Source organism: Dipodomys spectabilis, unplaced genomic scaffold (assembly GCF_019054845.1).
Source record: "Dipodomys spectabilis isolate Male_0828 unplaced genomic scaffold, ASM1905484v1 ptg000115l, whole genome shotgun sequence".
NCBI lineage: Eukaryota > Metazoa > Chordata > Mammalia > Rodentia > Heteromyidae > Dipodomys > Dipodomys spectabilis.
Window position 1 is genome coordinate 8,765,166 of NW_024870792.1, and position 121,896 is coordinate 8,887,061.

At 34.4% G+C, this 121,896-nt stretch overlaps 1 protein-coding gene and 1 non-coding gene across 4 annotated transcripts; one reads left to right on the forward strand and one right to left on the reverse strand.

Annotated features, from left to right (window-relative positions):
- The first annotated feature begins 54,782 nt into the window (after positions 1 to 54,782).
- On the forward strand, positions 54,783 to 121,509 carry Tfpi (tissue factor pathway inhibitor). Of its 3 annotated transcripts, XM_042688369.1 has the most exons (8): positions 54,786 to 55,045; positions 88,242 to 88,364; positions 95,013 to 95,210; positions 98,451 to 98,489; positions 101,216 to 101,392; positions 101,926 to 102,021; positions 118,877 to 119,056; positions 119,766 to 121,509. In XM_042688369.1, the coding sequence occupies exons 2-8, from the start codon at positions 88,244 to 88,246 to the stop codon at positions 119,870 to 119,872; spliced, it is 918 nt and encodes a 305-aa protein (XP_042544303.1). In that variant the 5' UTR covers positions 54,786 to 55,045; positions 88,242 to 88,243; the 3' UTR covers positions 119,873 to 121,509. The 3 variants fall into 3 exon arrangements, with proteins under 3 accessions (XP_042544304.1, XP_042544305.1, XP_042544303.1); XM_042688370.1 differs by lacking the exons at positions 118,877 to 119,056; positions 119,766 to 121,509 and adding an exon at positions 107,871 to 108,057 and having other exon boundaries at positions 54,783 to 55,045; XM_042688371.1 differs by lacking the exon at positions 118,877 to 119,056 and having other exon boundaries at positions 54,784 to 55,045.
- LOC122115078 lies at positions 80,249 to 80,374 on the reverse strand. The gene has a single exon (XR_006148693.1). It is a non-coding gene; the product is annotated as a U6atac minor spliceosomal RNA (small nuclear RNA).
- Positions 121,510 to 121,896: the final 387 nt, after the last annotated feature.

Genomic DNA, 121,896 nt, shown 5'->3' on the forward strand with positions numbered 1-121,896 from the left:
AGACTCACAAAAGTACACAACCGTAACTCACCTGCAGGAATCTGGCAGGAAATAGGCTTCCATATCTACTCCCACATGTTCATGACTAGTTTCTCTTCTAACTTTTCCTTCCTGGAACCATGCAGGTGGAACTCCAATGTACCTATGAACAGAAAAGTGCTAACCACCCTTTCTTCCCTCAAGCCTTGGTAATTTTGCACAAATTTTCTGTCACATAAAAATTAGGAAAATGCTGATTTATTTTGCATTGTAAAGCTGTCTAGGAACTGATACAAAAATACTATAGATGTCTCCTCATGTTTTAGGGAGAGAATCTGAAATATGTTGCCAGAGATACATAAAAGGTATTTATTATTAAGAAATTGATAGGCTTCATTGGTTTTACTCTGATTTAAAAACAAGTCCGCTTTTGCCCATCTGAGCTATTCAGGTTAAGTTTCAATTTCATACTTTATTGCCTTTATTATTGCTGTTCTCATCACTTGGACCACTCAGTTATCTTTGTTATACTTGGTTAATAGCTATTTACTTTGGCAGGGTAGTTGGTGCTTCAAGCAACCATCACTCCTGATTCAGTTAATGCATCCTTCTTCTCTTAATCCAATAACAAGTAATGCTGGGAAACAGAAAGAAATGAATCCTTAAATCACATTCTAGACTAGTGATTATGAACTTAAGCACATGGAAACAATTTGGGCCTTTCTCAAACACTTTTAATGGTCAAGTGCATTCTTCACTCTATTATGGATGGAAGAAGAGTTGTTCATTAAGAAATAATCCATAATTATCTATATTTAATAATGGAAAGAAGAAAAGGTGCCGGCAGCTGATTAGCTTGCCACGATCTTTGCTTTTGATGAAATCGGTTCTATTGTATTCCACACTCCTCATAAATCTTTAGCACAAATGTTGCATTATAAGAATTTTAGTTTTGCCCCAGAAAGTTCTATAAAATGTGACATTCTTAGAGGCTGTCGCCACAAAAATATATTGCTCAGTATTACATGGTTTCAATAGAAATTGTCATAGCAATAATTTTGCTATTCAAATAAAAAGACTAGCCTTCTCAAAATTACATTTTCTCCCTCTAGGGCATAAGTACAGTTATAAGGCCATATTTCTTAGCATCTTGAGATTCTGCCCATACTTACATTAAAAATTAAGGGCACCTTGCTCATATGGGAGATATGCTACAGAGAATGACAACTCAAATGTACTGTTGAATTTATACAGGACTTCAAGGACAAATTAATGAAAAAGAAACAATAATATTTTTTCTCTCAAAAGTATTTCTGGGGGGGGGACCAAGATGGCGACGGGGCAGTAGGGAAACGCCACAGCTCTCTCCAACCAAAAAGAGAGTTCGAGTTCCAACGCTTAATCTCCCCAAGAGACCGACAACAACAAAAAGACGAACACTCAGAGAAACCAGAGGTGGAAAATAACAAAAAAAGAAAGAGAGGAAAAGAAGAATTTCAGAACAGAGAAGAGCGAAGACCCCTCCCCCAACCTTTACTGGCCGCGCGGCAGTGCGCCAAGCCGCCGGCCAGCCGGCCCGGCGGGGGCTGCCGGAGCCACAGAGACACAGGGGGCTGCTTGCAGATCACCAGGTACCAGATTGCAGAACAGCGGATCGCCAGGAACAGAGAAACCTACCAGCCGGGAGTCTCCACGAGGATCCCACCCCACCCATCACTCTCCACCGGAGTGGAGAGGCTCCATCCTGCCAAAGCCGCCCGGCACCAGCAGCGCGACAAAGGGACCTGTCGGCAGACCACCTGCCCAATCGCGATAGCAACTACCCGGCGGGGGGCCACCCAACCCAGCCCGCAACCACCCCAACTGAACTCGGATTGCAACAACAACTGACGGACTGCAACAACAACTGACGACCTACAGGGTGAGTACCCAACAGGGGACAGTGAATCCATCAAAGGAGACCAGAGCTGGAGGGAATCCCCAGACCCTGACCTAGACTCCCTACCCCAACACCCGGACCACAGGACCCACTAAAACTGGGAACTGTTCGAGAGCTCCACCAGCCGGTGGAGCACACTCTGCTAGCCAGGCCAGAGCAAGAGCGCCCCTGGAAGGGAGCTTAAATGCCCAAGCCAGGAACAGCGCCCCTGGGTCAAGACTACCAACAGTAGAAGAAATTTGAACTGTGTCCTCCAGGCTGCATAACCTAGGTGGTATACACATTAGCACAGGCCTAACGAGCGCGCTCCAGGCTGGGGCCGGAACCAGGCCCGGGGACCGGTGCCTGAACAAAGCAAAAAGGGTCAGAAGTGGGGCTGTGGCTCAAATGGTAGGGTGCCAACCTTGAGCTGAAGAGCTGAGGGACAGCACCCACACCTAGAGTTCAAGCCCACAACCAGCCCAAAACAAACAAACAAAAACACATCAGGAGCCCATAGCAGACTCCAGTATTTGGGAGAGTGCATCCAGAGCATCTGATCTTCCCAAGAGCACCCGCAGGAGCAAACACAAGCAGTCTAGGCTGCTCAACCCTTCCAAAGGCGGGAATTGCTACAGCAGAGAGCTGAGAATCCTAAGTAAGTCAGAATAGCAGCTGGAAATAGGCTCCCAACAGAATCCAGATCAGGCACAGACTCTCTCTACCAATACAGAATCAGCAACCAAGCAAAGACAGACACACCAAAACAAGATTGAAGAGCAGCCTCCTGAACCCCCATGCGAAAATCACAGAGAAAAATCACAAGGTTTACCACTACCCAGGACAGCAAGCTCACCTCAAAAGCCAGCAGCCACGCAGGGGAGAGCCCCAGTGGGAGCAAAGCAGGAATGGAAGACAAAAACTACATCCAAGGGTTGCTGGAGGCAATGACTCAAGAAATAAAGCGAGAAATGGATCAGAAATTGAAAGAGCACAAGGATGAACTATCAAAAGATATACAGGATATCAAACAAAAATTGGATGCAAAAATAGAAGCTGCACAAACCTCAGTAAGAAGTGAGATAAACGCCAAATTAGAGGTAATGCATACTGATCTCACCTCATTGAGAGGTGAGATCAGTACTCTGAGAACCAACATTGAATCCATAAAGGGATCCATTTCCACCATGCAAACCACAATAGAAGCCACGGTCAACAGAGTGAATGAAATGGAAGGTAGAGTGTCAGATACAGAAGACAGAATACACCAACTGGACCAAAAAGTGACAGATATGGAAAAATCACTCAAATTAAACCAAAGGGAAATTCAAGAGCAAGCAGATAATGCTAAAAAATTTAACCTTCGCATAATCAGAGTGGACGAAGGTGAGGAATTCCAGAGCAAGGGAATGCAACACCTATTTAACAAGATAGTCAATGAAAATTTTCCCCACCTCAAAAACGACCATCTTAACTACATCACAAAAGCTTATCGAACACCCAACAAGCAAGATCCCAGGAGAAACACTTCTAGGCACATTATAGTAAAAATGATGGATCTGAATAATAAGGAAACAATCCTGCATGCAGCAAAAATGAAGAAGGAGCTATACTACAACGGGAAAAAAATTAGAATCACTGCAGATCTCTCCACACAAACAATGAATGCAAGAAAAGCCTGGGAAAGCACCATACGAGCCCTGAGAGCCAATAACTGCCAACCCAGACTGATATACCCGGCAAAGCTAGCATTCACATTTGATGGAGAACTGAACACTTTTAATAGCAAAGAAAAACTAAATGAATACATAAACATTAAGCCAGCATTACAAAGAATTCTAAGAGGGGGGACACAACCTGAAGAAAGCAACCAGGAACTGGGACCTGCCCCAAACAGGCATTACTCAAAGTCTAACTGAGCAAGCACAGGAGGAAAGGAAAGAAGAAAAACTTAGGAAAACGGAATGGCAGGGACAACAATGCATCTCTCTATACTTTCTCTTAATATAAATGGGCTGAATTCGCCAATTAAAAGAAAACGAACTGAGGACTGGATCAGAAAACAAGACCCATCCATCTGTTGCCTTCAGGAGACCCACCTCTCAGCCAAACATACAAACAAACTCAGAGTGAAGGGGTGGAAAAGGATCTACCAATCAAATGCCCCCAGTAAGAAAGCAGGTGTAGCTATCCTGATATCTGACAAAATAAACTTTTCATTAAAATCAGTACAGAAAGACAAGGACGGACACTACATATTAATAAAGGGAACAATCCAAGAGGAGGATATAACCATCATCAACTTATATGCCCCAAATATCGGTGCACCCAGATATGTTAAACAAATGCTCTCAAACTTACAGAATAAAATAGATCCCAATACGATAATACTAGGAGACTTTAACACGCCACTCTCACCAAAGGACAGGTCTACCAACCAGTGGATTGGCAAAGAAGCTACCAAATTAAGTGAGGCCATACTTCAAGCGGAATTAACTGACATCTACCGAGTATTTCACCCTAAAACAACACAGTACACATTCTTCTCAGCAGCTCATGGAACTTTCTCCAAAATAGACCATATCATAGTTCATGCAAGGAACTTAAGCAAATACAAAGGGATCGACATAATCCCCTGTATCCTATCTGACCACAGTGGAATCAAGCTAGCTCTCAATAACAAAGCATACCGCAGAAATTTCACTAATACATGGAAATTGAACAGCACACTCCTTAACAAGGCCTGGGTAACAGAAGAGATCAGAGAAGAAATAAAGCATTTCCTACAACTCAATGAAAATGAAAACACCTCACAAAGAAACTTGTGGGACACAGCAAAAGCAGTCCTGAGGGGCAAATTTATTGCCCTCAGTGCCCACATCAAGAGAATGGAGACAGACCAAGTAAATAATCTCATGTTGCAACTAAAACAGCTAGAAAAGCAAGAAAAAATGGGACCTAAAGCTACTAGACGAAGCCAGATAACCAAATTGAGAGCAGAGATTAACCAATTAGAAAATCAGAAAACCATAACCAAAATAAACCAAACAAAAAGCTGGTTCTTTGAAAAAATAAACAAAATTGATGGCCTGTTGGCAAGATTAATTAAAAAAAGAAGAGAGGAAACCCATATTAATAGGATTAGGGATGCCACGGGAAACATCACAACACATACCCAAGATATCCAAACAATTCTAACAGACTACTTTCAAAAGCTATACTCTCTAAAGGAAGAAAATCTGGCGGAAATGGATGCATTTTTAGAGAAATACAAGTTACCCAAACTGAGCAAAGAAGAAGTTAACCAATTAAATAAGCCAATATCCTATAATGAGATACAGGAAGCTATCAAAAGTCTTCCAACAAAAAAAAGCCCAGGACCAGATGGATTCACAGCAGAATTCTATAAGACCTTTAAAGAAGAACTAATACCCATACTCCTCAAGCTCTTCAGAGAAACAGAGAAGGACGGAGCTATCCCAAACTCATTCTACGAAGCCAATATCACACTCATCCCCAAACCAGGCAAAGACCCAACCAAAAAGGAGAATTACAGGCCAATCTCCTTGATGAACACAGATGCAAAGATCCTTAACAAGATTCTAGCTAACAGAATCCAGAAACACATAAAAAAAATAATACACTATGATCAGGTAGGCTTCATCCCAGAGACACAGGGATGGTTTAACATACGTAAGTCAATAAATGTAATCCAGCATATCAACAGAGCCAAGGTCAAGAATCACATGATTATCGCCACAGATGCAGAAAAGGCCTTTGATAAAATTCAACATTCATTCATGCTAAAAGCTCTGGAGAAAATAGGAATAGAAGGAACATTTCTAAAAACAATAAAAGCCATTTATGACAGACCAATAGCCAATATTATACTTAATGGGGAAAAGCTACAACCAATCCTCCTAAAAACAGGAACAAGGCAAGGATGTCCACTGTCTCCACTCCTCTTCAACATAGTCCTAGAACACTTAGCCAGGGCAATAAGGCAAGAAAAAGACATTAAAGGGATCCGCATAGGGAAAGAAGAAGTGAAACTATCCCTTTTTGCAGACGACATGATACTATACCTCCACGATCCCAAAAACTCCATCCCCAAACTTTTAGAAATCATAAGTCACTTCGGCAAAATAGCAGGATACAAAATAAACCCACAAAAATCAGTTGCCTTCCTATACACTGATAACGCACAGGAAGAGAGGGAAATAAAGGGAGCAACCCCATTCACAATAACCTCCCAAAAAATAAAATATTTAGGAATTAACCTAACCAAAGATGTAAAAGAACTATTTAATGAGAACTATAAAAAGTTAAAGAAAGAAATTGCAGAAGACACTAGGAAATGGAAAGACCTCCCATGCTCCTGGATAGGCCGACTTAATATAGTAAAGATGGTGATACTTCCAAAACTAATATACAAATTCAATGCAATTCCTATTAAAATCCCAATGACGTACATCACTGAAATACAGAAAACAGTCCAAAAATTTATATGGAACAACAAAAGACCTAGAATAGCCAAAACAATTCTAGGGGATAAAGACAATATGGGAGGGCTATCCATGCCGAACTTCAAACTCTACTACAGAGCTATAATCACAAAGACAGCATGGTACTGGCACAAAAACAGACCCGAAGACCAATGGAACAGAATAGAAGATCCAGATATAAATCCACAGGCCTACAGCCAGCTGATATTCGACAAAGGAGCCAAAGACATACAATGGAAGAAACACAGCCTCTTCAACCGCTGGTGCTGGGAAAACTGGGCAGCCACATGCAGAAAACTAAAAGTGGACCCCAGCCTATCACCATGCACCAACATCAACTCAAAATGGGTTAAAGACCTTAACATTAAACCTGAATCTCTGAAACTACTACAGGACAGAGTAGGAGAGACACTTGAACTAATAGGCACAGGAAGGAACTTCCTGAACAGAGTCCCAGGGTCACAACAAGTTGGAGAGAGACTCGACAAATGGGACTACCTTAAAATAAAAAGCTTCTGCACAGCTAAATCTATCGCAACTAAGCTAGAAAGACAACCAAGTAATTGGGAAAAAATATTTACCAGCAATATATCAGACAAGGGGTTAACATCCTGTATATACAGGGAACTCAAGAAACTAATCCCTCCCAAACCTAACAAACCAATTACTAAATGGGCAAGGGAACTAAAGAGGGACTTCTCAAATGAAGAAATAAAAATGGCAAAGAAACACATGAGGAAATGTTCATCATCCCTGGTGGTGAAGGAAATGCAAATAAAGACAACCCTGAGATACCACCTTACCCCAGTCAGAATGTCCCACATCCACAAATCAGCCAACGACAAATGCTGGAGGGGATGTGGAGAAAGAGGAACCCTATTACACTGCTGGTGGGAATGTACACTTATACAACCACTTTGGAAAGCAGTCTGGAGGGTCCTTAGAAAGCTAAAGATAGACCTCCCTTACGACCCAGTCATACCACTTCTAGGCATCTACCCTGAACAACAGGAACCAATATACAAGGACACGTGCACCTCCATGTTTATTGCAGCACTGTTCGCAATAGCTAGGATATGGAAACAACCTAGGTGCCCCACCACAGATGAATGGATCCAAAAATTGTGGTATCTATACACAATGGAATATTATGCAGCCATTAGAAATGACAAAATAATGGCATTTGCAGGGAAATGGATGGAGCTAGAAGGAATCATGTTGAGCGAGGTAAGCCAAGAACAAAGAGACAAACGGTACATGGTCTCCCTCATAAGTGGATGCTAAATCCAAAAGGTTAGGTGATACGACAAAACTAACAGGACTTAAGAAACAAAGAACTCCCGCTCATCTGGTTGAACCACTACTAAATATCCCCATGCTGCTGATCACAAATATGGTATATAACATGTGAACACTGTTATATATTACAGACTGTGGTAGACAATTTGCTCCAGGGAAGTTAGAATGAACTTGTGACTTTGAAATTATGTAATCATTTAATCACAATCAAAAAAAAAAAAAGAACCTCGGGGAAGGGAGGGAGGGAGGGGATGGTAGGGGGAAAACAATGGAGGGGGTAACAATGTTCAAGAGGAAGTGTACTCATAACCTCACTCATGTAACTGTAACCCTCTGTATAGTAGCTTTACAAAAAAAAAAAAATCAAAAAAAATAAAATAAAATAAAACAAACACAGTGTCCTTGTTGGCAAGGACACTGCTGATAGGAATATAAAATGGTGCAGTCACTTTGGAAACTATATTGCAAACCTCAAAAAAAAAGTTAAGGAGAGCTATCATATGAGTCAGCAACTCCACTTCTGGGTATATATGCAAAAGAATTAAATACAGAGATTAAAACAGATATTGATACAACTCTGCTCACAGCAGCATTATTCAACAATAGCCCAAAGGTGAAGGAGGCCAACTGTCCATAGATGGTTCTCGAATATGTAAAATGTAATATGTACTTACACCATTGTGACCATTATTAAGCATACATTTTAGTGGTTTTATGCACATTCACCATGTTGTGCAAACATACCACAACAGGAGTTTCTGAATACCATATTGCAACATTTTCCATTTTCTGGATCTGAGTAGTTATGGTACAATTTAAGTTGCTTCTCTTTTGCTTTTACTTTTTTGCAAGGAATTTACATGTAAAGGTTTGATCTGAGTCTAATAAGTATTTTTGGTAAGAATTCTGCAGATTATTTTGTATTCTTCATGAGGCTCTTTTCTTTTCTTTTTTTCCGGTCGGGGCCTGAACTCTGGGCCTGGGCGCTGTCCCTCAGCTCTTCACCTCAAGGCTAGCGCTCTACCACTTGAGCCACAGTGTCACTTCTGGCTTTTTTTTCCTGCTTATGTGGTGCGGAGGAATCGAACCCAGGGCCTTATGCATGCAAGGCAAGCGCTCTACCACTGAGCCACCTTCCCAGCCCCCATGAGGCTCTTTTCTTCCTTCCTTCCTTTTTTTTTTTTTTTTTTGGTGGTCAGTACTAGAATTTGAACTCAGGGCTTTGTACTTGCTAGGCGGGCACTCTACAGCTTGAACCATGCCTCCTGCCCTTTATGCTCTGATTTTCTTGAAGACAGTCACTTTCGGCACAGGCCAACTAGGGCCACTATTTTCCTATTTGACATTTCCTGCCACAGCCGGGAATGTGCCAGGTATGTGCCACTGTACCTACTTCTTTCTGTTGAGATGGACTCATTGTTTTGTTGTTGTTTGGTTGGTTGGTTTTATTTAGCCATGACTGGCCCGGAACCACGATCCTCTTGATCTAAGCTCCTTATATAGCTGGAATGGCAGGTGTCCCACTGTGCCCAGCTATTAGTTAAGATGGAGTCTCTAGAATTTTTGCTCAGACTCACCTTCAAATCATGATTCTCCCAATATCAGCTTTCTGAGTAACTAGTAAGTAGTCTAGTAATTGAGTAGCTAATAACAGAATGAGCCATGAGTACACAGCTAGTTTTTCTTCTCTTATGTCTAACCTGCTATTAATAAAAATCAGTATATTTTTCCATCTCAGACATTATTTCTAATTCTGAGTTCAGTGCATGTCTTTTTTTTAATCTTGTCCATTTAATATGTTCAATCTTTTTTCTAGCTTCTTTAGCATATAGAATACTATTTTAAAAATGTCATTCTAATGGGTATTGGTAAATTTTATGTCATGAAACTTTTGTTTCATTTTGTCTTAATGTGTTGGTACTGGAGGTTGGCTTTTTTGTTCACAACTGATGCTCTACCACTAGTCTCAAAACTTTACTACTTCTTTATAGGAGAAGATCCTGAATTTATCTTTAAGAATAAGAAAATAGGGCCTGGCTCAGATGACAGATTGGCTGCTTAGTTACGTTCAAAGCCCTGAGTTCATTTTTAACATTTTTATTACCAAAAGTCACTATGAATTCTGACTTGAACTTCCCAAATGCTCAACCAGTTTATAGTGGAAAAAAACATGCTACTTTCCATTTAGGATTAAACCTTACTGAGTTCAGGAGTCTCTCAGTAAAATTTCCAGGCCTAAAGTGATAATAATCAGATAAGGCATTCTTCCATTACTTGGGTATTCAACTAATAATTACGTAGTTGAACAAAATCTTCTAGTTTATGGGCAGATATACAGAATTTTAAAATCTGCTAAAATCAAGATAAGCTGAAAAATCTACTTAATTTCTCAGACACATATTTTATTTTATTTTATTGTAAAGGTGTGAACAGAGGGGTTAGTTACATAAGTAGGTAATAAGTACATTTCTTTTTAAACACTGTTACCCCCTCCCTCATTTTCTCCTGCTTACTACTCCCCACTCCCCTTCCCCAACAGCTATGTATTTTAAACACATACATTTTACATTTGTTGGAGTTAAACAATCTGAAATTAAGGAAATAAAATCATATAAGACACAAAAAAAAAAGTATTTCTAAGTATTAGGAAGTTCTAGACATTGGATAGACTACAAGAAAACACAGTTATGGAAAAGTATCAGTGAAGTGATGGAAATCTTCCATCTCTTTGATGTTAGGACAGAGTGAAGACAACCACAAGACAAGTGACCTTTATATTTTATCAAGGATTATGGGAAAGGATGAGAGTTCTCTTATGAAAAAAGGATTGTCTGGTCTCAGTGACACTAGAGATTTTTTTTTTTTTTTTTTTTGGGCCTGGGCGCTGTCCCTCAGCTCTTCAGCTCAAAGCTAGCGCTCTACCACTTGAGCCACAGCGCCACTTCCGGCTTTTTTTTCTTTTTGCTTATGTGGTGCTGAGGAATCGAACCCAGGGCCTCATGCATGCAAGGCAAGCACTCTACCACTGAGCCAACTTCCCAGCCCGACACTAGAGATTTTTTAATTGCTAAAATATTCTCATCAGATGACCTTAGATGTAAACATCCATACAGCAAGTAAATAATTTTCATTTTGCCTATAGAGTTTCAAGTATTTATAACTCAAAGTAAAAATCTATGTTTTCTCTGTTGCCAAATATCTCCTCAATTTTTGACTATCACAAATTTTCTATTCTAATTCAAGGAGAATTATCAAATACATATACAATCTTTTAACTTTGATGTGTTTAGAAGAGAAAAACGAACATACCAAGAGGAATATCTGGAAAGAAGAAATAAATATGGCAGCGATAAGTATCTAGTGGCAGCAAGAAGGTAACTGACTGTCTTTTTTTTTACAAATATCCTATTGTTTTATCTTATTTCCCCCTTGCCAGTCATCTTGTGCTATGCATTTGTACTTACCACAATTCAAAACCAGGAACATAAATCATTTACTCTGAGTTTTATTCAGAAGGGACAGACATCTCATTGATGATAAAATTACCATTGTTATAATTAAAGGTTGCAGATGCTATATGTACATAGTGCTGAAGACTTTTAACTTCTCATATTGTCTTGCAAAATATTCAGAAATTTACATTCTTATGAATAATATTAATCCTTGTAATGTAGTAGTCTTTATGATCCTATTTTTGAGATACTGATAATTACTGGTTAAGAAAACATAAATGTTTCTTTTAGACAAGTTGACATAAGAAAGATAAATTTGCTGTCTACCTAATTGTGTGAGGAACCTTTCCTCTATTTATCTCTTGTAATAACCCTGGAGGTGTGTATACTATTAAGGAATTAAACTCTAAATCACAAAACCCACAGGGACCATTTGACAAGAATTTACTGACTAAATGAAAAATAAATCTGAACACAGCCTTATAACTTAGTCCTTTCAGTTCATACCTATAACTTCCTGGGGCAACTTAATCTATTCTCTTCTATAATGATGCACTCAGGCTATCCTTTTACTCTCAGAAGCCTTACAAGATTTTCTTTTGTTTTCCTTTATAAAAACATTTACTCTGTGAGAAGGCTGAATGTTGACATTATGTCCATGAAGAGATAAATTTTTCAGCTACTTCTTGACACAGATGTGATGTTTGTTTCAAATGTAACTATTCTCTTACATAGAATACCATAGCAATTAGGGATGTTAGGAATCTAAATGATAAATTGAAGAACCTATGCCTTGAATCATTTATGTATACTATTTATACAATCACAAAGAAATCTTTACTTAAGAAATTACTAAAAACAAGATAGAATTGAAAAATTACAACTCATTACTTTTGCTGAAATATACTAGGACAAATATTGAGAAAATTTAGTACTAATATTGATATTAATAGTTTGTTATTAACATCAATAGATATATCAATGTAGGAAGATACATTTTCTTACAGAAGTCACATTTTCATGCTATTTATTATCTAGTTCAAAATGTATCATCTAAAAAGTCTGAACATTTATTACATAAATCAAAATTAACTATATGTTCCCTAAGTCTATGATTTGAATGCTCACATTACAGAGAAAAAAACATAAATAGTGTAAAGAAGAGTTACTTTTAGATATTGTAAGGCATTGATGACCTTTGATTTTTTTACCTGTTTTTCATTTTTTTTTCTCATTCTATCAAGAGTTTCTAAAAAGTTATTTACTCAAAACAGAGAGTAATGCTCAGAGTAAAAGGAAATATTTCAGTCCACACATCAAATAAATTTCCTCTTTCTTCTTAAAAGCTATATTTAATATTTTTGTGAGGTCTTATATGTGAGGTCTATTCTATCAGCCATATTGACCATTGTCAAGGTCAGCAAAAGCAGTATGTTAATTTGTCCCTTCTGATTCTTCAAAGACCAGTAGAACATCATGTGGGCAAGCAATCTTGTTGTCATTTAAGGAAAGAAAAAATGGATCTACTCTACTCAGTATGCTCTAAACATAAAGATAGTGCATAAATTCATATTATCACAGTAATAAGAAGAGTAAAAAAAGCTAATATCTCTCTAAAATTCATTATTGGCTACCAAATAAAATTCCCATTCTAACTGACATTCCAGATATAAAATTTTCACAAAATACTTAGAAGTTAATGTGTGAGAATAATGGAATGCCACATGGCTGGAGACTCTTTGCTGACTTCCTGAAGCATGCCTCCTTTCATCAAGGAAATGCACGTCTTCCTTTAGATGTTTTGCTGTAATTTAGAGTTTGACCACAGCAATTACCAAGCACACACATCACACAGTTTCATTAAAGATCCTTTCACTGCCCATTAACATCAACCAGACATGACATATGAATTCGCTGTGACTACTTAGAGGAAGTTTCTCTTTTGTTCTAAATCTTTCCAGTAGATTGTTATTTGTCAGAGATTACTGTAGAGATTTGATGTTATATATCTTTTTTAAAAATGTAGTAACCCTCCTTCCCCCCACAAGTTGTAAAGTTCATTTTCAACATCTTGTACATCTCATGGTTACAATGGGTTAACCTGTATCCCTATTTATGAGTTGGGGAGGTAGGAAGGGGGAAAAACAAAGGAGGAGGTAACAATCCTCGATAGGAAATGTACTCATTACCTTACTCATGCAACTGTAACCCCTCTATACACTATTTTTACAATAAAAAAATATAAAAAAGAAAAAAGGAAAAGGAAAGAAAAGAAAATGTAGTAACCTACGGCAATCAAGATACTACACATATGTCACTGTTTTAGTGTACAATGTGACATCACTTCCATATAAGATTCCTTTTAGTTTCTGATTAGAATTTATTTTAAGAAGCCATAGTCTTATCCTTTCTGACACAAGAAAAAATGAATGATATTTTTCTTTAATCCAAGACAGTTTATCAACACACACATGTGTCTGGTGCTGGAGATCAAACTTATTAGATATGTTTCTACCACTCTGTTAAAACCCCACCTGATTTTTTTGTGTGTGTGTTAGTACTTGAACAAAAGGGCCTTGAACTCTCCCTTAGCTCTTTTTCTCATTCTACCAAGTAAGCCATGCCTCCATTTATGTGTTTTGCGGATTAACTGGCAGTTAAGAGTTCCCTGAAAGTGTCCATCTAGCTGGTTTTAAGCCAGCTTCCTGATTACTTAGGATAAAGGTGTGAACACCAGGGCCCATCTCAGTGGGAAGTTCTTTTAAGAAAATAGTTGCCTTATGAAGTTCACATCTCACTATTTTTACAACACACAATTTATGTCTACAGGAAACTTTAAAATCATTATCAACGATGAAAACTCAAGGACTGAGCACTGTTCCTGAGCTTTGCTTTGCTTAGGCTAGTGCTCTAGCACTTGAGCCACAGCTCCTCTTCAGGCTTTTAGTTAGTTTATGGGCTTCAAACCATGATCCACAGATCTGAGCTGCCTAAGTAGCTAGGACTATAGGCATAAAGCCACTGGCAACCGGCTTTCCTTATTTTATATAATAACAAACACATTTAACATTACTATTGATGTTATCATTAATGGAGAACCCCCATTTTAACAGTAAACAGCACATTTAATCCTGAAAGATGTGGCAATCAAGAAAATTGTTAAAAAAATGAATTCAGTATCTGGCAGGAAATAAAATTAGCTCTGTTATAAAACATTAACAAACTACTAAGGATGTTTAATAATTCTGTTCACAACTGCTATTAAAAAAATCTAGGAATAAATTTAACCCCAGTGGGAAACTTCTAAAATGAAAACCATAAAGTACTGATAAAAGAAGATGGATAGATTAAAATTTAAATAAGCATCTCATATTCAGGAATAGGAGAGTTAATACTGATAATGTGTTCATAGTATCCAAAGAAATAGACAGCTTCAATGTAAATCCCATCAAAATGCCAGTGTCTTTTTTCATCAAAATAGAAGAGGCACCTTCAAAACTATTTGGGAGTGGGACCAGTAGGAGAGGAGAGTATGAAAAGACAGGCTGAAGAAGGTGTGAATATAATCAAAGTAATTTATATACATGTACAAAGATAGAATAATGAACTGTGTTCTAAAGGGGAACAGAGAAAAGATGGACAAAATTGATCAAAGTACATTATCTGCTTGTATGGAGCTATCACAAGGAAATCCCTTTGTACAATTAATATTAGGGCTGCAAGTGTCACAATGCTTTTAACATAAATCTATAGTTAAGAAAACAGTAGAGCATTGGCATAAAAATTGTCCACCATTGATAACTGCTTTATAGCATGTTAAAATTCTTCTTCCCATTTCTATACAACTAATCATCCTTTCTCTAGTCCTAACCCTTCCCAGCATCTGGTAATCACCGTACTTCAGTGTCATCAGCTTTCTGAGATTCCACATAAAAGTGAGAATGTGTATTTCTATGCTAAAATTATGTCTCATAATATAATGTCCTCTATTATCATCCATGTGCCTCAAATGCTAGAATTTCATCCTTGTAATGGGCAGAAAATATTTCATTGTGTATATGTGCTACATTTTATTTGTTCAAATTGACATATAGACCAATAGACCAAATTGAGGAAACCAGAAATAGTTCTATGTGTTTTTAGTCAATTGATTTTAATAAAACCACCTGGAATATGCATTGGAGACACAACAGCCTTTTCAAGAAATGGAGCTGAAAACTGAATACCCTTATTTGGTCAAAATTAAAAGTAAACCATTACTTCTCACTCCATGTAAAATCAACTCAATATAGATAGGTGAAATATTTAAATATGAGGGTTGAAACTATAAAATCATTATAACATATAAGGGAAAAATTTTTAGAGGTCTTAGCAAAGAATTGTGGATATGACAAAAAGCACAAGTAATCAAAAAAACATAGAAAGTAAAAAAGAGAAACAAAGAGAGAAGCAGAGAAAGAGAGAAAGAAAAAGAAAAGAGAAGAAAGGAAGAAAGAAAGAGAGAGAGAGAGAGAGAGGGAGGGAGGGAGGGAGGGAGGGAAGGAAGAAGGAAGGAAAGAAGGAAGGAAGGAAGAAAGGAAGGAAGGAAGGAAGGAAGGAAGGAAGGAAGAGACAAATGGAATGTATTACATAAAACCTAAGTTTCTGCCCAGCAAATGGTCATCAGAAAATATAAAATACAGAATGAGACAAGTTATTAATATATAAAATAAGGAGCTTGACAAAAATAATTTGATTCAAAAATAGACAAATTATCTTAATAGATATTTCTCAAAATAAGACATACACATGACCAAGACATATGTGAAAAATTACCAATATCATTAATAATTATGGAAATGATTCAAGCTATAATGAAATTCATTTGATCCAACATAGAATGGATATTATCAAAAAGGCAAAAAATAAACATTTGTTAGGATATGGACAAAGAAAAATCCTTATATACTGTGGATGGCAATGTATATAGAAGTCATGATGAAAATCAGAAGTGATATCACTTAAAACATTAAATAAAGTGCTACAAAATTATCCAGCAATCTCATTAGTGGATATATTGAAATAGAAATGAAATCAGCTTATCAAGGAGACATCCACACTCACAAATTCATCACAACAATATTCAGAACATCCAATAATTTGAAAAAAACCTAAGTATCCATTAACTAATAAATGTATAAAGAAAATGTGATGCATATCCCTAATAGAAAATTGTTCAGCCAGGAACAATTAAATTGTTTAAATTAAATTTAAAATCAAAAAGAATAAAACCCTAACATTTTCAGAAATTAGATGTCATCATGTTAAATGAATTGAGCTAGGCAAAGGAAGACATGTACAACACGAACTCACATATATATGAAAATATAAAAGTTTGTCTCATAGATGTTGAAGAATAGAATGCTAGAAGAATGGATAAAAGATATGGGGTATTTGCAAAGGCAATCAATGAGTACAAAATCATAGTTAGGAGTAAGAAGCTCTGATGTGCTACTATATAATAAGCTCACCATAGATGATAATAATGCACCATGCACATCAATATCCTAAAGGAAATGAATTTGAACATTTTACCAATAGGAAATGATGAATGTTTGAAGAGTTAGACACATTTAAATTTTAAATATAAGACAAAATATATACGTAGTGAAATATTTTATAATATCTCATTCAATTTTAATATGTAGATTTAAAAAGTAAGTTGATACTTTTCAAAAGACAGAACTAAAACAAACATATGATCCAGCAAGTCAACGGGCTATAGTAGAACAAACCATTATGGTAAGAACATAGAGGCCTTTGGGAAGAGAATCTATTAGCAGCTTGATTTGTGTTTCTCTGGTAGGAGCCACCATCATTATCATTTTATGCCAGATAAGAAACCTGAGCCCAAAGTGTTCAATCACATGGATAGCAAATGCTAGAGCTATGCTCCAAACCTGACACTGTTTGTGTGTGTGTGTGTGTGTGTGTGTGTGTGTGTGTGTGTGTTTTGTTGTTGTTGTTGAACAGATGAGAAATTCCCGTCTCACCAACTTGCCAGAAGACCCACCCAGAATTATTGACAAGCAGAGTCAAGACTGAAATTCAGATGTGTCAAACCCTGAAGTTCATATTCTCCCTACTAAGCTTTTGGTGTTCAGTTGAGAAGAATTACAGTGCAAGAGATTAAAAAACTTTTCAAATTTATCCTGGACCATGAAGGAAGTAAAACCAATATCAGCGGTGCAATTAGGATTTTTCTGAGAGAATGAAAACAAGATTGCTTTGATATGTTTTAAATATAGTGTTTTTACCCTTCTATTTGCAGTATTTTCCTATTAACCACATAATTGTTATTTCATATAACACTTTGAACTTTTCAATAAAGGATCCACATTGATTTTTATCCTCAGGCTGATTTTTAAATAAAAGCCCACTATTGACAGAAATAACTTCTTCTTTGGATGCTGCCATGTTTTGTTAGTTAGAATCAATCAATTCTAACTAATTCTATGTAGAATTTCTCCATACACACAATCAAAGTGAATTGGTTATTCTCCCCTTAGCAAAACTGAAATAATTAATATATTCTAAATATATCCTTACATTGTAGAATGAAATGTGTGAATATTTCTATTGAAATGATTTCCCATGGCATGTCATAAGCATTTAAAAATCTCATGTAATTTAGCAAACAAAATAAAGGTGTGATAGGACCATGACATTCATTTATGTTGTTGTGCCTTTGAAGTGCATACACACAAGAGTCAGATTGCTAAGGAACAGTGACTATAATACTTGAAAATCTTCAGCAGAATTTACTGTTTCTAATGCTATTCATTCTCTCTGTCTCTTCTTGTTATTCACTCAGCACAAATATACATCATGTTAGTGATATAAATGCTGTTGATAGCAACTGACTTGTAACTTTCAGGAAGGCACTATTCAGGAAAAGGAAGTAAGGCACTAACTCTTGCCAACCAAGTTTGCTGGTCTTACCTTCCGCTATCTCAGGTGTATGAAGAGATAGTAGGACACCTTGATAATCTTGATATTACAGCTCATGGTTCTCATATGTCAACCCGCGGATCTGTAATTTAAAAAACAATTCTCATCAGAATCTACAAAAACCAATGATACTATCGCAAATTACTCATTAAACTCAAATTACTCTTTTCAGGCAATCACCTTTTATGGAGAGATTGATTTTTTAAAATTTGGATATAAAATTATTTTACCAAAATCAATTAAAAATTCACATGTGGAAAACCTTGGAGCCTACATTTCTTTGGACCAGGCTTACTTCACTTAATATGATTTCTCTCATTTATAATAATTAGTATATGTGATCCTAGCACAGGATCACAATAGCTCAATAGCTTTGTACATATGACCATATAAAATGATGCTAATTGAAATGAACTCTAAGATATGGAAACAACAGGTTTTTCCTTGTTGTTATTTTAATTACCATTTGAAGTTATTTCTTTTTTCTTTCTTTTTCTCTTTTTTTCTTCTTTGTTTTATCCCTTGTTGTCACTGCTTTTTGATTTTGGTACCCTGTGTAATATATATATATATATACGTATATATATATATATATATGTATACATATATATATATACGTATATATATATATATATATATGTTTACCTGATTTGGGGAAGGGAAGGGGAATAATAAAATGGAGAGACAAAGGACAAAGGGGGATCCAATGCAACAGCAATACTCACAAGACACAGTATTGGAATTCAACTTTACTACTTGTGGGGGGCAGGACTAGGGAGGAGGGAAAGTGGACGAAAATAAGGGAGGGGGTCACACTATTCAGCAAAAATTGTACTCATTACCTTAGTTATGTAACTGTAACCCTTCTATATATCACCTTTATAATACTTTTTTAAAATTCACATGAAATGAAAGACACTACAAGTAGCAAAATAATCATGAGCAAAAGGAGCAACTCTAGTTGCCATAATACTAGACTGCCAATTATGTTACTGAGCTGTAGTAAAACAAAATGATACTGGGACAAGTAGACATGAAAACCTAGAAATAAAACCATACCACTTCAGCCATTTTATTTTTACAAATGTGAAAAAAAAAAAAACAGAACCCCAGAAACTGGAGAAAAAAATAGCCTGTTTAATAAATAATGATGGAAAACTGATTATCTTCAAGTAGGAGACTGGAAGTAGAACCTTATCTCTCAGTTTCTATAAAAATTAATTCAAAGTAAATAAAAGATTTTCAGGTAAGATCTGAAACTTTGAAACTACTATAAGAAATCATAGGAAAAACTTTGGAAATGAGAATCAAGTGTAAGTGTTTTCTGCATAAGTTTTCAATTGTCCAGAAAATAAGAAGATTCTACAAATAGAATTTAATCGAGTTGAAGTATTTTCTGCATAACAAAAGAAACAATTAGAGAATCAACAGCTAATGAGCAGAATAGGTGAAAAACCTTGCTAGCTATTCAACAGACAAAAGATGAGTACCCAGAATATACAAAGAACTCAACAAACTAAAATGCAAAACAAACAATGACCCTATTAGTGAACAGGCAATAAATGTTTCATAAATTAAAAAATGACAAACAACACTTGAAACACTGTTTAAAATTCTTAGAAATGAAGAAAATGCAAATACTAAGATTTTATCTCACCCTAATCAGAAGAGCAGTCATAAAGAAAACAAATAACAACTAATATTGGAAGGGACCCTCAAATTCTGTTGGAAATATAAACAAGTACAACCACTATGGAAATCAGTATGGAGACTATGCAGAAAACTACAAATAAATCTACCTATGAGCCCACTATACCACTCTTGGGCATGTATCTGAAGGAGTATAAATTGACATATAAGTGGTATATCTTCTTAGCTATGTTTGTTACAGTTTCATTCACAACCACAAACTTCTGAGGCTACTTAGGTCTCCAAAAATTGATGACCAGACAAAATATATGGCACATATATGCTGTAAAATAATACTAACCATAAAGAAATGAAATTATGTCATTTGTAGGAAAATTGCTTGAGGTGGAGATATCATAATGACCAAGATAATTCAAGCTCACAATGTCAAATAGTGAGTCTTCAATCATTTGTGGATGTAGACCCTAGACATGAAATATATTCCTATTCATAGGCACATACAAGCATATGTATATATATATATATATATATATATATATATATATATATATATAGGGAGTGGGGTGTAAATTAATAAGAACAATGCACTCAATAATATTTAATTACACACAGAATATAGTGAATATAATAATATACATTACCTCACAATTTCTCCACATTAAGAGAGATTTAAATGACCTTCGTCAGTTGTGATTGCCTTCATAGGTCATCCTTTGTCTCTGAAATTAATAAAATACTGGGAACTCCTTTCTGTTTGGTCTGTGCTATGCTTTCTGCATGGATATTTATTTTGTAACATATCTATCTTTTATCACATTTTACATTTACCATAGAATTCCAATGTTCTATCACATTTCACTGTTCTTAAAGGAGTGATAATTCAAATAGTTCAAAATATTGTTCCTGAATATACATATTTCATTCGTTAACTAATTGTATTCTTTACTACTTTCAATGTAACATTTGCTACTGTACTTTTAGATTATGAACATACATTTTTATATTATTTAAAATTTAAAAAATAATTTGTTCTACAGAAAATATTATTTTTTTCATTTTCAAATATGATGAAAAGATTATTAAAGTAAAACAAAGACATAAGAAAGCAAACTAAAAATAAAGATTCAGTCAGGTACCAGTGGCTAACACCTATGATCCTAGCTATTCAAGAAGCTGAGATCTGAGGTTGGGCAGAAATGTCTGTGAGACCCTTATCTTCACTTAAGTAGCAAAAAGCCAGAAATAGTAATGTAGCTCAAGTGGTAGAACACTAGTAAAGGCAGAGTTAAAACCCATTACACACACACACACACACACACACACACACACACACACACACACACACAATAGGTAAATAAAGACCCATTCATTTACTACAGCCAGATGAAAGAATGTTTTCTTTATTAGCATAATTTAGCTGTAAAAAGGGGTAACATTTCATACTTCCACACATACATATATTGCACCCTGATCAATCTAACTCCTATCATCCTCCCCCATTCTCACTCCCTACATTCTTTTTTCTTTTATTCTTTGTTCTGTCGGTCATGGGCTTTGAGCCAAGCGTCACTTCCAGTTTTCTGTTAGTTACTTGGAGATAAGAATCAGGGGAAACTGGGCTCCAGTGGCTCACGCCTGTAATCCTAGCTACTCAGGAGGCTGAGATCGCGGTTCAAAGCCAGCCCAGGCAGAAAAGTCCATGAGACTCTGTCTGATCTCCAATAAACCACTAGAAAACCAGAAGTGACACTGTGGCTCAAGCGGTAGAGCGCTCACCTTTCGCTGAAGAGCGCAGGGACCACAATCGACCAAAAAAATAAAATAAAATAACCTAAGAGTCAAGGGAAGAGCAGGGAGAAATTGGGGAGGTGGGGAGGAAAGGGATGGTAGGGGAAAAACAAAGGAGGGGGTAACAATGCTCGATAGGAAATGTACTCTTTACCTTACTCATGTAACTGTAACCCCTCTGTACAGTTTCTTTACTATATATATATATATATATATATTAAAATAAATAAATGAATAAATAAATAAATAATGAGTCTCATGGACTTTCCTGCCCAGGCTGGTTTTGAACCCCGACCCTCAGATCTCAGCCTCCTGGGCTACTAGGATTACAGGCATGAGCCACCGGGGCCCTGCTACTCCCTACATTCTTGAAAAGTTTTAACTGCTATAATTGTTTTCTTTATATGCGTATACAACAAATGCCAGACATATTTAACCTCATTTGCTCTTTCCATTCACCCTTTTCTAGCTGATATATGACCCCAACAAGTTGCTTTACTTTCTTACCATTTATTTTCTTTTAGATTTTATTAATACAATCACAATGGTATTTCACACATGCATTCATTATATTTCCATCAGAGTGACCAGCCTCTATTGTTTTCTCTTTTCTTATACCTAGACTCCCTGCTGCTCAACAGTTTTCAGCAGGATTCTGGGTGAGTTTTCACACATATACCCAGTGTATTTGGATGTTATTCAATTTCCATAATTCACTTTCCTATCCACTTCTTATCTTCCTAAATAGTTGCAGTTAGAATTATGTAAATATTTGTAGGTTAACGTATTTACCACCTGAATTGGGGTGTCTGAACATAGTTTACTCTTAAGATATTATGTGACAGAACACAAATCAAGACAAAATTAGTGGAACTTTTATGAGGAGTATGTTTTCTTTTAAAATAAACCTTTTAAACATATATACATATATATAGTCATAATGTACTTTACTCAAAAATGGTAAACATATTTATGGAAAATAAAAATCCATTGTTTACTAAACAAAAGAGTGTTGATCTCATACAAAATAAAATTATATTATAAGAATTTGCATCGATATTTATTTCATACTGCATTTCATTTTGCCTTTGCTGATACAGAAAACAAGTTATACAAGATAAAAGTTATACAAGATAATAGAATTTACCAATATGGATTTAAAAAATTACTTTTCATTTAATTTTATTGTCAAGGTGATGCACAGAGGGATTATAGTTACAAAAGCAAGGTAGTGAGTGTATTTCTTGTCAAACTTGTTATCTCCTCCCTCACTTTCTCCAATTTCCCCCCCCTCAACCCCCCCCAAAGTTGTACAGTTCATTTCCAACATACTGTCTTGTGTATATCGCTCTTACATTGGTTCCTCCTTGTCCTTTTTCTCGCCATTCTGTTGTTCCCCTTCCCTTCCATAATTCAAATAAATGTATATGCAATACCAGGGTACCAAAACCAAATAAAGTGACAACAGGGAATATTCCATAGGGGGAAGAATATGCAAAAGAAACAAAAAATGACATAGTACATTAAAAACAACAGCAAACAAAGAAAAACCTCTTGTGTTCAAGTCTTAGAGTTCTTTATGCTTAGCATCATCTTACATGGTCATATGTGCATGGCTCTTGAGCTATTCTGCTCATCTGCTAAGAGTATCCTAGACATATACTAATAATTACAAATGAGGGAAACCATAGATGTTTCTTTGTGTCTGGCTTACTTCATTTAATATGATTTTTTCCAAGTCTTTCCATTTCCTTATGAATGCGGCAAAGTCATTCTTTCTGATGGAAGCATAGAATTCCATTGTGTAACCAATATGGCTTCTTGTATTTTTTTTTTTTTAATGAAAGCATACTGACGTTCATTTCAAATTAGTGTTTACCTTCTTAAAAATAAACTTTGGGCTTTTTCCTTGACAACAAAAGATTGCTCCTTTACAATTCTTAAACTATCTACAAATCTTACTGCTTCCATTATATGAAACTCTAAATTCAGTTCTGTTGGCCATGTAAGATTTTTCTAATTCACTGTAACTCCTTAAGCCTGATTGGATACCATCTTATACCATACCTGACTGGACACATCATGTTTGCACTCTGTACTGTGTAAATCTTATAGTAAGCTGAGGAGGGAACCAATAATCATGACAGTGCAGAAGCATGGTGTAGTAGGGCTGAAGACACTAGTGAAAAGCAAATAAAAAGGTCATAGATGAGAGAACATAGAGGTAGACATATATTTAATTTTAGCTGCTACCTGATGTAATGGATAAAAATCTTCATTTAAAAAACAAGATTTAAATCGAGGTCATTTCTAGATGTAAATTTCAAAATGAATGCATAAGTAATGTTCATTGCAGCACTATTCACCATAGCCAAGATATGGAATTAACCCAGATGCCCCTCAATGCACGAATGGATGGCATATACATTCAATGGAATTATATTGATCCATTAGAAATAACAATATTAAACCATTTGTAAAGTAATGAAAGACCTTGAAAAAGTTACATTAAGTAAAGTAAGGCAGTCCTAGAGGGACAAAAATGGCCTGGTTTTCCTCATATGCAATAGCTAGAATTTAGCCTATAATCCTGTACTGAACACATTGGGGGCTATGCAAGTAGTTATAAATGTATTAACTGAAATATGAAAGATTTAAGGGAGAACTCAAATAGTCTAATTCTCTAGAAAGCCAAATGCAAATTCAAAACCCAACAAAATACTTACAAGGTACTTACAAGGGATGAACTGGGACCAAGGGAGATGAAAAAGAGGGGAGAATATAGTCAAGAATGAGATATATTTATTTATGAATTATATATATATGTTTGTATATGCAACAAATTCACAAAAGCAATTAAGTGGGTGAGCTGGGGGGAGGTGGATGAGAATATTGAAGGGGTTGCTTTGTTAAATGGCAACTACTTTGTACAACTAATTAAAGATAATAAAAATAATATTGACTATTATTGTTGGTATTTAATGTTGATATTGATAATCAATGAAATAATATTGAGTATTTCATAGTAAACAAATAGACAATCTTCATTTAATGGGTCAAGAGAAAGCATACATTTTTGCACAAGCTTTGACAAAGTACTGATATTAAATGAAATACAAGATTTAAATCTTCAAGGGAAAACATGATGTATCTTGGCTAGCTGAAGTTATCTATAGGGAATAGTAGAGACACAGAGTGGAAAAGACAGTTGAGTTTCCCCAAACTTCCTCACACTCTCTGAGGAGGCATCACAGGAGAGGGATGTAAGGATTTATGTTGCTGACTTTGACTACCAGTCAATAATGATATGGCTAATACTCAAAATTATTTTCTAAAATCTAGTCTCACCTTTATAAATGCCACATATTGTATCTAGAAGCTGGGATGTTCCAGATGTTGATTTTTTTCACTATTAAAATATATTAATTGCAAAACTTATATTACTTAGCCATCTACATATGAAGAACAGTAGTTTTGGCAATTTTCAGAGTATTTTTTATTATATCAGTTATACAGAGGGACATTTCATTGAATTATCTCCATATTTACTTTTTACAAAATATATGTTCAAGATTGTACATGTGAAAATATTCTTCCCATAATTATTATAAGGATATATGATTTAATCATAGAGCATTAACTTAATGTACAGTCTTGAAAACTGGAAACTTCTCTAAGTCTGTCTCCTGGCATTGACTTACTCAGCACACACTTCACCTCCTGTTCAGAGCACATGAACAGAAAAAGAAAATGTACATTTACCAGAGTCTTTGCAACTGCAGCTCTGAAGGTAATTCAGAGTTTTCTAGAGATTCATTGGCTTGGAAGAAATCACTGCTAGGCATAGTGGTACATGCCTTTAATTCCAGCACTCAGGAGAATAAGGCCAACTTGGACTCCATAGCCAGACACTGCATTAAACAAATGAAAGTAAATCACTAGAGAAGAGAGACTAAGCCTAAGGTGCTTGTTTTCAGGAGACTGAGTAGAAACTAGCAGCTAATCACCAGCTTTCTGATTCCTACTCTCTGACCATGGAATTGTTTTCTAATAGCTTAGATTTTTGTTGGCTTTTACTTGCTCTAAAATTATAATTAAAATAGTGTGATTTTAAACTCTGTGGATGGATTCTCCAGATTTGAGATCTTCATAAATGGAGCCTGCAAAATCTGGTGTTTCGCTGATGTTTTCTCGGAAGCGATACTGAAAATAATACTTAATAGCTTATCTTCCAGAGTTTTCCAAAGTTTTGTAATTACTCATATATTAAATCCTGCTTAAATTAGATCAATTTACTTCTATAGTTATCAATCAAGTTAAAACATTAATTCATTTTGCTATTATAAAGTTTAAATTAATATGACAAGTATAAGACAATTAGGAGAGTCAAGTTCTGGGCCACAAGAAAATGTCAGAAAATTAATAAAGAAACCTCTTAATGAATATAGAGTGCTTTATTTGTACAAAGATATGTTATATTGATCAAGTCAGATCAATGCATGTTTTGCCAGAAGTTTAAATAAATTTTCTGTCAGTAGCTTACTTTTATTTTAACTTCTGTCATTTCACTTCTTGTTATATACTTTATTTTCCTTTTTACAAAAGCCAAATGAAAACAGCCAAGACAATTCAAATATTGAAGTCTACATGGGTCATTACTGGAGGTGGCAGAATTGATTTACATTGGCAAAAGATAAAGAACTCTTTATTCTTGTAACTGATCAATGTTGCTCTTCTGTAAAAATTGAGTTAACTATATAGATATATTTCTTTAAAAGCTGAAATTATGTCTCAGAACAATATTTAAAGAACTGTAAATGAAGGAAATCTGTTCAATAATTGAAGAAGCAATAAAAAATAAATGTGTGTGCAGTTTTATTACACTAAGATAAAGGTACAAGGACAGTTAAAAAGTTATTACTAAGTCATATAGGAATTAAATTAAATGTTCAATAAATTAATTCCTTTAATTGCATAATATTAAGAAAGTTTGAACCACGAATATATATGTATGAATGCACATTGTATATACAGTATATGTTAACTACACATGATTTAAGATTATCTAAGAGGAAGGCTAAATTCAATGTAACCTATATCGAATGCCATGAAACTATCATCAATACAATTTCCTTCCTTGCTTACTTTAAATTTTGTTCTTATAATTGTTTTTATTAACCTATAATTCTTCACTTAATGTTCACACTCATTTATTTAGTATGTATGTATGTATTAATATATATGTACATAAATATATATGTGTGTGTGTATATATATATATATATATATATATATATGAGAAAGAGTAGCTATCACCAAAGTACATTATCTATCTAAACTAGGGAATTTCCAGTAGCTAAAATGAGAAATGTTAACTGCAAAGAGATTTGAGTCATAAACAAATAAGGTTGAACATTGACCCTGTAATGTTGTAATTTTTTCTTCTTAATTACATCATTATTAATGAACTTACATATCTCTTCATAAAAAGATTGTCCAAAAGATAATCTGAATGCTTTTACTTTGTACACTATTTTCTAGTGTCTTATTTTTTCCTATTTGTGGACATATTAATCAAAACAGCTTGGTACTGGCACAAGAACAGATTTGAGGACCAATGGAATAGAACTGAAGACCCAGAAATGAACCCATAGACCTATACCCACCTTATCTTTGATAAGGGAGCTAAAAAAAATATAGAATGGAAGAAAGACAGCCTCTTCAGTAAATGGTGCTGGCAAAATTGGTTAATCACCTGTAGAAAACTAAAGCTAGATCCTTACATACCACCCTTCAACAGAATCAACTCTAAATAGATCAAAGAGCTCGAAGTCAAAGCAGACACCCTGAAAACATTACAGTAAGGAATAGGAGAAACTCTAGGGCTCCTTGGCACAGGCCGAAATTTTCTTAATAGAGACCCAGAAACACAACAAATCAAAGAAAGGTTGGACAATTGGTATTGCATGACACTACAGAGCTTCTGCATGGCAAAGGACATAGCTAGCATGATCAATAGAAAGACCACAGATTGGGAGATCTTCACTAGTCATACAACGGACAAGGATCTCATATCTAAAATATACTTCAAACTCAAAAAATTAAATCCCACAACAACAAATCCTCAAAGAAACAACCACCCGATTAATAAGTGGCCTAAATTAAGTCTTTAATTTTCTGAAGAGGAAATTAAGAATGGCCAATAGACACATGAAGACATGCTCAACTTCTCTTGCCATAAAAGAAATGCAAATCAAGACAACATTGAGATCCCACCTCACCCCAGTTAGAATGGCTATAATCAAGAAATCTAATAACAACAGATGCTGGCGGGGATGTGGCCAAAAGGGAACCCTTTTGTTGGTGGGAATGTAAACTTGTTCAACCACTTTGGAAAGCAGTATGGAGTTTCCTCAAAAGACTCCACATAGAGCTCCCCTATGACCCAGCAATGCCACGTTTGGGCAGTTACCCAAATGATCACAAACAAGGCTATACTAAAGCTACCAGCACAACTGTTTATTGCAGCATTATTTACGATAGCTAAGCTATGGACAAAAGATTCTTGTGTATTTTAGGTTCTAATCTCTGAATTTTAGTTATAATCTGTAAATCTGAGACATGTTATGTTCTCTTTTGTGTCCTTCACTAAAAAGAAATGTGGATAGATATATTTCACTTTGAGAACTTAGCTCACAATAATTCCCTTCACATCATGGCAACAAATGTAGTGTCATTTAATTTTTCTCTATTAGAACCTTGAGGTCTTTGATCTTGCATTTTATATAGGCAAGAGATCCAGAAAAAACATCGTTTTACAACTATAGGTTATTTTTTCTACAGCTAGAAGCTAGATTTCTTTCTTACCTTGTTTTACTTTTCTGGTCACACACAAACAGATATTATGAGACTTTCATTCTATTATGAATAGTAAATATTTGCTTTTGTTTCATAATTTTTTGCTTATCTATAAATATTTTACACAATTTTTCAGTCTAGTAGTTAAATTCTCCGAAGCTTCCTTTGAGATAGTTGCTTTTAACTATTAATTGCCAGAAGTTTGGTAGCAGAAGTTTTTCAGGCTTGGGGGAGTACCAATCCCATGGGGCTCAGACACATGTCAAGGTCTGTGTGTCATTCTTGGCCTACATTTGTTTTAATTAACTCTGTTATGCAGAGCTCTTTCATGGTACACCCTGAGTCAAATTAGCACGAGAAAAGTTGTGGGAAATTCTGCTTATATCTCCCTCTTACAGTAAAGAGAAACCAGCTAATGGGAAACTGTTATATATGATGGGAGAGCTAATTCTGAATAATCATTTAAAACATTTAGCTACCACATCTGAAAATGCATGTCATTACCATAACCCAATCCATCTTTTTCTAAAAAGCAAAGTTCCATAAAAACTTTGTCCTCTATCACAATTTCCTATGAATAACAACTTTTTCTTTTGAAATTTTGACTGGAATAATCATTCTCAGTTATTTTACTGATCATGATTACCAGTAGAGACACAAGGTGAGTTTGTTTTGTGACTCCTTAATTTTATGATAACATAGGTTATAAATATTATACATTACCAAGTTTCTGATATTACAAAGTATCTATTGTAAAAAGACTTGCTATAATTGTTCCATCCTTGTCAGGATACTCCCATGTAATGGGTTCAGCCATTTTTAAGCCATTTTTTAACCTTTGCGTCAGGAATGATCTTGTGATTCTCAGATCCCTATCTATGATCTCAGATTTATGATCTATGTGGAGAAGGTGTGACAAGTCTTTTTGAGGGAAAAAAACACATAGAGAAAGAAGCTCACCACATAACTATTACCAGCACTAAAGGTTCAATTATTAGAACATGGGGTTGTACTTGGCCTCTCATTGATCACTGCCATATGATCAATCATCACAGGAGAAAACAGCAGAAAAGCCACCCATCTAAGTCCAGACTTGATTGCTTTTCTTTTTCTTTTTCTCTTAATATTTTTATTATCCTTAAGTAGTTGTACAAAGGAATTGCCATTCAACAACACAGTTTATGACTACAATGTGCCACCCTTTCATCATTCAAGAATGCATTCTCATAACTCTATTATTTGTGATTTTAAAAAAATGTCTACAATAAAAGACTTCTTGTCTTGGTCTCTTAGTCAACTTTTTTCTAACACTTAGGTAACTGCTAATATTAATTTGCTGCCCTTTTGGGAAAACTGGGCATCCACATGTGGAAAACTAAAAGTGGATCCCATTGAGCCTGTGGATGTTTAACATCACTTGGAAGAACTATGTCCTGTTCCCTGTCATTTTGTTTGTTTTCCCATAGCTTGCTTCTTTCCTCTTCTTGTACTTACTAAACTAGCCTTCTAGCAATTTTTATTCAATGCTCTGTTTCCTTGACTGTGATTATCTTCTTCAGATAATATGCTTCCCTTTAGTATCCTTTGTAGTGTTGGTTTAGTGTTCATGAATTCCTTTGTTGTTTGTTTGTCATGAAAGGTTTTAGTTTCATAATCAATTGTGAATAACTACTGGGCATACCACTTTGGGTTGGCAATTGTCATTCAGAGCTTGAATTATACTACTCTAGGTTCTCCTTGTATTTGAGATTTTAATCAAGAAATCTGAAGTAATTTTAATTTTTTTGTTGTAATAAAGTTCTGTCTATGATGTTGCTGCATTCAACTGCTAATCTAATTCACAGACCTGATTTTAATGGAGAGTATTTTGAGGAAATAAAAATGATTTAATAGTTTCTGTTTTGTTTTTGTTATTGTTATGGCAGTCCTAGATAGATTGATTTTAGATATAGCTTTTCATATATACTTCCACCAAAAAAATTGGTAACCTTTAATTCTTACAAATCTTTTTCACTGTATTTTCTAGTGCTGCTGTGGTTATTATAACAGAATATTTAGTATTTAATAATATTTTGTGAATAATTTTCTATGTGCTTTTGAAGATCAATAATCAAAGACACAGACAAGGCCACCTTAGGAAAGTTACAGTCAATAGGGCAGAGATACTCAACCAACAGCAACTTAGATGATAATTTTTTTTAAGTTAGGAAACAAGTAATGTTCTAAGTCAGTGGATATAATATATTAGGTTCTAACTCAATTTACTTGGCAATCAGGAAAGAAAGTTTTAGATGAGAAAAATTTATCCAGACAATGGTAGGTAGTTTAGGCATGCTGAAAGTATAGGAGCAACTGTAGGAACAATTTGGCACAAAGTCCTTTGTGAAATAATCTCATCTGTATAAGGATTCTCTTCTGGCTAGTTGGGTACCTTGCTAGTGTGGTAAACTGCAGCTTTTCATATTGCTAAAAGAAAAAAATTCAAATATAAAAGTTTTAGAAGACACATTAGATTGCACTTCAAAATTTATACAGAATGAACATATCCTAATTTTATGTTAAGTTTATAAAGTTTCCATAAGCAAGTACATATGTTTTACATGTGTATACAGTTTAAAATATTTTGTGGTTAAAATAAAACACTTTAAAAATATTTTAAATGATCGTTTTGCACCATATGTAATATAGCTTTACCCCCGATTTGTGGAGAAAAGCTCATTGATACAAATTATACTTTTTTAGTTGTATTTTTTCTCAAAGTTTGCTCTTTTAAGCATGTCTAAGATAGTGTATAAATTAAAACAAATTTATTGTAATTCTTGATATCCAATATAGCAGTCACCTAAATCTAACATGTACTTAATTTTGGGATTTATTTCTTTTTATTTTGTTTGTTTGTTTGTTTGCTTTTGCTTTTTAATGTTTTTTATTGTGAAAACACTGCACAGAGGGGTTACAGTTACATGAACAAGATAATGAGTACTTTTCTTTTATCAAGCACTGTTGTCTCCTTCTTTGTTTTTCCCCTACCATCCCCTCCCTCCCACCTACACAACTGCACTCCCCCCTACCCCCCCTGCATAAATTGTAAGGTTTGTTTTTCAACATAGTGTCTTCTACATCTCATTGTTGCAATGGTCAACCTGTATCCCTATTTAAACATTTTATTTGTCCTTTCCCCACCCCAAATTAATAGATCAGGAAAATGTATATATATATATGTATATATGTATGTGTATATATATATATATATATATATATATATATATATATATATATGCAATTCTGTGCCTCCATCAGAAAGAATCGCATCACCCTTTTGTTAGGAAATGGAAAGACTTGGGAAAAATTACATTAAGTGAAGTAAGCCAGGCCCAAAGAAACATAGGTCCCATGGTTTCCCTTATTTGCAATAACTAGTATATGTCTGGGACAAGTAGAAAAGGTCAAAAGCGCCGGGCGCTGGTGGCTCACGCCTGTAATCCTAGCTACTCAGGAGGCTGAGATCTGAGGATCGCGGTTCAAAGCCAGCCCGGGCAGGAGAGACCGTGAGACTCCTATCTCCAATAAACCACCAGAAAACCGGAAGTGGCGCTGTAGCTCAAGTGGTAGAACGCTAGCCTTGAGCTGAAGAGCTGAGGGACAGCGCCCAGGCCCAGAGTTCAAGCCCCATGGCCGACAAAAAAGAAAAGGTCAAAAGCTTTATACGTATAACCAGATAAAATGGGATTTACTTCTCTTAATAATTTATTTAGAAAAATAATCCAATGTAGTGAAGCAACAGCGACACCCAGTGCCTACCTAGATATTTCAAGTAACATTGCTTATATTTGTTATTCAAGGAAAGAAAAGTGAGTTCAAGACAAAGGACAAGGAAGGAACCAATTCAAAAGCAACATACACAAGGCAAGATGTTGGAAATGATCTGTACAACTTGAGGGAGTAGGCGGAGAGAAGGAAAAATGAGGGTAGGGGTAACAAGTTTGACAAGAAATGTACTTATTACCTTTCTTATGTAACTATAACCCCTCTGTACATCACCTTGACATTACAAATAAATAAAGATTAATGAACTATGTATGTTTTTCTATTTGTTTTAAATGTTCTAAAACTCACATCACCTTGACAATAAAATTAAATTTAAAAAGGAGAAAAATTTTCTAAAACTCTTCTCTGAAAACATCACTAGTGGGAAATGAAAAGCAATCAATTAAAAGAGAATAAAAGATGTGACATATTATGAGGAAATACTCTAAAATATGTGTAACAAAGTTCAGACCCAAATTATACATTGAAATCTTAAAAACTCATGTGTTAGAATAGAATTGGATATCAAAACAGCAAGTAAATACTTCTACATGGCTATTAGAATGGATAAAATCTAAAAATGACAATATACCAACTACTGGAAAGCACACACACACACATACACAAACATACACACACAGAATCTGGATTAATTTTTCTTTTTCAGTCTTTTTTTTGATTTTTTATTTGCTGTATTCCAGAATATTGGAATAAACTTTTGTAATTTTGTTTAAATTGTTGTAGTTAAAGTCTATTTCATAGTGTTTTTCTCTTCCTCTCCAATTCTTTTTAAAAAAATTATTGTAAAGATACTGTCCTGAGGGGTTACAGTTACATGAGTAAGGTCATGAGTACATTTTGTACCAAGCATTACCAATTATATTGCTTCCATTCTTCTGAATAACCCTTTCTAATATAAATGTCAAGCATTATATAAATGTTTGGTGTAGAATTATGAGTTATGCCTGCATTCCAATGTCTTCACTAGAAACCTAAAGATGTTATAAAGAATATATAGACTTAGATTACTGAAAGATAATGTCTCCTACATTGAAAAATACATCACCTTGGTTTACTGACTCAGAAAGAATAAACAAAATAGAATTTTGCAATATCCTGATAAGCAAACTGCACGAGGCACCTAGAAAAGGCCTATTCATGTGTAAGGAAAGCTGCCCACAGGCGAGGTGAGAGCAAGTACAGGGTAAAGCAACAATCAATGATTGACCAGAGGAATGACATAAAAGCAAACCACTTCCATGTATAACCGGGACTATCAAGACTAGCCAATAGGAAATCATTATTCTATTAAGTACACATTCTTTGTGCATTTAAAAGTGGCAAATTTAGTCAGTTGAAACTTCCATAAAACCCATTGAATACAAGCACTAGCAAATTGGACTAGCGATAGAAGATTGATTTAAATTATTCCCCAGATAATAGAGCCTGCAACACATTGCATAATGATTTGGAGTACATGAAAATTTTCTCTAAATTCAATGATGATTGATTGATTTCTGAAAAGGATAGAGAACAAAGGCAGAAGTATTTATAACCTATTTAAGGAGTATTTTTTCTGGCAAAATTGACAAATATAAGAACATATAGTAGAAGAAACCAGACTCCAGTTAACTGGTCATTCTAACAACCCAACTTTTCTCTATAGCACAAGTAAATTAGTGTATTTGGTCCTCTGCCAAAAAAGTGGTGTCCAACTAAAGTCATGTTGGATGCTATGAAAAATGGCAATGAACTATTGAAAAAAGCTTCTGTTATTTCAATAAGAAGTTTAGGGGGCATGACCGTAATTTTTTATCTTGAAGTTTCATAAAGCCTAGAAGTATGACAAAAATTCATAGTACATAGAAACTTGGTGTTAGGATTGAAGAGAGAAAACATAGCTCTCTAGCAGGTGAGAGACATTTGTACCAAGACTAGAAATTTCAGCATGTCACAGTCATCCAAGACTTGTGGATTTTCACACCTGAGTTAGTAGATAAAGATGAGGCAAAATTCATGTAAGATATGAGAGTCTATATATATAGATAGATATGAAAACAGAATAATAAAATCCACTAAATTTATGTTAAAAAGAGGAAGAGTAGAAAATAAAGAGAAATCAAGTGGCACCAGTGACTCACACCTCTAATCTTACCTACTCAGGAGTTGAAGATCAAGAGTATGGAGGCTCAGTGCCAACCCAATTCAAAGGCTGTGAGAGCCTCATCCCCAAGAATAACCAATAAGAAGCCAGGTGAGTGGTATGCCTCAAGTTGGTAGAGCACCAGTGGATTAAACAAGCATGAATCCCTAAGTTCAAACCCCTGTGTAGGCAAAAAGAAAAAGAGTAATAGGAGTGATAAATATGATTAAAGCAGCTTCTATGCATGTGAAAGAAGAAAAAATGTGTTTTTATAGAATTGAGATGGTGGATTACTGACAGGCAACACTTCCCCTTGCCTCTGAGAACCAGAAATAAAACCTTAGGTATGTGGCTACAGTGAGAAAGGGAGAAGATAGCAAGCTAACCCAGAACACCAGTAGAAAATATCAAGTGATTTTTTTAAAATACCAGATTCTAAGAGAAACCTTGCTTGTAGGAGCAGTAATCACTGTGCAGGTCAGTTCCATTCTGTGACTATCCCAGGTGGAAACTGGTTTCTTTTTAAATTATTATTGTCCAGTTTTGTTCTGTTTTTGGCAAGAGCTGCCCACAGAAGCCATTCTTTGAACAAAATATCAGTGAAGAGGGCTAGGTAGGCACGATGAGAAGGCTCCTTCCAGGGCACTGGTTAGCTTCAGACTGATGCCTCTGCCTCACGACCTGGGCAAAAAGACCAGCAGGGAAGTGACTAGTCAGGTGACTTGGTTCTGAGGACTGACTGTCTCACAGACCAGGCCAGCAAGCCTGATTCCAGTTCTTGTCCATTAGAAAGAATTTCAACCAATCAGCAGGTTGATTGAATGATTGCAAAGTGGGCAAAGCTCTATAAATGGTCCCTGGGGGTCAATGCTCAGACAAGCCACTTGTTATTCAACAGAATCTAGGGAAGGACAATGGAAGCCACCAGCTAAAGCTCAGTGGCTGGGGCATGGGCCACTATTCCACTCTTTTTTTTTAATTAAGTTTTTTTATTGTGAAAATACTGTACAGAGGGGTTACAGTTACATGAGCAAAGTAATGAGTACATTTCTTATCCAGCATTGTTGCTTCCTTCTTTGTTTTTCTCCTACCATCCCTTCCCTCCCACCTCCTCAGCTGCAACTCCCCCCACCTTCACTGTAAAGTTCGTTTTTCGACATAGTGTCTTGTACATCTCATTGTTGCAATGAGTCAATCTGTATCCCTATTTAAACAATTTGTTTTTTCCCTTCCCCTCCCCAAATTATACCAGCATCAAATACAGTGAAAACAGTGGTCATACTGTGGGGGAGGGACATACAAAGCAACAAAAAAATCACATGGTACCTTATAAATACATTAGAAACAATAGCAAGAAAGAAAAAATACACTTGTGTCCCTATCTTGGGGTTCATTTCACTTAACATCATCTTATCTGACCTTTTCTTTTTGTCCTAGACATATACTAGTTATTGCAAATGAAGGAAACCACAGGACCTATGTTTCTTATATTAAATTGAAGTAAGGCAGGTCTTTTTTTTTCTTTCAAAACAAAATAAGATACTCTGCTGAGGAGAAATGTCTTGTATTAGGTACTTAAGGAATATTATAAACAATATTCACTGTCAATTGCTTTGCAAAAACTTATCTTTGTTCTGAGAATTGAAGCCACTGGTTGAGATAATGAAATACAATTTAAAATGATCCTCAAGTCAATGTGGTAGAAAAATAGGGAACTTTCAAATGCTTTGAGAATAATTTTTTCTAATAAAAATGTACTACCATGGTTCCAAAAGTTGAAAAATATTGATGGCCAGAAGGAAAAGAAGAAACATCTGGAAATATCCTCTGTTATGCTTGTGAGTAGATATTAAATTTGATTTGAATACTCATAGTGAGTGATAAGATGTAAGTTTTAAGTCTATACCTGACAAGAAGTTGGAAGTAACATACCTGTAAAACATTAAAACTTTACAAAGAGCCACACAATTATCTAAAAGGAAGACAAAAGAAATCTCTACCCATTTGTACAAGTAGTCCTAAGTCTATTGTACTGTGATTAGAGTCAGAAAATGACCTATAGTAATAACTATGAACTCCAAGTCAACTTGAATCAAATTTGCTCAGTTATCAATATAAAAAAAATCTTAAAATACCTCAAATGGGCATTTTCATGGAATTTTGTACAGAGTATATAATGCATACTGGTACTACTTTTAAGAAGAATGAGAGAATGAGTTATATCTGTGGTATCACAGGATATATTTTTTCGATTACAAGTTTCTAGTAATGGCAATAAATTGTGTTGTTCTAACAAAGTCAGTAATGGTTTCATGAAATAGACTGCCTCAGGATGTGGTCACAAAATGTTCCCAGGCTACCAGCAATCTTTTGAGATATCTGGCAACAAATTGCAAAGGAAGAAAATAAGTATTTACAAAGTTATAAAAACAAAATAAGTATTTATAAAAAAAAGCAAAGTACGTATTTATAAAATTGTAAACACTAAAGCAAGAAACCAAAAGCACTAAGCCAAAGCCAGAAAATAATAAGGAAAGAAATTTGAAAAAGAACTAAGTAGAACTTCTAAAGATAAATACAATTTTGTCATCTAAAAATATACTTTATCATCCAATCTTCAGCTTTGAACACTGAAAGAAATAGTGACCTAAGGAAATAGACCAACAGAAACCATCCTAAAAGTAGCACAGAACAAAAATGGCCTCTATTTTATTCGTTCATTTAGAAGATAAAAGCAAACAAAAGAGAACATTCATATATACCTGTGACAATGGCTCCCTATATTTTATATCTGCATATAGATCTGGTCATATAATTTGGGGTTTCAGTTCAGAATAACATCCATATTTCAACGTGGTGTCACAGAGCCCTGAGCCAAGCACAGGATTCTCAGCACTATATCCTTTGTGTTTGACCATCACATCTCTCTCTGAGGCCTGGTCTTTAGCTCACTTCTATTTTCACAAATGAAACTGCCTGTGTGTTAAGTAGGATGGGTTGCTCTCCCTGAGTTATAATTGCTTTCCAATTCCTCTCCATATTATTCTCCCACATTTGATTTGTGAATTCTGTGAGATATATCAACATTATTTTCCCCAAAGTAAATGGAAAGCTAATGTTTGACTGCAAGCTTAACTTTTTGTGAGGAATCAAAACCTAAGTATTTTGTATATGTTCTCACTGCTTAGTCTAATTTTTAGTTAAAGTAAATGTCATCAGGATTTTGTGACTTCTCTTCTAAAAGAAAGATGACTTTTGTCCCAGCAATAGAAAGGATACTGATCCTAATCCAAGGGGCCTTTGGCAGATCCCCAACCTCCTGGACCATTTAATAAATCACCAGTACGAAGATGTGAACAACATTGACAGAGCTCAGAAAAATTTCTTCCCTGAATTAGATTTTCTGTCAACGGAACAGAGTTTGCAAGTAAAATACATCTAACAGTCATTGCTTTTCTGAGCTTGCAATATAGATAAGCACTTGTTACTATCATTATGTTTCCTCAAGGATTTAGAGATTGTGGTACTATGACTGTTTATTACATGTAATGGTATCAATTTATCAAGTATAATCCATTATCTTCTCTAATATCTTTTTAACTTGAAACAAAAAAGTCAACTTAAATTCTTTCTTTTTTCTTGTTTATTTTCACCTTCAATTCTAGTCATTAAATACTGTGGATCATCTTTTACAATAAAAATTTTAAACAAATACTGAGGAAATATTCTTTTTTTTTTTACTACCTCTGCATTTTTACCAAGGCCATATATTTTCTTAAGTCTTCAGCTAAACCTATAATAATTAAATACCTGAAATTAATCCAGGCAACATTTATAAAGTCAATGAGAGATGCATGGCAAAGTTAACTTCCAAAAGCTATACTGCATGCCTAATTACATCTCTGCCTCCTCTGATGAAATGTCTACTAAAAGGCAAGTCCCAAATGTCATATATTTATCTGCCTTGTTTACTGTTATTGTACTAATGATAGTATGTGTAAGCTGGTCCAGAAACATCTTGTGGACAATGATTCTCCAAAAGATCTACTTGTCTGAGAAGAAGTTGATGGGCAGCAAAGAGTAATTGTAGGCAGATGTGAAGTACTAAAAGTCATGTCTTTTTGTTTGTTTGTTTGTTTTTTAAGGTTTTTCAAAAGGGCAAAGAACAGTATTTCAACTTAAAAAAAATTACAGCCAGGTCTAAATTCTTTTTGGGAAAACAAAGAAAGAGGCAATAATGACCACCTCTGAGATCAAGAGAATCCTGAAAGAAAGATGTTAATTCTCTTCTTTCCTGTCAGTACACTATGATTTTTTTCACATGAACATACATTTTTTTAAAAAAATCATTAAATATACATTTGTTTTAAAATCATTTAGAAATAAAATAATTTCTTTCATTTGTGTTTGAGTATCACAAGACAGAAAAATGCTGTCAAGGAAAAAAATACTGTTTGGAGGGTTTTTTTTTTTTTTTTTTTTTGTCCTTTGTGGGGCTTGAACTCTGGGCCTGGGTGCTATCCCTGAGCTCTTCAACTCAAAGAAGCACTCTACCACTTGATCCACAGCCCCACTTCCGGTTTCTGGTGGTTAATTGGAGATAAGAGTCAGGGATGCTCCTGCCTGGTCGGCTTTGAACCGAGATCCTCAGATCTCAGCCTCCTGAGTAGCTGGGATTACAGGAGTGAGTCACTGGCGCTCTGCAAAATACTGTTTTTAATTTAGCCAACTCAATATTGACCTTGGAAGTTGATTTTGTCCATGGCATTTTCTAGTTTGTAGGTATGCAGGTAGGGACTGCATTACAATTTAATTGGTCTTTATTACAGTTTATAGTATGCTATAAACTAAAATTTTTATGACATGTTGTCAACAGAGGGCAGTAATTAGCCACAAATAGTCTCATGTTTGTGAATCAGCCAGAAAAAATCATTTTCATAGAGCTTGAAGAAAAGTACTCAAAGCATTATGGTTTTCTTCTCTATTCTTCAAAGGTTTGTTCACATTCGATGGTTTTTTTTCCATCTGAATGAAAACTTTAGCCAAACAGTCCTTTTCTCAAAACTGTAGTCTACTGTGTTAGTAAGAGGAAACACTAAAAGAAGGAAAATTATAAACAATGTTTAGAAATCAGAATAACATTTGCTCTCTGCCTTCTAATGACTTTTGTGGTGGCTGTTTATGGGGTATTGCCCACCAAAGAAAAGACTGGAGAGATTTGAGTTTGAACTGTTTGGCCAACATTCTGACCAATTTAGTTAAGCTTTCCAGCTCTCATTATTTTAAAAATTTAAGATAATGACAATAGTTACTCTTGGGTATTAAAAAAGAAGGAAATTATTTGTAAATTATATAACAGTTCTAGAAATATAGTAGCTCTGTAATATCTATTGTTATTATATTAGCTTTAGTAAATGTGCATTATCCTTATACTTTTACTATTAGCCAACAGATTGCTTTGAGATAATCACATTTAATACAAGGGATATTTTAGTTATCCTCCAATATTCACATGTGCAACCAGAAATATGCATTATGTATACATATATCATATAACCTTCTAATATATAATGACTACTTTTTACTTTTTTTTTTTTTTGGTTGGTCGTGGGGCTTGAACTCTGGGCCTGGGTGTTGTCCCTCCGCTCTTCAGCTCAAGGAGAGCATTCTACCACTTGAGCCACAGCGCCACTTCCATAATGACTAATTTTTAATGAATAATAACCTGTGCCAAACTGTGAAAGCACAGTATAGTATTAATTCATTGAAAATACAGAAAGGTTAGCTATAATCCCAATTTATATCTTTCCAAAAGAGAACTAAATAGGATACTGAGAACTCAAATCAATTAAAAGTGTACATAGTAAAATGGAAAAATTGGCAAAGAGAAGTTTCCAAAGCAAAACTCCTACAAGAGATACCAACTTTGCCTGGTCACAGGTGGCTCACATCTGTAATTCTAGCTACTTAGGCCTGGGCAGAAAAGTTCCTTTGACACTTTTATCTCCAGTTACCACTGTGGCTCAAGTGGTAGAGCGCTAGCCTGAACACAAAAAGGCTCAGGGACAGTGCCCAGGCCCTGAGTTCAAGCCCCACAACTGACAGAAAAAAAATAGAGATAACAACTTGATTTTGTAAATTTAAGTGCACACAATAGAATAAACAAGTAAATATAAACTCAATTTCTTTTGATATCCATGTCTCAGTGCATTTGAAGAATTCGATTATCAATACAATCTTCTGATTCCAAGAAAATTCAGATACCTTTTACAATACTCCTTAACACATTACAAGTATTGTGGTATAACTCTCATTCAACTAAATTTGTACACTGGACTAAATCTTATCTTTTAATAAACTTGGATTTTTCTAGCAGATTTTCTTCGAATTCAATATTCACTATTAAAATAACATTCAAAGAGTGTCATACAAAGGTTAAATGATCAAAAATAGACTAGCAAGATGTTTCTCCATTACAGAATATATAGAACCATTTTTATAATATCTATAATTTGGAAATGTATGAGAGTAATATGTATTATTTTAATGTCTAAACTGGGTGCTTTTGTCTCACGCCTGTAATACTAGCTACTCAGGAGCCTGAGATCTGAGGATTATGGCTTGAAGCCAGCCCAGGCAGGAAAATCTCCATTTAACTACTAGAAAAAACTGGAAGTGGTGCTGTGACTTAAAGTGGTAGAGCAATAGCCTTGAGCACAAAGCTCAGGGACAGCACTCAGGCCCTGAGTTCAAGCCTCACAACTGACAGAAAAAAAAAACCAAAATCTATTTGACTGTCAATCTTTTTCATACTTATTTTATATAAACAACAGAATTGAGTTAAAAAGGCATTTTTATTAGTTTTATTTGAAATGAAAATCAGTTGAGAGATTGACTACATTCTATACTCAGTTGAGCATTACGAAGAAGCCACTGGGGCATGGGAATAGTCAGAAAAATGAGGCACAATGATTTACTCGGCACAAGACCAGGCGATTAGGCAGAATCCCCATATGCAATTAGGTTTGCTACATGGTAGCTCCAAGTAAAGCTATAGAGCTTGGCTGGCAGGAGATTGTCCTTCAGAGAACTAAAGGTAATGTCTGGATCCTTGTTTATCTTTTCAAGAGAGGGGCAGTTGTTACTGGCATGAGATGTAGAGAGGCCAGTGATGTAGCTAAAAATCTTCCATGCTCAGGACAGTTCATTGCCACAAAGACTAAGTTCCCTCAATGTCAACTCTGACTATGTTGGTCAATCAAACATAAAATATATTTCCTGAGAAGATCAATAACTTGGGAAAAGTTGTAATGAGTCTGTTAGCTACACTATTGGCCTTCCTTGCAGAACTGAAATCTTCCTAAATGAAATTCTGTTCCAAGTTGTAAAAATAAATGAACTGAGAGTCTAGAAACAGATTGACAATTCTGTTGACCTTTCTGTGAAGAACTGAGACAATCAAAGACATGAGGAGAATGATTTGCTGATACAATGGGTTCTGAGATTATAGATAGGACCCTACTATCTAATCAGCCAGACTCTGTGAGACCAGTATTTGTTGAGGGATTCCTTCCTGGTCTATAGTCCAAAACATCAGCATATGGTGTTGGGAGAATAAGCCTCTCTGGGGTCCCATTTACCATAGCATCCCTAACCAATAATGTAGTTAACCCATAGTACAAATATTTTTTCTTTAAGCACAATCTTTTTTTTTTGTGAAAATACCGTACAGAGGGGTTATAGTTACACGAGCAAGGTAATGTGTACATTTCTTATCAAGCATTGTTGCCTTCTCCTTTGTTTCCCCTTCCCATCACCATCCCTTCCCATCCCCCCTTCTCCGCCCCCTTGCCAGCTGGCACCAAAGTTGTAAAGTTTGTATTTCGACATAACGTCTTGTACATCTCATTGTTGCAATGGGTCCACCTGTATCCCTATTTAAACAATTTGTTTTTTCCCTTCCCCTCTCCTAACTATACCAACATCATCTTTAAGTAACTGTAAATAAGGGTAAACATATGGTATTGGTGAAAATTTCTGGAAAACATATTTTGGTACACGTAACTTTTGTGGGAGGTTCAAATGACTTACTGTGGTATAAGAAAATAAATATTTCACACAATTTGTCAGTGTCTACACTGATAGGACAGGATTGGAAGGAATAGTTGTAAACCTATCAAACATCACTGAATAAAGAAATTTAACTGTCAGTGTTATTTTGGATAATGGAAATAGAGTCAAATCTTCCAGAAAAGAGAGGTTGCTGTAATTTGTACTAGGAGGAAATGTAGACCAACACTCTTACTTTATATCTTGCTAAGTTTATGTGCAAGAACACCATAAAATTAAACATACACTAACAGAATGCCAGTAACAATGTTTGAGAAAGATGTTGACAAGAATGAGAGCTAAATAAAACTGAAAGTGATAAAATAGTTAAAATATTATGAAGGGCATATTTTTAAAATGAAATACAAGTAATATCATTTAGATGATTAAGGTTACTAGTTATAACATAATTAAGAGAACCAGAAAATGAAAAACCTAAGACCAATTTAAAAGACTGAAATAAGTAGAAGCCAAACAAATTAAGAGGATTAAATAACAATTACTTTAAATGAAGTAAATCAGGCCCAGAGACAGAGTAAATGTTTTCCCTCAAATGCAGAAGTTAGAATTTGTTTATAAGTATATGTTTTGTATATAAGTAAATACTTTGGATGGTATGGATGGGTACACAAATGTATTCACTGAGATACTGTAGCATCAGGGAGAACTCAGTGTATTTCCTTAAAAAGGCTAAATCAAAATTCAACAAAATAAGCACCAGCAATAGGATACCTGAAAGGGTGGTGTGAGGTCGGGGGGTGGGGAGGAGGAGAGTGCAACAAATGAAAAGAAGAAAGGAGAGAATGCAGTCAATAACTCAATTCATATCTGACAAAATTGAGAAAAGTGAGAGAAAATGTGGGTTGAAAGGGATGAGTGAGACTGTTGAGTAAATATTGATCAAGACACACTGTATACAAAGACTGCTTTGTTGAACAGCAACTTCTTTATACAACTATTAGAAGATAAAATATATGTATATATATATATATATATATATATAAAGAAAAAGGTGCAAAATTAAAAAAACATAAATTCCAATGTTTACCATCCCAAGGAAGAAGAAAATAGGGCTCAGAGACATCTGGAAAGCCCTAGACTACTCTGACATTGTCCACTGAAATCCGCTTTCTTTGAAAGAGTCTCCAGGCAGATAAAGATAGAAGATACTGAAACTTGTGTACAAGGTCAAATTATTTTCAGGGACAGAGTGCTGAATCTATACAAGACATATTAAAGATTCTTCTTCTTCTTCCTCCTCCTCCTCCTCCTCCTCTTCTTCTTCTTCTTTTTCTTCTTTCTGTCAGTTGTAGGGCTTGAACTCTGGACCTGAGCACTATCCCTCAGCTCTTCAGCTCAAGGCAAGCACTCTACCACTTGAACCACAGTGCCACTTCCAGTTTTCTGGTGATTTATTGGAGATAAGAGTCTTATGGACTTTCCTGCCTGGGCTGGCTTTGAACTGCCATCCTCAGATCTCCTGAGTAGCTAGGATTACAGGCGTGAGCCACCAGTGCCCAGTTCAAGTCATTTCTTCTTTCTATGTATTTTTTTTCATGCTGTGTTTGTCTAGCTTTGGTATTTGTTCAAGTCATTTCTTCTTTCTATGTATTTTTTTTCATGCTGTGTTTGTCTAGCTTTGGTATTTGTGTGTGTATGTGTGTGTGTGTGTGTGTGTGTGTGCACGCGCACGCGTGTGTGCGCGTGCAGAGCCCCTTCATGTTATAAAGACAAAAGAGATCTTCAAATTGCAAACATCTTAAAGTGAGACAACATAATATTATGATTAAGCCCATGGATTTCTTTAACCATTCTGTGTCAACTTACTGGGTAGGTGAGAATATTAAATGAGATAGATCCTTTACTTAACAATTTTAAATAATAGTAGTTTTTTGGTACTTTGTGGAATTATAATTTTGTATTAAGTAAAATCTTGCATCCATTATTGGATTTGGGGTAGGAAGAGATTGTGGTAAGCAGACCACTTCTTTCTCACCACAAGTGGCTACCTCTGAGTGAGAGTTTGAACACTTTCACCACTGTTCTTCCAGACCCGTGGGAAATTTCCTTTTCTAGCTGGACATTTTGCTCTTTGAAACGTTCTCAGAAAGTATGAAAATGAAAGCTTGAGAAGTCTGTGTGTGTGTGTGTGTGTGTGTGTGTGTGTGTGTGTGTGTAAATCTTTCATACAGAGTGGAAGTAAGACAGGAAGAAACAAAGGGATTTTGCCTTCCCCTAATCTACAGCAATCCTTCATAGAACAGGAAAAGGCATACACAAAGGGAAATACAATATTGATCCTGTGTTTAAACTTGTGCCAAAGAATATTTACTCCAGGACTTATTCATGTTTCAAGACTGAAACTAATAAAGCAAGATGACATATTGAAAATGCTGTCACAGCTTTCAGCTTACTTTGTTACATGGTTCACATTCAACAGAGCTGAAGTTAGGATAGAATATTCTAAACTCCTATGAGATCTTTTCTCTCTTCCTGAAGGGAAAAAAAGCAGGGCTAATAATAAACCTCCTCTGAGGAAGAAATTCTGTAGGCATTTATTGCCATCTGTTCTTGATTGAGGCAACCAAAAAGAGCAATGTTAAAATCCACACAGCTTTCCAAGAATGGTAACATTCTTTGTGTGAAAGGCTATTGAAAAGGAAAATCAGTATATTTAAGAGTGCTCTTAGGTTCACATAACTAGTATACTACCAGTTCGTCACCAAACTGTTCTATGTGCAGGCTTACTAGGAGAGCTAATATTTGCCTTTCTAACAGTGACTTTGAAAAACAATATCATAAAAACTACCATTAGTTAATCAGAGTAAAAATATGAATATGTATTTCTTCAAATAAAATATCTTGATGTAATTTCAATGTACATTTGTGAAATAAACCCAGGTAACTTGCGGAGATGGGTAAGGTTGGGACAGATGGGGAAGAATGATTGAAAGGATGACATTGATCCAGATGCATTATACTCATCAACTCCCATGTTGAATTGAAACCTCTTGTACCACCAGTTAAAGATAATATAAACAAATACATAATTAGAATATCTGATTCTAGTAAATGAGAAAAAAATTAACGCGTATACTTCCTTTGAGGCATATTTTTTTAATTCAGTAAAAGTAATATTTCCTTGTAAAATGTAATAGCTAGATACAGATGATACAAAGATTGGCCTTCTCTGTTTTCCTAAGCTTTGTGTGCTGAAAGAAGCTCATTGCTCAGATTGCTGACCTGTGATGCCAGAAGTTGTGATTAAGTCATTCTGAGACACTCTGTAAGAGCTGCTATCTCTCATACCAAGAGAAAGACTCATGGTCTCACATGTTGACACAACCTCTAAGTAACAATTCTTTCTTCAAAATTAGAAAGCAATATCTTTGTAATAAGAAATACCAACTAGGTAAAACAAAGTCATATAGTGACTCCAGTATTGAGTATTACTACTCATATGGCATTTCAATGGTTTTTGAAAAGACGGAATTTTCCTACTGACAGAGTTTGCTTGCTTGGAATCCTAAAATCCCTGGAAACTTTTCCGTCATTACCATATTGTGTAACAATAATTTACTTTAATATTAAACATATTTTAACTTGATGGTTTTTTAATGTTTTTGCTTAATGAACTGCTGCTTAAATCTGGAGATTGACAGAAATAAATTTCCAGAAAGCATCCTTTGCAACAAATTACTTCATATCCTGTTGTGAAGTATGAAGGAAGATGAAAGGAATGGAGCTCCAGGGAGATGCAGAGGCAAGAGGTGGACGGTCATGGGGACGTCAGTCACGAGATGCTTTTGATGCAATACGAGTACAGTCAACAGAGTGTATCTCCAAGGAAAAACAGAAAAAATATAGGAATAAGACATGTATTATTTATATCTGCCCAATTTAAACATAATAGGGGCAAACAATCCAACATCTACAGAGCCTTTGATGATGATGAACACATTTTCTGTCCTTTTAAGGCTCATTGGTGTTTGCAGTCCATTCACTCTTTATTTTGGATCTGTTTGCCAAAACAGCCCTTACCTCAGACATAACACTCATCTGGCACAGAAAATGGACACAATTAAAGAACAGGAAACGAATAAACTCTCCAGAAACCTCATAAAATATCTATTTAGCCATCATTTCCTTATTTGTTTCTGCTAACACTTTGCTCATGTTAGTTATGTAGCAAAAACTGCTGTTAAGCCAAAGGGAAATATTCTTCTAACAGGCCATTTAGGAAGTGCTGGGGTACAACAAATGTGTGTGAAATAAATAGTACAAACTATCGCAGAAAGAGTAAGAAGAGAAGTTAAGCATGACCATCTTTGTGGTTCAGATCTAATTGTTCTTGCTTCCCTAGGAAATGAAATTGTTATTTTTTTAAATTTTCATTTAAAAATTAAGAAAATGATCTTCTCATACTTAGGGGACACCTGGACTGATTCTACACCATAGGAAATACGGTATAGATACACAATGGCATTTTATTCATTCATTGGAAAGAATGATATTGTACCATTTGGAAAGAAATGGAAAAGTGTTAAAGTGAAGTAAGTCAGACCCAGAGAAACAAAGGTTACATGTTTTCCCTTATAAGGGGAAGCTAAATTAACTGATAGCTTATAAGTAGACATATTAGGTGGCATGCAAATGGTTACAAATTAATTAACAAATTGTGTAGAATTCATAGTGTAATCCCTCAGAAAGGCAGAGTCAAAAGCCAAAAATATAATCCCAGGAAACTTGAAAGTAGTGGGGTGGGGTCAAGGGGAAAATGATAGATGAATTAAGAGGAGACATGGGGAGTGGTGAGAATTCAGTCAAGAATTATATGTGTATATGTGTACTATTGGTGAGAATTCAGTCAAGAATTATATGTATATGTGTAATATATTGTACTATATATGTATATATACATACATGTATATATGTATCACAAAATTAAGAAAAGTAAGAGAAGGAGTAGGTTGGGAAGGATGAGTGAGAAGTTGAAGGGGATGACATTGATCAAGATGCATTGTATTCACAAACTGATTTGTTAAATGGCAACTTCTTTGTGCAACTACTTAAAAATAATTTAACAAAAAGAGAAATTAAGAAAGTGGAAACAGTGATTAGAAAAATTGAAATAAATGTATTAATGGGATTCTCTGACAAACTCAATATTAGCTAGTACATAATTTTTTTTACTGCTAAAATGATCATGATTTATACTTTGGTTAAGACATGAAGCAGCTGGCCTTAGCTCTTAGCATTTTGATTTACAACAGCATCATTGCTTTTCCATGTTTCATTTTTTTTTTTAGCATTTATCCTAAGAAGATCAGCAAAGAGGAAAGAACAGAGGCTTTTGAGACTTGCTAAATAGTTGCTTCAACCATCCAAGAGAGAAGCTATTCATAAATGGCAAGGCTATAGTTTGCAAGAGGACGATCCAAACTAAAAACTCATTTTTAATTCTAAATCTTAACCAAGCCATATTAGATACATGCAGACCAAGTGATCTTTCTCTCATTGCAGTATGATCAGCTAATGGCCAATGGTCCATGGTTCCTCCCTAATTAGAGGTATGAAAATTCCACATGTCCCAGGCAGAGGAGAAGTAAGCAGAGTAGATATCTAATTGCCTAAACTTATTAAAAATGGCCAAATTCCAACAGAACATTCAATTCGTAGACGATTACCTACAGTAAGAAGGGTATTTGATGTTGGTATACTTTGTGGAGGGAAAGGGAAAAAAACAAATCGTTTAAATATAGATACTGGTGGACCCATTGCACCAATGAGTTGTACAAGACGTTATGTCGAAAAACAAGCTTTACAACTTAGGCAGTGGTGGGGGGGATGGGAATGGATGGGATGGGGAAACAAAGGAGGAAGCAACAATGCTTGATAAGAAATGTACTCATTACCTTGCCCGTGTAATTGTAAACCCTCTGTATGTTATTTTCACAATAAAGAATAAAAGAAGGGTACATCATCCACATCAGTAAAATTAGGGCCTCAAAGATTAAACTAATTTTGTAACAACAGAAAAAAATGACATAAATAGATTCTGAATGTAAGGATGAAGACTAAGGTAGATATCTTTGTTGGATCTGATGAAATATTTTTGTGGACATATTTTGTGTGATCATTTGAATGAAGGAATAAGGGAATACAGAATCCTTCACAAGTTCAAAGTTGGCAAATGTCATGAAACATATTTTCAATTTCCTGAAATGGAATTTTGATTACCACACTTATACTACATTTCTTTACCAAAACTAATTTACTTTAAAGTGTACACAACTTTTTCTACTTTCAGTGTTCTCCATCCTGCATTCTGACAATGCAAAGTTTATAACACAATGCTACAGCATTTCTGAACTTGATATATCTGTGTGTTAGGACTGTGTGTGTGTGTGTGTGTGTGTGTGTGCCTGATCTTGGTGCTTGAACTCAAGTTCTGAGTGTTGCCCTTGAACTTTTGTGCTCTCTAGAGTGCTCTAACACTTGAGCCACAGCTCCACTTCCTTTTGAGGGATTAATGGAAGGTAAGAGTCTCATGGTCTTTTCTGCAATCCTCAGATCTCAGCCTCCTTAATAGCTTGGATTACTAGCATAAGTAACTGGCATGCAGCCTGAACTAGATAGGTTATAAAACAATTGTCTTAAAGGATAAAATTAGGAAATATTTCCTGATGTGTAGAAAAGTAAAGAAAAAACATTATTTTAATAATTTGGTGAGGACATAGATTTAGAGAGGTTGTAGTTAAACTGAACCCCCCAATAACAAATTCTCAAAGAAACAACCATCTCATTAATAAGTGAGAAAAGAATTAAAAAGAGACTTCTCTGGAGAGGAAACAAGAATAACCAATAGAAACATGAAGAAATTGTTCACATCTCTGGCCATAAAAGAAATGCAAATCAAAACTACATGAGATTCCACCTCACCCCAGTTAGAATGGCCATTATCAAGAAAACAAATAACAGATGCTGGCAGGGATGTGACCAAAAAGGAACACTACTATACTCTTGGTGGGAATGTAAATTTGTTCAACCACTCTGGAAAGCAATATGGAGGTTCCTCAAAAGACAAAGCATAGAGCTTCCCTATAACCCAGCAATCGCACTCCTGGGCATTTACCCAAATGATCACAAATAAGACCACACTAAAGCTACCAGCACAACCATGTTCATTGCAGAATTATTTACCTTAGCTAAGATATGCAACCAACCCAGATGCCCATCAGTAATTGAATGAATAAAGAAAATGTGGTATATATACACTATGGAATTCTATGCTTCCATCAGAAAGTATATCATTCCATTTGGAAGGAAATGGAGAAACTTGGAAAAAATCATATTAGGTGAAGTAAGCCAGACCCAAAGAAATATAGGTTCCAGGTTGCCCTTATTTGTAATAATTAGTATATGTCCAGGATAGTCCTAGCAGAGGATCACAATAGCTCTAAAGCTAAGTGCACAGTACCATATAAAATAATGCTAACTGAAATGAACTCCAACATATGGAAATAGGAGTTTTATTTTTCTACTCTATGTATAAACTGGCTACTGGTGACTCACACCTATAAATCTAGCTATTTAGGCTGTTGAGATCTGAGGATCCAGGCAGGAAAGTCTGTGAGACTCTTATCTCCAATTACACACTAGAAAACCAGAAGTGGTCCTATGGCTCAAGTAGTAGAGCAGTAGCCTTGAGCTTAAGAGCTGAGGGACAGAGCCCAGGCCCAGAATTCAAGCTCCATGACCGACCAAAGAAGAGTTATTTCTGTTTTCTTTTACTTTTTTTCCTTTGCTTTTTAATATTTTTTATTGCCAAGGTTATGCAAAGAGGGGTTACAGTTACATAAGTAAGGTAACAAGTACATTTCTTTTCAAACTTGTTACCCACTCCCCATTTTCCTCATACTTTTCCTCCTCCCCATCCCCCCTAAGTTGTACAGATCATTTCCAACATATTGTCTTGTTAGTATCACTGTTGAATTGGTTCCCTCCTTATCCTTTGTCTCACCATTCTGTTGTTCACTTTCCCTTCCCTAATTCAGTGACAACAGGGAATAAACCATAGGGGGAAGAACACACAAAAGAAACAAGGAATCATATACAACAATAACAACAACATGTGTCTATGACTTGGGTTTCATTCACTTAGCATCATCTTATACTCTCATATTTAGATACCTACTGAGCAATTCTGCTCATATGCTAAGATTATCCTAAACATATACTAATTATTGCAAATAAGGGAAATCATGGAAAGCAGCATGGAGGTTCCTCAAAAGACTACACATAGAGCTCTTCTATGACTCAGCAATCCCTCTTCTGGGCATTTAACCAAATGATCACAAAAAAGGCCACACTAAAGCTACCAGCAAAAATATATTTATCATAGCATTATTCACTATAACTAAGATGTGGAACCTACCCAGATACCCATTAGTAGATGAATGGATCAAGAAAATGTGCTATATATATATATATATATATATATATATATATATATATATGAATTTTATGTTTCCATCAGAAACATTGACATCACCTCATTTGTAAGGAAATGGAAGATCTTGGAAAAGATCATATTAAGTGAAGTAAGCCAGACCCAAAGAAACATAGGTCTCATGGTTTCTCTTTGATTTATCTCTTCTTGTCACTGTTTTTGATTTTGGTATGCTATATATATATATATATATATATATATATATATGTATGTATGTATACATACATACATATATGTATGTATCTGATTTGGGGAAGAGAAAGGAAATCACAAAATGGTGAGACATAGAACAATGGGTGAAGAGCAATACTCACAAGCCATTATGTTTGAAATGGGGGGAAAGGAGAATAGAGGGGGAGGAAAGTGGGAAAAAATGAGGGGGGGGTAACACTGTTTCACAAGAAATGTACTCAATACCTTGTTTATATAACTGTAAGCTCTCTGCAATCACCTTTACATTAATATAAAATAAGATTTAAAATAAATGTATGTTACCCAATCAGTGTAGATTCACTATAGTGAAACAACAAGGTTGTTTACATAAGAAGAGAAGTTGAGGGAGAGAAGTTGAGAAATTTTCATTGACTCTAAGTACAGCTTAAGTAAAAAAAAAAAATCTTTGATCTTTGAGAAAAGAATTTCATCTCACCTGCAGCTCTTTCACATAGGGCTCTTTGTATAGTAAGAAAAATGGTTTCCTAAATGTCTGCAGGACAAAGGGGTTTCATACTAGGATGCATGTTCTTCAATAGGAAACCTGAACTAGACCTGGAAAAACACTATCACTACAGACCTCTTTTGCTTTTGATTTCATTCTTGCTTTCATTCCCTCCCTAGTTCTCCCAAGATGTTACAGGTTGCCTTTCCTCTATTTTCAGCATTCATACTCAGCATTCATACTAGCTTTCTCAATACTGCTGTCTTCCACACAATCATAACGGCTGCTGGTGCAATTTGTTAACTCAGAATCTGTCCTGTATGGTCTACTTTTTTCCATCCAGGTTCAAATTGTTAAGAAAATACATTTGATTGAGCTTATCTCAATCTTAGTGGAGCCTACAGACTGGTCAAAAATGTAACATATCCTTTGACATATAAGGCACACAACACCTTACTTAACAATCTAAGTAAGAAGGGAGTATCAATAATAATTGCATGTGTCACGGCAGGAAGCAACAAGAGGACTAGTTGTTAACATAGTTTGACAGTGAGGACACAGAAGAGGGAGAATCACAGAGAACTTATGCTTTGAAGTCACTGTATGATTTCATTCACTACATGGCACTGCTCAGACTTGGAAACTTGTGTAGTACAGCCAACAAATAGAAAAGACCTCTGACTTATGAGAAATAAATAAGACCATTATAGGTTAAACACACCCACAGGAAGAAAGATTGTCCTTTACACAGAGGTCAAAGGAAAGAAGCAAGAAACTGGAGGACACAGAGAAGAGGAAGGAGGAGAAGACAGGAAAGTTGGATTTTCTGATTTAAGGACATCAACCTTCAAAGTGAAGTAGAATCTGCTACTTATTTTTATCAAACCTCCAGTGATTTTAGCCTGATCTGACCGTAGTCTATGAAAGAAAAACTGCATTATCTTTGGCAATTTGGATCTACAAGAGAGCCAGGCTGAGTGAGATCTCTAAATATTTCAAAATCTTGAAAATAAATAATGATATTAAATAATAGGAATGACAGTAACAATGGTAGCACTAGGGCCAGACACGAGTCCTTTATATATGTACCAATCCACTTGCACTTTATATTAAGCTTAAGAATTTTTATTATTACTCATTTAGAAGAAAAGAAACTGAGACAGAGAGAATTTCAGTAACTTTTAAGTGTTGTAAAATTAGCAAGCAATAGAGGTAGGATTGACAGACTAACATTTTACAGTAGAAAATACATTATTTGTGATCACTCTAAATAAAAGAGAAAACTAATAATTATCACTTTTTCTCTTAAATATTCTGAAAATGTGAAAGAAATAATTGGAAAATAAGAAACAACCTGAAATAGGAGCTCTTATTAATAATGGAATGATAAATAAATGCTTCTGTTAATGTGTATCCAAGTCCTGGGACTTGAATGAAGGGCCTGGGTGCTGTCCTTAATTTTTTTGCTTAAGAGTAGCACTCTACTACTTGAACCACAGATTCACTTTAAGCTTCTTCTGGTAGTTAATTGAATAAGGGTCACATGGTTTGTCTTTGAATAGTGATTCTCAGATTTCAGCCTCCAGAGGAGCTGGGAGGCTGAAATTTGAGGATCAACATTCTAAGTAGCTAGAATGACAGGCAGGAGCTACAGGCACCTAGTAATAAATGCTTTAAAAAATAAAAATCTGGTATCTCAATGTTGTTTTGATTTGCATTTCTTTTATGGCTAGGGAGGTTGAGCATTTCTTCATGTGTCTATTGGCCATCCTTCTTTCCTCTTCAGAGACCTCACCCAGTTAGAATAGCTATACTCAAGAACTCTAAGAACAACAGATGCTGGAGGGGATGTGGACAGAAGGGAACCTTCTTGGTTGTGGGAGTGTAAACTTGTTCAGCCACTTTGGAAAACAGTATGGAGGTTCCTCAAAAGACTCCACATAGAGATCCCTAAGACCCAGCAATCCCACTTTTGGGCATTTACCCAAATGATCAGAAACAAGACCATACTAAAGCTACCAGCACAACTATGTTTATTGCAGCATTATTTACCATAGCTAAGATATGGAACCAACCCAGATGCCCCTCAGTAGATGAATGGATCAAGAAAATGTGGTATATATACACAATGGAATTTTATGCCTCCATTAGAAAGAATGGCATTGCCTCATTTGTTAGGGAATGGAAAGACTTTGAAAAAATTATAAGTGAAGTAAGCCAGGCCCAAAGAAACATAGGTCCCATGGTTTCCCTTATTTGCAATAACCAGTATATGTATGAGACAAGCAGAAAAGGTCAGATAAGTTGATGTTAGGTGAAATGAACCCCAAGATAAGGACTCAAATGGTTTTTCCTTCTTGGTATTTTGTCTAACACATTTCTTTGTTGCTTTGTATGTCCCTTGCTCACAGTATAACCCCTGTTTTCACTGTATTTGATGTTTGTATAATTTGTGGAGAGGAAGGGAAAAAACAAATTGTTTAAATAGGGATACAGGTGGACCTATTGCAACAATAAGAAGTACAAGACGTTATGTGGAAAATGAACATTAAGGGGAGGGGGGAGGTGAGAGGGAGAGGGGGAAGGGGGGAGGGATGGTAAGGAGAAACAAAGGAGGAGGCAACAATGCTTGATAAGAAATGTACTCTTGCCCATGTAATTGTGACCCCTCTGTACAGTATTTTCACAATAAAAAATAAATAAAAGTAAAAAATTAAAAAAAATTAAAAATCTGGGAATTCTTTACATTTATGGCAAAAATAGAATTCTAGTTTAATTTATTATTTATAAAATATTTATACGTAGATACATATAACTAAGATTCTTGTAATATACACACATCAAAAATACTGCTTTCTTTTTTTATATATCTATACATAAGTATAGATATATAAATATAGTCTATGTATGTATACATGTATGTATACCCACACACATTAAAAATAATCCTTTCTGAAAAAAAAATCTTAGTGTAACGTTTCCTTCATCTGTTTCCTCCATTGGGAAAAGAAAAAGTGCTTTTGAAGAGTTTGGCAAATTTAAACTAAATAGAGACAAAGTTGCCGTGACCTAACAGGAAGCTAGGGTTTTTCCAAGTGCTGTGATCTCTGTAACAAGCTCCAGGGCTCCCTCTTTCCTGTGATACACAGAGAGACAGGCTGCAAACCGTCAAAATCCTTACCTCGCCCTTCCACTGGGAGCAGGGTCAGGTTGCATTTCTTTCAGTTTTCCTCACTCCTCATTTTCTTGATGTGTCTAAAAGAAGAGGCGGAGAGCAGAAGTCCTGTTTCAACACCTGGAAGAGAAAACAAAATAACTTCACGTCTATTCTGAAAAAAAATCTCTCCGTGCAAGAACTTTCTTCAGAGATTTTACTTGTGAGTATTTGGGAATGTACTGTTTAGTCCATGAGAAATATTTTTTATTTCTCTTATTTTGGACAAAGCTGCTAAACACAGACTGAAGACTTACTATCTCTTCTCCTAAAATGAAAATCAGCTCTTCCTTATAAACAAAGTAGACTCGGTTACCATGCAAAATTTACTACTCTGCATTTTGCATTTAGTTCTTAAGCAAATGTCTGAGGAGTATTATTGCTTTTAGGACCATAAAAAATTGTTCTATACAGTGGGTAAGATGTAGCCTTTTTTTGTTTTAAAATTGTAGTAGAGTTTGTTACCAGTGTCTAATTAATTGGAAAGTTTGAATTATCTTTAAGTTTGTGTAGTAATATGTTAAAAAAAAACATAATAGAAGTCTATCAGTCTTCTGTTTAAAGCAATTTCTTACATTTTGGGGTTAGATGATGATGTTTAAAATGCAACAAAACATGAGAATTCTTGTAGGGGCGGGATGGGTGAGAATGTTGAAAGGGGTGACCTTTGAACAAGACATGTTGTATTCAGAAACTGTTTTGTTAAATGACAACTATTGGATAAAACTACTTAAAGATAATGTAAAACACTATTTATTTTAATGTCAGCATTAACAATTGCCTAATTGCCTAACAAAAATAGCTTTAAAGTAGTTTTAAATATGAAACCTTAGGATTTGAATATTCAAAAATATTCAAAATTGTGAATATTTTGAAATTTTGAGAATAAAAACAGTAGATTATATATCAGCATCATGAAATGGTATGTAACATGAAACATTGCTTCTGGTAATATAGAAAAACACATAGTATAAGAGTAATAATGGAGTAATGTAACATGTACTTATCTAATTATGAAGAATACTCATCTGTATGAAAGAATTAGTACTAAGAAATGAGAGCCAAAGCTGTTCCATATGAGAGAAAAAGAAAAGATAACAGCTACACTGTGACTCAGACCACTGGAAATTAGTCACAAAATGACTTTGTGTAATATGAGATAACACAAACACAAAGGGCAGAAGACAAGCAGGAAGCTCACAGCCAGTGAGTCACATGTTACGTGTAAAGACAGAATTTATGTCAGAGGGGAATAGTTGGGGCCACATGGAGATACTCAAAAAAATTCTTTTACATGATTCATTTTGTGTGTGATTGTTTCAAGGCACTTTATTCATATCTGACCTGATCCTTATACTAACAATGTATAGTCTCTTTGGAAACTGATTTTGAGTCCTGTTAATTTGGAGTCCCTGGTAAATAAAATGATTTAAAGTATTAACAAGTTGAAGGTGCTAATGGCTTACACAAAAACATAAAAAGTAAAACTTTAAAAATATTTTGAAGCATTTGATTAATTATGTTGGGAAGTCATAAAATTGTCTTATTCAGGTGATCATGGAGCATTGGAAAAGTTAAATGGCATGCATGCTACTATTTAGTTCTTCTCATTACATATACCAAGCTGGACATGTACATCTTTTACTTTGTTTTCATAACATAAATGTTTTTCTTCCCTAAGAAATAATTTTTATTTATTTGTATCCTCTATTATTATCTTATGTAGTTGTACAAAGGGGTTTCCACTTAACAAAGCAGTTTATAAATACAGTGCATTTTGATCAGTGTTCCTCCTTCCAACATTCTCATCTTCTGCCTGCCCTTTCCCTCACTTTTCTGGATTTTGTAGGAGATACACTGGATGATTGACTGCATTGTCCCTCCCTCTCCTCTTCATTCATCTGCCCCTTCCCTGTTAGCCCTATTCCATCTCTTTCCTGTATCCACTTTCTGGTGGTTTATTTTGTTGAAACTTGATTTTAATTTTAGCAATCTACATTATTCAAATTCAAAAGGTAAGTGCTTAGAATAATGAACGACTAGAGAAAAAAAGGCCAATCTCAAAAGGCTGAATCTGTTTTCAGAATGCCTAGCAATTTAAGTTAGCAGTAAATGTACTAAAATTTTTTAGGAATAATTGGTTAATTAAATTCAGTGTTGCAAACTTTGTACAGTGATTCTGTGTTATATTCCTACCCAATACAAGGGAAGTAAAAGTAAATACCCTTTACAAATATCCAAAGTAGAGTCAAGATGAAATGTGAAGTAATCTGAATACGAGTTTCAAAACAAAAACACTTACTACAAATTAGGCAAATGGATTGTTAGTATAAATTAAAATGCCTTGATTTTATCTGCAATTTGTTTCTAGTCTATAGACATGGTTTGTGAATTTCACTACAATGAATCATCCAATCTCAATAAAAGCCTTCTCCAGTCAGCCACCATGTCTTTATTTGCCATTATACCTTTCGTCCATTTGAGGACTCGTACTTTTGACATCCCTTTTGAAATGGTAAAAGTATTTTAAAATATATTAGTGTCAAAGGAAGTTCTGCTACCCCTATAGAAATACAAGAACATTAGAATTCTTTCTGTTACTAGGTCTCTTAGGAAACATCTGAATTAGCAAGCCTATTGAAGTCCTTGTTTCTAGATATCCAATTTCACTCAAGTGAGGAAAGATTGTTATGGGCTTTTTTAACAAGATTTTTTTTTATGAAGACCATCTTTCTTGACTCTGATTCTCAATGACTGATACAATGTATCAACTCTAGGGATATATTATCCTTCTCTTCCTATTTTCATTTCCTCAAGTGTCAAGTACCAAGTAGAACTAGTGCTTAGGAGTTCACTACAAAAGACTGAGTACATCTATTCACAGAGATGAATAAACTTTCCTTCCTTGCCAAACCAAGGAAACTTCCCTTTTCTGCTCTTTAGTGCTGTCTTTGTGAGGCCATAAGTTCTTAGTTTGAACAAATACATATTTAAGTCATAATCTTTTTTTTTTACAAAAAAGGATAACAAGACATCATGTTCCACAGTAGAAATCCCAGTACAGCAGTAAAACTATGCCAGTTGTTTTTATTTGGTAGATCATGAGTCTCTGAGGAGATGTAGGATTGTGGCAAAAAAATACAATTCAGTGATGAAAAATAGTGCATGCTTTTGTTAGGGAATATAAAGTAAGTCTACTTTATCATAAGGAAAGTGAATGTATACTATGGAAGTAATGCTTTTATTACCCTACATAGTGTACCACTGTTACCCTTGAACAGTACTACATGCTCAGCACCCCCACAAAACCAACCTAATTCAAGCTGTCTTTCTATTCTTGACTAACTATCTCTGTCAGAACTTTGAATTACATAACACCTCACTTCACATCAGCTCATTCCTCATGTTCCAAGATTTAAACAGAGAAATTACAGAAATGACATGAAACTGGTTGTGAATATTTTGTTAACATTTTCATGTCTCTTTAGAAAGCTAAAGTCACAGATATTTCCACCTCAGAAAATAAATCAAAACAGTTATTTTAAAATGGTGTATCTATACTTGCCCTTTTTATGTCACTGATTTTGAATATATCTAAATGCAAAAGGAAAGGAGCACTTCCAGGATTCTATTTCAATGGAAACTAATTAGGATGCTAAAGTCATTTCACAACTTTCAAATGCTTCATTTATGACTTGTAGTCTGTCTTTCCTCTGGGTTTCAATTTGCATAGTTTCTATCATTCTCCAAGTTTACTGACCTTTTCTCTTACTGTGCATAATTGGCTTATAATACCATCTAATATATTTTTCATTTTACCTACTATTGTCTCCATCTTTAGAAACCTGGTTTGGTTCTTTATGTTCTGAATTTTTAATATTTGTCTCTAGCTTTTTGAACATATACAATTTAGTTAAAATTGCAGCTTTTATATTCTTCTTTATTATCTATATTTTCTACGTCATTTTGCCTTTCTTCATTATGGTTTATACATTACTGTTTTTAAATGCTTTGTAATTTATATGTGGATACCTGATATTGTGTTTTACATTGTTGGATGCTGGATACATTGTATTTATGTGATTTTTTAATCTCTGTTCTGGATTGTGATTTAATTGCTTAGAAAATTTGTTATTTTTTAGTCTTGCTGTTGAGTTTTGTTGAGCAGGAATAAGCCAATGTTTATTCTGTGGTTAATTTTTCCCCATTGCTGAAACAATCTTTTGAGTACTTTCCTTGATAATCTATTAATTGCAATGTTTTGCAACTTGGGGTGAAGAAATAGTCCCAGCTTTATGTGTTTTCTCTGTTTTGTTTTCTCTAATGCATCTCTGTATAACTCTCTCTAACCTCCAATACTCTGCCTTCCAATACACTTGGGTTTGTCTCCCGAATTCAGGATCCAAGTTGCCCATTAAAGAAGAGATTCTTTCCAAACACAATTCAGAGCAAATGTAGGACACAGAACTGTACTCTTGTTCTCTAACTGTATGGTCAATACTATTTCATGGATTTTTTTTCCCCAGGGAGCAAAATAAGTCTAGTCTATTGATCTATTTCGACTGGGAATAGGATTATTATTTACATTTTATCAATATATTAAAAATAAGTATAAATTAAAAGAGAAGTTTTAAGAACATAGACGATAATAGATTCAAATGTCTGGCTGACCTAACACAATTATGAGCTGTTATATCTCATAAATTATGAAGAGAATGCCTACACATAACTTTTTCCTTTTGTGAAAGGAAGTATGGTTTCAGATGTCTCCAGATCAATTACATATGCCAAATGAGGCAAACATAAAAATCTGAATAGAAAATTTAAATTAGCATTTGAAATATTTTATATTAACGTAAGTGTTTTGTTCTATGAGTATGTAAGGATGCATACTTTATTCAAGTTCTTGTGTATCATCTAAATTCTACAGTTTTTAATCTCATTTAGGCCAGCACTTGGCATGCTGAGACAGGAGAACTCCAAATTTGATACCAGTCTAGACTATATAGGAAGCTCCAGGCCACCTGGGCTTTATAGTAAGGATACTGCTTGTTTGCTTTTTTAAATAAAATAGAATAAATAATCAACCATTAGTGAAAAAGCGGAGAGAGACATGAGGCCCTGAATCCACATGTCCTACCAGTCCACACACACACACACACACACACACACATGCATACACACGCACACACACACACACATGCACACATACTACATATTAATAGTTCAAGAGGGAGCTCACCATGATATTTCAAATATGAACGTAGCTTACTTTATTTAGCTTGACCCCCTCACTCTCTAACCCTTTACATCATTAATTTTCTACAAGCTGTCTCAAATTCCAAAAAATTTTAAATTAAAAATGTTGTGTATTATCGTGTCCTGCAAAGGATCTAATATAAGCATGGATCTAATATAAACATGCAATTAGGTTCAGTTTTGAAAATATCAAAAACTGAATTTTGTTACTAAAATGTCATCATAAGATGAATAGACATCTTAAAATGATTTATTCTTTGATGTTCAAAAAAGGTATCAAGGAGTTTTGAGAGTCTCTTACCCTACCTCTCAGCTTATTTTATATCATGTGTATCTTCACCTGAAGTATTTATTTCGTATTCTTTGGTCCATGTCATCGCTTGACGCTACTTTTTCTTCTACTCTGAGGCATATAAATGTTACATTTTTTATGCTAGTTCCAAGGTCCTAGGAAATCTTTGAGAAACCAATATAGGAGGTATGAACTCAAGGTCTTACACTAACTAGGCATGACTCTAGTGGCTTTCTGCCACTGGAGTAATACTTCTATTCCTGATTTCTATTGGTTATTTTCAAGATGAAGTCCAGTCAACTTTTATGCTAGCACTGGTCTCTTACTGCCATCCTCCAGATCTCATCCTTCTGAATAGCTAAGCTGGTAGACATGAGCTACTGCTGCTCATTAATTAACATAGACTTTTAAAAAACTGAATGGCAGGAATGTAAAACATTCCTGTCTGGGACATGAGTTGCTACTGAGAGGGAGGAAGGGAGAACAGGGAGGTTGAAAGAATGAATATGGTCCAAATATTTTGTGTTCATGTGTAGAAACAGAAAAAAAATGGAACTAGCTAAGGTTAGTTTGAGGAAGTTGAGGAGAAATGAGGGAGAGTGATAGAAGGATAAGTCTGCTATTGTGAAAATTAACCCCCTCAGACAATTAATGTGTGCTAATCAAATTCATATTTATATTCCATGTGCCTTGAAAATTATTCCCAAAGGAATTAAGAATGATATATAATAGGAAAACATTTTCTGATTCCATATTATATGATTATGTATAGGTTGAAATTCGTTAGGAACAAACAGAAGCAACTTTGCTAGTCTTTATAAAAATGTAAAATAAAGAACATTAATAGTAAGGTGAGAGGGCAAAAAGAAACCTATTCATTTGAAAAGGAAGTAGCTTCAGTTATCTATCGTTCTTTTAGTGACATATGATTCTCATTCTTTCCTGGTCTGATACTTTACTCCATAAATGGAACTGGCTGAACTTCAGCTCGTTTACACCTTGTGACCCATGACTCAGTTGCTTGGGGTTCCCTGTCCTCTCAGAGTGGTGATTCAGAAAGGCCTAACTCAAGATGTCATCTGAACAGAGACGTGTAGTTGCCAGCAACTGAAGTTCCAGCATTGAACCAGCCTCTGACCTCTGTTAAATACGACTTTTCCCGAGAACACAATTAGAATTCTAGGGATTTTCCACATTTGTATTTATTACAAGAAATATTCTCACAGCTAGAATTGAAAAGTGATTTGCTATTGGGTTAGGTTTACACTACATGAGGATAAACAAAATTTGGAGCCATAATGTCTCTTGGAAGACCAAGTTGTCTGAATTATCATGTATCTGAAATCCAAATGCTTAAAAAATATAATCACATGCACATTGAACATCAGTTTTCTCCTCTTTTCCTGAAGACAATAATATGGTAACATTTTGTAGGGAATTTCTATATGTGAGCTAACATTTAGCCCTCCTTTTTTCATAATCTCAGATAATCAGAAGTAAACAAAACCTAGAGTAGAAATAGGTGGACTTTGAAGGAAAACAAAGCACTTGGCCTGGCTTTAGCTATTGCTCCTTGACATTGAAAAATACAATATTAACATGGCAACAGAAATTATGAATCAAACTTCTAAAGTGAACCTTCTTAGAAAGATCTCAGTTGTCTCTCTATGACTTAGCAAGTACATATATCCCTATATATAAATAACACACTCAATGTGAAATAGTAGATATATTTAGATTATCTTAGTTAATTGAGAATGCAATCGATACATAATTTATTCCTGAAACATCATCCACCTTTCTTGCTAACATGTGGAGAGCTAGAACAAATACAAAGAGGAGAACAAATACACCAAACATAAGTCTCTCTATAACAATTTCATTCTTAATAGCCACAGTAGAAACACATGTGTAATACATTCAATCTTTTTTTTGGGGGGAGGGGTCCTGGTTGTGGGTCCTGAACTCTGGGCATGGGCGCTGTCCCTCAGCTCTTCAACTCAAGGCTAGTGCTCTACCACTTGAGCCACAGCGCCACTTCCAGCTTTTTTCTTTTTGCTTATGTGGTGCTGAGGAATCGAACCCAGGGCCTCAGGCATGCAAAGCAAGCACTCTACTACTGAGCCACCTTCCCAGCCCCTACATTCAAGCTTTTATCTTTCTTCTCAACCAAAATTAATTTTATATATTTGAGTTTCTTAAAATAATGAACCTTCTGGGCTGGGAAGGTGGCTCAGTGGTAGAGTGCTTGCCTTGCATGCCTGAGGCCCTGGGTTCGATTCCTCAGCACCACATAAGCAAAAAGAAAAAAGCCGGAAGTGGTGCTATGGCTCAAGTGGTAGAGCGCTAGCCTTGAGCTGAAGAGCTGAGGGACAGCGCCCAGACCCAGAGTTCAGGCCTCACGACTGGACCCCCCCCCCCAAAAAAAAATAATGAACCTTGTGTTCACTAGAGGTAGAAAGCATATTCTCAGAAGCTTATATTTTGTTTTAGATATGAATATCAATATTATATTTTTTCCTGGTTCTCGAGCTTGGACTCAGGGCCTGGATCTGTCCCTTTTGTCCTCAAGCCTCTTTGTGCTCAAGGTTAGTGCTCCACCACTTGAGCTATAGCTCCACTTCTAGTTTTTTCTGAGTAATTTATTGGAGATAAGAGTCTCCCCAACTTTCCCGCACTGGCTGACTTTGAACTGTGATCCTCAGATCTCAGCCTCCTGAGTAGCTAGGATTACAGGTGTGAACCACTGGAGCACAGCTTGAAATATCAGCTTTTGTGTTTCCTCCATGCCTATATCTCAATAGCATGTTACAAATCAAATTTCTGTTAAAGAAACTGATTTGTATCACAATCAAAGAAGAGAGGTGAACTCATTCAAAATGAATGCTACATTATTTTGCAGGGGATGGGGGAGACATTATACTATAAAATCTATTTTTCACAAGAGCTTTAATCAATTTATGAACTGCTGAATGTAGAATGGTATAATGCAAGAGTATTCTTTACAACTTTATTTATTTCATTGATTGACTTTTATTTTATTGTTTTCTTTATGATGTGAATTTTATTTTATTGTGATCATTGTATGTTTAGACTTAAAAATATCAACAGCCATAATGGGTCACATTCTCTTTCAATCTCAGCTGTAAATCCTAAGAAATATGTCTACCTCTTTGCATTTCTCCTGCTCTTTAGTTTCTCATTATCTTCTTATCCCTTCTTATACTCCATTCTACTATTTATTCTCAGGTTTTCTTTCTTCTCCTTATCCAAGGCTCTCAATTATTTTAACTGCGAATAAGAATTAATATTCCTCATTATTTTTAGGGGAAAGTATTTTTCTTCTTCAAAAATATAACAAAAATAAGAAAATATATTTATTTTACTCAGTAACTTTCTCAGTTATATATAGAAGATTGGTCCAAAGCACAATGAAAAATCTTGATTAAATGCTAATGTCTAGTAATTGTTAATAATCTGAAATTTACTTTAGTGGACCCAAAAGAAAATAATCCATGAGACTAGATTAAAATTGCCCTTTCATGAACGGTCACAATTTTTGAAATTGAATTAAAGTTCTGTCAGTGTACAAATGTAAGACTTTGAAAAGAAAGTTATTCAGATATTTCAGATGTTTATCTTTATATATTTATCATGCTTTCTTTCGTTAGTAGCAATATAAAAATGGCATGAGCTTGCTTCCATTTAAGGTTTTTGTTAATTTTTAAAAATACTTCCTTGGCCTAGGAAGGTGGCTCAGGGGTAGAGTGCTTGCCTTAATGCTTGAGGCCATAGGTTTGATTCCTCAGCACCACATAAGCAGAAAAAGCTGGAAGTGAAGCTGTGGCTCAAGTAGTAGAGCACTATCCTGGAGCTGAAGAGCTGAGGGACAACACCCAGGCCCAGAGTTCAGGCCCCATGACCGACAAAAATAAATAAATAAATAAATAAATAAAATAAAACAATTCCTTTAGCCCAGGTTGTATGCTATCTTGTGGTAACAAATTATTCTCATTTTCTGCCTGATACTCCGGTTTCCTTCCCATGAGATTATTTTTACTTTCAATTTTTATACTATGACTAATGAACGATCCACAGAGCCAAAAAATTTAACATATTTTCCTAGAGGAAATTCCCCTGTTCTGAACATGACAACTACTTTTTTTTCCTAAAAGAGAGAATAACAAGTTATTTAAACCAGAGAAATGGTCTTAATTTAAAATGTAGTCAACATGTGTGCTTGACTCATTTATTGACATCAGGGAATTTCACATTAGCTAATTCTCCCCAAAATTATGATTTTTCTATAACAAGAGGCAAATTCATATTAAATGTCCCTACTGGATTATCTAGTTTTCTCAAAAACATGGGTAGGATCAATACAGCCTGCAACTCCTGCCAGAGTTTGGTTTGTGATTTTAATATTTATTTATCATATCTAGAATATTATTTCTTAATCTGAGTGAAATTATAAAATGTAACATGAACATTTCAGGATTTTTTTTAAATAGCCAAAATACTAAGAATCATTTCAATATCAACAGTTTTAAAGATAAAAATAGGTAATTTTCACCTGGGCTTCACAGAACTAATTTTGTCATCCCATCCAATCAAAAGAATTTGTTTTCTTTTTCAGTTGGTGAGTAGTTAGTTCAGAAAAGTAAACATAGCAAGATAACTGTTAAGTTATATTTACCTGATGGGAGCAAAAAAGAAAAAGTACAGAATGCATAGCTTAATATAATGTGTTCACTTCTTGTCTCACATTACAGATAATACAGAGGTCACTGGTTTAAGATTGATTCACTAGGCACAAATTTAGATTCTTCCATTTTCTCATGTATTACTGCTTACTTAGGGTCTTCAGTGTCACATGAGGATTCCCTTAGTTACAGTCATGAAAGAGAGGACACAGGATTTTTCCAAGTAGCTTCAATTAGTCAAGGATCACTTTTAAAACACCCTATCTTTAACCCTAGAGGATAGCACATTTCCCTTTCATCACATTGCCAGAGGTTTATCAATTAAAAATATCTAAACCAATCACTGTAAGAGAAATAGAATCACAGTGATTAATACAGTTTACAGGAGATTTGATCTGGAGTAGATACAAACTACTCACACCTTACTAGCTGAATTTATGAATATATTGAATCTGTTAACTATATAAAAAGACAGACAAAGATTGCTGCATAAACCAAAGATGACCAAACCAATATTTTTTAAAATTGTGAAAAAATGCATCTACATCACAAATCAAATGCAATGTTTCCTGTAAAACCGTTTTGCTCTATGAAAAGCAAATTGTCTCACATTCTTGTAGTTTTCAAAAATTCATATTGCTCTGATTATTCTTCACATAATCACCTAGTCATTATCATTATCAATTTAATTTTGTGTAATAATATGTTGGACAGATGAATGTATCATAGCATTATTGTGCTAAAATCTACTTATTTTCTCTGGCAAAATAAATACTAATGCATAATTGGCTATTTTCATATATGCGGTTTCCAAAGGTGATTTTACTAAAGAATTAGGAATTCCTGAACAAAAAACATAAACATGTAGAATAAGTATTAATATATAAATCAATTAAATCAACACTTTTCAAAATCCTGCTCTTTTCCCTTTATCTCTATTCATTTGATAAAATCCAGCTATAAACCATTCATGTATTTAATTTCTGTATCTATAGACAAAGTTGCTAATCTTTCATGGCAAAATACTATGAATTGAGGATTTGGGATCTCAACAGCCCAGAAATCATTTAATGAGAAATTATTAATAATTCATTTAATTTTATCAGAATAAAACAAATTTCATATTGCTTAAAATGTTCTCTCTTGTCAATCTGAAACCATAACCTTTTCATAACATAAAAATTAGATTTCAGCAAGAAAATATTCAATCTAAACTATATCTTAACTCCTGACTCTCTCCTCCTCCTCCTCCTCCTTTTCCCTCTCCCTCTCTCTCCCTTGCTCTATCATACACACACACACACACACACACACACACACACACACACAGAGGCACACTTTGCAAATTTATTTGTGTTTCCCCACCCCACCAGGAAAATATCTCATTTTAAGGAAAAATATATTTTTTTTCTCCAGGCCAAAGTTGAGTCTTCTTCATCTGTGCCCAGGATCTCTATTCATTTTCCTTCCGTTTTAGCTTTATTTCTCCCCTCTCCTGTGACAGAACTGTAAAAACTACATTCCCCCCTAATCCTTTTCTTCAAATGCATTCTCTTCCTATTTGGCAGAGATTCATAATAATGCAATAAATACAGAGTCTGAATTCCTGTCCCTTCCGCACTCTCCTGCTGCTGACTTCCCACACTGACGGATGGTTTACAAGGAGATCGATGCAGCTGCTGTCACTCAGTCTTTACCTTTGTTCTAGTCTTTGTCTCTTGAAGACCTCTGCGCTCTAGGCATTGCTGACAATGGAAGCTTCTGAAAAGTCTTCCTCCATTGGTGTCTGCACAGCTCCCGCATTTCCTTAGACTTTCCTTAGTTTACTTTTCAAATATTCTATCCCAACCTTTACAGTCACTGAACAGTCATTACGAAGATTATAAACTAAAAGTTATAAAAAAAAATTAAGAGACTGTTTCATATCAAGTATTATATCCTACTTACTAAATAACAAATTGTACCTACGATGCAGAAAAATTATTAATTTTTTTGGAGGGGTCCGGTTGTAGGGCCTGAACTCTGGGCCTGGGTGCTGTCCCTCAGCTCTTCAGCTCAAGGCTAGCGCTCTACCACTTGAGCCACAGCACCACTTACGGCTTTTTTTTTTTTTTTGCTTATGTGGTGCTGAGGAATTGAACCCAGGGCCTCAGGCATTCAAGGCAAGCACTCTACCACTGAGCCACCTTCCCAGCCCCAAAAATTATTAATTATATATGGATACATTTTCATCTCTAGCGGAAACATCTAATCTGTGCTTTGTGTGTATATGCTAGACTTCTTATTTTGTGACTATATTGAAAGTCTTACAAATACTTTTAACTCAAACTGCCTTGACTTGAATTCAGCACCTTTCCAAGATAATATGTATGAATTTTTCTTTCTGATTGCTCTCCTCCATGCCTGGAAACACCCATAGATAACTTTCTCTAAATCAGAAACGGTAGCTGCTTTTGACTTCTTGACATTTTGACTTCTTGACATTCTTGACTTTTGACTCTTCCTTGACAGTCTTACCATGTCAGTCACAAAATACTCTCAATTTTATATATTTACTTCTGTACTAATCAATTACTTCTCCTCAACCCTATTATCAATATTATACTACTATATATTGTTAGGTATTTCCCATCCCAAAATTCTATGCAGAAGCTTCTGATTTTCCAAATAATATTACAAATACCTCTATAAAACTTTCAAATATACTTGACAAGAGGACATTTATAGTTCTACATCAAATTTTTCCTCTGTGTTGTAAATATTTATGATGAATTTCATGCAATGTGAGGATACATATGATAAATGGAAAAATTTTAAATAGTATATTGTTTGGTTGGATTGCTTTGTTCTTCAATCTGAAGCATCTTCAAATATTTGTTATTTTATAATTCTCTAAATTCTTTCATTAAAGGTTTATTTCTAAGAAATTTATTATGTGAAAATTCCCCCTGCAAGATACATATATAACAATTCTTGCATATTTTGTACACTTCATTATTTTAGCCCAAACTATCAGTTTTCTTTCCACCATTTCAAAAGTTTTTAATATTTTGTTTACAAAGTTGTCTTTGACTCATACCTGTAGTTCCACAAAATCAGGAGGCTGAGATCTGATGATCACTTACTATTTATAGCCAGTCTAGGCTGGAACGTCTTGGAGACTCCAGTTAACATCTTCAATTAACCATCTCAAGTGGTAGAGCACCAGCCTTGAGCAAAAAAGCTAATGGACAGTGACCAGGCCCTGAGTTAAATTCCCTTTACTGGTGCACACACACATGCACACACATACAATACCAGCTCTCAATAAATACATCTTTTATCATGAAGTCACTATCATTGTTGTCTATATTGTACAAACTCTTTGATTTTGATGATAGTGAGAGGTGATTTGTGGCCACATAATGTTTTACAGTTTTATTTACACTCTCTGTTAAGTGTTGAAGTAAACTAATACAGTGAAAGATAATAACTGAAGGCGTTGATAATAGCAAATATTGAGGATCCATTTATTATTGTTATTGATCTATTTTCTAAGAACCCAAAAAAAGAAACAGCATTTTGACAATCAAGGTACCATGGAGAAGACTCATTCAGATACAATGATTATCACAATAATAAAATTGCAAAATCATAGTGTTGAATTCATGGATAGGATAGTATAAGCAAGAGACCCCCTCCACTTATTAAATATGATCAACTTAGTAGCGTCTATCACAGTCACTGTCTGGCCCTCTCTGGAAGTCTGAGCTACAGCTCTCTCTATGGACAGCAGCCAGTGTTAATCTCTGCTGGAGTCATCTGTCCTCTCCTACGGGCAGGTCAGCTATGACCAAATGCTGGTGTGGCTCTATTATTATCCTTCAACAGGAGTTATGAAAACATACTTAATAAATGCAGAAACAAGCAGATTTTCAGCTAATTTAAGACAGAGAAAAAGAAGAAGTGGTTGAATAAGTACTGTTTTCTTTGGTAGATAATTAATTTCTAGGAAGTGGCGTTGTGGCTTAAGTGGTAGAGTGCTAGCCTTGAGCTGAAGAGCTCAGGGACAGTGCCCAGGCCCAGAGTTCAAGCCCCATGACCGGCAAAAAAAAGATGATAATTAATTTCTAATGCATTTATAAGATTATTTCTTTGTTGCTTTGTATGTCCTTCCCCCACAGTATAACCCCTGCTTTCACTGTATTTGATGTCGGTATAATTTGTGGAGGGGAAGGGGAAAAGCAAGTCGTTTAAATAAGGATACAGGTGGACCTGTTGCAACAATGAGAAGTACAAGTTGTCATGTCGAACTTTACAACTTTGGTGGGGGAGGGAAGGATTGGGTGGGGGGGTGGGGGGAGGCTGGGAAGGGATGTAAAGGGTAAACAAAGGAGGAGGCTACAATGCTTGATAAGAAATGTACTCATTATCTTGCCCATATAATTGTAACCCCTCTGTACAGTATGTTCACAATAAAAAATAAAAAAAGAAGTCCATTGTGATAACAGGGCCCAAAATTTTTATATAATTGTTTTAATTTTTTAGTGACCTTTCTGTTTTATTTAAAGATAACGTATTTAAAATAATCCTTTAATTCCTTTATTTATTCTACAAACTTTCATTAAGCTTGTTAGATACCAAAGAGGATAGATAATTTCCGCATGTAAAGAACATGCATTTGGAAGAAAAAAGTCTCAAATAAATATATAATGTGAAACATAGGGATAGGTTCAATGACTTCAAAAGGATATGAGGGAATAGAACATAAACCATTCAATTGTTTTTTTTATTGTGAAAATACCGTAGAGAGGGGTTACAATTACATGGGCAAGGTAATGAGTGCATTTCTTATCAAGAATTGTTGCCTCCTCCTTTGTTCCCCTTACCATCCCTTTCCATCTCCTCTACCCCTCTCCTCCCCCTTTCTCGCCCCGTTCAATTATTTTATATCTTGTGTTCAAAGAAGTACTCTCAGAAAATGTCACTGAGCATAGATATGAGAAAGATACAATATTCCCATTGCATTCATGAGATTAGGCCATGGTTCTAAGACTGGAGTGGTAAGAAGGATTCAGGGAGAAGGAATTTATCGCAGAAACTATTCTTTGTTGCAGCTAAGAATGTCTCTATTTTTTCCATATAAGTAATTATAACTACTTATTTCCTCAACTCTTGTGGCAAATGTTACAAACATGCTTTTTCCCCTAGAATATTTATTATACAAATTTTTGATGAAATGCAAATTTATGATTAAAAAAGAGAAAGTCTTGCTAATTTCAACAAAAGATTTGATATTCCACAGAACTAAATTGCTGAGAAAAATTTAAAAGCCTCAATTTTTGGTTCCAAAGAGTGTCAGTGAGGGCAGATCTTTCTGTTCTCCAAATATGATTTATAATTACAATTTAGGAGTGAGACTAGAGAAAGAGTTAGGCAATGAGAGACTATTTCCCTGATAAAATCTACTGTGAACTCAGAAGGACACTTTCTCATTAGAAGATATTATGAAGAACAAGTATTTTCCTAGTGTACTTGTTCTCTCTTAAGAAACACACACACACACACACACACACACACAAACACACACCCTAATTTGGCAAACTGTTTAGAATTTGTACTTGTAAGATTTGTGATTTAGAACATGGAATCTGCAAACATGCAGAGAAAATTGTCTCCCAAAAGAGAAAGCACATTTTAGGGCTGATATGTCCCCTACCACTCCAGTCCAATGATAGAACACCAGTGACGCTCACTTCTGAGACAAATTTACTGGGACCTTTTCTTGAAAAGCTAGGAATATTCTTGTTAAAGACTTAGTTGTGTTGTCTCCTAAACTGACAGGAGGGAGCCCAACCTTCAATGTGAACACATTAGGAGAAAAAGATGTTGGAGGTTTTTAGGATTAAATGAGATCATAAGATTGTGGTCCAAATCTACTAAGATTAATAACTTCATAATATGAGAAAGATTTCTCTCCTTTTATGTAGATACACAGAGAAGCCATTTTCAGTCATTATTTAGAAGGCAGCTAACTTTGGTAGTCTAAGAAGAGAGCTCTTGCCAACAAGCAAATTGTTCAGCCAGTTGATATAGTATTTACCATCCTTTAGACTGTAAAATAAATTTTCATTGTTTAAGTCAACTTCTCTGTGACTCATCATTAGAACACCCTTACTAGACTAAAACAGCTTTTCTGAGCTTTAGCCACAAAAGCCTCATGTTTTTACCTGTGAAGATGTCTGATTTGAAAGTGACAGTAAAGAAATTCTTTTCTATTGGACCTGATTTAGCATTCTTGCCAAATGCCTAACATGAACAACTTGATTGAAGGTTGCCTAAGTATTGACTTTTACTTTTACCAGCTTATCCATCAATATCAACTTCATCTATAACATTGTTCAGAGAGTTTTTAAAGCAACAGGCCCTACAAAGTCATGTGGAATACACTCCCATTGGAAAGCTACAACTGCCTTTATCATTTCCTTATTGCCTTTCCATAATTCATGCCAATTATACTGAAGCATATTACTCTAATCAATCCACAGACAGACCAATGAGCAGATATGGGTTTTACTGATATTTCAATTGTCCAGTATTCTGTTAAAAAATCTGATTGCAATGATTATAGGCCTTTTGCTTCATTGTGAGATCTACCCACACACTGACACTTACAAAGAGATTTTTGTACAATTTATTTTTATCATTTTGATCCGCTGTTTCTTTATTACATATAATATATATGTCTTCCTTACGTATAATTATAATTCCCTTAATGGGAATATGAGAAAATAAGTGAATAATAATGGTGATTAACAATAGCAACCACAACAAAGGTCCATTAATGGAAACCGGTATTTGTATTATTGTTATAACAGAGTTGAAAAATAATAATTTAACCACCCCATGGAAATGAAATGGCATTTAGGAATCTATCAACAAAATGTTAATGTATAACATGAAAACTAGTCCCAAATAATTCAAACATTGGTGATAATTATATGCTTAAAGGAGCTCAAATTAAATAAGATTTTCAACTCTTGTTTTTAGCCAGCATGTATGAATAGATGGTTTGTATTTCTGCCAGTTTAAGAAGGAAAAAAAAATATGTGATACTTCACAGATTTTCAAGTCCTTTGTGTAGACACTTCTTTGTGTAGGCCTGTTTTAATTTGTTCATTCAGGTTTTGACTGCTGGATGAACTTCTCTGCCTTATTTGCAGGCATAAGTGGCAAATCCTCAGGTTTTCTAAAGTTTATAACCTATATACTTACTTTGCTAATGTGGCTAATTAAGTTTGTGCTAAAACTCAGAATTCAGTATAAGTGGGGATAAGGTGTTGTGGAAATGGTTTTAACTAAGAACAATCAATGAAAAAGCATAGAGTTTAAGCTGAACAATTCTCTGAATTTTGAACAGGTACACTAAGTCCAGCAGTAAGTCCAGTTACTCAGAAGATACATGTAGGAAGATCTTGGGTTTAAGACCAGACTAGGCAAAAGTTGCAACAAGAGCATATCTCAAAAACATAAAATGGCTAGATGCATAGCCCAAGTGTTAAAAAAATATTTATCTAGTATGCACAAGGCCCTGGAGTGAAACTTCAGCACTGAAAAATAATTATAACTCTAATCATAATAAAAACTTACATGCGCTCATGTATTTTACTTGTAAAACTAACTGATCAGAGAAACTGTTTATTCTGCAGTTCCTTGATTGGCATTGTCTAACCATCATCTTAAAACTGCTAGTTTGGTTACATTTCAAGGAAAGTAGGAACACAGTAAGTAATATACTTACTAGTTTGATATTTTCTTGAATTGTACTTGGGTCGCTATCCCATAAATCTATTAAAATCTATTTTTAAGGGTACTCTGGTCCAGGCTCTGGTTCTGACTCTGATACTGAAGGGTCAGATAGACATATGACATTGGAAAATAAATTGTGAGGCTCTAACCAACTCAGAATACTTATCTTACAGATAAGATCTAAGAAACTACTTGAAAAGTATCAAGTCATTATGAAGAATAATATATAATTTTAATGGTAGATTGTTGCACTTCTATTGTCATTAGAAATACATGAGGTTTATATATTAAGCAAAGAGAATTTCATGATCTTTTATCTTAGTTTAAATTTGTGTCACAGATAACAAGTTTGATTTCAAAGCTATGCTGAGAGTGATGGCTGGATGTTTGAAGAATGTGTAGTGTAGGCTGAAAGTTAATAGTGAGATAAGTAAGGCTCTGTGTGGACTTGTTAAACTTTGGTATGCGCTAAATATGCAGTTACACAGCCTTGGAGCTCCCCTGGGAAATTGTCCAAACATTTATGTTCCCACAATGCTGTTTTATTTTTTTTCAAAATATATTCTTTTTCTGAGAGGGCAAAAAAAGAACAAACTGGCATTCAGACCTCTTCCTGAGATTATGCAAGTTCTACATTGGGAACATGACTTGGAAGCCCAGTAAGAAATGCTTTTTAACAACACTCTATTTTCAGACCTAGGTTATTGTGAACTCTTTGGGATTTCCAGTTTAGTTACAGTAGTGATAGATAGCAAACATCAAAACATGAAAAGAAAATAGAATACTATTAGAACTATTATATAGTTCTCTGTCTCCCTTCCCATATCATAAATTTAGTTCATTTTCTTTTTTCCTTTATTTCCCGGGTATTAATAAGCTGCAAAGTTACTCAAAATGAGAAGCAAAAAAACCATAATCTTTTGAAAAGACACAAACATGATTTAGAAACCAATTGCACATTTTTAGTGTGCAGGGGGTAGGAGTCCTGGGGCTCAGCCAAATTGCATGGTTAGAAGTAATAAACACAAAAGAGAAACAGAAAAATGGAATGATGCTCCAATATATTTTCAAATTATTTTTTGCTTCCTTTTCTACCTGTTAGGTTTTAGACTATAAATTTTTAAAAATCAGCTATAGCACAATTGTTTTTGACATAACTGTCACCTGAGTTTAGAGATCAATCATAAATTATCTCAAACGTTTATCAATAGATGCTAAAAACATGAATCAAGAAGTATAAATGTATTGCCACAATGATCATAATATAAGTAAACAGACATGAAATTTTTCTAGACAACATCAAAATGACAAGCTAATATCACATCCTGGAACTAATAAAAGACTAAGTCACTAGCTGTCTACTGTCTAATGTGCTATAAATCTAATGTTATAATTCCAATTGTTCTTATCCATTCCATGTGAGCTTCTTGCTAGTGTGTCACCGATATATTTTTATTCTCATCAATATCATTACATGTCCTTTGAGTTTTCCTCTTCCAGCTATGAAAACCAATTGACTACATATTTTAGTGCCAGTAGATATAGGTCATCAGAACATTTGTTTCCCATTGAGATGAATATGGCTTCACTTCCTACCCTGTTTCTCCTACTCTTGGTTCTCAAACCTAACCAATAAAGCTGGCTTTGAGTTTAGCACTGGATTCTTTCCAAATCAGTGCAATTTCTCTAAAAATTTTTACAGCTTCAAAGAAAAAGTAAGGGGGGGGGGTGAGGAGAAGAAAGGAGGAACAGAGAGAAGAGAGGAGAGAAGAGAGGCGAAAAGGAAGCTACTAGGGACCCATCCAGAGATATTAGTAGGATTCATTTAATGGCTCTTGTTTTCCATCTCCACTGTAATGCTGTGTTAAGCAAACAAGAATAATCTTGTAGGCAAGGAGAGGCAAGGTACCCTGTAGAAAATGAATTGACACGAATCAGCCAATTCTTGGGAAGGTAACTTTGTGTGGTAAATGTATCATGACTTCTGAATTCATATAGAGTGGGACAAATATTAATCTTCATCTGTTGATGAAGTCACTCTATTTCTGAGCCTCAGTTTTCTTAAGACGCATATTGTGTTTATTGTAGGCAAAGATTATTGGAGATGAGCCCTGTTAGTCTTTCTAGCACCTTTGTGAAAATCAGATGGCTGCAACTGTATGGGCTTGTTTCTGAGTCCTTTATTTTACTGGTCTAAATGACTATTTGTATGCCAGTAACATGTTGGTTTTGTTACTATGGGTCTTTAGTGTTGTGATACCTCCATTATTGCTCATTTTGCTCATGATTTTTGTGGCTATTCAGAGTCTTTTGCACACAAGTTTTAGAAATACTATTTCTAACTCTCTGAAGACTGTAATTTAAATTTTGATAGGGATTGCATTGAATCTGTAGATTGCTTTTGATAGGATAATCATTTTCTGTTTTGATTCTGTCAATCCATAAAAATAAGAAATCTTTCCATCTTCCTGAGATTTCTTCAGTTTCATTTTTTTGTGTTTTATAGTTTTCCTTAAAAGGTCTTTAACATCCTTAAATTTATCCCCAGGTATTTTTGAGGTCATAATGAATGGGACTTTTTTCTCTGCCTGTTCTTTGATGCTATGTAGAAAAAAACTACCAATTTTTGTTTACTTCTGTATTTTGATACTTCATTACAAGTGGTTATGAGACCCTTCATCTCTTATGAGAGCAACTTGTTATGATGATGTGAGTCCTCACTCCTAAAAGAGTAGTCAAAATGATTCTATCAGTTACAAGACCCTTAGCAGAGTCCAAATCAGTAAGGATGCTTCATCAATCTGTAAGCTAAATAAAACCTTATTTCTTTTACAGTCAAATTACATTAGGTATTTTGTTAAGTAATAAAACATAGCAGATACTTCATATAACCAGACAGTTCCATTCCTGGATATATATCCAAGAGTAATGCAAAAATATATCTAAATGAAAATTTATGAACGAATATTCATAGAATTACTCATAGTATCTAATGAGTGGCAACAGCGCAAACATTCATTAACTGCATTACAGAAATAATGCTGTGAGTTATCAATATTACAGGCTATTTTCAACATTAAAAATCTGATAATACTATTGCATAAGTGAAACTAGAAAACATTATAGAGTGAAAGAAGCCAGCAGAAGGGTTACCGTTACATAAGTCAGGTAATGAATACATTTCTTTTTTTAGCAATGTCATGCCTTCCCTCACTCTCTCCTAGTTCTGCCCTCCTGTCTCTATCCACAAGTTGTAGAGTTCATTTTCAACATAGTACCTAGTGAATACCACTGCATTTCCCTCTGTACATCACCTTTATAATTTTGATTAAAATGCAGAAAAGGAAAAAACACAGGAAAATAAAAGGAAGTCAACAGAAAAGTCCACATATAATTCAACTGCTCTTTTCTAGCAACTGATAGACAGAGACAATATGAGACATTGGTTTTCCATGTATATGGAGATGGGGAAATTGAGGGAGAAAAGAAATGCTAAAGGGTCAGGGTTCCCCTATGAGATAATGAAAATGACACAAAATATTCTAAATGTAAAACACAAGGAATATTCTAAAAACTATATTGCATTATTAAAAATCAAATATATCAGAATCTATATTTTGTGATTATCAAAATAATTTGCATAACAGTGAAAAGATAATCCCAACTGAGAAAACATTTAATATATTTTATATGCATATTATATGTAAAATATAACATAATAGAATATATAAGTTCCATGTATGCTATATTTACATATGGTATATATAGTGTATATGCATCTTATATATGCATAGTATGTTATAATATATTATGTTATATATGCTATATTTATATATGTATAATATAGTACAATCTATCATTACTATATATGTTATGTATATTTTATGTATGTAAGATACATATTTATTTGACAAAGAATTTATGTCTATATATATAACAAAAAGAATTCCTACAAATCAATAATGATGAAAAGAAAAAATAACATGAAAAGAAAACTAACAAAAAAATGGATTATGCTGCCAGAAATTGAAAGGGGAACTGGTGCTGGTTTGGTTTCTTTACAAACGTGGTACTCAAACATCTTTTGGAAGAGGTCATATCTGACTTGAACTGCAGAAGAACTACTGTCATTCTAGTTTAATAAGAATTTTTCTAGAACTGCAAAGAGTAATTTCAGTATCAAGAATGTTATCAGAATAGGAAACAGTGATTTTAAATGCCAAGCCTAGAATGAATTTGATCTCTTCAAGAATCACCAGTTTGCAGTGAATATAAAGCCAAGTGAGTGCAAGAGTCTGAGAAGATAAATGTGAAGAGCTAGCTGGGAATGACTGTTTCTCTTCTTCCCAGAAACACCTCACATCTCCCACCTCATGTTTCTAATGCCCCCGTGCAGGACTAGTAAAACTTATCACTTCAGTTTGCCCAGAACTGAGTATGTCCCTAATATTCACACCAAGCAATATTTATTTTAACTTAAAAGTTTTATGACAAGCACAACAGCTCATTCAGAGTATCCTTGAATGCTCTGCTCTTCCTAACCTTTATCTACCTGGTTACTCAATTTAATGAATGTTTAACTCAAAATGTCTCATGTGCCCATTTCCCTTCAGTTTCACTGATAAAACCATGCTCATAATTTCCAGCTGATCCTCTGTGATAGTCTGTTGGTCTTATTTAGATTCTTTAGTTATAATGTAATTTATCTCTGCATATCCTATATTTTTTCAGAATACATACCACATCATGTACATTTTTAAATTTTTCTAGTTCATAAAATCTTCTGGGATTTCACCATGTGAATCATTATCCTCAAAATGTTCTTAGTTTCAATTTGCTAAGGATCCGAGTCTTCGATATATGCTCAAACCTCTCTTGTTTAACTTATGACATTCAACTAATTACTAAAACAGCTATATAATCTCCTTTGTTTACAAAGGAGGAGGCAACAATCCTTGATAAGAAATGTATTCATTATCTTGCTTATGTAATTGTAACTCCCCTGTATGGTATTTTCACAATAAAAGAAAGAAAGAAAGAAAGAAAACAAAAATATTCTGATTCAAATTACAATTAAAGAGGCTGAAGAAGAAAATCTGAAGCCAATACCTCAGAAAGAGGTGCCTTTCTAAAGAATCAAAGTGAAAGATTAATGATGCTGGCATAAACATCACACTTGAACATTAAAAATCATGGACAAAAATACTTTTAAGTATGCTTCAATATTTAAAAATATTAGTTGCATGTGTTAATATTTTGGAGACTAGACTGGATATCTACAGTTAATGAAGTATAAATAAAGCCTAACAATCTTGATTAAACTGTCACAATTTATTGTGATTAGTCACTATAACAAATGACATTTGAAGATGTCTCAAACAACCCAGGTAGAAGAATGCACCTATGGCAGGTTTAATTATTTACAGTACTGTCATGCATGTATCTGCCAACAGACAAATCACCATTCTACTATATGGAATTCAATACTGGGAAAACTTAAATATAAAGTGAAGATTATGTTACTTAATACTTAAAAAGTTGAGAAGAAATGAATTTTGATAAACTTGAAAATGCTATTACAAGACTTTGGAAAGTAGTATGGAGGTTCCTCAAGAGACTCCACAGAGAGTTCCCCTATGACCCAGCAATCCCACTTTGAGGCATTTATCCAAATGATCACAAACAAGACCATACTAAAGCTACCAGCACAACTATGTTTATTGCAGCATTTACCATAGCTAAGATATGGAACCAACCCAGATGCCCCTCAGTAGATGAATGGATCAAGAAAATGTGATATATATACACAATGGAATTCTATGCCTCCATCAGAAAGAATGATGTCCCATTTGTTAGGAAATGGAAAGAGTTGGAAAAAGTTATATTAAGTGAAGTAAGCCAGGCCCAAAGAAACATAGGTTCCATGGTTTCCCTTATTTGCAATAACTAGTATATGTCTGAGACAAGCAGAAAAATGTCAGATAAGTTGATATTAGGCAAAATGAACCCCAAGATAAGGACTCCAATGTTTTTTTTCTTTCTTGCTATTGTTTCTAACATATTTACAAGTTGATTGTTTTGTTGCTTTGTATGTCCCTCCCCCACAGTATAATCCCTGCTTTCACTGTATTTGATGTTGGTATAATTTGTGGAGGGGAAGGGAAAAAATTGTTTAAATAGGGATATAGGTGGACCCATTGCAACAATGAGATGTACAAGATGTTATGTTGAAAAACGAACTTTACAACTTTGGCGCTGGGGGAAGGGGTGGGCCCAGAGACATGGGGTGTGGGGGGAGGAGATGGGAAGGGATGGGGAGGAGGCTACAATGCTTGATAAGAAATGTAATTGTAACCCCTCTTTATGGTATTTTCACAATAAAAATAAGTAAAAAAATAAAATAAAATAAATACAGTCTAAATAAAATATCAATCAAATAGAAAGAAAGTGAGCATAGCAATAGGGGGGGAATGTGGTGAATAACTTCAAGGCAGGAAATAAGTTGAAATATCAAGGAAAATATTCTAATTTTCAGGAATGAGATAGGGAGAAGAGAGAGAGTGTGTTTTGTGTGGAGATTAGTAGGTGGTTGAGAGTCTGAGAGAGTAGGGGAGTCAGAGTGGGTAGATTGGTTAGTTTAGATAGTTGCGAGGAGTTTTTCCACTGAGAGAAGAACAGCATACTGATGGCTAGCACAGAATCAAAGTACAAGCAATATGAAAACTATTCCCACGCTTCTTTGCTGATAAAGGGAAGCTATTTACATTATTGAAATTCAACTTGAAACAAAGAGTTCAATTTAAGAATGGAGGAAACATTTGAACAGACACCCATACAAAGGACAAATGTACTTACCATTATCATTGGAGATCTGAGAACTGAAGCAATAATGAAATACAAGAAGACACCCATTAGGATAGCTAAATCCCAACCAGCTGAAACATATGTGAAAGGAAGATGGAATTGCAAAATAGTATGATTGTTTTTAAAAGGAGATGAGTCCACATGGGGCCAGTGGCTGCATTTCTATCTACTTTAGGAGGCTGAGATCTGAGGATGGTGGTTCAAAGCCAGGCCAAGCAGGAAAGCCTGTGAAAGTCTTTTTGTTTTGTTTTGTTTTTTATTGTGAAAATACCGTACAGAGGGGTTACAATTACATGAGCAAGATATCGAGTACATTTCTTATCAAGCATTGTTGCCTCCTCCTTGTTTCCCCTTCCCATCCCTTCCCATTCCCCCCTCCTCTGCCAACCCCCCCCCCCCCCCCCCCCCCCCCCCCCCCCCCCCCCCCGCCTCCCCGCCAAAATTCTAAAGTTCGTTTTTGACAAACGTATGGTTAGATGTCGGGAAGTAGGTAGCAATGCCTTAACCATATGCATGTTGTCAGGCCCAAGGGCTGCTTCCATCCTTGTCAAGGGGCCTGCTAACCTTCTCTCCTTTCATACAACACAAGCCTGTGAACATCTTATCTCCAATTAACCACCAGAAAGCTAAAAAGTGAGCTATGGCTCTTATAATAAGGGCACTAACATTGAACTCAGGGAGTAGGCAGTCTTTTAGATTTTTCCCCTCAATGTTAGTGCCCTTATTATAAGTTGAGCCATAGCTGGCACGCACACACACACACACACACACAGAGTTAGTAATTCCTTATGAAAGTATACAGTCTTAATATGTGAAATAGCAATCATTCTCCTAGTGGTTAATCCACACAAAAGAATTGTTTTCTGTATTACAACAATAAGAATGAGCTATTAAGCCATAAAGAATGTAGAGAAAATTTAAATGCACATTGCTAATTTCAGATTACATATTGTTAAATTGTCCTTTGTTGTCATATGAACTCAACATGAAATCTACTCTCTTAAACCTTTAAGTGCTGTGTTCTGAACAATAAGCACTAGGCTTTGCAACAGATCTCTAGAAGTTATTCAGCTAGCATAAGCAAACTCTATGGGCATTGACCAACTTCCCTTTTCTTCTACTATTCCAGTTCCCACAACTAAGCAACTACTATTGTACTCTGCTTCTCTGAGTTTTCCATTATACATAGTACCTGAGAATGTGAAAATTTGGGGAAAAAAAACTAACTAAAAAATTTCTTAATGTAGACCTGCAATCATTTCTTGAATATTAGAACAGAAGCCTATATATACATATATAAAAAAAACAAAATAAAAACAATCAGCAAAGGAGAACAGTTATGGAATGTGAAAAATGATACTCTTTGTCTTTATATTGATTTTTCAAATGACTTAATGGAATTATAATTCACATTTCATAACATCTAAAACTTAAAATATGCAAGTTAATGATTATTGTACTGTAATCACAGTTAAAAAATTATTATCCAATTTGAGAACAATTTTTATAATTTAAAAATTCAGATGAATTAACATTCTCTTAATAATCTGTCTCTATAGATTTTGCACATTTCATAAAAATGGAATAATATTTGGTCCTTCAAAATTAGTATCTTTTACTAACATAGTTCTTTCAAGATTCACCCATATGTAATATTACCAATATTTAATGAATTCTTTGATTTTACTTACATATTATCATGTGGTCATTTGTATCATTTTGGGACTAAAAAAATATTGCCATTAGCAAATATGTGAATATCTTATGTACGTACATTTTCTTTCTACTTATGAATCTTTGTTGGAGTTGAATCTTTGCCCATGCTTGTTGTCTGATATTTTGGTTATAGCCATCAAATACTTGTGTGAAGTGCTTTCTTACAGTTTGGATTTCCCTTCCCTGTTGACTAGTGATGTCCAGCATCTTTTAATTCTTGCTATTCATCTGAATGTCTTTTTAGGGAAATGTCTCAGTATATGCTTTACCTACTTTTTAATGATTATCATTTTATCATGAGTTGGAATAGTTCTTCATAGCTAGTTATTCCTCTGGAAGATTCTATAGCCCCTAATGACACCAAAATCTAAAGATTCTCAGATATTTTGTATCAAATGGTAGATAGTTTTCATATTACTCCCTATATTGCCTCATATGGTTTGAACAATATCCACATTACCTATAATACCTAACATAATACAAATGTAATATAAACAGTTACAATGTATTATCTCTGATGACAAGAAATAAATTCTATACATGTTCAATGCATATACTTTTATTCTGAATACTTTATATCCATAGTTGAATTTTCAGATGTAGAGGGTCAAATACATTGTAAGTCCTTAAGTCCTTTATCAAATATAGACCTCTCAAAATATTTTCTTTCATTCTGGAGATACTTTTTACTTTCTTGACAGATTACTTTAGGATGCTTCTAATCCTGATTGAATTGAATTGAGCCTGACTGTTGCCTGTACTTTTGATATCATGTCGAAGAGGCTTTGCCTAACAAAATATCAGAAAGATCTATCCCTAGGCTCATATGATTTAATCATATGACAAACTTTAGACTTCACATTTACGTTGTTGATCTATATACAAGGGAAAGGTCCAGTTTCATGCTATGCACATGGAAATCCAGATTTCCCACAATTATTTGTTGAAAAGATCATTCTTTTCCTACTGAGAGCTCCTGGCAACTTGTAAAAATCAGGTGACTCACAGGTATTAATTGTACAATTAATGCTTTTGGGTAGCAAATATGGTTACTGCTGAGTTTTGATGTCTTCAAGAACATGTAATAGACATAGTCTATGTGGTCCTGTATCATATATGTCATCCTTCATTTGTTTGATGGTTAGCATCCAGATCATATCACAGGTCTAGTCATGTACTCATGTGTGCAGTACATCTCCTTCTAGGTTCACTGATACTAACCCTAGTGATCAAAGCCTAAATTTTTTGATACCACTCCAACTCTATTGACAGTACCTTAAGCAAAGATGTTTAGAGTCTAGTTCATGAACTCTTGTCCATATTCCTTTGGTTAAGGCAGCACATCATGGCAAGGTTGTACAACAGAGCAAACCAATATACTTCATGGTCACAGAGCAAATCAGCAAGAACAAAGAATCTCTATGAGAAGGGATCAAGTTTCAAAACAATGAATATCTTCTATATCACTCAAGAGCTCCAAGTCAGAGGCAATTAACAATGGGCAAACAAAATCAAACACATTTCTCTGAAAGGAAAATTCAGATGGCTGGAAAACATGTCAAAGCATGCTCAAAAATATTAAGCATTTTGGAAAGTAAAATTAAAAGAACAAAGACACAGTACCTCACACTTCTTAGGCTGGCTATTTCAAAAACATCAAACAGTGTTGTGGTGTAATTATACCTCTGATATTTGTTGGAAGAAATATGAAAAACAGAATGGAGGTTATTCAAAAAATTTGCGTTCCCTTCTCTGTGTATATACCATAAACAATTGAAATCAAAATCTTGAAAAGATTTCTACATTCTCATTTTCATAGCATCATTGTCCCAACATTTCAAGATATGAAAACAATCCAAGTATCAATATATGAATTGATAAAAAAATATGTTATACCCATATAATGGAAAACTATTCAGCCTGATAAAGGAATCTTGCCATTGCAAAAGTATGAAATATGAAGACATTTTTTCTCAATGAAATAAGCCAATCAGATAAAAAAGATAATGTACCCTTATACATAGTGCAATATAGTCATATATTTCTTTAATCTGTTAAAGAGAAGGCCTAAAAGAAATGACAGCCAAACAAACAAAAAAAAAGTAAACTACAAAATCCATCTTGCTTTGCTCAATTTACATAGATTGCTTGGTATAAAACCAAGACATCTAAGCAGTAACGAGGTTCCTCAAAAGACTCCACATAGAGCTCCCTTATGACCTAGATCCCACTTTGGGGCATTTACCCAAATGATCACAAGACCATACTAAAACTCCCAGAACAACTATGTTTATTGCAGCATAATTATTTACCATAGCTAAGATAAGGAACCAGCCCAGATGTCCCTCAGTAGATGATTGGATCAAGAAAATGTGGCGCGTGCGCGCGTGTGTGTGTGTGTGTGTGTGTGTGTGTGTGTGTGTGTGTGTGTGTGTGTAATGGAATTCTATGCCTCCATCAGAAAGAATGACATTGCTCCATTTGTTAGGAAATGGAAAGACTTGGAAAAAGTTTTATTAAATGAAGTAAGCCAGGCCCAAAGAAACATAGGTCCCATGGTTTCCCTTATTTGCAATAACTAGTATATGTCTGGGACAAGCAGAAAATGTCAAAAGCTATGTACATATGACCAGCTAAGATGAAGTTAAGTGAAATGAACCCCAAGATAGAGACACAAGTGGTTTTTTCTTTCATGCTATTGTTTCTCATGTATTTATAATGTGCCATGTGTTTTTGTTGTTGTTGTTGTTGCTTTATATGTTCCTCCCCAGTGGTATAACCCCTGTTTTCACTGTATTTATGTTGTTCTAATTTGGGGAGGGGAAGGGGAAAAAAATGTTTAAATAGGGATACAGGCTGACCGATTTTAATAATGAGATGTACAAGACACTATGTTGAAAAATGAACTTTACAATTTAGGCAGGTTGGTGGGGGAGTGTAATTGTGGAGGTGGGAGGAAGGGATGGTAGGGGAAAAACAAAGGAGGAGCCAATAATGCTTGATAGGAAATGTACTCATTACCTAGCTCATGTAACTGCAACCCCTCTGTACAGTATTTTTACAATAAAAAATTATAAAAAAAAGCATAATCAAGAAAACATTGACTACTTTAATAAATGTAGCAGATGAGAAAGAACTCTAACTGATGCATATTTCTGACCTCAAAGACAGCAAACATAATGCCTCAAACTCTATGTGGTCTGTAAATGGTGATTTCCTTCCCAAGACTAGAGTATGGGACTGAGAGGGACTAACTTTCCAGAGCAAGAAACATAACTGCAATCTCAGAGACATTATCACAATCAGCATCAGCAGTCAGTTACTCCTTCTTCTGGTTATGATGCAATTAAAATATTTTACCTCTGTGATCTTAGCCTGCAAAATGCATAGCTCTGATTAAAACAAATTCAGGCAAATTCCAATAAAGAGGATTTCAGTATGAATTGGAAATGATACATTTTTTAAAAGCTACAATCATGGCTGAAAAAATTCTAGGATAAATTCTGAGGCCACCAAGTTTTAGCTTTAGGATTATCCAGAGTTTTGAACATTCTCTAAGAATCCCTATATTGTTCAAATTAATTTACTTGTCCCAAAAGAAAATAAAAGTCAATAGTAGGTCAAAAGAAAAAAAATGCTGCTGATATCCCAAACTTGAAACCAGATGGCAGTAGAGTATTAAGATTTGCTGGGAAATGTGGAGTAAAAGTCAGTAATGAAAGAAAAGCACTGGTCCAAGGTTCATTGTGAAATACTAAAACTGTGGACTGTCAGTGTGACCATGCGTGCTGGAAATGACATCAACACTCAGCAATTGGGGGAGATTACACAAAATATAACAACTGCCATGAGCTGGTTATAGATGAAATAATGCACTTTCAAAAATAAATTTTACCTCTATATGGTATTCTCACAATAAAAAAATAAATTTTAGTAACAATGGATAAGGACTTTGAAAACTTGCAGAGAAAACAGGGTTTACAGAATGTGCCAAGTACTGATTTTTTTCAACAAAATCATTGCCTATCAGAATCCTATTTAGACATGACTAAAAACAAGTAAGTCTAAGTATGAATCAGATCTAGTCCTAGACATCTAGAACCCATGAAGCTGTTGAACCATTTGTAAAAAACAAACAAAAAAAACTAACTTCAAGCTGGGCACTGGTGTGGCTTACTCCTTTAATCAGGAGGCCAAGATCTGAGGATCATGGATTGAACCCAGCCTGGGCAGAAAAGTTTGGGAGACTGTTATCTCCAATTAACCACCAGAAAACCAGAAGTGTCACTGTGGCTCAAAGTAATGTTAGCCTTGAGTGAAATATCTCAGGGACAAGACCCAGGTTCTGAATTCCAGCCCTATGACTGACAGAATCAATCAAACAAACAAAAATTCATGTATTTTTCCTGGGAAATCCCACTGGGAGCCAGATGATCAAGAATCATTGCTATTAAAAGCAAGTGCCTGCCTTGACCATCTCACCCAACTCTACTTGACTTTTGTCTAAATGCAAAAGGTTAAAAGAAAGAAGAAATCAGTATTCTATTGATTTCAAGATAAAAAGTTTTATTTCAACTATAGCTATGTGAAAGTATTTTCCTATATTTACTCTTTGCAATCATAATCCCCAAAACAACTACTCAAAATTTCTTTATACATCAACTGATGCTATACTTGGTGAAAATTATTTTTAATTGTACATTTTAAAATCATTTTATCTATGTTCTATTTACATAGAAGAATACCCTTCCCTTTGTCTGGAAGAAACTACTTCTTCCTTCTGGGAACTACATTTACCAGTGTTACATCCCCAAAATGATACAATTCCCATAAGATGTTTTATGTTATTGCCTGATGAGATTAGGATCCACTAAATCTAGCATAGGACCCTTTATATCAATGCATGCATCTCACACTGCTGTATTTCACATAGTTCAAAGAGTAATACTCTGTTTCCAACTCAAAACTAGCAGTGTTATTCTCAAGTTGTTTGAGCTTGGTGGGAAGGAGAGAGCCCTCAGCTTGATGGAAGAATGTTTGCGTTCTGAGAAGTGACCATGTTTCCTTCTAGGAAGAGAGGGAAGGTGGGAGAAAGAGGGGAGCGGGAGAGAAGAAGAGATTGAAAGGGAGAAAGAGAGACAAAGACAGAGACACAGAAAGACAGAGAAGAGGAGAGAGAGAGAGAGAGAGAGAGAGAGAGAGAGAGAGAGAGAGAGAGAGACTTTTATAAGGAGTGCAGTGATATACAGGACTCCTTGTGGTTTTCAGTTTCCAGGAATAGTTGTTTCTGCCTTTCCAGTCCTAGAAAATTGGTTAATAACTGTTTGGATTAAATTTTTCCAAGCTGGCTTCAGATTCAGGCACCCAAAGAAAAAATTTACATGAGTTTAATTGCACTCCACTTTAGGCTGACATAACCTGAACCTTGGGCCACATGATACGAAGCATAACAGTGCTAGATTTATTATAGAATTCAATGGAAGTAGAAGGCAAATAAGACAAAACTTAGAAGTTTTGTAGAAAGATTCTTCAAAATCATGGACATTTTATGCATATGTATTTTTGTGGGTTCGCATAGTATACAGCACAATTTACAAAGTATACAACTACTGATTAAATATCATGTGTGTTACTATTCTCAAGGTGTCCTGAGAAAAGACGCATCTCGCTAGTAGGTTTAATGAAACTTAAAGCAAAGTGGAATGTACGACCTTGTCCTGAATTTTCAGTCTAAATACATGTTAATTTGTGCACATTGTATCTGGGGATGAGTGTCTGTTGCACTACTGAGTTCACACAATGCCTGCAATTGTATTTATTGAATGGCCCTTGCTTTCTTCCTTTCTCTGGACAACTAGTGGATGGGCAAGGGCTGCCTAAACATTAGACATTTCCTCTCATCTTTGGATCCAAAGGAGAGATCATCTTTTTCTTTTTTAATAATACATTGTATTTTTTTTCATTTCCTCCCCTACTTTGGCTACGACCCTTTAAATCATTTTGAAACAGGAAATGGCTCTATCTCCTCCTGAAATCTGTTTCCTTTTGAGTGGAAAAATGTGGTTCATCACTCACAGTCACTTTCCTGTGGGGCATGATGACTGTGGAGGGTGGGGGAAGAATGACCTGGGGAAGGGAGTGCCTGCAATGGCAGATATTTCTTTTGCCTGCTGGTTTTTCTGTCTCTAATCTCATTGAAAACCTGGTTAGGAAATTCACTGTAAAACATGATCAAAGGAAAAACAAAGTTGGAATTTCTGCAAATGTGTTTCCCTATTGGAAGAGGGATCAAATGAAAGAACAAAAGAAATCAGAAATAGATTTTTTTTTTTGTTAAGAAGGTAATAAAAGTGCAATAATTTTTTTAATATTGTTAGTCCAGACTAGGCAAGAATAGTGATATGGACAATGCAATTGTACAAGAAATTAGATCTCAGTACACACTTATCCATCTGGGTCTATATTTAATACCATGTGTCAATGAGACCTATTAGTTTGTGTTCTCAATGTTGAAATATATGCACTTACATATAATTAAAAATACATGCACCTAATCTGCGCTTGTCAATTATTTTGAATGCTAATACATGTTATAAGTAGGAATTGTACATGATGTGGAGTGAGATTAAAATGTCTTAGGAATTTGTGTTGGGGAGTATTTGTAAGTTCTACCAAGTCTAGAGATAGGTCGCAGCAACACTTTTGCTTATTGGGTGTGTTTTGGTTCTACATTTCAGAAATGACTCACAAAATGAAGAAAGAACACATGTTTTGGGCCTCTATATGTCTGCTACTCAGTCTTGCTCCTGGAACTCTGAATGAAAATCCTGAGGAGGATGAAGAATATACCAGTGTCACAGGTAAATGTTAGAAGCTTCTGCATTTTTAGGTAATCAAGGTTGCTGATTTTAATATAAGTACAGTTATATATTTTGATTGTGTCAGAAAAAATATTTTTTAATTTAGGATTTTTTTTTGGGTCCGGTTGTGGGCCTGAACTCTGGGCCTGGGCACTGTCCCTCAGCTCTTCAGCTCAAGACTAGCGCTCTACCACTTGAGCCACAGCAACACTTCCAGGAAGTTTTTTTTCTTTTTGCTTATGTGGTGCTGAGGAATCAAACCCAGGGCCTCAGGCTTGCAAGGCAAGCGCTCTACCCTGAGCAACCTTCCCAGCCCCAGAAAAAATATTTTTGTATCAAAATAGCCTTTTTCCCCTTAGTAAATTTTTTTTAAAAATATAGTCATCTTTAGCCTCCATCCACAATCAATTTACTTTTAAAAGAAATACTTCTTCAAGTCTCTACTTAGCATGAGCCCAGGACGATTTAGATCCTCCTTTCTCTGCTTCAGAATGATGAAATCACAGGTGTACATTACCACCATATTCATCTAGACCTTCAGTCTTCATGTAGCCTTGAAGATATCTGGACTGACTTCCATTCATACTCTTAGCTACTTTTATTTTTTGTTTCTGTTTTAAGTTAACCTTGCAACATCAAGTTCCCATATCTGATAAATTTAATTTTGGAAGTACAATTTGTCACATTATGCTGAGACCTTACCATCATTATATAGAAAAATGTATGTTTTCTGAAATAGAATACTATCATTGATAATATAATTATATTATAAGTATATATGATAGACCCAAGTTGTTTGGCATTACTAGATGTTGAACTCACACTAGACAAGTGTGCTACCCTTTGAACTATACCCCTTAGCCTTTTATACTTTATTTTTTTAGACAGGATCTTGTGCTTTTTATCTAGGCTAGCCTCAGACTACAATTTTCCCACCAATGTCTGCCATAGCTGGGACTGTAGGCATGAAGCACCACCTGAAGATAGGACCTGATTAGTTTTTATGCCTGGGTTGACTTTTAAATGCAGTCCCTGTATCTCAGCCTCCCAAGTAGCTGGGATTACAAGTATGAGCCAGGGTGGATGGCCCAAATGGTAAACTTAAAAACTCAAATCACTGGGGAGAATGCTATAAAATAAGTTTCTTGATAAGAAAAACATGATAATATAAACAATATTGGTAAGATTAAAAAAATCTTTGGGGCTATGAAAGAAAATTAGCAGGGAATGTTTAGGGAAAGGTATATCACTTTCATGAGACAGAATCAGACATGAACAAGTTTACAGATTCATTTATGTCTGATTCTAAATCAGTGGTTTTCCCTTCCAGAACTTTTTTTTAACTTTTTTTTTTTTTTTTTTTTTTTGGTGCCCATCCTAGGCCTAGGCACTGTCCCTGAACTTTTTGCTTGTTTGTGTGTTTGTTCAAGGTTAGCACTCTACCACTTGAGCCACAGCTGCACTTCTGGCCCATTAGTGGTTAATTGAAGGTATGAGTCTCACAGACTTTCTGGCCTAGGCTGAATTTGAACCACACTCCCCAGATCTCAGCCTCCTGAGTAGCAAGAGTTACAGATGTGAGCTACCAGCACTAACCTTACCTCCCTGAACCTTTTGAAATCAGGAGTTATTGAATTTCTCCAACTCTGATCATCTTAATATGTAAACTAGGGTGTAAATAAATATAGTATGTAAACTAGGGATGTAAATAAATACTTCCATCAGAGTGTTACACACACAGTTTCTAGTAATTTTTTGTGTTCTTGTTCAAAGGCAAAAGAACCTGTTTGTATCTTCTTTTCCAGAGAAAATCAGATCTTTAGTGAGAGAGGCCATCATCATCCTCATGGGACTCAATTTTCTGGGCGCCCTAGATCCATAGGCAAGATTGATTTTCTAGCAATTGAGGTATATCATGAGATCAGACACCAAATAGTAAATGGAGCCTTGTATCTGTCATCTCATCAGGAAGGCTAAGATTATAATCCCATACCAGGAGACTCAAAATATGTAGAATCAATTACAGAAATGATTAAATATGAGACATCACTCTATCTGGCTGAATTGGATTGAATTCATATGATATGGTCCTGTGACCTTCTGATTTTTGCCATCATCTTTACTTTTATTGACATTTGCTTCAAGTTTCAAATTCATGTCTCAGGAAAGTAACTCTGGACCTGCTTGGCCGGGTGAGCCCTTACACAAGCCTCAGTCTCCTGAATGTTTATGTCAGCTAGTCTTGAGGAGTCCCACTCCCTGATCATCAGATTTTCAGGGACAGCATGGGACCAACAGATCCATGGAAAACATGCAACTGTTAACACTGAAATGCTTATCAAGTAGAAAGTGAAAAGACAGGCTAGGTTCCCTGGTTTTTGCCTGGGGTGGTATGGTACCTAGGTATTGAGGGTCCCACTACACAACGCTTCCCCCTCATGCTGGGATACTATTCCCTGGTGTGAGGCATACAAAGAATACTTCCAAATTGAATTTGTATGAGAAACACGTTAAGCCAAGTGCAGTGGCTCACACCTGTAATTCAAACTACTTGGTCAGCAGAGACAGGAGGATTTTGTTTTGAGCCACCAGCTTGACTACACAAAGTAACTGACACCCAATCTCAAAGATTAAGCTGGTGATGATTCACTTCTGTGATCTCAGCTAATACAGGACGCAGAGCTAAAAGGATTGTGGTTTAAGGCAGAACAAGACAAAAGTTCACTAGTATGTCTGAAAAATTATTGAAGTGAAAGGTCTGGCAAAATGGTTCAAGTGGTAGAGTGATTTCCCAGCAAAAATATACCAAAAGAAAGACAGAGATGGAGAGAGGGAGGGAAGAAAGAAGGAGAGAGGAAGGAGAGAAAGAGAAGAGAAGGGAAGGAAAATGAAAGGAAAGGAAAGGAAAGGAAAGGAAAGGAAAGGAAAAAAAGATTAAAATGTGAATGACTATTTTTTAAAACTGTTAACATGAAATTTCCCTATTTTTCATCATTGAAACTATATTGAGCATTACCAATTCATTTTTAAAATGTCTTGAGGGAAAATTGCATAATTAATTCTATGTGCCTTGTCCAATGTCATTTTAAGGATCTTTAATTTCACAGGCTTGTGACAAGCACTCTTATTTAGAATTTACAATAAAGTTGCTCCTTAATCATATGAACAGCTATGAATTAAGTCTATCAATTAAGGGTACAAATTTGAAACATTTAGTTAAATCTGTAATGCTATTCTACAAATTGTAGAGATGAAACCTGTCTTACAAAGATGCTGTGATCATTAGACGATACAATTACAAAAGGTCTGAGTACTATAATTACTGAGTAAAATTAGTTATTATTATTATTACTGGAACTACACAAACTTATTACTACCTTTGCTTTTCTGGTGTGTTCTCACCCCCCTGTGGCAAAATTGCTAAATGACAGGCTGAACTTTACTTGCCCAACAGAGAAAATGGAAGACAAACAGTATGACTATTAAAATTATATAAATCAAGAGTGGAAACATAGAGCAACCAGCACTGATAAATATAAATTTAAATTGATTTATAATATAAATATAAATTGATTTATATCTGTGCAATTCAGGTGTAGTTTATGATTTTCAGGTGTAGATCTTGCCACAAAAAGTGCCAACTAGAATAATAGTTTGGTGCTTTAATCAAATTAATTTACTAATTAAGACTATGATTTTTTTCTGATACACATTCCTTCCTTATTAAAAGAAATGACTTATTTACTATTTCCTGATGGTTTTTTTCTCCATGATTACATTATATATAATTATTTATTATGATTTCCTGTAAGGGCAACAGGCATCTCTGTGCAAATGGCTTATCGTTGGAAAATTGTAAATGCCACAATTTTGGAATCCCTGGCTCATTTCTTGAAATTATTTGAGCAAACACTGAGGCCTGATTTTTATGAATATGTTGAACTGTTACCAGTTTCCAAAAATGTGTCTAGAGCATAGAAACTCATGGTGTAAATTTTTTATATTCTATGCCTCAGAGTGAGATACGCCATATAGGGGCTTTTAGCAAAATTCTTGGTTCTCACAGCTCAAAATATCAATTTTGTAACAATGAGATGTACAAGACACTATGATTGAAAAATGAACTTTACAATTTAGGGGGCAGAGAGGATAGTTGTGGAGGTGGGAGGGAAGGGATGGTAGGGGAAAAAACAAAGGAGGAGGCAACAATGCTTGATAAGAAATGTACTCATTACCTTGGCCATGTAATTGTAACCCCTCTGTATGGTATTTTCACAATAAAAATATCAATTATGGCATTCCAACATTTTAAATATAGAGAATGTGAGCAAATTTACAATTGCTTGCAAAAAAAAGCCATTCGGGAGAAGCTTTCAAGTATTTGTGTATGTAATTTAAGAAAAGTAAAACCTTTCAAGGAAAGCATGTAGGATGATATTTAAGGTGATATTTTAATTCAGTCAATTTGTATCAAAAACACAATATAACTTCAAGACCTATTTATTAACTGACTCTGTTATTTCACATACATCTAATATTAGAGAAAAGAAATGACAATTAAACATGTCCATATTACTACAAATAAGCATATATTGACAATATTATTTACACATATATTATAGATATTGATGGAATTCAGGAAAGCTATGCTATTGGTAAAAACAAAAATAATAGTATGAAAGGCTATAACACAAGCATGAATGTTATGTTTCTTCAACTGAATATAACCTAAGGAAGAGTTGGAAACATGCAAATGTGTACATGCATATAATTCCGCTTCAGCTAAAATACTTATCAATCTTGTAGCTCCCCAATTTACCAGTTCATGACAGCTGTTTTCGGTGCTGAAGGCTTCCCCATACATCAATGATTCTTTGTCATAAGTTAATTTTACCTCATCAAATTTGGAGTCTGTAAAGCAGATGTTAGCATAGGGACAGCCTCAGACCATTCTCTATGCCTTCTGTGAATGTATGTAGGACTATAAATATGTATATTTATATTATATTAATATCTGACTTGCTGGGTAACATAGAGTCTCCCTAATTTTTTTTCTTGTCCAGGTTGGCCTCAAACTTGATCAAAGCCATTCTTACCTCCCAAGTAGTTAGTAATACCGATGTGTGTCAGCATTCCAGGCTCAGTTTATTTCAGCTGAAAATATTAGTCAGGTTAGTTGTTAAATCAAAACACTGAGATAGTATATTGTACATTAAACTTGAATTCTTAAAAATTAAAAATTCCATTTGTAGCTGAAATAAAATTAACATGGTCAAAAACAATTACAATCAGGTATATCAAATAGCATCAAAATGTATGCATAGAAGTTATATTTAGCCCTTCTGAGACTACTAATAATGATTATTTTATAACTCATAAAAATAGTGGCATTTTAATTGTTTCTTAGTTATTAGTACTGAAATCTATCTAGCTATTTATTCTTAATATAGAAAATCAAAATGGCAAGTCCTAAATTTATGAAAAAGCTATTTAATCCAACTTTTATGATAGGCATATTAAAACTATTTAGTTTTTAAATTACATGAGATTTTAATGGTTTCCTTCTTGATGATCATACATCCATGAACTGTTATTTATTTAACAATATTTTACATGAACATATTAAACTAATACCATTCATATGACTTCAAAAATTATTTTATAATACATTAAAGCAATGTTTTAAGCTGGTTATACGAATTGGTTTCAATATAAAGGAGTACTACTGCCCTCTAGTGGAAAAATAGTTGTTTATCTTATTTAAACATTTAAACATGACCTTTAAGTGAAGGATAACAAATTACTAGACCTGGGAAATACAGAGTGCTCAGGAATAACACAGGGGCATTCCTCGGTCTTTATTACTTGGTTTCACCAGTCATAATTTTCTATTCTTCTGTTTTTGAAATAGTGTTAATAAGATTATACATGTGTTTTAGAGAATTATATTGTATATGTTATTCATCCTGAGAATAAATCCCAAAGTTTATGCGAACTCATTCACAGAATATTCATTTTGTGATAAGCACCCATCATTCTTCACTTCTTAACATTTAAAAAAATTAAATATATTAAATAACAAATCAATTTAATATATTAGATAAATAATTTGGGTTTCCACTATAACAATAATCATTCCCAGGAAATTCTTCTGTGATGAAAATAACTAAGTGAATTTTTTAGTGACACATTTCATAACTCAAAGTCCAATAAGTTGCCTCATTCTATTTGAAACAAACTGGTTTTACAAAATTAAGTAGTATTCATGGTAAGTGAAACAATGCATCATGTATACCTTAAGTGTGTGTATATGTGAATCAAACTATTATTAGCTAATATTCAATTCTATCTCACTACCTAATAGAAATTTAGGTAATAATTATTAACAGAATCTAGGAAAAGTATTCTATCTTTCCTTGATAGTTGAATAATATTGAACTTTAGTGGATAAACTGTGTCCCATTTGGTAAATTTATTGACCATATCTTTTGTTGGAAGAAAAGTAACTGCTCTGGTTTGCTGTGAGCCTGTTTTACTGTGTTGTACTTTTTCTTAAAACAAGGATAGATTAAAAATGTTGGAAACGAGTAAGACTGTTGCTATAGTGCTCACCAAGGACTGCATGTCACTTTCTGTGTTTTCCTGTAGGTCCCACCCTGCCACCACTCAAGATGCTGAATTCCTTCTGTGCATTAAAGGCAGATGACGGGCCCTGCAAAGCCTTAATGAGGAAATTTTTCTTCAACATTTTCACTCAGCAATGTGAGGAGTTTATATATGGGGGATGTGAAGGAAATCGGAATCGATTTGATAGTCTGGAAGAGTGCAAAGAAAACTGTATAGTGGGTAAGTTTCCAGAAAACTATGATCCAAGTGCTATCAGGTCTATTTGTAGAAAAAAAAAAGTGATTTGGTAATTGTAAAAAAAAAAAAAAAAGAAAGAAAGAAAGGAAAAAAAGACTGTAATACTTCTTTAATATTCCAAAGAAATTTCTTTTTTTCTTTCTTTTTTTTGGGGGGGGGGTCCGGTTGTGGGGCCTGAACTCTGGGTCTGGGCGCTGTCCCTCAGCTCTTCAGCTCAAGGCTAGCGCTCTACCACTTGAGCCACAGCGCCACTTCCAGCTTTTTTTTTCTGCTCATTTGGTGCTGAGGAATTGAACCCAGGGCCTCATGCATGCAAGGCAAGTGCTCTACCAATGAGCCGTCTTCCCAGCCCGAAATCTCTTTTTTGACTCATGTTTCAACTACTGAGTTATACAGTCATATTTTTATATAAAACAAGTATAATTATGAATATATTGGTATAATTTATTAAAATTAATATTTACTATACAATATTAATTTAAATTTATTAAATTATTTATTAAAATTATTAAATTAGTTTAATCAATTAAATGTTTGATGTATTAAAATTATTAAGGTTCATTTATTATTCTGTTGTCTTCTCTGCAGTAAAGGAGGGGAAAATCAAGTTCTTAGAAGAGTTTTATAAGTGCAGTGAAGGAAGTATAATTTATCCTCTTTGGGTAGCTATGATTATTGTGATTGTTGATCACATTGATTTGGTTTTACCTTTGTCATTACCACTATATCATGTTTTGCATCTTGTACCAATACCAGTTCAAAGTGGATCAAAGACATTAACCTATGACCTTAAATCTTGAAACTAATGGAGGAAGAGGCAGGGAAATAGCTAGAATTTATTGGCATAGGCAAGAATTTATTGTATAATTCCAGGGTCTCAGCAAATAGGAGAGAAAATTTGATGATATTGTATTAAGCTAAAAGCTGATACTCAGTGAAGAACATTGTCACCATCACCCAGGTAAAAGAAAATTCTAAAGATTAGGAGATCTTTGCCAGATGTCTGTTCAACAAGGGTTTAATGAGACTATATAAGGAACTTAAAAGACTAAAGCTCCAAAGAATCAATAACCCAGTCAATAAGCTAAACAGACATTACAACAGACAGAACAAGTAGCTAAACAGGTATTTCTCAAAAGTTCAACTGGCCAATAGATGAACAAATGCTCAATATCCCTGACCATAGATGAAATTTAAATAAAAAAAAAAACAGTGAGATTCTATTTCATTTCAATCAAAATAACCAACAACAAATGCTAGCATAGATGCAAGGAAGAAGAGAACTTACTACATTTTGGTAGAAATGCAAATTAATGCAGCCAACTTTGGAAATTAGTATGGAGATTTTTCAAAAGTTAAAAGTAGAATTAGCCTATGATCCAGTGATGTCACTCCTCAACAGTTATCCTAAACTGTGCAAGAAATGACACAGTAAAGGTACCTGCACACTCATTTTCATTGCACTATTCAAAACAGCCAAATTAGGAAAACATGGAAACAGCCTAGATTCCCTGCAATGAAATAACAAATTAGATTAAGTATATCTATGATCTGTCATAGATATATTTATTATAGATATATTAATCATATACACATATGCATAACTTTTTAGCCATCGAGAATACATTTATACCACTTGAAAGGAAGTGAATGGATTTTAAAAAAAATGATGCCAGTTAGACTATGGGTTTATATTTCCCCTCACTTGTAGATCATGGACCAAAACACAATCTCCCAGGTGAATACAAAGGGGTACAGGCATATATATGAGACAAAGCCAATTAAGGTATAGTATATGCAGGAGGGAAACTCCATGGTATAAGTTCTTTGAAAAAATAACAGAAAGCTTTAAAAATGAGTAGCAAGAGGTTGAAACATGATTTGAACTTGGGGGCAAGTGGGGGAGAGGTGGATGAATGGAATGGGGAGAGTGTTCGGATGCAATAATACTCCGGTGCAATTGTGAAAAATGAAGTTGAAAATTTGGAATGAATGTTTGAGAAAGAGGTAGGCAGAGGCAGAGGAAGAATGATGGGAGATGCACTGGATACAAGGGTAATATATTCAGAAATTGACATGTTACATTCTAATCTCCTGGAATCATCCGTAAAGAACATTTTTAAAGAAAACAGTGCAGAATTGTAATCTGAGGGAGAAAGGAATTGTATGAGGTGAGTCCTCCAGTCTTCCTTTTGTCTCCTCAGTTCTGTATGAGATCACCATAGAAAGTAGGAAGTTCAAGAACAGCACTGTGGTCTCTAAGAAAAGGAGATGGAGACTGGAGATTAGAAAGCTGGATAGAGTGGATGTGATTTCAGCAAGAGTGTGTGGGAGATAAATTTCTGTAGCCAAAAGAAAAATCCCATAGAAATCTGGATACAGTCACTTTGAGTTTATCACTGAATAATGAAATTCTGCATGGATGACGCGGTCCACAAGTTTAGCAAAATAAAATTATTATTGATTTCTAAGTGGGACAATTTACAGAAGTTCCACATGACTAAGATACTTGGCATTTAATTTCAGAGTAGTGTTAAGTTATACATAGAATCGAAACAACTCTGCACTTGCACTGATAAAGCTTAGAGACCAACCTTAAAGAATCTAGCTGATCCACAAGAAAATGAACTACTTGGCAAAAGAAACTTCATCTTTCATTAAAGGCTGAAAATAAAGTCTAAAATATGACATGCAAAAATATCCTTAAGCTCTCCTCTTCTCAAATGCTTACCACTTAAATAAGAACAATTATGATCCATAACTAGTACTTAATCAAAATAGTAAATAAAGGTATGGAGTTAATGAGAATACAAGAACTTTAAAAGTCATCCCAAAATACAAAAAGAAAGAAAAAAAGAAAAAGAAAGAAAGAAAATGGGTACATAATAGAGAAAGGAAAGAAAAACTTGAGATCTAAATAGAAATTCTTACTGAAAACAATATATAAAAGATAGAAAATATCAGAAAACATACAAGACAACATGATAAACTGCTCAAAAATTCTGGAAGTGGTGCTGTGGCTCAAAATGGTACAGCACTAACCTTGCACACACAGAGGCTCAGGGACCGCACCCAAGCCCTGAGTTCAAGCCCCAGGACTTAGCAAAATAGAAAAAAAAAAAAAAAGGAATGATTTATTGATGATGAATCCACTGTCTTATATGGCTTGCTAAGTTCAAGTTATAATATCACATTGTAAATTGACACACTTTTTTTTTGCAGATTACCTAAAGGACACCAAAAAGATTAATTTGCAAGGGGGTGAGTATTTATTTATGTATGAGTGAGTAGCATTTATGTAAGGAAGCCAGGTATTCTACTCCTAGTTTTCTTTGTTATTGGTTAATCATAAATCCAGATTACATTCATTTCAGTGCATACTAAAAAAAATGAGCAAGGATGGGCCTGCCATGTAGTGTGGAAGGCTTGAATAGCAGCTATTCCAGCAGACTAGTACAGCACAATATTTTGGTTTAGACCACTCATAAACTAGAGTTACACTGGCTATTTACTAAAACATTTGGCAGTAGTTTAGATGTTGCTAAATCTTACTTTACTTCTCTGATCTCTAATATCTGATGAATGTCAGATCAGTGTGGCTTTGGAATATTCATCTAACTGTCCCTAAATAAATGGACATTTCTGAGTTATTGATACTTTTAGTTGCAAAAGCTAATGAACATATTTAATTGACTATGGCAACATTATTTAGTATGTATGCACAGTTTTTTTTAATTTCAGGACAATTTTTTGAAAGGAAGCAATTACTTTTTGGTGAATATGTTAGACCAGAACAAGAAAAAAAGTTCTCATCAAAATAATAAAAACTTCCTTTGTTTTTGGTTTGGTATTTGTTTTTGTTTATTAGACAAGATTGTGACAGATAGTTTGTTTTGGTATTTGTTTTTGTTTATTAGACAAGATTGTGACAGATAGTTCAGGCTGAGCTTGAACTCAACATATAGCCCAGGTTGAGTGTCCATCCCAAGAATCAAATAATGGACCATGTTTACTGCAGAATTACTCTAGAATAGTCAAGATATAGAATGAACTCAAGTGTTTATCAATACTATATAAAGAATATGTGGCATATTATATGTAGCAAAATACAATTCAACCACAGAAAAGATAGCAATCCTGTCATTAGTCACATATAGAAATACTTGAACATTATGTTGAGTGAAATTAGGCAGGATTAGAAAATTCTCATTTATATAGGAAATCTGACAAGAGTGACCTGAAAGTAGAGAGTAGAATGATGGCTGTCAGAAATTGAGGAGTCAGGCTGTTGGAGACATATTGATTCCCAAACAACTATTACACAAGTTATAGTTGGATAGGAGGAAACATTCACATAATTTATCTTATATCAAGATGACTACAATTAGTGACCATATTGTATCCTTGAGGTATGCTATGAGTAGATAGTATGTGTTCTCAGTATTAAAGTAAGTCAAGTGATGGCTAGATTTAACTATTCTACACTATAGAGCTAAAGTATTCTGAGGCATTATGTTGTATACAATGAATACATTAAATTATGTCAGTTGGAATAAGTACATTTAAAAAAGGAGGCACCATGGGAAAAGAATTCACTTTAAAAAGTCAGAATCAAGCAGGGTATCTGGCTACTTAAGCCAGCCCAGGCTGGCTTAATGGAGTTCATTATCAAAATAACCAGGAAAAAAAACCCCAAAACTTTGATAGAGTCATGGCTAAGGTGGTAGATTGCCAGCCAGCAAAGGAGCTTTTAAATTCAACCTCAGTATTTTTTCTGAAACATAAACACATGAGTCAGCAGACAAAAAAATCCCACAAATAAATAGTTTTGAGAAGTCGTAGAAAACATATTCGATGCTATATTAAAATCAGACATTTAATTTAATAAAACCACTCTTTTATAAGGGATTACTGCTTCATATCTGAAATTGTTGCAGATATGATTAACACTTAGCCTGTGCTCTTTTTATAGTAAGACACTTGTGGCCTTTCATTCCCTGAAATAGAAGATCAAATTGCTTTAAGTATAAAAAGGATACCACAGTTTATTTTGTCTACTATGGTAATGTAGCTTCAAGGAGCATGGGAAATTGTAACTTTGTACAAAAAATTGCAACAAAGTAAGCCTTATGACTGAAATACATTTGAAAATCAGCTCCATTTCCTCCCAGAGTATGTGTGTAGACAGAGTTTGCAGTGCAGTGCCCAGTATCACACCTTTGATGACAGCTGTGTTTAGCCTGGTCTGGAGCACTTTCAAAGGAGAGGTATTAAACTTTCCCCAAAGCCTGGCTAATCCTTGAACATGTATTTCCTTTCTGCCTCTGCATTGTTGGTTCATTCCAATGCTTGGAAACAGGAGTGAGGGAAAAGAGTCAACACAGTAATGGAGATCATGCCCTGTAAAGATATTAATTTCAGTATAAGAATTCAGGAAGTTCCCAGAATAGCCATGACAGCTTTTCGGGCAGCTCAAGTCTTCCTCCCCAAGCTTTCAAGCTGTAACATTTTTCATGAACCAATATGCTGATCTCCCAAATGATGTCCAAACTTCAAAACCCTGCTACATTCATAGCCCTTCCCTTAACGGGCAGAAATAATTAAACCAAAATTTGCCACAGCATTTTTGTACTTGCCAAACAAGAATGGCATGTGATATAATGACGTAATATATTCATTTGCACAGTTCATTTAGTTCATGTATTTGTTAAGTGCAAGAAGTTTAGAAATTAAAATGGCAACTAAAAATGTATAATTGTAATCTTCACTATTCCAAATAAAGAACATATAACACTGGATACTTTAATATTACCTAACTTTTAATTAATCCACTTGTCTTTAATATGATACATCTTCGCGTTTATTCTGTAAACTTTGCAAACTGTTGTTTTATATAGCAATCAGTTATTTATATGTTTCATTTAAATAACTATACATTTTAAAGAAAAAGAATATTGCTTTTCGACATTTTTCCCCCTCATTTCTAGGAAAGCCATTTTTCTGCTTTTTGGAAGAAGATCCAGGTATCTGTCGAGGTTTTATTAACAGGTATTTTTATAACAATCAATCAAAGCTATGTGAACGTTTCAAGTATGGTGGATGTCTAGGAAATCGAAACAACTTTGAATCATTGGAAGAATGCAAAAGCACCTGTGAAGATGAACGTAAGTTCATTTCTCATCTCACTTTAGTCCATTCCCAGGATACTTTTAAAACAGGCATTTCAGGGAACTTTACACCTGACTCAGGTTTAGTTTTACCCACTTTTTTTTTTATGAAAAAAACAACGGAGAACACTAAAATTGTTACCATAATTTTCATATTGCCTTTATGTCACATTATTTAAATTTCTTTCCCCACAAACTGTGTTATAATTTGGGCATAATTGTAGTGGCTAAAATTCCAATACTTTATAAGAATATGAGGATAAATAATTAGAAACAACTATTCAAACTCTTTGCTAGTAAAACTTATGGAAGAGGTGACTTAGATATTATCTGTTACATTTTGTGCCCAAGACCTGCAATATTACCTTAAATACTTTGCATGTATTTGCTAATTTAACATAGCAATGTGATGAAAGTTACAATAAGTCTACTTTTGCTAATACAACTTTTGTACTCCATTTTGCATATACAAGTAAGAAAGTATGATGATGCTCTTATATTTTAATTGCCTGCATTTTTTTTTTTTTTAGCAAATGATGTTCAAGTAAAAGTTTACAAAACTGAGCTCGAAACTGTCCAAAATAACTCTTCATCTCTTAAACCTACTAAAGTTCCCAAGCTTTGGGGTAAGAAACCTTTTTATTTTTACTGCTTATGGAAAAACTTAAGGTAAATGTAAAAGCAGATAATGTATTCAAATTATTTTTTTTCTAAATTTCTGTTGTGATTTAATAATAGGTGTGTTAAAACCCTGAGATTCAAGTCTTTAAGACATCTGATGTCATCTAAGTGATAATGTTTTTCCTAATCTCTCTAAAGTAGGCTTTGAAGTGGGCTTTTGACTATGTGTCATATAAAAAACTTTCACATGATAGTTAACTCTGCCAAATTTACCTTACAGAATAGCACTAGGAATTATCAGTCTTCATGTAGCATGTCAAATGCGCTTTTAAATAGTCCTGACACTAGGAAAGTTCTCTGGTGTCAGCCAGAGAGCAGGTGAGAAGCTGGCTGACTAACTGTCCCAGAGAGTTGATCTCTAGAGAGAACTTTCTCAGCCTCTGCAAGTTTCCTTTCTATAATCTACCATGAGCATATTTATCTGATTTCAATAAAAAATCCAGGAAAGATCTCCTCAACGTAGAGCTGAGAAAGTGGTGGCAAAGAATTAGAAAACATAACCAGAGATCAAAACTACCTGAGCAATTAGATATAATCTAGAAAGCTGCAAAATAATGGCATAATACAAAGTCTTAACCTGAACAGTACAAATCAATGAGAAATGTTACAAAAATTGGAGATTGTTGCTGAGAAGCAATCCATACAATGTGTCACATGTAAACTTGCACCAGAATAACAAGGACTATTAGAGTTATATCTTATGAAAAAATATACAAGAAAAACAAAGTATTGGGTATATTTGTGTGTGTGTGTGTGTGTGTGTGTGTGTGTAGAGAGAGAGAGAGAGAGAGGGAGAGAGAGAGAGAGGGGAAGGGAAGGAGAGGGAGGGAGGGACACACACACACACACACACACACACACACACACACACACACACACACACACACACACACACACACACACCAGTCCAGTCCAACACTGAGGCTTGAACTTAGGGCCTCATACTCTCACTTGGCTTTTCTGCTCATGCTCTATCACTGGAGTCATACCTTCCATTTGTTTGCTGGTTAACAGGTAATAGGAGTCACTCCAATTTGTCTGCGTAGGTTGGTTTCAAACTACAATTCTCAGATCTCAGCCTTTAGAGTTGATAGGATTACAGGCATGAGTTACTGGCACCCAGTTTCAATTTATTCTTAAACTGACCCCATCACCCACAAGACTTGCTATAGCTGTTTGCCACACCTTAACATCACACAGAGAATTGGAAACATGCTTAAGAAGTCTAGAGAGTGTAAGAAGAATTTAAGAAGGAGCATTCCAGTTGTGCACAGTACTTGGAATATCCTGTAAAAAGGAGTATTAAGTCCTGTCTGTACACACCTCCTCCTCCCCGCTGTCCACTTGCGACACCTTTCTCTCTCTTCCGTCCCCTTCTGAATAGTCCTCAGTCCAACTGAAGCATAGCAGTTAATGTGTGAAATATAAAGTACATATATCTTTTAAGATCTCATAAAAGAATGAAAACTTTCTTAGGGAGTTGGGCGATATGGTTCATTGAAAGTGAGATGTGACAGTGAGAGGAGTGAATTCAAGTTCAGAGGAATTTCAATCTTGTTTTTAAAGGTTACTTTTTTCTACTTTCTTTTGTGTATAAAATTAAACAGTTTTATTCTTCTCTCCAACTGTTTCAAATATAGTTTTGTTTAATACAGATATAAATGTCATATATTCAAAAACATGCTAAATATTATTAAAAGATATGAAAATGTATCTTATTTATAATGATACCGAAGACATATATACAATTTTCAAGTAGAAAAAGCTTTTAATGGTTTGATAGGTTTAAGCAATTTAATACCAATTTAAGTGCAACTACTAAGTCAATTATTATTAAAATTAGTAGTGTGAGGGATAGTTCTACCTTGAAGTTCTATAAAGTTTAAAATTCTTATTCTTCCTATGGAAATACTATCAAGTAAGAAAGGGGAAATAAGAAGTGTGAGAAAAAAAACTGATAGTGAGTTTTAGATACCTTCTGATTATTCTAGGCTTCTCTGAAGACTCATATTGGAATAAAATGACAAATGGTGTGAAAAATAAATTATTAATTAAGGAAGTAGTGAAATATTGATGACATGAATTTAAAAGAAAGTAAAAATAAGGATTTCTATTTGTAATAGTGTATTTTATATCATTTTATTTTTTGTCAGTCATTGGGGCTTGAACTCACGGTCTAGTCACTGTCCCTGCGCTCTTTTTGCTCAAGGCTAGTGCTCTACCACTTTGAGCCATAGCTCCCCTTCTTGTTTTCTGGTGATTAAATGGAGATAAAAGTCTCATAGACTTTCCTGTCCAGACTGGCTTTAAACCAGGATCCTCAGCCTCCTGCGTGGCTAGGATTACAGACAGGAGCCACTAGCTCAAAATATACATAATACATCCTTAAATATAATGTTTTCACAGTAACTTCATATAGAATTAAAACACATATCTCTATTCAGAAGACTGTTTTCTTTTTTATTATATATATTTGCCTAAAATATATTCTTTTAGTCAATTTGATTCTCCTTTTGTGATAACAGGGTGTACCCTTTTTTGTTTTGTTTTATTACCTTTCTCATCTGAAACATAAAAGATATATATAACAAACAATAATATTAATTACCAGGAGAAGTTTGACCCAAGAAGGGTCAATGCTTCCCTTTCTTAAGACTGATCTCTGAGAGGAGGAATGAGATGTCCCTCCATACAATCTAAAATGGAGAGACTCTTCTAGGGCTTTCAGAGATCTATAAACAACTCTTGATTACCCAGTTCAGAAAAAACACATCTAATACTCTTGCAATTTTGTTGATATATTCTTTGATAGTTTAAGGACACATAGTTCCTGATTCCTATAGAAACTTGTCACCGGATTTTAGTAAGGTAAAACCCTTACAAGGCTTTTGTCAAAAGTGTAATACTCTCTATGCTTATTAATTTTGCTGAAAGCATATTAATCCTTTAAGGTTTCAATTCAGTAAACAGGACAAATAACATTAACAAAACCTCTTTTTAAAAGTATTTGATTAATAACAATCCTTAAAAATAATCCTCAAAACTTTAATATTATATTATTAATTGGAATATTTTTGCATAGAAAAGCATTTTAGAATTTTTTAATGTTCACTAGCTATTAGAAGATAGTTTGGAAAATTCATTTCTTAATTGTTGTATATTATAAGATAGTATACAATTGTAAATGAATTTTATATTTTTCCAGTGATCTTACTTCATTCAATATACTTGAATATGTATTAAGCACAACAGAAAGTTATTATTTTTCTCCTGTGTTCTATAGTTCAATATTCATATGCTATATGGGCAACTTTGAAGACTGCTCCTTTCTTATCTCTCAGAGATTTTTTTAAATGATTTCTAAAGTATATCTGAACAAAACTAGTAATCTCATTTAAGTTCATTCAACTGAATTAAGAGGATATTCATTTAGTTACAATAAATACATGTTCTCATTACTTCTGTAAGAGAAATAATGTGATTCTCAAAGTTGTGCTTTTGAAGTTCATAAGCTTCAAAATAGAAGCCTGCACAATTGGTTCTTCTTGGATCTCTTCTTATAACCAACAGTACTGTAGAGTGGACAAAATATCATTGAACCCAAAGATAGAGGGACTTGAGTAATTCAGTCATAACCTCTCTGAGATTTATCTTCCCACTATAAAAATAATGTGGCAATACTACTATGCTAACCCAATAGGCTTTGTGTAAGTTAAACATCAGTGCTATAGAGAAGTTTTCAGCACATCAGAATATCTTAGTATCTTCTGGATTTTTTTTATTGTTTGTTTGTTTTTGTTGGTTGTGGGGCTTGATCTCTGGGCCTCGGTGCTGTCTCTAAGCTCTTCAGCTCAAGGTTAGTGCTCTACCACTTTGAGCCACGCGCCGCTTTCAGTTTTCTGGTGGTTAATTGAAGATAAGAGTCTCACGGAATTTCCTGCCCTGGCTGGCTTTGAACCATGATCCTCAGATCTCAGCCTCCTGAATAGAGAGCAAAATATCTTCTAATACTCTCCTTGTTCATAATACATATCTAATGTTCCCTATGACTTCCCCTATGTGACCCAGAGCAATACACTGACTTACCAGGCCTTTGTTTCCTATCTGTAAAATAGCTGCTTAAGTTCCTATTTGTAAGAGAAATTAATATTTCAGACAATAACAAAATTTTGCACTATTCAGATGAATGTACTAGTAAACACCCAGTATCAAAATTATGAGTAATCTTTAAAGAAGAATTCATACTAGAAATATATCTACATATGCTCAAATAATTCAAAATTGTTTAATAAAACAAGTTGATAATTTTGTCATGGAAACATATCGTGAAGCTACAAAGACAAAATACTTGTATAACTTTTCTTATCTTTTCAATTTCTCCAGTTTCCAAACTTTCCGAGTTCTATTTTTTTTACAATTATTGCACTTGAATTTTTGATTGCTTCTCTTCTTTCAACTATTATTAAATTTTATTGAGTTTGAGGTGAAATGTCCACTTACCTCTTCCATTTTCAGTCTTATCTGCTTTATTCAGAGCCATAATCTCTAGTGGTTTTTTGGGTTTTTTTTGTTTTAGTTTTAAACAACCACATCTAAACCAAGCTAGTACATTAATGACAATCATTCAATAGAAGATGCTAAACAATGATTACATTTTTTTGAAATATAGATAGATACGTAGATAGATAATCAGAACTATCATTTTATTGGATCTATGAGTTTTATTTTTTATAAATATATGATTTTCATAACATATACACATTAGGATTTGATATTCCCCCCAAGACAAGCATGAATCAACACTAGTTTTGGCAAACCAGGTTGCAGAAGTGTTAAGATTGACACAGATAACCAGAATATTTAGATATAATTCAAATATATTAGAAATAAATATTACACATAATCCAAATTCCTGACATAAAGGAACATATATTACACAATATATCATACAATATATTTTATTGTGTTATATATATTGATTTATGCTAATATATATGGCATATTATGTATAATATTCTCATGGACAGAAAATTGTATATAATATAAATTATACATGACTTTGTTCACATGGCTGTACTAGTTTTAGGCATCCATTAAATTTTATCATTAATCAAACAAGTTTATAACCTAAATAAATTTTAATGGATACATTTTTATGCTAATTCATCTTCATCCACATAGATTAAACATGTCTGCATTGCCTTCTACCACTTCACGTAGGCCAGCTCTTATTTTGAGTGACAATTAAACCAAAGGTCTTGAGTTGTAAGTGTTTTACCTCTTGAGCTCTACCCCCAATGACTTTTGTTCATAATTCTTGTTTTGAGATAACATCTCACTAACTTTGCCCAACTTGGCCTCAAACCCAAGATTCTTTTTCTATTTCCTCCCAAGTCAGATATTCTTATTTATCCCTTAATCATAAAATTTTTCTTTCCATTAAAATTGATCTCTTCGTTCATTATTATTAAACACAAACTCATGCTTGTTGCACATGATGTTTGATGTGGTTTCTCTTACCCAAGATTCTCTCCAAGATGCCCTTTCATTGACATAACAAAACATGTTTTCTGTATCCCATTTGGATACCTAATATTAGTCATTTATTACGTGTGGTTTTTGTTGTGGGTTTTTGGTTATTTGCTTTGCCTTTGAGGCTATCTCAGATAATTTCTGAAAGAGGATATAATGAGCTTATACTTTTTATAGCTTGTACCATCTTCCAGTGTTATCTTAGTGTTATGTACATGACAGATGACTTACATTTTTCATTTATTAATTTTGTGATCCACAGTTACAAAAGGAACAAATGATGGTTCGAAGAATGCTGATCAGACTTACCAAGTCTTTCTGAACATCTTCTACATTGATGTATTCATGTTGTTTTTAGGATTTGATAGCATTTTATACATATTTTAAGATGTGCATTTTGAATATTCCCTTCTACTAAGATTGTTTACATATTGTATTTGATATAACATTAATAAAGTTTTAATATTTGCATGCATAGTTAATATGATCCTCTTACTGTATCTCACTGGTAGTTTTGAACTATTGCTTTCAGTTATTTTTAGATTTTGAACTATTTTTCTCTAAGTAGTCATATTGTTCTAGGACTTTTGGGTGTATCTGTCCATAAAAAAGTGAGATATTTTTCTAGTTCTCCTGCTTTTATATATCAGTTTTTAACAACTGCTTTGAGACTACATCAACTTTTTATATATGAAATATGTCTATTTTGGGTAGATAAAGAACATCTGGTAATTCAATCTCTCACAGTTTCCCTTTGGCTAAGAAATGAAATGCTTAGGTAGTTGACCCAGATGACATTGTTTTGTGCCAGCTCATCAAATTCAGAGAAAATGTTTGGATATCATGTTGAAAACAATTTGACTACAATGAATTCTGTTTCCTGACTGTATTCAATGTACTGAGTAGACTCTCTCTCGTCCTTTCTCTGCATATATATACAAATGTATGTATATACTATATATGTGTACAGATATCTGTATATGTATACAGATATATATATATATACAGATATACTATATATGTATACAGATACCTGTATACATATACTATATATACTATATATGTATTATGTAGATAGTATATATGTATACATATATAATTTATAGTATATGTATACAGATGTCTGTATACATATATAGTATACATATAGCATACATATATATAGTATAGTATACATAATAAATATATAGTACATATATACTATATATGTATATACATATGTATGTACTATATATGCATTCATATATAGTATATATGTATACATTATATGTATACATATATGTACCCATATATGTACACACACACATATACATGGAGGAATGGAAAAGAAATAAAACATACGTATGTACACATATATAAATCTGTTTACGAAAAGACATTTTGGTTATTATTGGTTATCTGAAAGAAATTTTATGCTGACAACAACAACCAAACACTGTCATTGACTGATATAATCAATTTATAGGTTTGTATATTTGCATAAATATAGTTACCTATTAGGCTTTTTGTTAAAGATATATTTATACGTTGAAGAATATCACAATCCTGAAAACTTTCTTGGAAGAAATTACCTTCTCAGTTAAGGAGCTAAACATTCAGCTGCACACCCCAGTAAGTCACAAACACTGTGAAAAATTCTAAAAACTATATTCCATCCACAACCCACACACAGTTCCAAAGAAGAATCCTGCTTTTCAAACATGTTGTCATATCAAGAACCAAGGGACACAGCAACATCTCTCATAATTTAAACATGCCAGCTCAGCTAATCTGTGCTGATTTTCTCACAAGCTGGTTCCCCCAAATAGATAACTTTTGGAGGAGCTCCATCAGGCCTCCTACTTCCTGGTAGAAGTACTGGTAAGAGACAAAAATGTGACACCTCATCTGTGCCAAAATCATGCACATCCAAATGCAGTCATCTTAGGTGAGCACTGCTTACTTCTCTAATCTCTTTCTTCCTGGATCATATGAAGTCTAATCAAAGATAATGTTTTGCCCTAGACAGAAGAGTCCTCCAAAGAAATGATTTTTCAAACATATATATATACATATACAAACATACATTTAAAAGGGAAATATCACTACTTTCAATGTGTAAGAAACATTATTTTAAATGTTATTTTAAATAACATTTTTATTCAGTAAAAAATAGAAATTAAGTTTAGCATTTTCAAATGAAAATAAGAAAAAAAAATAATTAAAAATTTTAAACAAAATTAACTATATGATCATTATACAACTATAAAATAAAATTATTTATAGACTAATACAATCAAAACTTTTAATTGATATATTATGACTAATTTGATAAAGCATTTTTCTAATAAAAGAGAAAAATCCTTACTGTAATGAATTTGATATGGATAATGAAAAGGCAGGTTATGAATAAGACAGGCATACTCTAGAAAAGTAATGCTACTCTGCTGTGTGTAGTTCTCTGAATTCCTTTTCTGTTTGAATACTGGAAAATCTTTGCAGAAATGAAGCTGAATGTATTGATGTGCTTGAGTGAATAAATGTGCTAATCAGGCAAATTGCAACTACCTTTTAATAGAGAAGTATCATCATGTATTTCCAGCTTTAATAACACATAATACCATAAATGGCTTACACTGACTGATATGGTTATGATCTCAGAATACATAAAAATCTAGAACTTCAGTTGTCAGTCATCTCTAAAAACAGTCTAGGTTGAACATACCAAACAAATAAATCTTGCCTTTAAATATGTGAATATTCTGTTTGGCTCAGAAAAATTACACCTAAAACTTACTTTCCACCTCCCTCTTTGGTGACCTATTGAAATTAAATACCTTTCCCCATTCAAACTTAATGAAATTCAATGGATACATGTAATTGAGAATAAAGCACATCTACCCATTTTGAACTACAACTTTACTGGCAAGGGAATGTGGAGATTAGGTATAAAGATCTTGTGAAACGTTTATTCAATCTGAAAAAGTAATTAAAATGTTATTGCCCAGTTAGTCTTTAAATATTTTAGTCTTCAGTCCTGCCATTTAGCAACTTATTTTGTGGCTTGAAAAAAAATCATAATTTCTCTCAATCTTGAATTCCTCATTTGTTATATGTGGAGCCTCCACATATCATAAAATATTTGCAAATATTTTAATAACATAAAATTCTTAATTCATTGTTTTATTAGTCAGTAAGAACTCAAAAATGACAATGCTAGTGACTCACATCTTTAATCCTAGCTACCCAGGAGGCTGAAATCAGAGGATTAGGGTTCAAAGGCAGCCAAGGCAAAATGTCTATGAGACTCTTATCTCCAATTAACCACTTAAAAAGTTGAAAGTGGAGCTCAGGCTCTAGTGATAGAGTCCTAGCCTTGAACAAAAAATATCAGGTAAAGCACATAGTTAGCCACTTAAAAAGTTGAAAGTGGAGCTCAGGTTCTAGTGATAGAGTCCTAGCATTGAGCAAAAAATATCAGGTACAGCACATAGCCTCTGAGTTCAAGCCCTAAGACTAATACAGAAAGTAAAGAAATTCAAAAGGCACTGATAATGAAATGGTGTCACCTGAGACTTTCAGCAGAAAAAGATGATAATCAAATATATTATTTACATGCATTTCCTTTGTAATTTTCGTATGACTAAATATAACTTTGAAATGTACCAATTGAATATAGATCATATTGCAAGTATCTGAAATGGCATATGGCTCTTGTAAAATACAAACATAATTACAAAATATGAGTACACTTTGGATTTTTGGATTTTGGATTTTTGGATCTTTGGATTTTTTATATATTTTTTATTGTAAAGATGCTGTACAGAGGGGTTACAGTTACATGAGCAAGGTAATGAGTCCGTTTCCTAAGGAGCATTGTTACACTCTGCTTTATACTTGCCCTACCATCCCTACCTCCCTCCTCCCTCCCGTTTTGCCTTCCCCACCCCCAGCAAAGTTGTAAAGTTCGTTTTCAACTTACTGTCTTGTATATCTCATTGTTAACTGGGTCATCCTGTATCCTTATTTCAGCATTTTGCTATTCCCTTCCCCTCCCCAAATTAGAAAAATGTATATAGAAGATGCAGGGCACTGGAAGTGGCGCTGTAGCTCAAGCGGTACAAAGCTCACCTTGAGCTGAAGGACAGCGCCCAAACTCAGAGTTCAAGCCCCACGACCAACAACAGCAACAAAAAAAGATACAGGGCACCAGAATCAAATACAGTGACAATGGATTTTATTTTTAAACATAGAATTTGCAAACCCATCTTTCCAAGTTTTTGACCTGCCCTACAAATATATGTGTGTGTGTGTGTATATATATATGTATATATATATATATATATATATATATAGGAATTCAACTACAATTAATATATACAACTGATATATATGTATTGATTGTAGTTGAATCAGTATATATGTATATATATACCTGATATATATATATAGAGAGAGAGAGAGAGAGATTTACTGATTGTAGTTGAATTCCATAAAACAAATATTTTCCACATGATGGAAGATAATATATTACTATATATTATATATTGTATCTATTATATATTATAATATTGTTATATTATGTAATCTATTATAATCTATATAACTGACTTCCAACAATATATGTAATATATATTATATAGTTACGTATTATATGCTGTATATATAATATAGCTATATACTGATTGCAGTTGAATTCCAAAAATCTTGGGTATCTTCCACATTAGAGAATTGGAATAATGAACATACGGTAGTTCTGTGCTTTGCAGGAGTGCCTTTCAAAAACGGGAAGGATTTAGATTAAACAAATGACCTTTATGTTAGTCTATCATGCCAAGCCAGAGACTTGCACAAGTATTACTGGAAGACAGAGAGCTCTGTAGACTTATTGGGCATTCATCAAACCAAGTCCACCAAAAGTTCTGTTTTCTCAAAACCTGTGATCTTCTGTGTTCCATCTTGGATTAGTTTGCTGGCTATTTCCTAGGTACATTTGATCTCACCTTCACTGAAAGATTTTTCTAAATAAAAGCCACAATGAAAGAAAGTCATAGTAATGTTATAAGTTATGAAATTCTCCTAATTTCATGTTTCCTAATTTGATATTTCCTAATATATTTTTTTAAATTCTCAAAGATGGAGATCTATTTTCTCAATAAAAATTCTTCTAAGTCAAAAGGTTTGGAAAAACTTGACATATCTTCTCTCCAACTGTCATTATGTCTCTTTACGTCTGGTGCTCAATTTTACTCAATGTCAAAGAAGTAGTTTTAGTGGTCATATTTTATACTCTCCCTTTTTCAGATTCACTAGATTCAACCCCCACATATCCGATTAAATGTGTTTCATATATGAAGTAAGATCAGAACTTTTTGTTAATTTTTAATATGTCCAATGGTGGATTAATATTTACTTAATAAAGTCCAATATATTAGAATTCAAGAAAAGTCTTCATTACTTTTTGTTTGGTGGCTTCTGTGTTTATCTTGAAACAAAGTTTCACTATGTGGCTTAGGATGGTCTCAAATTCAAGATCCCCGCCTTCTTCATACTTGTTATGTACATTCTGCTCTTTAGATGAGCATATGTTTCTAAGGTACACCAAATCAATCAGAAGCATTCTGATTCTTACTCTTCATCACCTATAATCCTATCTTTTTATTCTTTCTTGAAAACTGACCAACAAATTAATACAAGCACGAGTTTTTCACCTTTCATGGGGTTTTCAAATTTGTATGTCAGCAGGAAAAGTTTTTCTTACTTTATTGTAAGACATAATTATATTAGAGAATTATATTTGTAAGAGTTTTAAAACTTGTTATTACCCTCCCTCCCTCTGTCTCTGTCTCTCAATGACTGACCATGCAGTACAGTTTCAAGACAAGTTTCCAACCTTGAAAGCATCTCCTTATTCTGTCTAGGCTATTCTCCATAATCTTCAGTTCCAAATTCCCAGGCAGACAACCTTCCTGCACTTCAACCTCAGCTAAATGCCCAGTATACAGAGAGAGAGAGAAAAATATCCCCAGATGATTGTTTCCTCAGGCCTTGTCCTCTTCTCCACACTGCATGCAATGTAAACGTCTGCCAGTTACCATCACCCCATCTAATGAATACAGACAAGCTTTCCTGTGGTGTAGGGACAAGAGTAGATCACTATCCATTCCCAATCTAGAGGCAGATTTCCCGCTGCTGAATTTTCTTTGTGATCTTAAGACATTGGATGTACTCTAAGAAATTTTCTTATTATGTAACTTGGTTATTCAAATTTCAGACAACAAAGAGAAAATATAAAAAACAGAAAACAAAAATTTGGCCAATTCTCACATTACATAGTATTATTCACCTTACATAGTATTACATAGTATCAGTATCAACACTATCTGATAGTTCATTTTACTATTTCTTATTTCTTTTAGTTTGCTTTCTTTTTGACTCCCCATGAAACAATTAAGGTAAATGACAAGAAGTGGCTGCTGGAATTATTATTTTATCATATGTAAGATATGATAAAATATTTTATTGATTTTAAGATATTTTTCAACATCTTAATGCTCTTGTAATCACAGAGCTTATAACTAATTATGTATCTTTCTAAATTTGTAAGTAGTACATGAAGTAAGGCACCTTAGTTCTATGTAAGTGATATTTTGCAAAACATTTGAGATGTTCTAAGCAATTATTTGTCTGTAGTAACTTTCTAATTTTGTTGGTGTGGGAGGAAGAAGAGTGATGAATTATAAATATAAATATTCAGTGAAGTCTTTGATTTGTTAAATAATATTTAGATACTTTTCAAATATTATTTATTAAACTGGAAGACTAACAAAAATGTTATTGGAAAAGTCAGCAACATCTACAAAGTTATCAATTAAATGTAGCTTTGATATAATTCTCGCTTTTGAAATATCTAGGAGTATAAAGACTAGTTTACAAGAATGTTCATAAGCTATTGTCTGGAACTGAGAAACAAAACTTATTTGAAATAGTCTATATATTCATGAGTCAATAAATCAATCATCTATATAGAAATCAATGAATGAAATGTAATACTGTGCATATATCAAGAAAGAGGTATAGTTGCATAAAAATAAAGAGACATATCCACTAAATATTGTGAAATATAGCAAAAGAAATAAAAATGTAAATGAGCGTATTAATAGATGCTCTCATTACCAAACTACCAATTGTAGTTTAAGTGCACCAATCAAATTATCAAGAAACTTTATATTTGTTATGCTTTTATATTATTTTTCAAAGAAAATTCATAACAATTTTATATTCATACTTCCCTTTACTATAAAATTACAGGAGAAAATAAGTAAAAGGCATCACTATTCAATTCTTTAAGACTTAAAACTCAAAAAAAATTACTCAGCAAATTATGAATTGTCTCCTAAGTTGTAAGAGCAGGTAAAATGGGAATACACTATAAAAATGTAGAGTGTGAGGTTCAAAGATTATTGTGGACATTTATAAAATTAACTCTGGAGTATTACCTCACATTTTAGCGGTTATACTACTTCATAGGGGTTCCTGCCAGAAGAAATAAAATTTATAAGGCAAGGGATCCTGAATTGTAGAACCTATCAAAACTCCTTCAGGTGGAAGCTGCTCATCTTGCTCTCAATGACTGAATGCATTTGTTATTACATTTCCTAGGGAAAAGGAACAAAAGCCAGGTTAGTGCTTTTTATTCTATCTTAAATTTCTGTTAATAATTATAATTTAGGCCAGAAAGAGTTATATTATATACTTCAAAGCCTTTATATTTTTTCATTATAGATGACAAAATCTGGATTTTTGAATAGGTGAGTTCTTATATATAGACATATATACATACATATATATATTTAGAATAAATGTGCTAATTTACAAATTAAATTTATAATCTCATGAGGTTAAAAAATCTTATCTCTAGAGATTTCACAGTATTAATCAAGAACTCAAAAATTCCTAGGGCTAAAATGGCCTGGAGAAACTATCTCCTTACTTTTATTCTACTATAGTTAATGCTATAGTAATCCAATAATAATCTTATTGTACAAATGTTCAAAATTGTATCTTTATCAGATGCAATTCACATTTCTAAAGAGTGATATCTTATAAAACCTGCAAATTCATGGTAATCTGTTACATTTTTAGCTGGGCGCCGGTGCCTCACGCCTGTAATCCTAGCTACTCAGGAGGCTGAGATCTGAGGATCATTGTTCAAAACCAGCTCAGGCAGGAAAGTCCATGAGACTCTTATCTCCAATAAACCACTAGAAAACCGGAAGTGGTACTGTGGCCCAAGCGGTAGAGCACTAGCCTTGAGCTGAAGAGCGCAGGGACAGCACCCAGGCCCAGAGTTCAAGCCCCATAACCGACCAACAACAACAACAAAAAATCTAAAATTACCTATGATAAAATACAATATCCCTTGTGAGTAATCTCGAGTTTTACTTCATTATGGAAATATTCTCTCTAATGTTAGGAACATCATTTTGGTGCGGAAGAAGCTGCGTCTCTTTATTTGTGTAGGCAAGAAGGTACATCAGGGCTGATGACATGAAGCAGGGTAGGAAGAAGTATCAGACATCAAGGCAGAGGAGTGCACATCGGCACACACATCTCAGGCTGAGGGGAAGCCTACCAGATACTCGGATGTACCAGTCACAAAGAGTATCAGGTCAAAGAAAAACATTGCTTGGGTAATTAAACAGAAGTGAGATTGAGAAATAACATCTATGCTATGTAAGTCTGTTTTAAAACCAAACCCTTGCTTTCCCTCTGCCCCCAGCCCTGTTCTGAATTCTAGGGAACATTTTCCTCTGACTTTTGAGTAGGTCTCATTGATAGTGGACGTTGTTGCATTGGTGGATGGTCACAGGAAGACAGAATCTATAGCCTACATGTTCCCTATTTTCACTTATGTCATAGCCCGTATGGAGTTGGAAAGGGCTGATATGGTCCTAGTTTTCACCTGTATTCTTGTCTTTAGTTCTGTGACTTGTAGGTCAGAATCTGTTGTCCCAACTATACCAGGCTTGCTTGTCCTCACTTTGAAACAGGATTGCCTCTGTGTGTGTGTTTGTGTGTGTGTTTGTGTGTGTGTGTGTGTGTGTTCTCTCATGTGTGCCAGTCCTGGTGCATGAACTCAGGGGCCGAGCTCTATTGCTGAGGTTTTTTGCTCAAGGGTAGTACTATACAGTTCCACTTCTGGCTTCATTGGTAGTTTATTGGAGATAAAGAATCTCACTGACTTTCCTGCCCAAGCCAGCTTTGTGTGAGCCACCAGTGCCCAGATAGAATTGGCTTTTTTTGTTTTTTAAGGCTAGGTTTATCATGCGTTGTATATTACGGGGTGAGGGAGCAGTGTTTGGATCCTTGTAAAATAAAATTTTCTTTGTCCTGGAATATGGGGTGTTAGAGAAGGGACTGCTCCTAAGACCTAATAAAAGACATTTGTAAAGAACATAGTTTATACATATATCATCTACAACTTAGTGGGCTAAAACATCTTGTGTCCAAAATGCTGAAGTGAAATTGAGATGTAATTTGTGTGTTGTCTTATATATATATATTTATTATGAAGTAACCATACATTCTTGTTGAGAAAACAATAAAAAGAGAAACAATTTTCTGTTTCTCAAATAAGGCCAGGTGCCTCTAGTCTGTTTTGTTTCTAGACATGGGTAATGACCTTGACAAATTATATGATAAAGTTGTAGCTGCTAATCATTTCAAATTCTAAGTTATGAAATAAAAACCCATAGGAGACACATTGGAGTAATTTGCACAATTACAACATACCTGCATTATCCACAAAATTCCCTCACAGAAGCCATTTTTAGTGATGAAAAATATCATATTTTATAGAAACTTTATAACATATTTTCTCCAAAGACATGATGGTATTCAATCCTGTTAAAATATACATAAAGGGGCTGGGAACATGGCTCAGTGGTAGAGCGCTTGCCTTGTATGCAAAAGGCCCTGAGTACGATTCCTCAGCACCACATAAGCAAAAAGAATAAAAGCCGGAAGTGACGCTGTGGCTCAAGTGGTAGAGCGCTAGCCTTGAGCTGAAGAGCTGAGGGACAGCGCCCAGGCCCAGAGTTCATGCCCCACGACTGGACCCCCCCCCCCCCCAAAAAATAAAAGTAGTCATGTTGGATAAAGTTATTACTTGTTTAATGTTTAATTTGAAGACTTTATGAGTTCCTTCAAAGACAATGTCTATATATCTAAAAACCCCAATAAAATAATATTCGTTAGCTGATTACAGTTCTTGAATTTTGACCAAAAAAAGTTATCTAAGTTATTACTCTCATCTACACTTCTAATAATGTTTACTCTAATAACGTTTACTTCTAATAATGTTTAATTTTTCCTGTATTACGAGTTAGTATATTACAGCACTGTAATTTTTACATAATTATCTAGAAACCAGGACATGATAAAAGTGTGTTATCAAATTAAAATTGTTTCCACATTTTTTTCATTTTCTTTCTTTCACAATTTACTACTCTAAATCAGTTTACCAAAATAGTGCTTCCTTTCCGTACAATTTATGTGCCTTTGTTTACTACTAGATTCCTGGGAGTTAGACACTTTTTGCCACTGTTGACCATTTAGCAATTTTTCATCGCTTGTGTAGTATCACATCTCACCATGTGGCAAACCACTCAAGTTTCTCTGCATGCGTTGTGCAGTGCCCAACTTACCTGGAGAATCAGTTTACTAACCTCAAGTGAAGTTGCAGGCTGCTAACAGTACCAGCTTCCGCTCACTGACAGACACTCCCAAAGGAACTTAAAAACTTCTACCACGCTGAAACTAATACTCTCCTGTATGTCATTGTCAAAGTTCTGCTTTCTGTTCTGTTCTTGAAAGTCATTGGATTCATTGACAGACCATTCTATCTTTTCCAAACTTATGGTTTATTTCATTATGCAAATAAATATGCATAGTTTTGTTTTTGTATGTTGATAAGTATGTAGTTAATCACTGAAAGTTCAACATTTAAATTTATTTTAATCATGCCCAAGTATGTTCATATAGAAAGTTATCATAGGACTTCCCTTTAGCAAATGACTCCAGTTTTTAGTGCCTTAAAGATCTTATTACTGTGGCTGTTTAGATTTATGGAAACTATCATGAAGTTTATAATGTACTATGTTTATTATTAATATTATTGTCTTATATAGACATGTCCTAAAACTCTAATTTGTAAACTATGTAAAAAGAGACTTTGCAGGCTCTCTATAACAAAGATCTGATGATGTTTTCTTGGTATTCTTTTAGAATATCATGGCCCATCATGGTGTCTCACACCAGCAGACAGAGGACTGTGCAATGCCAGTGTAAACAGGTTCTACTTCAATTCAGACACTGGGAAATGCCATCTCTTTAAGTACAGCGGATGTGGGGGAAATGAAAACAATTTCACTACTAAAAGGGCATGCATAAGGACATGTAAAAAAGGTACAGAAGTTCTTCTCATTGATGAGTGTTTAGAATAAGTTTCCTTGAAGTTATGAACACATTTTAATGATCATGAAATTATTTGCCTATTGTTATAACAGTATGATGCTTCAATTAATAGATAGGCTCTTTTCAACTAGATTTAGATATTGTTAAATTTGCTCACAGTAATTCCTCTTACTATATCATTAAAAAATTAAACAATGCAGGTTATTATTTCTTAAATGCCTAAATACTAAGAATTTATTTTTAAGGATTATAACAAAATGCCTCTAAGCTAACTTTTTTTAATTTGGTGTTTAAGTTAATATTCATAAAAGATAATTCCAGATATGGTAGACTTTGAAAAAGTTCATGTTCTCCATTATATTCCCATACTCTGGCTCTCATTTTTCCAGTGTCTGATGGGTTTCATTTTGCTGTCTTCATACCCATATTCACATACATTCACACACATGCACATGCATTCACACACATGCACACAGGTCTACACACATGTGCCTTTCCCTTCCACTCCCTCTCCCTCCTGACACCGATCTTGCGTGACACACTCCCTTTTACATTTAACTTCCACTATATTATTATGAAAGGAGGTTAAGAAAATGACATCTTCAGGAATAACATCAGAATATAATTTAAGGAAATTTTAGATGAAATATTTTATTATGCTTTCATTTCACTCAGAATTTTTTTTCTATTCCTCTTATAGGTTACCTGAAAAGAATAGCAAAACAAGGACTAATTAAAACCAAGAGAAGAAGGAAGAATCAGTCAGTGAAAATATTGTATGAAGAAATCATTGTTAAAAAAGTATAATTTTTATATAATATGATGAATTCTGCTAAATATTTTATACGAGTGGTTCCACCATGACAATTCTGTCCTCTGATAAAATACTGTCAGTAATAAGTTCATAAAATAATAGTTTAGCTTAATCAGACTTATTATTAATTAGAATTTCTTTCTTAACTCATCAATGTACTCATTCAAAAGCTGTGATTTATTAACTGGCTACTGTGAATTTATTCTTTTCCTTGGGCCTTTCTATTTTCTATTTAAATAAAAGTTGTATTGCTGGTTACAATGAGTCAATTAATTTTTTCCAATTTGTGGATCATCTTTTTAGACTATGTTTGCCTTATTTCTATGATTATATCTATGATGTTATCCTTGCTGGTTTATTACCCAATTAAGAAATGAAGCTACTAAATACATAACAAGCCAGTTTTAGTTTTCATGAATAAAATTGCAACAAATACATGCTTCTGATAAAAATTGCTCAATAGTGCCTTTAGAAAGAATTAATAATGGAATTGATCACATGCTTCTCTCCCTAGACATGTTTTTCCTTCTTTTGTACTCATTAGTACCTCAATCAATTCTGAACCAAACTGTCTTTGAGTAAAGAGCAATCAAGTCTACACCATGAGCTTCCTGATTTGGGATGGTTTAGCTTTTTTATTATCATAAAGTACAGCTGATTAATCCTGTACTAATGATAAGTTGAAACTATGAAAAAGTGAACTTTTACCTGTGTTCTGAATTTTATTCCTTGAAAAAAGTTTGCTTTTTCTAAATAGCAAGAATATTTCTGGAACATTCAGAGACTCTCTGAAGCCTTCATTTATCATGAAGATTTCACATAGCAACTAGTAATTTCTTCTCCAGAGGGGGAATTAGCAACATGAAAGATTCTGCTAGAAAATCTAGCCTTTCCCACTTATTTTTCCAGTTTCTTTCTTTGATGTTAATTCCCTGTATCACCCTGCAACTGAGCATGTGTGCTGTGGTTACCCACCAACACTATGGACATTTCTGTGATGTTCTCTATGTTTCACATATAAACTTGACTTTTCATCTAGAAATTACAAGCCACTTCAATCATTTGCCTTGGCTTTATAGCTTCTCACATATCACTCAAATTTTGAAATTTGAAGGTAATTTTGATTTTTCGTTTTTCCTCAAATATTATCAATTTCTAATCAGTTTTCAATTCATTCTTTCTTTGCCACAAGGTTCATGCAACTCTCATGCTTTTGCTGTCTACATAGCCCATCAGTACTGAAAAGATAGCTTCAGAAATTTAGCATATTTTGTCATAACTCAAAATAGTCCCTGAACTCACTAGTTAGTTCTTTCCCCCAAAGTGTTTGCTTTCATACCTACTTCAATTCAGAGAAATGTCTTTTCACAAATATGTATTTTTAATTCATGCTGAATTTCCATTTAAAAACTTGATTCCCTCCTCAGGACCTACATCTGAAAGCAGTCCATCTGATGCCAGCTTTACAATCACAATGTTCCAAGATGGACTACGCAAAATCCTAAGATGCAAGACATTTTCATTCAGTCCTGCAAAACATACACCATTACACTGTATTGACAGCTTATGTAATTTTGAGAAAATTTTGCATCTAGATTTCAAATGCTCAATAAATAATTCTTTTTGTTAATCTTTTTTTTGTGTGTGAAAATATCATACAGAGGGATTACAATTACATGAGCAAGGTAATGAGTACATTTCTTATCAAGCATTGTTGCCTCCTCCTTTGTTTCCCCTTCCCATCCCTTCCCATCTTCCCTCTCCCCAATAAATAATTCTTTAAGGTTAAGTATTTTTACTAAACAATACAGCACTGACCTGCCCAAACGCATTGTATGTTTTTAGGATTCCCTTTGGAGACATCAAAGACAATATTGCCAAGAGTGACACTCCATTCTCCTCATGCTTTCCATCTTTACCTCTGACCCTTTCAAACCAAAGAAGAACACAATTTATCTTAAGATAAACAAATATTTGATTTTAATACAATTAATGAGATTAAATTGAATTAATAAGA

Bases quoted from the DNA above. Each gene is read 5' to 3' on its own strand.
- Tfpi (XM_042688369.1), top strand. From the start codon at position 88,244: ATGACTCACAAAATGAAGAAAGAACACATGTTTTGGGCCTCTATATGT. The intron at 95,211-98,450 runs GTAAGTTTCCAG...TTTTTTTTGCAG, and splicing joins CAAAGAAAACTGTATAGTGG to ATTACCTAAAGGACACCAAA. The intron at 98,490-101,215 runs GTGAGTATTTAT...CCTCATTTCTAG, and splicing joins AAAGATTAATTTGCAAGGGG to GAAAGCCATTTTTCTGCTTT.